Genomic DNA, 114348 nt, shown 5'->3' on the forward strand with positions numbered 1-114348 from the left:
AGATAATAAAGCATAATATTATTTATAAATACACATATATATGTATGTATAGATAATAAAGCATAATAAATACACATATATATGTATGTATAGATAATAAAGCACAATATTATATAATATATATATTTGTGTGTGTGTGTGTGTGTGTGTGTGTGTGTGTGTGTGTGTGTGAGAGAGAGAGAGAGAGAGAGAGTATATGTGTATGTGCACGCGCACGCGTGTGTGTAAGAGAGTTTCTGTGAGTGTGTGAGAGAAGAGAGAGAGAGATACTGTGTGTGTGTGTGTGTGTGTGTGTGTGTGTTCCTATGAATGAGAGAGTGTGTTTGCATTAGTGCATGTGCGGGAGTGTACGTGTGTCTGTGTTTGTGCATGTGTGTGTGTGTGTGTGTGAGAGAGAGAGAGAGAGAGAGAGTTGCGTGTATGCATTTTGTTACACCATGGCACCTCTTGTTCATGAGAATAGTTGAAAATGCAAGCTAGGATGCTCATAAATGTAACACCAATTCTCAATTAACAAGAAGTTGCACAGATGGAATCCCCTTTCACGAATATGTAATTACTAAGTGCTCTTGCTAGATTGGGTAAGTGGAAGTCACCAGGATGGGATGGATTGACTATGGAATTTTTTCAACATTTTCGAGAGGAATTGGAAGACATTCTATTAGCAATGATAAATTTTGCATGGTTACAAAGAGTAACACCTGCTTCTTGGCAAGAGGGTGCTGTGAAATTGGCTCCGAAAAAGAATGTATGCCTAAATTTGATTGTTTGGAGATCTATAACTTTAATGCTAGTGCTATACAAATTGGTGACAAAGATCATCTCCAATAGAATAGCCAATGTGCTTGACAAAGAATGCATGCCTAAATCTGGCTAGTTGGAGACCTATAACTTTAATGCCAATACTAAACAAATTGGTGACAAAGATCATCTCCAATAGAATAGCCAATGTGCTTGATAAAAGGTTACATCCTGACCAATATAGGTTCATTCCTAGATGACAAATAACAGACAACAAATGTAATGCTTATGTGGAAATGGAGTATGCCAAATATACTAGTCACAAGAGGTGTTGTTGCATGTAGACATTGCCAAAGAATTTGATGCAATGCATTGGGACTTTATTACTATCACCATGAAATGTATGGGGTTTGGTCTGAAAATGATAGAAGTCATCTACTAGTTGTATGCAGGCATCACAACTAGATGTATCATTGTGAAAGGATTCTCATCACCCTGGACTTTAGGAAAATCGGTTAGGCACTGCTACCCACTAAGCACGATGTTGCATGCAATCCTTTATTGATGCATATGGATATTCTTACTTGTGAAGGAGAATTACATAGACTGGTGTAGCCAAACGGGTTATCAATGGTTGCATGTGCATGTGCCGATGACTCTTTTTTCCACCTAGCAGATACTCCAAGGGATTTGACAGTGATTATAGATGTTTTGCAATTGTTTGGGACATTGGGGCCAAAAATCAACTTTACAAAGTCGAAGTCGCTACCACTAAAATAGGCGGATTGGCATAGTATACTCTAGCCACCAGGAGATATATTACCCCCATGCAAAATCACTAGGCATTTGGGATACCCTTTGGGTTAGAACATATCTTTCAAAGAAGCGATTGCATGGGTACTCACAAAAGTCAATTACTAGCACTTGTCTTCATGGCTTTTGCATGTTAGCCTCTAAATAGTGCAATCTATGATAATGGCTTACATACAATTCTTCTTGTCGTTGATTTGGGATAAAAATTTGATTGACACATTCATGTCATCAATAATGGAACTGTTATGGAAAACAAGCACTAATAGGAAGGCTTTAGAGCTATTGAAAATGGAGCATGTTTGAAAATGTATGGTGGGATGAATATCTTAACTGTGCATTACCATGTACTAGCTCAAAAAAGTACCATGATAATAACTTTCCTCGAACAAGGATGGCCATGGGCACGAATGCTGGCTGCAATGTGTGTGCATTACAAGGTTGATTCTTTTGGGCGTTGGAATATCTCCTACTGGGATATCTTGGTAGGTCAGGTGTAAGGAAAATCCAAGGCTGCCCCTACTCTTCAAGATTACTGTAACACTTGAAGTCTTTGCTCATACATGTCCATCGGACACATACGCTAAAGCCTCTTGGAAAGATACTAATAGCTAAAATTGTGCATTGGAGCAAAGCATTTGATATGCCATTGACTGGCTGAGCCAAGAAAAGCTGATCTTTTAGTAGAAAAAGGAATTTGCACAGTATGAGATATCATATCGATTGAAGGCAGACCATTATCGTTTCCACAAGTACAACAACGATGGCAATTAGGAGCCCATTGCTTCCCTGTATGGAGACTTGTTGTTGCTCAACTAGTAGGACATGGAGATATGTTCTATATATTGGTTGGGCAACGTCAAAATGATTGCTTGCTAAAGGATAGCTAACCAGGTTACATTATGCAGCTTCCTCCTTATAAACTCACAACAGGCAAGGACATATGGATTACTACCTCCAAAACCATGGATATAGAGACACACGGATCGGGTGTGACATATGAACAAGTCTTTAGGCTAGTGGAAAGGTAATTTCAAAAAAATATGGCAAAGTGAATTGCCTTTAAAACAAAATGCTTTTCTATGGAGATGCCTCACGAGAATGCTCTGAGTAGGAGAGTATTTGGCAAAGGAAAAAATTACAGCTCCAAATTGTTTGTGATGCCATCACCACATGGAGAATACTTATCATTTACTATGGACATTCACTCACACAATGGATTTTTTGAATTGTCTATTTTAGGATATGCGAACAAGATTCCCTGGTGGGTGACATTTGGAAAAATATTTTGGATGTTTAGAAGATGTTCTTCTAGACTACAAGAATATGCTCTTTTCTGTCTGGGAAAAGAGTGTGCATTTGTATTAGTGCATAACGACATGCACTCGCATGTGCGTGTGTGTGTGTGTGTGTGTGAGAGAGAGAGAGAGAGAGAGAGAGTGAGACGAGGACATGCCTAAGAGAGAGAGAGAGAGAGAGAGAATAAAAGTAGATAATAAATATAAATTAAATTAAATTAGATATATATATGTATGTGTTTATATTTACATTTTTAAATACGCGTGTGTGCGCGCGCGCACACACGTATGATATATGTCTATACTATCTATTATGTGCAAGTTTTTTGAAGCGGAGAGAACATGGGACAGTTGGAAGAGGACCAAGTGTTAGGGTAAAGAAAAGAGAGAAGGGGGTGTGATGGTAGAGGGGAAGTGCCACATGTTGGGGTAGAGGGGAGAGGGGAAAAGTAGAGGCCACATATTAGGGAACAAGAGAGAGAGAGAGAGAGAGAGAGAGAGAGAGAAGAATAGAGGGAGAGAGAGAGAGATGTTAAGAGAAGAAAATTTTAAATCAATATATATAATAAATACGTATAAAATATATATAGAATACAAATATATATAATAACAAAATCTAAAAATATAATAAGGATATTATATGTGTGTGTGTGCGTATAATACATAAGTATAAATAAAAAATTTAAAGATATATATATATATATATATATATATATATATATATATATATATATAAAAGATATAATAATATATTATATTATATTATTTAATTTATCAATATAATATATATATATATATATATATATATATATATATATATATATATATATATAGAGTAAATATACATAGCTTTATTCTAATACTATATAAACACATTCACACACACATACGTACATTCACACATTTACACGTGCGTGTGGAGGGGGGGGGGGTGTGTGTGTGTGTGTGTGTGAGAGAGAGAGAGAGAGAGAGAGATTCTATGTGTGTGTATACGCGAGATAGATCTGAGAAAAAGAGAGTGCATGTGTTTGTTAGAGAGAGTTGTGTCTGTGCACGTGACAAGGACATAGAGAGAATGCATGTGAGAGAGACACCCATAGATATGTGTCTATATGAGAGAGTCACACATAGACACACACATACAAGTGCACACAAGGACACACAAGCATATACAAACACACACACACCTACACAACTCACTTACACATGCTTGCACACACATACACATGCATAGATGCATACACACGCACACATGCATAGAAGAAAAAACTTTATGCTGCAACGCCCGGGTCACCTCCTTGTTCAACTATTAATTGGTAGAGCATGGGAGCCACGGGACATTAATCATAAGGATCAACCTTTAGGACCGGAGGTTGGCGAAAGAGAGTGGTGGCACAGCACACAGGCTGCTTACTGTATCTAGGTGAAGGAGGGCGATAATGGCATGGAGAAGGGCGGGGGGAGGGTGGATGGCCTTGAAAACTAGACAAACAAGTGGGCGAATAGTGGACCTCCCATCTTTTAGCTTTGACAGTGTCTTCTCTTGCGGCCTCTTTGTCGGTCTGCAAGATCGTATAGGGAGCAGATCGCATAGGGAGCCACCTTGCGTGCAGACAAATCCGGGATTTTTTCTCTCATCGACAAGCCCAGCAAAATCACCAGTATCCATTTCCTTGGGCTTGGCTACTATCACGTTTACCTGCAGCAGTAGAGACCCATTGCGATTCGCAGTGCCCGTGTGTTCTTCGCTAGATGGCACCAGGGTTTCAATTCTACATCTGACCCCCTCGTAAGTGTATCCGGCTTCTCCATGACGGTCTGCTTCTCCGGCCTCCGGGGTACTGCCCATTGATTCCATAGATTGGATGATCAATAGGACATGTTCTGGAATCCCTGCAGTCACATCACTGGTGGCCAAGACTACAGGCATACCATCCATCAGAGTTTGCATTGCTTCCCTCGAGGATCTCCCACTCGTTATTGCGCTCCCGAAGCCTCCAGGGGGACCCGATTCTTCGACGAGTAGAGTACAATCTCCCATGCCACTGTTTCATCTGTAGGAAAATGGGCCACCTTGCTCAGTCCTGCTCTCGGCAACAGGCCCACAGAGGATGCCCCTCAACTCTCACCCGAGGTCTCAACAGCCATAGCATGCAAGAGCACGGGTTCCAAGACCGGAGGCAAGATCCAAGGCTCCTCTCCAGCCGTCCCCGGCAGTGCAGACTCCCTCCCAAGCTTCGCAAGATATTGGCAGGTAGTCTGCCACCCCAGACAGTGCCACTGTGAGGAGTGCAACAGGCCTGATCACCTTGCAGATGGCCTGCCTGAGGTAATGGTGTCTACTGGCAACCATTACGAGCATTTAGTTCTCGATGAGGTGATGGAGACGTGGCGACCCCCCACGCTGCCCAGGGGATTCCCACAGATCTTGGCTCATCCTGCAAGATTTTGGTGCTGGTGGTCCCGCCCTTACCCTCCCTGCCCCCCTTCTTGGTTTTCCTCTCTTCTCCCCACCACACAACCCACCCCCCACGCCCCCCTCTCCTCCCCTCGCAGTCTCCTCCCTCTAATTCTTCCCCCCCAGTCGCGTACACACCCCACCCCACCCCACCTCCTCCCCTTGAATCATGGCGGTGCCGGTTGACTATGGCCTCCTTCGATGCCTCCCTGTTGGCCAGTGAGTTGCGGGAGATCATGGCACCACTCTGCATTGTGTGATCTTCCACCATACTCGAGGCAGTGGAGGAGCAGTGGTCCTCTCTTTTCCTCTTAGTGTCGCCCCCGGAAGGAAGTCTCCTCCGCCATTCGCTCCCATGCAATCTCCCTAGCTCAGCACTCGTGAGATAGCCACCTAGTCAACATTGTCACCTACTTTTGGGCCCTGGCCCGCATGGAGTAAGCAAGCTCTTGCCTCCAATGTCAGGATGGAGACATTGACGCATCAAGCTAGGAGATGACATTGTATGTGTTCCTCCATGCGGTAGTCATTGTTCCCTTGAGGCCCGTCCTCTGCTTCCTTTACTGTGATGGATGGAGCACAAAGTAGGCGTACCCTTGGGCCAGAGATTATGGAGGACAGGATCAGGGATCACTGCCCGCATCCGGCCCCGTGAGTATTCTCCCTCCAAACTGACCCTGAAGATCCTTCTGTCAGAATGCGCAACGGAAGACTAACGCACGTTCGAGACACATCACCATCGAGCTCCACGAACACCCCCAACAGGCACTACAGCATCCCTCCACCGGGCTCCCATCTCCCGGTGAGCTGCCTCCCAAAACACCGACCAGAGGAGATAAATATGACAAGGTGCCACTCAAGCCTATATATGGCTCTTCAACTTCCCATGCTTCCACTTATGGGATAATCCAAGGCAACTTCTAGCCATAGATCACACGCTCGAAATCGCCAACCTTCCAACACCCTCCCTCCATTCGAGCTCCACAAGCCACCGAGGCGTGAGGGGGTCGCCCAGGACCACACACGCCCGGGCTCTGATACCATGTCAGAATGTGCAGCGGAAGACTAACGCACGTAGGAGACGCATCACCATCGAGCTCCACGAACGCCCCCAACGGGCACTGCAACATCCCTCCACCGGGAGATCCGCCCAGGACCACACACACCCGGGCCCTGATACCATGTCAAAATGCGCAACGGAAGACTAACGCACGTAGGAGACACATCACCATCAAGCACCACCAACACACCCAACAGGCACTGCAGCTTCCCACCACCGGGCTCCCATCTCCAAGTGAGCTGCCTCCAAAACATCGGCCGGAGGAGATGAATATGACAAGGTGCCACTCAAGCCTATATATGGCTCTTCAACTTCCCATGCTTCCACTTATGGGATAATCCAAGGCACCTTATAGCCAATAGATCACACGCTCGAAATCACCAACCTTCCAACACCTTCGTCGAGAGGGTGACTTGAGCAGGTCCCACTCCCCAATCCTTAGTCATGCAGATCATCTCTTGGAATGTCCACGGGATGGGAGGGCCCTGCTTCCACCATAGAAGAGGAGTGTGGCTCCCGAGTAGGAGGCCCAAATGATTTGTTTCCCACGTGGAGAGACTTCGCCAACCGTGCCGCTAATCTGGAACCGCCTCTTTAGGATGCCCAGCGGTCACCCTCTAGGCATGCGTTCCATAGTCACAAGAAACGGGAGAAAACGACACCCCGAAACCACGTCGAGTTCACCGAAACGGTTGGAAAAGGGTAAGAGGTGGTCGTGCTGCCTACGTGGCATATTTTAATTTTAAAAAAAACGTAAATCAACGCCTTTGCTATGCGCTAAACGGGCCACCTTGGTCGTGCGCCTACGTGGCAAATTTTATTTTAAAAAAAACGATGCTCAACGCCTTCGCTATGCGCTACCCACGTGGCATTAAATATAAAATAAATAAACGTTGGCTGGCTGCCCGTTGAGAAAAAACGATCGCCGCCTCTGCCCATTGCTTCCTTCCTATAGGTCTCCTTGAATCTTGTCTACGCCGATAATAGCAGAGGAGCATGCCAGTTTACCGCCTACCCCAATAGCTACTTGGGGGGGCAAAGCAGGGGATAGCGGCTCCAACGACTTTCTAGATTATGATGATTTGGGCTCAGACGATGTGCATCGCTCGCAAGTTTGAGTCTACTCATGAGTTCCAAACTTGGCTGATGTATTTGCATTGTACATTCTATTCTTAATTCAACAAGAAATTGACTTCATCTTGAGGTGTCCTTTATGTAAATTTAAGAAAGTCTCGCTGTTGAGTTTGTAATTACTAGTTTTTGGTTCTATAGTTTAATTTATCAAGTATATGTGCCGTTTCCTAGCCGTCCCCGTTTCCCACAGTTGCCGTTTCCATTTCCGAGGGGGGTGCCGTTTCTGTTTCCGTTTGCCGTTTTTGGTGACTATGACGTGTTCACACATGTTGGGGTTCCTCATTTCTGGCCCAGCCCAGCCTCTTGGCGAGTGGACTAGCTTCATCAACAGCATTGTGTCATAGTTGGCGGACATGGTGCACAGTGAGGCCATAGAGGGCTCCCTCACCCCCTCAAACCCCACCCCCCCCCCACCCAAAAAAAAAAAAAAAAAAAAAAACCCATCCAAGCCATCTCATCACCATAATCTCCGCAGTCAGTGGGGGAAGCTCTGGGCCATCTCATCACCATAATCTCTGCGGTAAGTGGGGGAAGCTTCAAGGAGATTCGGATCGCATGTGGAGACGTTGAGAGGCCTTCCTCCGCACTTGGCAATAGGATCCCTTCCTCCTGGACAGACACGGCAGCATCACTTACAGTGTGACTTAAATGAACTTGGAATACTGGTAGCAAATCACCATGACAGTTGCAATCCAGGTTTTGTGAAGAGATTACACATCTTGATTGGAGGATATTTTCAATTGAATATTTCATTGATACATCAGCATTTAAGCTGTGCGCTTGATGACTGTTCAATGATTTGGACAAAGAGAGCTAAATATTGAAACGCTAATCAATCCATGCCTTGCGTGTGTCCTTGACATGAACAATGGGAACACATGAAGAATAGGATATCATACCACTTATGGTACAGATTGGTGTCCTAAGTTGCCTTTCCCTCAAGGGGAATCCCCCTCAAATGAGAGCACCATTTTAAGTCCAAGTTTTCCTTGGGATCCCTCAAATTCTGAGACCTATCCTCGGCAATACAGTAATCCTTGAGTATCTCTGGAGTGGATGCATGGGCAGAGTCCGTGGCTAACACAACTATGATGTTATCATCCAGCTCGAAGCGCATGTATTGACTGTTGCATGCTGCAGGCCACAGGAAAGCATTCCACTTCAGAACATCTTACAAGAACCTTAGCAAAAACCTTTAGCATGGAAAATAAATTGACTAATAAGAATGTATGGCGGCACACATACAGTCTACAAGCTGGGCCAAATGCCTCATGTTTTGAATTTTTGTTCCATTGAAACTCAACACCTGTATGATAAAAGACATCTCTTTTGAGAGAGAAACGGTCCCCAAAAAAACACATTTTCTTCTCAAAAAGGATATCACATTTTCTCCCTCAAGCATCAAACCTTACCTGAAGGTGACTTACATATTCATAGCCTATGTTCACAGCATGGGCAAGGACCTACAAGAACAAAAAAGCTCTTCAATACGACTACAACACAATAAACAAAAATTTAATGAAAAACCTCCAGTATATTACCCAAAAATCTCTTCTGAAATAACCAACGGCCAGGTCACATCTAGGATTTGCATGACACGGAACAATTTGCACTCTCTGTATCAATTCCAGTACATACCTGAGAAAGTAGTACCATCTCCTGCCCTTCAAATTCAGCCATATTAAACCTAGCGGACGTACGAATCTTTACCTGATTGCAAACATACAGTTTTATTCAGTTTTGATACTGAGGCTGCACGTGCATGCACCCACAGATTCACACCACCTGCACACGTACAGGCATGCAGACACATGCACATGTGTCCACTTTGACAAGCACCCACCCACACACGCGCGCGCGCACACACACACACACACACGAACAAAAAAAATGTGTCCCCACCAAATTGCAGCAAGTTTAATGAGACTGCTTACCCCAATATAGATGTTATCTTCGGTATAATCTTCTCTGCAAGCAAAATTCACCTTATTTCATTAACTTTCATTTATTTCAGGAAGAACTCTCGCCACACCACAGGATTGCTACCAACTTACTAGAAAATCATGATTAGGAAGAAACAATTTTAAACTTTTTTAAACCTGCAAACAAATCCTTTGGTGGGTACAGATTAGATAGCAACACTCTGTAGGGAAAGAGTACATGAGACAGGACTCCTTGTAATAGAGAGGGTTTACTCCGAATCATGCCAGAGATCATCATAATCAGAATCCTCTCAATCCTCTCCAGTTCTCCGCTCCTAGATCTGGCCCCTAAAACGGATCCCCATGCATCATTGCTAAGAGTCACTAGAGTGTCAAAAAGCCCACCCTTCATGATGGTTCCTAGCATAGTTCCATTCTGTACCCGTACTCATCCGTTGTGTACCTTCAGTACTTTACGTACCACTCCATACATACCGTACCTCGTACAGATAAGGTCTTCGTACCAAATATGAGGTTCAATGTACAACACTTATTTGGACCGCTTTTTAATTATTTTAGTCAATGGTTAATAGATTAGTTTTCATTTCAGTATTACTATTGTCTTTCATTGTATTTTTGGATGGATGCTAGATATTTCTTATTTTACATACATACATACATATATCTTGATGTGTACTTTACGTACTCGTACCGTACACGTACTATACCACACCATACCTAAGGTACTCAACCACTATGGTTCCTAGAAGTGTGCCTGGAAGCAATGCAGTATATCCTGTCATAGACCTGGCGTGGGCAACCAGACACACACACACACACCAAAAAAAAAAAAAAAAATCGAGCTAGAGAAGGTAACTCCCAAGAATAGATACATTATCTCCCACATCTGTGAAATGATGTCTGGACAGCACCTGCCAGGAGGTGGAGCAATGCAGCATATCCTGTCATAGACCTGGCCTGGGCAGCCAGAGTCCAGACACAAAAAAATTCGGGCAAGAGAAGGTAACTCCCAAGAATAGATAGGATGAGATAATCTCAACGTTATCTCCCACAAATGTGAAAGGATGTCTGGACAGCACCTGACAAGAGGGGTTAAAAATTGAGACATTGGCCTTCCTAGGTTAACTGTCAAGTCCCACTGCGCACAAAAGGCCCGTAGTGCTCCCAAATGTCTCTGCAGTCCCTCTGCTGAGTCAGCAATGAGCACTATGTCATCTGCATAGAGGAGGGGGATCAGCGTGCCTGCCAGTGGGGAGTTTGTGCCCCCAACCCTGTCAATAAAGTCAGAGATCCCATCTTTGTAGAGCCCAAACAAAATTGACCAGAGAGAGAGCATCCCTGCCTCACCCCAATGATGCCCTCCGCAGATAGTCCTCCCAGTGCTTTGATCCTCCCTGTCAGACTTCATATAAAGACATGAACTCCCATATCAGCTCTCAAGGTCGACCCAGATCTTGGAGTCGTCTGAGAAGGTGGGCTCGGGGGACAAACAAAGAAAGAAGAAAAATAAAAACTTACGGTTTCCCTGGAGTCTATCAGCATCGGGGTGCGAACTCCTCTATGGGGGCCCAACCTTTGCAGGGGACAGCCCACTTCCTGCCTTGCGTGCTGCCGTGAACTTCTATAATTCTGCGGCTTTTTGCTTTGGGGTGGTGCTGACAAAACTGTATCCATCCGAGGCAAGCTACTCCACACTAGCTTGGATAATGCCTTAAATTTTTTATTACTTGGGAAGATACTTGGCTCCTTTACGACCAAGAAATCATCTTCTTCAAAATTCGTGCATGCCCATGTTTCACCACAATTCCAAGTTGAGGAATGAAAGGGATGGGCAAAGAGATGGTCTGTGGGAATGAGGAGTGATTTTCCTCTTCGAGGAATAACATGGTGAGAGAGCGGATGGCGGAGGCAGGGAGTTTGTTGAGAATGATAAGATGTATGAGGTGAGTAGACTGCGATTGAGGTTGATGTCGAACTTGAAGAAGTTGAGGGTGATGACCTTTTTTTGTAAGTTCCTCTGTAATCCAAATTCTTGTACCTTTCAAAGTTGAAGAATTGCAACCCTAGCTTCTCTACTCTTAAAAGCAATCAGTGCATGCTTGTTATGATTTTCAGATTGGATCCAAGCTGTGTCGTCTGCATCGCATTTGATTGTACACTTTCTCTGGTGCACCCCTCCGGAAGCCCCCTGATGGAGGTCTGAAGAGCACACTCCACTTGCGTTCGTTGTGTTCCGAGGTCGCTTGGGTTTCAACTTTGTTGAAGAATGTCTTAGCAACCTCCTGTGAGAGTGTGGTAACTCTAGTTTCAACTTCCTTTCACAAAGTGACAACCCTTTCTTGGATGGTGTCCTTCACCTCTTCGACCAATGCCTCTGCCATGGTTTCCACATGCTTAGTGTTTGCCTGCTTTAGAATGGGTTTCAAGTTCGAGTAGCCAGCTCTTGAGATGTGAGCTTTCCTTTTGGAGTTCGAGGATTACAGCCAATCATTTTGGCATGTCATGGGGGGTTTCCTCGGTGAAGCAAGGGCTTCCACGAAGGAGAGCTGCACACACCATTGCCTCTATTCATGTTAACACAAAAACCTTCTCTTATTGGAATAAGTTTTTGAAATCCAAAGAGAAGGTTTTATGAGAGAGAGAGAGAGAGAGAGAGAGATTACCAAAGGGTCTATGAGACAATACAACAGTACATGTGATCCATGTATAAACTGTAAATCAGAAAACATAGAAAGAGGGGGAAAAAGTCACATCTGTCTAGAGAGAGAGTCACATACTGTAGCAAAGGTTCACTAACCGCTGTGAAGACCAATCCAGCAATTATGAAATAAGATGGCTGCCTGCTTTTAATGTGAATTGGCACCTGCACAAGACTAAGCTCCATGCTAGTATGCCTTGCAGTAGAAAACATAAGAGTATGATGAAAAGCAAGTAAAGTACCATTTGATATGCTGGTTTCAAAGTAGTTGTTAGCTCAATCTCCTGCCCATCTCTTAGTATCCCAAGGACAGCTTTATCACCTGTAAACCTGAGCAAAAGATTTAGGTTAATTCATACACTACATACAGTACAGTGAAGTAGCAATCTGGAAAAAGTCATGTCAGAAAGCCCACACTCACCACTTACAACAGTAATGTGTTCAGAAGGGCAATACAGTGACAATGTCAGCATACAGGGACAATGTAACATATAGGGTCTTGAATGCACACAACCTAAGGAGAGAAGTTGAAAGAGGAAAGATCTGCCACGAGATGTCCAAGCAATGAAACCTGCAAGTGATTCAATGGCGCAAGAGAGGACAGCGTTGTGCAATATTGACAACATTGTGCAATATCAGGGAGGAAAGACACTATGTGACTTTGTACTCTGGGTAACTGCCAAATGAACTGGCAAGAACAAGGTCCAGGGATATTCCACCTGAGGGAACCAGCTGGCCAATGAGAATGTGGAGCAGAGAACAGAATGAGAAAGGTGTAAAACAAACTCGCCGAGGTGTGATCAGACCCGATAAGCCAGGCACTCAAGTTTATGCATTAAAAATGTACAATGACAGTTCTGTGCTGCTCCTCTGCTATGCTTGGCTACAGGCCGTGGATACAGGCCGACCAGCCACCAGCCACCAGCCCCTCAGTTGTGGAAGGAAGTCTTTCCCAGCCTTTTTGGACTCAGTAGACCAACGCAGGTAAACAACATAAAATTAGCCTCAGAAATACCCCCACAACGCACTGATCTTTGGAGCTGCAGAAGACCCGCGTTTAGAACGGGAGACTTTTGGAGCATTTCTGGTCCTGGGAGTGTTTTTGTAAATGAACTGACATGCAAGCGGCAGACTTCAGGGCACAGAATCCCATGGCAAAGTATCTGCTGACAAGTTCTCACCAGCCCCATCACCCACACCCCTGTCTTTGCATTATTGCCAGAGTTTTATTATGCTGATACAAAGCAACAAACAGATGGGCGTGTTGCACCACCAACACTCACATGCAAAAGAGCAATGCAGGATGCAACGATGTAGCAAAGCTTGACCAAAGACAAGCTCCTTCATGCTAAGCAGAACAATAACAGGAGGAACTGAAGCAATTGGCAGCAGAAAGACCCCAGCAGACCAACAGGCGTATCAATGCTCGCAGATTGGGGGAGTCACTTTGTGAATGAGGTGGTGGAATATTGTCACAACAAAAAAGTTTATTCATTTTTTTTTAATTAAAAATTTTAAAAATGAAACCACCAAATGAGGTGATAGCCCAAGTGGTGAAGGTGTTTGCCAAGGACTAGGAGATCCTAGGTTCAAATCCCCAAAGGTACTTCCTCGACAGCATCACCTTAGGGGGATAAAAAGCGCGATCCTAGGTTCAAATCCCCAAAGGTACTTCCTCGACAGCATCACCTACGGGGATAAAAAGCGCCTACGAGCGGAAAAATAACGGTAACTATGGGAGGATCTTGGGCCCAAGGCTAGTTGAAGAGGGGGAGAACACGCACATTCAAGGGAAATGAAAAAGCAAACGATATTATAGTTACTTTTGACTGACAAGGAAACTTAAAGCGATTCGCTCCCCAGGCCTCAATGGAACTGTTGCTTCATTTGAGATAGGAACTCCATCAAAGCTCAAAACCACGTCTCCCTTCAATATGACATCACAAAATCAATCATTAAAAACTCTAATCACATAGTACTTTTCAAAAACATTACACTTGCATAAAATTAAATTGAGCCTTGCACATGAAATCGATTCTTCAACCACCTCTTGTAAGATATTTCTGGAAGGTGATGTTGGCTCAACCTTTCGTACAAGAACACCCTGTAGTTTTAACAGTCATAGTGGTTTGATTAGACACTAAAGATTGAAATCTTCAAAAATTATTTTTAAAAAATTCTGAAATTTAAAGCACAGGGATCAGGTGACAAAACAGCTGGCAGTTCTTAGCAACAAGATGGCCACACTCTCTACACGAGACGGGGTTGATATGGGAGAGCAGAAGGCATCCCACGAGACAGACGGTTATGCATGCTATGTAGCACGGAGGAGATGAAATCACAGGAGCATTACATACTTAGATCATAGATGCCCAATCTACTATGAGATAAAGGGACGCTACCATAGATTTCAGTGTCTTCAGAGGGGATTCGGTCCCCTCTGGGCTCTTGCATATGTCTGAGCTTCCCCCCTTGCCTGCGTATCTCCTGCGCCCCCCTCTCCCGTTGCACATTTCAGCAGCCTTTCCTCTCCCCCGCCCCCCCCCCCCACCCCCCCCCGCCCTCCCTTCATGTCTCTGCCCGCCCACCCTCTCAGCGCATTTCAGTGGCACCGCCCACCCCCCCCCTTCCTTTTTCTAGTGCGATTCAGCCACCCCCCTCCCCTCGTGTTTCTTGCGCCGCCCCCCCCTCATTTGCCCTTCGTGCCTCTGTCCTGCCCTGCCTGCCTCCCCTCTCCCTTCGCGCCTTCGTTTCCTCCCGTCCCGTCCTCCCTCTCCTTCGCCCCCTAGCCTGCCCCGCCTCTTGTCAGAGCCACCCGCACCCCCCCCCCTTTTCTGTCCTCCTTTTCAGTTTTCGGGCTTTCCTCCTTTCTCCCCTCCCGTACAGGTTGAGCTTTCAGTCTCTTTGGGGTTTTTCGCTTTATTCGGCAAGTTTTGGCCTATTCTCGTCTTCACCCTCATGAGGACACCATGGCAACCCCTCCATCATTCCCGACCGAGGCGGCCATTGCTTACATTTCCTTCTCCGAAGCAGATCTTCAGATTCTCACCACCACAACTGTTGCCTCACTTGAGGCCCCCTAGTTTGCAAAATTGTTGGTAGCCGCCCTGCACGCAGACAACTCAAGGATCTTTTACAGGCCAGCCTCATTGGCGAGCCTGCAAAGATCACCGATATTCACCCTCTAGGGCACGGATACTACCAGGTGGAGTTCGACTCGCCAGCGGCATCAGACCCAGTCATGCAGCCGAGTCCCCTTGCACTGCGTACGGCATAGGCCTTCTTTGCATGGTGGCAACACAGCTTCGATCCTGCGTCTCACCCTCTAGCTAGCCTATCGGGCTTCCCAGTTGACAATTTGTTTCCCATGCCTTAGGAAGGAGTACCTTCCTCTTCTCCCGGTGATTGGTGGTGCCATTGGGAGAGTGATGGAGTCCCCCCCCAACTGCTGCCTCAGCCCTCGCACGAGCAACTAGGATTCCATCCCTCCACATCTTTGTAGCCTCGTCGGATTTTGTGCCGAATTGTATATCTATTCCTAGCCTCCGGAGCTACCCCATACAACAACGCGTGGAGTATTCACGCCTTCCAGGTCAATGCTTCATCTGTAGTAGGCAGATGGGTCATTTAGTTAGAGCCTTCCCTCAGTGGCAGTCCAGGAGACCGCCTCTGGTGGTTCCACCCCCTGTTTCTCGTTCAAATCCTCACCAGGGGACAGGGAGAGAGGTAGGCCCTTAGGCAACGGACCATTGGGCCCCAGCTATAGACGACCCAACTGCCAGCGAGTGGTGGCGGACGGTTAGCCCACACCTGGGCCATCAGCCGAGCGCTGCCGCCGCTGCCGCTGCGCACTAGGCTAGCAAAGCTCAGAAGGATTCGGTTCTATCATAGAACCGTTTATAGCATTTATCTCAGCACTTTCCCGTTGGTGACGCGTCCTCTCCAGTCACGGAGCGGGCCCCACCAATATGGAGATCGATCCCTCGTCGAAATTCCTCCCCCAACCCATAGTGCTCTATGAGGCTGGCTAACCTCTCTGAGCTCTCGGAGGGCCCCTCCCTGCAAACTTCCTCTTCGATGGATCTCTCACAGCAACACCCCTAAAAGCCCAGTGGGGCATGCAGTGACAAACTCAACCACGTGTCCAAGAGATAAACATATAAAGAGAGGGGGGAGAGAAAAACAGAAATGGAGATCTTCCACAATACACCACATTGAGTGGGGAACAAGCCCCGTCCCCTTTCAGGAATTTATTCAGGAACAATCCATGGGCACGCTGGCCAGAATCAATGAATACAAAACAAACAAATATGCCGATGTAGGATATCCAAGTCGATGTCGATGTCGATGTCGATGCACAAGATCTCTAATGTCGAGCACACCATGGGGATGACTCACAAGTATCTCTCACCAGGCTAATACCAGATCCAATATCTAAATCCAATGGATCCGAAGTCCAATGAATCCAAATCCAAGTCCAAATCCAAGTCCAAGTCCAAGTCCAAATCCCAGTCCAAAATCCAAGCTCCATGTTAAAGCTATGTGTTCCATGTTCATGCCCAAGCTCTATGTCCAAGTTCTTCATGTCTATGCTCAAGTTCAAGCTTCCATGTCCAAGCTTCATGTTCCATGTCTGAGCTCTATGCCTATGCCCGAGTTCCATGTCCAAGCTCTAAATCCACTCGCTCATCCCATGAATAATCTCCACAATTCCTATAGCTTTGGATGAAAACCCTAGAGAAGCTCTTTCTAGCAAGAAAACTGATATAAAACCTGTTTTCGGGCAATAAAAAACTCCAAAAAGCAATTTTTAGGGTTTTTTGAGCAATTTTAGGGTTTCTAGAATTTTCTGTCTGTATAGCTGTACGGATCCGTACAATCGCACGTAAAGATGGTGACGTGGCACTGCAATTGTTGGAGGCGCTCTAAAATCAGAGGATAGCGATGAAAAACTCCATGATTTGGTTCATAGATGATGATAATGAAGATAATCTCCACGCTTGAATGAAGATAGCAACTTGCGGAAGAGAGGCTCATGCTTCTTCTTCAACTTGATGCTCAAGAGAGGCTCATGCTTCTTTTATACTTGCAGAAGCCTTGCTTTTTGCCAAAAAGTAATGCTTTTGCTTTGCTTTTGTTTTTTTATTAAATAAAATTAATAATAGCCAAAGTTCTTGATTTGTGCTTTTACAACTTCAAGGCTTTGCTTTTTGGCCCTAGAGCTGCTTTTTGAGGAAGCAACTTTTAGCTTTTTTGTCCGGCTTAGTCTCCTCTTTCCAATGGTGCCCTTGGCTTGTGGTCAACCCTATTTGACTTTTTGCTTTTTCTTGCTTTTTGACCAAGAATGGTGCTTTTTCTTAATCAATCCTTATGGACCTTGTCCCCATGTCTTCTTCCACTTGTTTGGTGTCCGGGCATGGATTGCATTATGTGAAATACAGCTAGGAGAGCCAAATAGTTACAACCCCTCCGCCCTCCCTCGCCTCCTCTACCCCTCCTCCTCCACCCTCAACACTGACTTTACTCGCAGCAGTTCATTGTGCCCCGTCATCATCATCTAAGCCCTCCCTCCCCCACCCCCCCTTCCAGAGCCCTCTCGTCGCCCCCAACAACCCCCGACCTCAAGCAGAGGTAGCCAGCAAGCTCTGTCCGCCGCTTGATTCACCGCTTTTCTGAGCCGGCTGAGATGACCATTGCCGCCTTCCCGGTGAGGGCTCTCCCGCCAGAGTCCCCAAGTGAGCTCCCCAGGATCTTGGGACAACCTATGGATTATAGTTTCTTCCGATGTCTGCCAGCGTAAGGGACCGATATTTTTGAGGAGACGATAGCCCCTATCCAGGTATGTGTGGTTTTTCACCACTCCATACACTCTATGCTAGATAATGGCGCGCTGATCTTCTCTTTTCCCTTCAGTGCAGCTTTAGGGATGGAGTGGGATCCGGAGTTGGTGCCAACCGCCATCCACAGACAGGTAGTTGAGCTCTCCCACGATCTCCATGATTTTCGCATCACCGACATTCTCACCCATTTTTGGCCTTTTGGCTAGGATGGAGCTTGGAGGTTCAGCCCATCGAGACCAGGACGGGGAGATGGTGGCCTCCAGCCTGGAGGTGCTGCTCTTTGTATTCATGCATACTTTTGTCGCGGTACCTCTTCCCCCTTCTTACAAATACCTCCATTGTGATCAATGGAGTCCGGAGTATGCATATGCTCACGCTCGGACAGAGTGGCGTCACATGGAGGACAGGATCAGTGCCCACCTGGAGGCTGGCGCGGCTTTGTCCCCGTACAGATTGTGACTATTCCCCATCTAAACCCTCACCCAAGACTCTTTGAGTGGAGAGCAATTCCGCTAGTGCCACATCACACAAAGACAGATATACGGATTGTTTCATGTAACAATCAGGGTTTAGGGGACCCTTAGTGCTTTCAGAGACGAGGTGTCCTCAGAACGAGCTTCAGAAAACCATAGTTGGGGGACCCATAGACATTTTATTCCTCCACGAGCATCACCTTTCAGAGGGGCGCACCCGCCAATGCGGGAAGATTCTTCTAGGCAGGAGTCACACTTTTTGATCCCCACGGAGGTGTGTGTGTTTTTGTAAGTGAGCAGCTTTTGTCGGTAGTGATCGGCTCAGGAATCGTAGTCCCAAGGCATGCACAGTGCCACTGGGACAGATCGACTAGGACAGGGCTAGACGTCCCCACCAAGTGAGCACCCATGGGGGGGGCGGGGGTTTCTCATTGTCCTCTGAAAGAAAGCATATGTTCTCCAAAGATGTAGACATCCCCAGTCTTAGAGTCCCACACCCTCCAACTTGCTTCAGCAACATAAAGAGGCACAAATACTTGGTTCACGAGGAGGCAGACACATGATTAAATCGGACTCATGGGGCTCTTTTGTTGTCAACGATATTGTACACTCACGGGCCTACATTGTACATTGTACTTGTTGTTTTTCTTTCAGCAGCCAGTTTTTCCTTTTTCATGTTGTCTTGATGTCCAGTTTACTCATGGATCACATGTAACAACTTATAGATCCTTCAAGTCTTTTGTGGATGTTAATGACATCTCTCTCTCTCTCTCTCTCTCTCTCTCTCTCTCTCTCTCTCTCTCTCTAATAGGGCCTTTTGTGTGAAGGCTTTGCCCCTTCCTGGACCACTAACACCATTGTCCCCATCCATAAAGCCACCGACCCAAACAACTATAGGACCATCATGATAGGCCACACAATGGCCAAGATCTATGGAGCAGTATCAAAAGATAAGATTAGTTTTTTGGCAAAGAAGCAGGGACAAAGAGCCCCAGGACAAGGAGGCTTCAAGAGATTTTTGGCAGAGAGCCAGGGACAAAGCACCAGGCAAGGAGGCTACATGACAATTTTTTCTACTTTAAATCGTATCTTTACTCTCCGAGACATTATAGAGGAGGCGAGGGCTCAAAAGCAACATGTATATTGCTATTTTGTGGATTTTAAAAAAGCCTTCGTTGTATGGTTAATGCATAATCAAATTGTGTTTCCAGAGAAGAAAGGATTGCTACCATGCCGTCTTTGTTTATTGTTGTGTTGCAATTAGATAGCTATGTCGTGCAAGGTCAAGATAAAATTGTGTTCCTCAATTTCATTGGAGTGTTAATGCATCTAAGAGTACCAAAATTGTGATGTGCAGTGTTCCCTTCATGCAATGGCCCACCATGCAATTGCTGCAACTGGGAGGCTTGCTACAAATGACAAACTTGAATAGAGAAATGGCCGAGGAGACGTGGCAAAGCCTGCATCATGACATTTATAAAGTTGCAATTTGGGAAGGGGAAGCGAAGGCGTGCGTACTACCGAAAGAGATTTTTCTTCATCCACATAAGCTCGGGAAGTTTTTAAAACTTCCAAATTAAACCTCTCCATTTTGTGTTTTATGTGTGTGTCATGGGTTCTCCGCCTAGGAAGTCCCCCAAAAACTAAATTAAATAATGTCTGTAATGCCTTGGTATTATAAAAGGCCTTGTTTCTATGTCATACCCTGCCTAGACCAAGGGGTTTCTCTTTGCGTGAACTGATGTGGGCACAATCTTGTGTGGTCAAGCTCTCGTGTCACGTATTGCAGCTTAGAGCCCAAATCACCATGCCTATTGAAGGTCTTCTCAAGCATCTCTACCTTTGCTCCGAAGGGGGGTTTGTTGGGATTCAGAGTCTCATGTGTGCATGCGTGCGCGCGCGCGCGCGCGTGTGTGTGTGTGTGTGTGAACAGCCCCTAAAAAGGTTATTGTTCTTGTATGTGTGTGAACACTCACTTATGTGTGGTTAGGATAATATCTAGATATTATACTTGTCTAACATAAGTAGTGATGTCATTCAGATGAACCTCTAAGGCTATAAACGCATTGTACTTGGTGAAGCTTTATATCACATCAATCAATCCAATATCATTGAGTCATGAAACACTCTGAGCATTGTCTTTCTCTCAAGCCCTCTCTCTCTCTCTCTCTCTCTCTCTCTCTCTCTCTCTCTCTCTACACACACACACACACCCCATGGCTATCTTCCATCCACCTTAGCTTAGGTGCACCTATGTAAACCCTAACCCTAAACCAACAACATAAGTATGCAAGTGGATGTGCAAGAACTATGTAACATGGGTGCTTGCGGAAGCCTATTTCTGAATTGATTGATTGTGATTAGCGCCTAATCAAAGACTTGAACCCATGTTCAAACTGCTTCTTCTTCATGCTCAATACACAGTAGAGAGAGATGACCTAATCTACCATGTAGTACTAACTTGAAATGTATACAATGCTGAATAGAGATACTCAATGGTAGCACTGCTCCTGAGTTCTCAATGACTCAATGATAATCAATGAATGAATATGGCTAAAGCCTAGACTCCTATTTATAGCGTCTAATGTTGGCGAGTTGGCTACTAACTCCACCAACCCTAATAATATTATCCAACTAGGCATGTTTACACAATAATCCAATAACTCTATGCACAGAGGGCTGCTCATTGGGTGCCTAGACAATATTACAAAGATATGGCACAATAGCCCTTACAAACACATAAATCTGGCCACGTACTTGATCTCTGAGCTCGCCAGTGGGTAGAAGAGTGTGCGCGTTGTGATGGCTCTGAGTGATGGTCTCTATAACACCACCCGCAACCATACAAGATGAAGAGGAAAGGGATAACAACCTAGGGATCCTGCAATCCCTGCTTCTAGATAACAAAAACTCTGCTCCGTCTTGCTTCACTAGCCACACAATAAGGATAATCAAAGGGTGATTAAGAATGATAGCAGGAAATTACAGTCAAATAGCAGCAAATCTCTGCCTTGTGGGGAATCTTAGACCTGTGATACACCCAAGGTCCTCCTCACATCCCACAAGCACCCACAGAGATCACCAACTCTTCCCCAACTACTCTGCTTTCCCTGCTCCAACTCTGCAACCTTGAATCCTTCTATGCAAAAAGGCAGCACCTGCCCTTGCAGAAAATTCCACAGGCCGAATTTGAAGGAACTATCTGCACCATCGTGTCCAGCATGCATCAAAATCCAAAAAACAACTCCTGGATCTTCCGATTCCGATCTCGGACACAGAAGATATGAGCCCAACAAAAATCTGCAGTCTGCCCTGTTTTTGCACCAATCCTGGCCTTCCTTCGCCGTGCCTCTTTTTCCTATGTTAGGGTCCCCACAAGCCTTGCCTTTTTTCTCTTGCCAACTGCCCAGCATGCATTGCTTAAAAAACCTTCTAATTTGCATACAAAAAAAGCAACCATGTTCTTACTAAAAATAGGACCATACTACTACCAAAGTGGCATGTGTCTATTATTTCTAACGTCTAGAACTTATTCCGAAAAAAAAAATTGCTACTCAAACTAAAACACTGCCACTACACCGCCTTGGATCAAACCTGCCATTGTTCAATCTGCCTTTTCCTCCTTTGATTTTGTCCATATCCTGACTGCATACGGCGCAAAAAAAACCCGCCACATATTTGCCCCAACTCCGTTGTGAAACACTTTCAACTGTTTCACCCTGTCTTCTTTGCTTTACATGACTCTGATGTGGTATGGCTTCAACCACAAGCCATTGACCTGTATGATATTAATAGGCAACACACACTCCTCACCATAGACTAGATGATAGGGAGTGAATCCTGTAGCACTCTTTTCTGACACCCTGTATGCCCATAAAGCCCTGTCCAAAACATATCCCAATCCTTTCGATGCTCTTCCATGAGCTTGATAACAACTTCAACAATACACCATTAAAACTCTCCACAAGCCCATTGCACTGGGGATGATAAGGAGTAGTAAACATGTGCTTTATGTTCAGCATCTTGGCAAGATCCTTCATCACATCAGCCCTAAACTCTCTTCCTTGATTAGTAACCAGATCTAAAGGGACTCCAAAACAACAACAAATTATCTCATAAAGGAACTTACACACCTGTTTTGCTGTAGCACTGCTTGTTGCCTTGACTTCTCGCCACCTAGTCAAATAGTCCACCACAATGATTATATAGTGCTTCTTGTTTTTGGTCCCTGGAAGAGATCCTATAACATCCATACCCCACTTTTCAAAAGCTCCATAACTCAAGATATGATGCATAGGCTCTGGAATTAGCACCCTCTTATGGAAAGCCTGGCACTCATGACAACTCCTGCACCAATGATTAATATCCCTGTTCATGCTTGGCCACATAAGCTTGGCTGTCGAGATCTTCGTCTTTGTGATGTCAACTCCATGATGGCCTCCACATCTCTCCTCATGGCAAGCCTTCAAGCAATCTTGAATCTCATCATGACATAAAACTCTTCGTATAACACCATCAGTCCCCTTGTGATAAAGGTGATCACCAATCAAGACATACCTCATGGCTCTCTTAACAACCGCTTTCCTCTTTGAAGCATTCAAGTTCTTTCTTGCAAAACCTGTAAGAAGAACATGCTCTTCCTCATGAAGACACTCTCGCAGCAGTTGGCAGAAACTTTCCAGTATTGATGTTCGTAGTTCTTGTGTTCGTCAGTCAGAGGAAACTTTACAGGTAACCTATGCTCTGATGTCTCGTGTTTTGCGGAACAAAAACTCCTATAGATGAGGATGTTCTTTCCACGGGGACCTCTTGGAAAGCCAGGCATGTGGCAATTGATTACTTGCAGAAGGAGGTGGTTGTTGCACATTCTCCAGGCTTTGTGGTTCCGGATTCAGAGGGGGTGGTCAACAGGTTTTAAAAGGCCATGCGTGGTCTTCAGCAAGTTTCCAAGACTTGGCTTCCCACCGTAACAGGTGTTGATCCTTGTGAGCAGTGTGATGCCTCTTTGACTCGAAAGCAGAATGGTTCATTGATTTGGTTAATGGATACCAAATTGGACGGGAGCTTCTTGATGAGGCTGATGAGCTCGTGTTTGCAAATGACTCTTTGGCAGGCAGGATTGCGTATCTTGTGGTTTCCACAGCATGCGAAGGATCTTGGTCTCTTTTACACAGGAGGGGGATTGATGGATGAAGTCCGACTCCACGGTTGGAGTGACTCGGATTGGAAAGGAGATCCAGACACGAGGAGATCTACGTCAAGCCCAGAAGTAGTTTTATGGAGCAGTAAGAGGCAGTCATCTTTTGCCTTGTCGTCGATAGAGGCAGAGTACCGGGCTGCTTGTGATGCAGCTTGTGAGGTGGTGAGGTTGCAGAGGTTGCATGGCAGGATTGGGCTTCCACTGGAGGAACCCACGGTCATCCAGAGGCACTTTGTTCATGAACAGATCGTTGCTGCTGACATCTTGCTAGAGTTCTGTTCGACGGAGGACAGTACGATGGACCTCTTCACGAAGTCACTATCTCAGGCTTTGCTCAGGTGGCACCCCAGCTCCTTGTGGTTGGTTTCACAGAAGCCAGGAGCTGAGAGGGGGTGTTAGAAGTCATCTCCTATCTTTACTGAGACACTAGTGCCTCTGTTGTGGGTGTGCCCGCCCTTGTAGGTGCTTTTCTCATTTTTCCTCACTCCCCGTATTTTTCCCGATATTTTTTCCATTTTTCCATGGCTTGGGGGGGCAGTCATGAGCTAGCAAGCGCATCTCTTCTGGCCGACTGTACACGACTTCATTTTAGACGTGGCCGACTCAAGTTTGCTAGCCGACTGGTCTATGAGGACTGGTCGTGGAGATTTGTCCCTGTCGGCTGCCTCTAGAGCAGGCTGGGGTCCATATAAAATGGACCCCAACACCCCTTGCCATTGTGTCTTGTATTCGGGATTCTTCTTGTGTATATATAGTAGAGTTACACGCCTCTCTCTCCATTGCTGTCCTTTTCTGCACTTGCTCTTGTGTTTCCAGATTTTGTCTTCATCTCCGCTGCGTATTCTGACAGACCAGCCATATCAGCCCCTTTAACTTCACCTATATGCAGCTCACACATGTCCACCTCAAGCTCCAACAAGATCTAATCCAATTCTATGTCATCATCAGCTTCATCTGAGGATCCTGTGGAATAAGCATCATAGTTGTCAAAAGAATTTGAATCCGTTCAAGTATCCATTTCCAGCTTCTCTCCAAGCTCCAAAATCTTGCATGTCGTCAAAGCATACCTTATCCTCTTCTCTTTAGGTCTGTCAACAAACAAGTCAATACAACCCCTTGTACCAAACCTGTCTTGACTTCATAGCAATTAGCCAGGGTCTTACCAAAAGGATGGGATATGCCCCAACCCCTGCTGGCATGACATGCATATCAATCACTACTTTTTCCCCAAGAACATTCAGCTCCGTATCTTTGACCACACAGAGACACTTCACCTTTGAACTATTGGCCATCATCATGCTGAAAATAGACTTCCATGTCACCTCCAATCTAAGATCATACATAGCCTCTTCAGTTATGACACACACCTGGGCTCCTCTATCAATGTACACCTTGCTCACCTTCCTACCATGAACCCAAACATCCACAATAGGCAATATATCAGAAACCTTGCTCAATTAAACTACATAGTCTCAGGTATTTTAAATCTAACTCTCCTAACACTCGCAAGCTTGTGCCATTGTCTCCTTATGCTAGAATTCAGTTGTAAAAGCTGAGCATAAGTGATATCAGTCTTCTAATGTTTAACATCAGCCAAGAGACTATAAGGGGGTTGTCCCTCCCCCAACTGGAAGTCATCCATGCCAATTTCCTCCTTCTAGCCCTGGCTTTTCCTTGCTTGCTAGATTCTACTCATTCCATGGTTGCCTTCCCCTTCTCTTGCTTCTTCCTAGCTCTTGTTTCCTTACCTGCATCCTCGTCCTCTGATTGGCCAACACATCAGCCTCATCTTCCTCTTCCATAATTGCTTCAAGCATACTCACATTACCTAATGGACCTTGAGGTTGCACTTGTTCTTGTCCTGGCACTTGATTCCCATTAACTCCACCCCTATTGCCAACATCCCTGAATATCATTGGGAATGTGGCGAGCATTGCCCATAAAGCTTACTGTAAACTTCCTTGATAATACAATCATATTACAAGAGAGGGTCGGCCCTTTCCGATGCTATACATTGTCATTTCAATTTTCAACATTGTTATCTTGTTTTGTGTTGCGCCAATTCACTTTGTTGATGAGAATTGATAGTTCGAGTGTGTGTCAATATTGAGTTTAACCCCGACTCGGGGAACTACATAAGGTGAGATGATACTTTCAGCTGGCCAATAGCAATCCACATGGTATGTGACATGTGCCTATGCAGATATTCAATAATTCAAGGCTCTCAAGGGAGCCATCTTTCAAAACTGGAGATTTATAGAAAGCTCTGGGGAAGACACCCATGTTTTGCTTGTATTAAGCCGTGTGTCAAATCCATATGAATAAGGTGATTGATCTCTTGTCAAGAGAGATCGGAGAATGGGGAGTCAAGGCCATGACGGAAGGGGAGATGGTCCATGTGAAGACCGTGTTGGGAAACCATCAAGAAACTTGAGAGTACCAAGATATACTCTGCTGCTTATGTCAATTTGGCGAGGAGCTATCTGGCACCAAATCACTATGATGATCCTCGAGTCTCTCAAGAGGTAACTCTCCTAGCAATGCATTTGCAAAACAATCCTTGTATGCAACTAAAAACTTCAGCCTATCACTCGTAAGAGTGTCTACATTTGCATCGTCACATTTAACAATCTATTCATTCACGAGCTTGTCTTCTTGCATAAACATTCACACCACTATATGTATGGCTGGCCATAATGCTTAAATGCACTGATAGATATTGTATGCAAGATAGATTCGTCTTGCGCACAGAAAAGACGTAGATCCTAGCTCTGATACCAATGTAATTTCCCTAGTCCAAGTTGAGCACAATCTTGACACGCTTGAACTATTAATGCTTGTAAACAAAGTAAATTGGCACAACACAAAACAAGATTGCCAGCTGAAGCTAGGATTTTTGCCAATTAGAGTTTTAGCTAAATTAAAAATTTTGTAAATTATAGGGTTTCTAAAAATTAGGGTGTCAGCTTTTAGAAGATTTGCCAACGACAGAATTGCTCAAAACCCTTGCCATCATGTAGAAATCCATGAAAGAGAAGTAAATTAGATCAATCCAAGACTAGAAAAATATAAATAGACCATGTATAAGCTCCACCAAAAAAAAGAACCACCAAGGAGCAAGTATGATAGAGTATGCACTAATTTTATAAGGAAAAACTCCAATAATTTTCCTCTTGAAGTAGGTTCCTATTGCATGAGGGAGAAGGGAGAAAAGATGGCCGTTGGGCCACCTCAACAAAGGCCACACCTCTCCCATAAGTGGGGAGAGTGTCAGGTCAATAAACTCGCTAAATAAATGATCCAAATTCTGCCTACCCACTCATTAATGATGTAAGCCCAACTCACTTATAAGTTGTCCGTACTTTAATGAGATGTAGATCTGCAAAACAAAAAAATTTGAGCTATAGCTGATAAATGAATAACAAAGAGTTTAAGGACACACTTGCCACCTAGCCCACAAGCATGATCAGAATATAGCTTCCAGCACAAGCGAGTGTCCTTACCCGTGAACTAGACAAACAAGTCTTGCAGGCAGTAAAACAATTCTCACCAAAACAGTTCCACATATGCAAGTATGCGATGCATAAGAATGTGTTGGACAATCTCCCTTTCATTTAGCTTGTAACAAGTGGCCATTCTAGCAATAGACATTATGTCCCTAGGCCAACCGGAATACCACACTCAGCGTAGACATAAGTCCCCTGCCACGAGATTCCAGTCCACAAGACCCTTGGTTCTTTCTTTTTCTCTCTCTATCTATTAGGTCCAAATCCAGCTCATGAAAAGGGCACATTTCACAAGAGTGCAATCTTAAATAGGATCCGTTAGAGGAGGAGATTGCAAAGGGTACTCTCTTTAGTCAAGTCTGTCAAGAGAGCACCACAAAGGTTTCTTGAAGAGGCATGTGGAATAATTAAGGTGTTCACTCAGTTTCAACAGACTCAAGACTCTCATTGGCGGTTTACCTAATAAGTTAAATATAAAAATTTAATAGATGAATTTCTGTTTAACATCCAAGGACAACAAAGAAAGTAACTAGTGTAGAAACCATCTGGTAAACAATAAACCAAGTTCTCAAAGATTTCCCTCCTACACAGCATAAATACGTTGTGAAGGAAACTCCAGAGGTATGACAAAGTAGGGAGCACAGTGCTAGTCATGCACTTCACTCACACACACACACACACACACACACACACACCCCAATTTGAACATTGAAAGCTTGATAAACACAGAAAAATACACTTTTGTCAAAAACTCAGTATTCCTATTAACAACTGTTGCATTACACTTGAGCCTGCACCAAGTGGCATTGTCCCACAACAACACAATACAAAAAACTGACCTTTTGTTTGGGAGTCATCTTTAAAGATGCCCTCAAGTCAGGGTTTCCTAGCTTTTGAAAGATAAACCCCAACGACGGAAATCCTGCACCAACTACACAAGCATCTAGTGAGCATAAACCGTTCGCATGTAGACAGATGTGTACACCTTGGGTTGATGATAACCCACATACAAGAAAAGGTCAATGTCACATAGCAACTTTAAGAAGCCTTCCCATTTTTACTATTCCATTTGACCAACCTTACGTACACAGGACCTTTTATGAAGAAGAATAGTTACCAAGTAAAATCATGTGATGTCTCTATATTAACAGCTAAGCCTACATGCTTATCCCCTGCCTGTACACCTTATGGTCAAGACCCTATGTATAGGGTGGTGTGCACCATTTCTTAGCAACCCAGATTGTCCATTATCACGACAATAACATATTCCTCCCAACTCTTCATTCGCTAGAAAAGGAGGTCCATACACGATCAAGTCCATTTAAGGTTCTACTACAGATGCCAAAATAATCTTTTCAAGGCGAAGTAAAGAGGCATACCTTATGTCTACCTTTGTATAGCATTTGGGGCCTTCCTAACACCTACCTCTTTGTAGAGTTTAAGACCTCCCATTCTCTTCTAGCCTTAAATTAACTGGGATCACGAGCTCTCCAATCATGGAAACTCCTACAGTCTAGGACCATACCATTTGAACACATCCTTGTATCGTTGAGCATCTAAGTCTCTGATCAATGCAACTCTGTTTAGCTGTAGACTTAACCCTATAGCTTCACTGAACTGAATGGAGAGCGGAAAGCAACTCAACTACTAAGACGCATGCCCTTCTATAGAATGTGGTGTCAGGCATAGCCAGGTTTGGTACTGCAAATAACCATGTGTTTCATGCTTCCCTGAACTTAGTACCTTCTTTAACATAGATGTTGCTTCAAAAAGGCTGGCACATGGGGAGTCGTTTAACAAGAATGCCTGGTCTAGACCTTATAATCTACATGCAGTAGATGAAAAAGGTGGAGACTGAGAAGCATGCTCAACGCATACACTTGATTCAATCAGTAGATGCGTTAAGCGCAAAATTTGCAAGAGGTGGAGACTTAGAAGTATGCAAAACTCAAGACACTTGACTCAAACTCTTGCATACTACATAATACAAAAATCCTGACACTGCCTCTTATAGAGGACTTTAGCTCCCTCTACATGGTCATTAAGTATGAGAACCAGAGATGCATTGTGCTCTACATGCATACGATCTGACAGCCTTGTGCAGTCTACTAGCAAAACAAAGAACCCTGTCCAGCGACTTCTCACACCCTTTTCCTAGAGAGCAATCAAACTTGAGCTCGAGAGCAGGATGACAATAAGCAATATGACTGACTAGTCAGAGTAGGCATGCCCCTGGCTAATGACCAATGGAGACCTCTAGGAGATTGACCAACACGACGAGACTAAAAGAACACAGTTCAGCACAAATTGCCTTTCACAAACTTAACCAGCGACTAGAATGTAGAGAATGTCTAAAAAATGTGTGATATATTTGCAGAAATGCACAGTAACTGCTTACATCCAATCAGATCCATACATGTGTGTACATATAAATGTATGTATAATGCCTGCACAGATTTTTTAATCCAAACTGATGCTTTTAGAATTTCACCAACACATTGCATCGATCACAGAACTACAAAGATGGTAGAACAACAAAACCTGTGTATTTTCCATGCATGTTGTAGTCTTTGAGAAAGTGGTGAATAACCAGGGTTGGGATAACATAGCCAATATTATCAGCACAGCTGTGTGCCTGCCATTGCAGTAAAACACAAAATTACTTCAAGATTCTCAAAGAATGTGAAGGATGTCTGCCATGAACATACAAGGTATTAACTAAGGGAATGTCAATGGCATTCAGGCATATCCCCATACCACTATGCTGACTAACATTTCCCAGGCTATATTTCTCCTTACAATGTGAAGGTACCAACATCTATGTAGTACAGCGGCCAAGGTGAAGGGAAAGTCATGCCTACTTCTGGTATGAAAGACCTTTCTGCGTTCATCCTTTGAAACTCCTAGTTGCAATGTCTACTTTGATTTCATGAAGGTGCAAAATACTCTCCTGTGAACTCACACGGGGCTCTCCAGCAGATCACTCTCCAGAGTCCATACCACTCTCTTGCACAACATATTACAGAGATATCTCGCCATGATGGAGCAAAAGATAGAGCACTTGCAGTAGCAGTGTAGACCAATTGCAGTGCTGGCTGTTATTTGGGCCTGGGCCTTGCTATCCATTCAGTGCAAAGTGCCAAGATGGTTGTTGTAAAACCTAGCGTTTTGTATATTGCACATGGTAGGATTTTGGTTGTAAAAAGGAAACTTTGGAATGTATAAAGGGCTCACTTAGAAGGATAGGGGGCATATGACTTGTGAGAATTAAAATTGGTATGCCTAAGGCGATGCAAGGGGGGTGGGGAGCAGCAAGTCAGGAGAGGGAGGGAATGGAGCTGGGGTGGGGCGACGAACAGGGAGAGGAGATGAAAAGACTCGCTGAAGAAGAAGAAGCGGTGTCTTACAAGAAGCATCTTCCTAAGATGTGACTGGAGCAGACCGTCATGTGAAGCATCAGGGGTCTTGGGCCAAAATTCACATTGCAGTGAAGCTTTGGAGTGTATAAGAGCTCATTTACAAGGAAAAGGGGCATAGGACATGTGAGGACTGAAATTAGTATGCCTATGGGGATTCTATGCAAGGACTGTATGTTGCTGCCACGTTATATTGTACGAGAGGGGCACGCGTCTCTCTCTCATGCAAGGGGGGTGGGAAGCAGCAGGGCAGGAGAGGCAGGGAATGGAGCTGGTCTGGGGAGACAAACAGGGGGAGGAGATGAAAAGACTTGCTGAGAAGAAGAAGCGGTGTCTTACAAGAGGCAGAGATTTTTCTCTGATGTGACTGGAGCAGACTGTCATGCGGAGCATCAGGTGTCTTGGGCGGATATTCGCGTTGTAGAGGCCAGGAAGGAGAGGGAGGAGCAACAAAGGCACGAAGCTTCATCAATTTGCCCCAAGATTTTGTTGATCAGCAAGTTTCTCTCTTTGCATCTAGCAGCGAAATCTTGTTCTACCCAGGTAAAGTACCTGAAAAACAGGATATGGGCTCCTCGTTTGAGGACGACATGCTAGGCATGAAGGCTATTGCACATACATTTTTTCTTGGAAAAGGTTTTTATAATGTCCTATTTTCTGAGTCTCAATGGGTCCCCAAGCTTCTTGATAAAGCTGGGGTCTACTGGCTCCTTGGAATTAAAACTGGCTTTTGGTGCCTTTACTGGTGCACGCTTTCACTGCAGTAGGTTCGGGCATTTTGCCAAAAAAATGTTTGCCGCCTAAGAAAGGTCTTAGAAGAAATGAACAGAGAGGGGGAGAGTCTAAATCCAGAGGGAAAACAAAGAGGAAGGGGATATAGTGGGTGAACAGAGTAATGATGGATCCGGGAGGGAGACCAAGTCTGTGGCATCACAAACAGATACATTCCACCCCAATGGGTAACCCAAATGTCTAACAATACCTGTTGGTGGAAAAACTTAATAAACTATGTCAATCCGATGCTCTAAGTGGTAGTAGTTTGGATTTGTGGAAATTGATGAAAAATCTTGCAGCTTCCCCAAACAATTGGAGAGCCCTCATAAAGGTTTGCAAAACTTGCAAAGTGTTTTTGGGGAGGAAAAAGGAATCATCAGCATAAGCCTACACCACTAAATTACGACCATTTGGGAATTGCAAACCATGCAAAAAATCCTTGATCCATGAGTTTGTCCATATATAGAAGCAAAGGGTGAGTGGATTGCATATAGTAATGTACTCAAATGACAAGCCTGCCTGACTGATTTACCCAATATCCAAGGACGGGACAATCCTTTGCTTGATATACACGCATTGTACTATCTTAAGAAAGCCTGTAAATGACTTGTTGCATTTTAGGCCCAAAACCAAGTTTTGTCATTCCTACAGCTATGAAATCCCATTGAGCTTGACTCATTGCATTTTACACCCAAAACCAATTTTTGCCATCACTGCAACCATGAAACCCCATTGAACTGTATCAAAACCCTTTGCAACATCAATCTACAGCGATAGTACATCCTGTTGGGAATATTTGGCATACTCAATACCCACATAAGCATTATATATGTTATTTGATTTGTCTTCTAGGTAGAGAACCATATTGGGCTTGATGTAATCCTCTGTGCACTACCTTTTTGACTCTCCGAGTGATGCCAGTTCAAAGATTCTGATAAAGCTCCTTCTACGGCACTAATCTGACTAGTCCTTTCCATGATGATGGCATAACACCCTATTGCCATGATTGATTGATCATAAGTAATAATGGATCATGCATTGTGTATCTCCATAGACGTAAATAGGTTTTCCAGTTCAAAGGCTTCCTCCACATCCATATTTCTTTGACATTCTAAAGCAATTCTATACGAGCATGTGTCATAGGAGGGGTTTTAGCAGGAGGCGAGCCAAAAAACTTGCTTAAAGTGAGTCACATGTTCCTGCTCTAGCTGTAATACATTTTGCGTCCACTCTCCATTATCCTTTTGCACTCGTGAGATGCATTGTTTTTGTCTGGTTACATGTAAGCTTTTAAAGAAAGCTTTAGATAAGCAGCCTTAATTTGGGGTAGGCTTCTGTCTTGACCTGACTTCCCACTTTTGCAACTTTCTATGATTTTTCAATTCAAGCTGGCATAACATATCTGGTCCTCTTCCTGAGGAGACAAGTGACAAACAAGGCTAATTTCTTCAAGAGGTTGCAGCTGATATCCATATCTTCATAAATTTCAGCTATCAAAGCAAGGATTACATCGGTAACCATGTCTCTTAAATATTGATGTGTCAAATAACTGTTTGCAAACTCATAAGGCTCACCATCGAGCATATACTACAGAATGAGTAATCTGCCTTCCAGATCATTGTAAGCAACTACCAGCTGCAATTCTTGTCTGACAAGAAAACACACACCAGCGAACGTAGAACAACCAGCATAATCTATACAGTATCCATCAAAGAATCCAATCCAACTAGCCAAAGCATGTTGCTTATGTTCCTTAAGACATACTATGTCTGGCTTCATTCTATGTATATAGTCCCAAACCAACCTCCATTTCTTCAAGTTGCCTAAACCTTATACGTTATACGACGTGCATTTGAGAGGTGCCTTCATGATCGTTTTATTGAGAAGTGAAAGCCATATCAACATCTTCTTGCATATTTTGCTGCATATTCTGTAAAGTTTGCATTCCACCTTGAACTACTGCAGCCCAAAGCTTTCATGTCTCAACTTCTCCCAATGAGCAAGCTTTACTCAGAGAGGTAGATGATTTTGTCTACATTCTAAACTGTAACAGTTGGGGTCTGACAGAAATAGCCTTTCTAGGGTTTGGGGTCTGCCAACCCTTTGCATCTATCACATTCTTATCCTTATTTGCAGCATTTTTCACAATCTGTTCAGTTCTAGCAAGCATACGAGCTGGCTGCCCTCCTTTTGCTCTTATTTGCACATTAAAACCCTAATTCATAATTCTACAAACCCTAAAAAAAGAACCATAACTGCAACCCCCCATTTAATCTCTAGCACAGTTGTATCTGCCACTAACCTTCTTGAAGTCACAGAAAGACCATCAGAATCCTTCATGCTTCAAAGGTCTTCTATCCATCCCCAAAGATTTCTCATGAAAACCAAACTAACTATCCATAAGCTAAAGATCCTGACTGGTGAGAAAATGGGAGTGGAGAAGCCTTTGTCTGCCAATCTACATAAAGCTGCCCATTACGTCCGCTGCCAAAAAGTAGAGCAATGGTGCAAGAGGGCAGCCTTGGTCAGCTGGAAGTTGTCCTTTACGTTAGTTAGACTTGATGGGAATCTGACAGTGAGTTAAACAATTTAAGAGAGATCCATTCGAACTTATGCCTTTAATGAACCAACTAAAATAATGGCGAAGAGCTGACTTCAACCAAGATATAAAGAAATCGGTCCAACTTACTTGGAATGCAATACCAACACAATCTCCATCATCATTGAAGGCTGGACCACCACTATTTCCTGAACCCAACAGCACTTGTCATGAGCACTGTTCTAGTTGACTTCAAACAAATCTTCCTTCTAAAGACCTAGCAGCATTGCATCAAAAAAATGTCAAGTTTGTGACCTTTCAGGAAACATATGCATGTGTCAGGTTATGTCTCTCATCCATGCATCATACAGCAGGAAAAATTACTTAAAACCTAACTCGTGCAGGAGAGAAAACTGCACTTCCTCTCTGAGGCTTTTCTATACATGTCTAGATCAAATCCCCCCTTGCCCAATGGCCAATAGCTTTTAAGCCTCTCACTTGTATTGCTTAAATTTAATCCTCTTTCACATAGACTACCCTAATTATTAGCTTAGCACTCTTGATTCCCAAATTCTTGCATCTACCCTTAGAGAAGTCCCAAAATACAGGACACAAGAAAACAACATTGGGAGCAAATGTTCAGGAATCCTCTAAAGCTTAAATCCCCATGTCCTTGCATTTCATTGGACTTGCTTTAAATTATTCTAGGAAGGACCAATAGTTTCAGAGAAATGGTGTCCACCAGCTTCATGGTATGGTTTAACGTACAAACCATGAATGGCAAAGACACCTTCAACAGACACTGTACAACTGCATGCATGTTGTGACCATACATTGTAGAAAAGGGAAAATCCTTACACTTAACAACATGGAAGAGCATTCAATCATGAGAATTGAAAATCATGTTTTCAAACAGAGTTTAGAGACCCTTGGCTAGTAAGTTTGTTCTACCAAATTCACTAAAGCAATAAACATAGAGGCAAAGTCACTTGTATGTCATTGACTGAGGCCACTGAAGCATAAGAGCCAGTGTTACAAGTTCCCTCAAAGTATATTCCTTCCTTTAAAACATTATCGATGGAAAATCTAGATACTCCTTGGCAGCTGCTCTATACAGCAGCCAGCTTCTAATGCATGGGCATACTACATGTGTTGAAAAATAAGGAAACGATAAATAGAGGTGAAGGGAGCACCTTCTGAGGAAACTACGGGGGAAACTAGAGAATACCTTCATTTATTGCAGCATCAATCTGGACAGCCAGCAGCGCTGCATCTCCATGTACATACGAAGTTACCTGCGACATGGCCTTGCTGTAAAAATTAAAGACTATCTCTGTGATATAATCCTAAGATGCTGCTTAATAAATCTTTCAGATTAGAAATACAAGCAAGTATTTCCAGGCAAACCTCAATTCGGGAAACCACACCCTTTGTAACTGATACTGTATCTCCTCCCAATGGATATCCTACTACAGTCACTGCATCCTGCCATTAAGAGAAAAATACGTTAGGCACACACACAAAGAGTGTCCAAATTTATATGCAAAAAGGATACCCAGTTCATAATAGGTCAGGCTGCGTATTCAAATCTATGGTACTATCTTTCTCTAGACTCCAGCATCTTCAAGATTATTCAATTTGACAGCATGCACAGTTCACTAATAGTAACAGAATTGGGGCCCCTTATATCAAGGAACCCCAGTCATTGTGAGCCCTAATTGTGTAAAGGGACAAGGCCATGTGTGCACAGTTAGAGAAGGATGTACCAGGGTAGTGTAGGGGCATGCCTCTTATGGGAGGAAGCAGTGCCTAGGCAAATGTACTATGAGAATGATAGACTGGAACAACAACAAGAGAAACAGAGGACACGTGCTATTTTCTGAAATGGCCAAGCCTTCGCAGGGATAGGGCCTGATTTGGAGGGCTTGGACAGCCCAAAAGCAGTTTACAGGTGCCCAAAGGTTGGCTAGAGGATGAATAGCTCCTTCGGGTTCACAAAGAGGGCGAATTTTCGAATTTAATGGTTCCCTACAGTTGGTGAGAGGCTTATCGGGCGGATAGTATCCCCTCCTTATCGTAAACAAGAAGTCGGAATGTCAAATTCGCCACCACACCAATGATCCAAACTTTGATCAGGTCCAATTCAAGTCTTCAACATGGAACAAGAACCGATCCTTCTAGTTGTGATGACAATACATCGTGTAGAATATTTATTCATTTCTTTACTGCATGTGTGACATGCGAGTAATTGATCATAGTAAACAACCTTAGCCTTAACTAAACTGCACTTAGAAACACATAAGAGATAGAGAATGGTTTCAATGCAATGCAACGCAATTGAATGAGACGGTTACAACTGAGATCTAAAAAGATCTATGATGATGATGATGCTGACTCTGACTGAATGGTTCTGAATGCCGACTTGCTGAACTGCTGTACTCCACCCTTTCTATGGTCTTATAATATAGTATCTCTCAGTGGCCATGGCGCACCCATACAAGGCCTTATAGATGTGATATCCCCTTCTTATCGTAAACAAGAAGTCGGAATGTCAAATTCGCCACACCACACCAATGATCCAAACTTTGATCAGGTCCAATTCAGGTCTTCAACATGGAACAAGAACCGACCCTTCTAGTTGTGATGACAATACATTGTGTAGAATATTTATTCATTTCTTCACCGCATGTGTGATAAGCGAGGGATTGATCATAGTAAAACAACCTTAGCCTTAAATAAACTGCACTTAGAAACACTTAAGAGATAGAGAATGGTTTCAATGCAATGCAACTATATTAAATGAGACGGTTACAACTGAGATCTAAAAAGATCTATGATGATGATGATGCTGACTCTGACTGAATGGTTCTGAATGCCGACTTTGAATGCTGAACTGCTGTACTCCACCCTTTCTATGGTCTTGGGCTGAAGACCACCAAAACGATGGAGACACCCTGGACTGAATGATGTAACCTGCTTTTATATGTGAATTTTACTACTGGTCGGGCTTTGTCTAGGGCTGTCGGCCTGCAGAATATCTCGACGACTACCTTTGATGAGCAGTCAGCTGCTAGATAAATCCCACGACTGCATAATATGCCAGTCGGCTGCTTGCACATGTTCACGACTGAATAAGCCTGAGTCGGCTGCTGCAAAATACCTGTCGGCTGCCCCAAATATGCTTGCGTAATGCTTGCCCTATCTGCCATATGGCACAACCAACCTCAAACCAAGGTGGGCACCTCCTTTTGGTGTATTGTGTTTACATGGTCAAAAGGGAGCCTAGAAGTTAGGCTGCACTAACCTGCATCCCTTGGGCCCCGAGCACACTAGCCAATGGCCGGTGCCCAACTTTAATGAATGTGAACACCAAAGGTTATAAAACCTTAAGAATAAGAAACAAGGGTTTCAAATGGATACTTACCACTGTTCACATGCCACAAACCATGTCAAAATACAAGGCACTTGCATGGTTCAGAGGTGGGCGTTCCTTGCCTGTGACTAGACATATCATAGCAGGAAGTCACACGGAAACAAGTCATGTGAAATCAATTTCAAGCAAGCAGATATGCATGCACATGCGTTATGCAATGGATACATCTCTCATTCCTGGACCTATAGATAGCAAGTCTTCCCAAGCACGGAACTAGCTCAGTGGGAATCCTAAACTGGGATCCGTGACAGTGGGAAGCCTAAACTAGGATCCGTGACAATGGGTGCCATGTCTTCGCCACACTATGGGTGACAAGGCCTAGCCTCCCGTAGGTGACATGAGTCCTAGCCTCGGTACGGGCGACACAAAGCTCCCTGGCCTCCCGTACAAAATGGGGAGAGCCACTTGGGCGGCCAAATAGTGACATACCCCGGCTTCTAAATAGTTGTCCTCAATTGAAAAGCCTCCAAATACGCCTGAAGAAGCTGTGGGTAATCTTTGAAGTAGTCTTCATCAATCCATTTGGTGTCGATAGGCAAGTAGTTTTTGAACTTCACCGTTCCATGGTAACACTAACACACACACACATGTATGTTTACATGATCAAAAGGGTGCCCACAAGTTGGAATGCCCGAACCTTTTGACCATGCAGACAATCGCCAATGACCGGTGCCGGACTTTAATGAATGTGAATAGCTAAGGTTATAAAACCTAAGAAACAAGGGTGAATACTTACCACCACCTGTTCACATGCCACAAACCATGTCAAAATACAAGGCACTTGCACGGGTGTCCTTGCCCGTGAACTAGACATGTCATAGCAAGCAGTCACACAAAAACAAATCAATTTCAAGCAAGCATAGATGCGTGCACATGCAACGGATACATCTCCCGTTCTTTGAGCCTGCAGATAGTAGGTTGTCACGTGCACGCCCATGCCACGGCTCAATCTTCAACATGAACATTCTTAATCCCTGTTCAGTTAGCAGGCAAGTAGCATCAGACGTACCTTCATCAGAATCATTATCAGAAGAAGCATCATCAAGCACCATCATCATCATCATCCTCACCTTCAGCATTATCTACAGCGTTACCATCAGGTGGGAGGTCACAAGGACCTGTTGGCTGGCAGCAAATAGACTGTTGGCTGACAGCCAGCCTTGTGCAGCAGTCGGCCATGGGCTACAGGAAGGGCAGCATACCATAAAGCCCAGCATATAAAAGCATTGAATGCTTTGTCAATGTCCAGGCAGGCTGACAGAGGTTCAGCAGGCCGACTGGCAACCCTCATATATAAGCATAACTCATAAAATCAGCAAGTCATTCAGTCATCATTCATTCATAGAATCAGTAAAGCATCATGTAGAAGGGCAATGGGTCAACCCTTAATGGGCTGACCACAAGCCTCAGCTATGTACAAGCATAAGCCACCTTTTTGTACCATATGAATAAAGAAAACCTAACACCTAACCTCTCTCTTCTTCTCTCTCCTCTGTGTCTTAATCTAAGTTAATTAGCATCAATGTTCTTAAGTATGCTTAGGGTAGTGGATCAGTACAACGAGGCTTCCACGCATGCAACATTGGTATCAGAGCATTCAGGCTCAGCCCACGAAGCTATGTCCCAAGGAAGGTGCACAGTTCCAGTAGGAGGGATGCAGCAGGGTTGCAGATGGAGTCGTTTGCAGGTAGGCGAAGCTAGAGGAAGCATTCCCTGAGGGTAGGTACGCATATTCAGTACCTCATTAAGCCCTCAGATCAGTTCCAAAGGCCTAGCAACAGGCATGATCAATTCTGGCAAGTGACCTACCGTTGTGTCAAGGTTAAGGGAAGGCAGGCATGGGGACAGCAATGAACAGATGCTCAGTTCTTCATCAAAGACTTGGAAGTGGAGATCAGGAGCGAAGGTGTTCAAACCGAAAACATCAATCAAAGTCACTAGAAGTCAAAGTCAGGAAGCAGTAGCAATTAAAGGTCAGTAGAAGTCCAGGGAGGAAGGATGATAGAGTGTCCACCCCGTCATCAAGTTTAGCAGAAGGGAATGTCACATGCACGGCCGTGCCATGGCTTAATCTTCAGCATGAACATTCTTAATCCCTGATTAGTTAGCAAGCAAGTAGCATCAGAAATACCTTCATTAAAATCATTATCCCTGATCAGTTAGTAGGCAAGTAGCATCAAAAGTACCTTCATCAGAATCATTATCAAAAGAAGCATCATCTCAATAGCATCATCAAACACATCACCTTCAGCATTATCTACAGCATTAGCATCAGGTGGGAGGTCACAAGGACCTGTCGGCTGGCAGCAAATAGCCTGTCGGCTGACAGCCAGCCTTGTGCAGCAGTCCGCCATGGGGCTACAGGAAGGGCAGCATGGTTTGGGCAGCATACCATAAAGCCCAGCAGATAAAAGCATTGAATGCTTAGTCAATGTCCAAGCAGCAGGCCGACTGGCATCCAACCCTCATATATAAGCATAACTCATAAAATCAGCAAGTCATTCAGTCATCATTCATTCATAGAATCAGTAGAGCATCATGTAGAAGGGCTATGGGTCAACCCTTATGGGCTGACCACAAGCCTCAGCCATGTACAAGCATAAGCCACCTTTTTTTACCATATGAATAAAGAAAACCTAACACCTAATCTCTCTCTTCTTCTCTCTCCTCTATGTCTTAATCTAAGTTAATTAGCATCAATGTTCTTAAGTATGCTTAGGGATGTGGATCCGTACAGCAAGGCTTCCGCGCATGTAACACAGGTCTTCCCGAATCCCTAGCACGGAACTCGCTCAGTGGGAAGCCTCTTGGTAGACTTGGAGATAAACTTGAAAGATCCAATACCTATATACAATGACATCATGAATTCCATTCATTTGGTAAATAGTCTGGCATTTCATGCTCGTACAAAACACATAGAGGAATATTATCACTTTATGAGATAAAAAGTACTATAAGTACAAGTAGATCTAAGGTTTGTGAAGATTGAAGACCACATTATAGATATCTTCACCAAAGCATTGGCGATAGAGAAGTTTGAAAAGTTTTAGAGACTGCTTGGAATTGAAGTATGAACATCACCTCAACTTGAGCTTGAGGGGGAGTGTTGAAAAGAGTGTAAGATCAAAGTATTAAGGACATATGAATATACTCTTAGATATAGTTATTTCATAGGATGCCATAAGATGTTAACAGTTGTGATACAAAGCAACACACACTTTCAGTATGCTGGTTGAATAATGAATAAGGATAAATGCATAACTATTCAATGGATAACTAAGGGTAACTATGGGTTAAAACCTAGCACACCTAGTGGGTAGTCCACCCTGCATACAAAAGACGAACACACTTGATGATGAGGATAGGTAATAAACATGGAGCTCCTTTGTATTCCACTTTTAATAACTTCTTCACTTTTGGATCATCTTTGGGACTGCCCTCCACCCCACACGACACACGTCCCCTTAAATAGAAAAATGTAATAGAGTGGCACCAATAACATCTTTCCCCATGCTCCAATTCACAAAAACTTGTCGATCCCAAAATCAAGTGGCAACAAAGTAGGAAGAGTGCTTAATAGCTTCTGCAACTCACCAAAATATGCATTAAACTCCTCATTCCAAACAAAAGTTGTTTTGTTGGCTAAGAACTCTAAAGGATGTAGAACATGGGAAAGAAAATGAATAAACATGGCTATATACTTGACTTTTTGGATAGAAGAAATGAGTTCCTTGAGACTGGAAGGGGAAGGTAGATCCAACAGTACCTTAATTCTAGCTTTGGCCATTGAGATTCCCTATGCTAAAACTAAATGGCCAAGTATAACTACTTCTTTCTTCACAAAATTATATTTCCCATAATTTAACAACTGATAGTCATTTTCTGGCTTTAAAAAATCTTAAAACAACCAAAAAAAAAAGACTTGCAAGATTATCTTCTAGAACCTGGAGGTTTGGAAGGCCTCCAAACTCCAAGGGTTTTGCATCCTTCCAGAACTCCTCATCTTGTACAGTTAAAAGAGCTATGTCGCACTCATTTCCGATAGCCAGAACCTGGGGATGACAAGGAAGTGTGTCAAAAAGTCATGCAGCCTCACTACAAGACACAAACTCAACAAATCAAGAAAAAAAAAAAACCAAAACTTGGCATTAAACCTTACAGTTGCAATATACTTGGTATCGTCCCCTGTTCTCGTGACCGTCACCTGCAACACATGGTTGTCCTTTCTTACTCTCAAAATGTATGAGTCCATGCAAATAAATGGCCAATCAATACATTTCTTTTCCAGACAAGATAGTGATCCACTTTGATAAGATGATGCTTACCAACCTGAGTATGATGGTCTACACAGTGAGCGTTTGTGAGTAGCCTTCGTCCTGAAATCATAAAGCCACTGTTGAATAACCAGCTGTTAGTCAAAGAAAAAAAAAATGTGTGAAATTTTTCTTTTAAGCATATCTACCTTCACAAAGTCAAACTTGTGTGTAGCCAAAGTGGATACTATCACTACAACATAGCTGCAATCACACCTCTAGTGTCTTTGCCAGCATCATGTGAAAAGACCTTTCCATCCATTGAAAGGTCTTTTCTCTGAAAGCTTCCCTCTAGCCTTAGCACTAGCTTTACAAAACTCTATCCAAGCAGCAAGTTTTTGTAGACCAACAATTCCATGTCGGTTTACACATCTTCATATATGAATCACCATGCTGAGGTCGTAGCACTTCAAAGATACATTTGTGATGAATTTAATGCATGTAACTGTACCACCATACCTTCCAGTAGAAGCATATTGCCTTTGCAACTGCCATGGTAGAGAGTAGTCTGGTTCGGCTGATATACAGAAAACCTGAACGACAAGAATTGCTCATGGGTTTTTCCCTTTTTCTCTTTAATACAAGCTGATGAGAATAGAATCAAAACAAAAATGACAAATTAACCAGGCAAGCCAAGAATATGAGACATGACCAGTTCATTGGGAGGCATTGCAACATGCACTTACATAAACATAGCCTGCATGCTACATAACTGTGATACTTATACTCTTATGACAAACTTTCATAACACAATAATATGCCCTAGGAAAGGTAACTTACAATAAAACAAATAATTTTAGGGTCAACTTCAGGACAATTTTTTGGCATATTCCCAGCTTTTAACAAGAAGCCTTTCAGGAAAGAAGCGAACAGGGGCAGTGAGGGCAGAGGTGAACTAAGGCGGCGGTGTGCAGGGGGCGGCCCGGGAGAAGGCAGCGGCGACAGTAGCGAAGAGAGAGAGAGTGCTGAAGGAGCTGATTAGAGTTAGGGTTTCATGTGGGAGACATACACAGAGAAGAAGGGAGAGAGAGAGAGAGAGAGAGAGAGAGAGAGAGAGAGACATATGTGGGGATAAGTCAACTCATCAAGTATGAGTGTGTGACTCCCCTATCACACAAGTATATTTGCTCTAGTACACATAGTGCACTTAGTACATTAAAAGTACTAAGTGTACTATGTACTATAAACTTTTGTGGTTGTACACACTACAAGGGTGGGCATAATGCCTTTACCCCAACAACCTCCCACTTAAAGGCAAAGTGCCCTTAAATGAAGGAAAAGAAAAATCAGCATGTACATAATAATATACAAGGCCATATCAAGGCTGAAACTGGCCTCATCCAATGCCGATCAAGTGTCTGCAATGAGCAAACCGCTCTGGAGGCAAACTCTTTGTCCCGGGTTGTCATCCGTATGAATCTTAACAAGCTGAATTTGCTTGTTCTCTATCACCTCTCTGATGAAGTGATACTTCACATCCACATGCTTCGTCTTTGCATGAAAGACAGGGTTCTTTGCCAACTAGATGGCACTCTGACTGTCACAATGCAACAATGGAATATCCCCTGTATAACCCAAATCAACCACTAACCGAGATGGCCATAATGCCTCTTGCAAGCCTCTGTGGCTGCAATATACTCGGCGTCTGTAGTAGATAAGGCAATGCACTTCTGCATCCTGGATATCCATGACACAGCACCTCCTGTGAATGTAAACACATAACCGGTAGTAGACTTCCGGTTATCTGGATGACCGGCATAATCCGAATCCGTGTAACCATGCACTAATGCATCTTGTTTGCCAAAGCATATGCACATATCCTGTGTGCCCTTCAGGTATCTCATGACACCTTTCACTGCTTCCCAATGCTTCTTGCCAGGGTTGGCCATGTATCTAGAAACCACTCCCACTGCAAATGCAATGTCAGGCCTGGTAGCAACCATGGCATACATGAGACTGCCACAAGCTGAAGCATACGGAATCTTGGCCATATCAGCCCTGTCACTATCCGACTGTGGGCTGTCCATAGCACTGAGTTTCACATATGGAGGCAAAGGAGTACTAGTCTTCTTCCCCCCGTCCATATTGAACCTCTGCAAAACTTTGCCAATGTATTCCTTCTGAGACAAATACAACACATGCTGATTTCTGTCCCGAAGTATCCGCATACCCAAAATGTGATTTGCATCACCCAAATCCTTCATATCAAAGGTTTGATGCAGCCTCTTCTTCAAGGCATCCATCTCTTTACAAGATTTTCCGACAATCAACATATCATCAACATACAAGATGAGGATCAATAGACTGCCATCCAAAGCTTTCTTGGTGTATAAGCAGTGATCTATGTCACTTCTCCTGAAATCCTGGGTAGTAGTCAACCCATGGAACAAACCTATCAGGGGGTCTGGAGGGTCTTGTGGACCTCTGTACCCAATGACCATCAATTGCAGGTTGCTGTCCAGCCTGCATATCACCTATTGGTGGCTCCTGTTCCATGCCATAAGGTTGAAAGATCATGCCCGGTATCTCCTCTAACTGTGGGATATCCATAGGGATATCTTCTGCCATCTTTGGCTGTCCATTTGGACCATTTTCAGCACCATTTAAGGGCTGGTTTTGCTGCTGTAATGGCTGATTTACAGCCCTTGGTTGTTGTCCATGATGTCCATCATCATCAAAGATGACTTTGCCAGGCTCCTGTTGCCTTGCAGGCTCCTTATACATGCATGTTTCATCAAAAATGACATCATTGCTGCGTATAATCTTTCTATTCACTGGATCCCAAAGTCTATACCCCATTTCACCTCTGTCACCATATCCTAGGAATATGCATTTGTGAGACTTAGGATTAAGTTTGGTGCATATTTCCCTGCGTATGTGCACGTACGCAACGCAACCAAACACTCTCAAGTGCTTGCAGGACGGAGGCTTCCCTGTCCATACTTCCTCTGGCACTTTCCCACCAAGCCTCGTGTTAGGTGACCTGTTTATAAGATGAACGGCTGTCATAACAGCTTCAGCCCAAAAACCATGAGGTAACGCAGCATGTGACAACATAGAACGGACCTTCTCCTGAATGGTCTTGTTCATCCTCTCTACTGTCCCGTTTTGTGGAGGATCATAAGGAGTAGAGAGCTCCCTCTTGATGCCTTTAGCATCACAAAAGTCCTGAAACTGTTTGGACATATACTCTCCACCATTGTCGGAACGCAAAGCCTTCAGTGTTTTGCCTGTTTGATTCTCAACATGAGCAACAAACTTCTCAAACACTGAGAATGTATCACTCTTCAAACGAAGAGGATAAACCCACACCTTGCGTGTGGCATCATCAATAAAAGACAAAAAATCTTTTGCTCCTCCCAAAGAAAGCTGAGGCATCTCACATACATCTGTATGCACAAGCTCTAACTGAGCATCTTTCTGTCCAAGAGCTTTCTTGTGGGGGCACTGGAGTTGCCTGCCATGTATACAATGCTCACAAAACTGAAAACTTGAAAACTTTAGAGAAGGCAAGTAACCAAAACGAGACAATTGCTCCATTCCTTTGACACTCATGTGTCCCAACCGGCTATGCCACATAGAGATTTCCGACAGCTCGGTTGCGTTTACATTAGCATGGTGACAAACACCAGCATGCATGAAGTAAAGAGTGTCCACCTTAGAGCCTCTAGCAACAACCAGTGAGCCCTTACTAATCTTCCATTTTCCACGACCAAATGTGGTAACATAATCAGCATCATCAAGCTGTCCAGTAGAAAGCAGGTTCTTCTTGATCTCAGGCACATGCCTGACATCATGGAGCATAAGCTATAGCCATCTGAAAACACAAGCATCACATCACCTCTGCCAAGAATCTTGCATGCATGGTTGTCACCCAAATAAACTACTCCTTCATTGCCAGCAGTATACCTGACAAACAAGTCTCTGCAACCTGTGACATGAAAGGAGGCACCTGAATCAATGATCCATGAGTGCATACCATGACCATCTCCTGCAAGAAGTGAATGGGCATCAAGTGAAGATGTGAATAGGACTTCATCCTCACTGTCACTTGCATGTGACACATTGACTTCTTCAATCTTGACTCCACTTTTGCCCTTTGGCTTTGCATCTTTGGCTTCATCTTTGTCTTTGTCTTTTCCTTTGCCCTTTTCCTTTTGATCATTCTTCCATTTGTAGCATTGCTTTTTGATGTGTCCCTTCTTGCCACAATAATGGCATTCCAAGTCCTTTTTGGAGCGGGACTTGCTCCTTCCCCGTTCTTGGCTTTTACCCCTTTGCTGGGATCTCCCACGTGCATTCATTGCATTGGACTTTCCAACAGAGTTGTTCTTCCTGTTCATCTCCTCTTGAAGAAGAGCACCCTCCACATCTGCATATGACAGCATAGCATTTGAATTGCTAGTGGCTGTCCTGAATGTGTCCCAACTCTCTGGCAAAGTGCATAAGAGAAAGGTGGCTTTGAACTCATCGTCCATTGCCAACTTTTGATTGATGACCTGGCTGACAACACCATTAAACTCATTTAGATGGGCTGTCATAGACGCTCCTTCCTTCATTTAAAGACCTATGAGTTTCTTCAACCAATACACTTTGCTTGAGGCACTTTGCTGGGCATACAAGTCCTGCAATCTTTGCCACATTTCCCAAGCTGTCTTCTCTTCACGTATGCTGAAAAGTAAAGAGTCTGACACAGACAACATGATGGTAGATCTTGTTAGCTCATCCATATCTTCCCATTCTTCAGCAGTAAGAGAAGCGGGCATTACACCCCTTTCTTTGATGGGCTTGTGCTGCTTCTTCTGGAGCAACACATTATAAAGCTGGGTTTGCCAAATGTCTGTGAGCCTTCAAGCTTCTTGATGTGAAGCAATGAAGAGCTCTCACCTGTGGTTGCCATAGCAATATGCAACCTTTGTCAATGTCTGACTCCCTGCAAGATGTGCAAACACTGCACCAAAAGCACACAAAGTGCTCACAGTTGTTCTCCCAAAGTTTATCTCCCACTGCGGAAGCACGAATGCAACTCTACTCCCACTGAATGTGATAAAATCACCAAAATCTGGTTGCTGCAGATTTAGGACAGCACCTTAGATGTGCTCTGTTCCCCTTCCAAAGTACTGTACAACAGTACTAAGTGCTCACCAATGATGTACCAAATCTGTACCGGCAAGTACAGTAGCTGAAAATGAGCCTTTTTCTCACTCAAATCAAAGTACAACCATGCCAAAACTTGTACTGTACCAAATCTGTACCAGCAAGTACAGCAACAATAAATGCTCTCCTGGCTGTCCAAATGAGTGAAAATCAGACCTTGACAGTCCCCACCACTGCATACAACAGTCCCAGACAGAAATTGAGCAAAAGCCTCTTGACTGCAAGTGGATTTCTGAGGGTTCAAGGCATAAAAGTCTTCCCTGCTGCTTTGCCAAGCTCAACAAGCATAAAATCTTGAAAAGCCCCTTGATTCAAGATCAATTTCTGATCATACATGGTACATTGACGCACATGAAGGCATCCAGAGTCTTCACAATGCTTCCCCCTGGCCACATATACATCCAATACATAAAAGCCCCTTGATTTACAGGCACATTGAGTGCTTGACAGGCATCAACACATTGCCCAAAGCATCAAATGCCAGTGCCTGCATGCAAATCAACCCAATCGGCACAAAAGCCCTTTGAATTGCACTCCAATTTCCTGCAATTTTGCCCCGAATGTGAGATTGCTCACATCATACAACATGTATGAATGCCCAATGGCACAATTACATCAAAAGCCCCAAATTTTGACATCCAATTTCTTGCAAATTGACACGGAATGTGACCAATGTCACCCAATTTTGCCAATTTTGATCAAAATCTGAGCAATTTGGACCTGTACCTGCTCAATTGATGATTGTACCTGCTCAATTGCAAATCCCAAAAAAAAAATTAAAGCAAATACCTCTGAAAATTTCTGAAATCAAGAAACAGGGGGGTCGTGCTGATGCTGCTGCAGAAAAATTGTGCAAATGAATTGAAGCTAGTACGTCGACGAAGGGAACTGCAAGCTGCAAGCGCACACACGCGTACACACGGGCACAACCTCTTTCTGTAGAGAGCGAGGGCCTCCCTGCGCGTGCTGATGAGGCGCCGCTGCCCTTCCTCCTATCACACATGTATATTTGCTCTAGTACACATAGTGCACTTAGTACATTAAAAGTACTAAGTGTACTATGTACTATAAACTTATGGGCTTGTACACACTACAAGGGTGGGCATAATGCCTTTACCCCAACAAGTGCGACTGTAGAGGAGAGAGAGCATGGCGGCTGGCCCTTACCGGAAGGTTGAGGTCGTACGACCTCCAGAGTCCAGACGCAAGACGCAGGCACGCCGCACAGTAGGACAAAACGGCGAAACGTTGATCGCAGGCGAAACCCAAAAAAAACGTGCGGATCGATCCGTACGTACGGATTCCCGTACGGTACGGTACGGATTGGATCCGTACGTACGTTTTGATCCTACCTTGGAATCTCCCCTGAGCCAAGGGCTAAGGTTCCACTCCCAATGAGCCCTACCATCCCATACCACCAGAGCATGTTCTAAGGGACCCTTGGCAATACCGCATGTGAACCGCCATGTCCATGGCAGGAATAAGACTACTCTAGCCACCAACTGTCAAGTATAACAGTATGACCTCAATAACCCATAAGTCATTTACATAGTGACTACTACCACTATAAATAACTATCTAGTCATAAATAGCCCCAGTAATCATGGATTAACAATCATAAGGAACCCTAGTCCCCTTTGTATCCTACATGCAACCTTTCCCCTAATCTCATGGCTCCCCAACCTTGCCCAAATTAGGACCTAATCTCAAGGATTAGTGTTCAGTACATAACACCTAATCCATGTTGCTTAACGATATACACAATGAGAAAGTAACAATAAACACAATGAGAGATTGCTCTCCCATTGGGACTCATACTAGTAAACTCATTTATGCTGATCTCTCACAACTCCCTCAAAATAAAGACTTCAAGTATTCTTTATTCACTAGTACTACTGCACAAAAAGTGTTAGCCTAGGCACATTAGTGGGCATATCTTTGTGCCATCCCCAACCTACTCTAGACTTATGTACAAAATTGGTGGCCATTCTGTGGGAATCATTCCCATCAAGAACTTGCAATCGCCCTCCCACAAACCATACATACTAAGTAGACCACATGGCTCTCCATCCAAACGACACAATGTCGTTGACTAGGTGAATAACACTGACCAAATTAACAAAAGACAACCATACCCCTTTGGATAGGCACACTAAAACAGCTTCTAATGTCATAGCATGCTAGGCGTCAAAGAATGGGATGCACTGTTAGAATTGTGCATCTCAGTGTATTTATTGGCTTTACCTAATTTTGGGTATTTTAGCTATTTCTCCTAGTTTCAAGAAGTCTTGAGCAGTCGGCCAGCTTCCTCCCTTCACTAGAAAAGGAGCCTCACATAATCGCTCGAAGTAGTTCAATCCCAAGCACAAGTTCAACATTTCTTGCTGGCTATTGCCATTGTAAAGCTTCATGCTATTATAAAAGGTGATGTTGTCCACAAGCCCTCTCTCCTTTGCTCCCTCTTCTCTCTTGTTTTGTCTATGCTTCCGCCTGTGCATACTCCAACATGGTATCAATCGCTTAGGATCAAGCTGCTCCAAAAATCTGCATTCTGCTCACCGTCTCCTTCTTTGCCATGCGTTTTTTGCTTCCATAGCTTCTCCACGCTGGAGATCAATGTCTACCCTGCTGCGTTTCTTGGTCCAGCCACCCTCTTGCTGTTGGCCAGCCCTTTTTAGGCTGCGTTTTTTGCAAGTTCTCGACTTGTGGCTGCAATTTCTGCTCCGGCATCAGTACTTGGTGAGTTTCTTGCGGGTGGTGTTGCCAAACAAGTGGCACTACATCACCTTCTTCCTCCAAGAGTCCATGCCCTTCCGGTAGGAGGTTCCCATTGGTTCTAAGACTGTTTTTCTGTTGTCCAGCCTCTTTCTCTCTCAGATTTGAGAGGGGCTGATTGGTCCTGGTGCCTCACTTCCTTGGAAAGCGCTTGAGAGGAGTCTTGGAGTACTGAGACTTGTGTACTTTGTTGATGTGGATATGGCTCCCCCCTGTACAAACAAGTTGGACAGAACCAACTATGCCCATTGGAAGCTGAATATGCAGATCTGATCTGGTTCATCCACAAGGGTTTGTGGGAGATTGTTCAGGGCACTGAGAAGAAGCCCGAGCGTCCTCAAAACTCTAGGAGGTGGACCCAGGATCAAGAGGACAAATTCCTTGCTGAATTACAAGACTGGGAGAATCATGATTCGAAGGCACATTTACTGCTTGTGCGGACCATCACAAAGAAGGTCTCACCGGCCGTGCAAACTCTTACCAGTGCTCATTAATTATAGTCCAAATTGGAGGATCTCTTTGCTCAAGATTCGTCGATGAGGACAGTTACTTTGCAAGGGCAACTGTACGGTTTGTTATTTCTTGCTAGCAGTTCTATGCAATCGTTCCCCATGAGGGCCAAGATTATCCATGACCAGTTTACTGGCAATGGGTGTTGCTTTGTCCTCTGCTCAGTTGGCTGCACTTATCCTCACCAAGCTTCCCCCGGAGTATGATGTGGTTTCTCGAGCCTTGCAGTGCCAGGTCACAACCACTCAGTTTGATTTTGATGACCTTAGCTCCCTTCTCTTGGAAGAAGAGTCCATCCTCGTTTCTCAAGGTAAGATGAAGGTGCCTCTTAACAGTTCTGATCAGGCACTTACTTCAGTTCAAAAGAAAGGTCGAGAAGCAGAATACTTGAAAAACATGACTCATGAGAAAACACATTGGATTCATTATTATTCAATGTAAACAATGATTCAATGCTAGAAAACAACACCCATATTCATCTCTCTAGAATCCACATTCCATACATGATACTGGGCAGCCAAGAGTCTGGTACTTCACTTAACACAATGATAAAAAAACATCATAATAAAGATAAATCATGATGACTCCCAAGAGTCATGACAATCACACAATGTCCCACAGTCCACCAAATCTTTAAAAACAGTACATAGATAAATTACTCAAGGCTCATCCTCCTGCCCATCATCCTCATCATCCTCTCCATCACGCTCATCCTTACTCTCACTACTAGTACCATTGGCTGAGTCCTCCTCAAATGCCTCATCCTCATGATCTGCTGGTGTCGCACTGATACTAGCAAGTGCCTGGGATCGTGTACCATGAGATGTAGTTATAATCTCCTCATACAACATGAAATAGATATCTCTCCTCTTGAGGGATGTCGGGGATCTCCTTGCACTTTGTGATATCAATCTTGTCAGGATTGACTTGGCGAGGCTCGATGGGATTGTTGCCTTTCTGCTCTAGCAATCGCAAGTTGCAATGACAGAACACAAGCCTCTCCAACTGTGCAGTAAAGAGCCTATCTTTCTTCTTGGTGTGGAAAAGTGCCCATGTACTCTCGTTTCTCTCACAAGGTCCTGAACTACAATCTTGTGAGAGAACTCTCATGGCAATGCGTCTCTGCAAATAAAAATCAACACCATTCCTCATTGAATAGAAGTATAAGACTGTCAATATTCTTAGACAAGTTATACTTAGTAACTTGTTACTTACCAAGTCTGGAGTACCAATGCCATATTTCTCCCACCAAGACACAAGCTCCAACTGTGTGTCCCTCGATTGTGCTGTTGGCCGTCCAAACATGTGGCTACTGTTCCAATATATGAGAAGCTCATCCTCCAGCTTTCTCATAAGTTGCACATCACCACCCACTAGCTTGGAAATGTAAAAGCTCCATCCTGCCTCTACCTCTTCACTCAAGTACTGCTCCCCACTTCTCCAAAGAGGATGCAAAATGTGCAATTGCGTGGATTGGCCTATGAAACCAATCCTAGCGTTGGTTCCATATGTCCCTAATATCTTGAACTCTGCATACGAGTTCAAAGTTGCAAGTGGAAAAACAAAAGTAAGCAATGAGCATATACTTCAATCTTCTAAGTTCTATGATCTATCTAACTTCAAGAGAAAGAATAAGAGTTATACCTCTCAGGAGACAATAATGTACAAGCATCGAGGGCTTCTCCAATCTTGTCCATGAACTGGAGCCCAATGGTACTCCCCTCCATGTCTGTAAGTCGAACGACACTATACATGGGATCGAGTGTCTTGACAAGTGCCTACGCATCATTCCACCAAGTCTCTCTCATGACCATACTGTTGGATAGGTGTCATCTCCAGATGGTGTCACGCTAGTGGCACACTCTTTAGCCTCTAGGCATTTTTGGGATTTATAGCATTCAGTTCCATTTTTTTCTATTTACACACATTTTTGGGTGGAGGAAAGGGTGGAGGAACTTTCCTATATATATGAGGCATTGTAGTTCATTTCTAATCAAGTTGGCTAGTGGTTCATTGATGAGTTCTTGAGTACATTGTCTCTTCTCTCATCTCTTCTTTCTCACATGGTATCAGAGCAAGGTGGTGGCGCACATAGAGCCTCCTTATCCTTCTTCCTCTCTACCTCTAGTCCTCTTCAACAACCCCGCTTTCAATTGCGTTTTTCATTCTTTGATTATCTGCTAAACGAATGCGTTTTTGAGGATTGTGCCCGCGAGACCTACTGGAATCATCATGGTCTACAACTTTGCAAAAGAAAGTTTTCGCAAATTCCTCACCGTTTTTGAGTTATTCTTCGCAGATTGCCTGCATGCAGAATTTCTGCTTGCGTTTTTTTGCAGAAGCCCTTACTCATCATCCTTGCACTCATTCAATGATGCAAGAGGCTTCAAACCAGCCCCTTAGCATCCTCTACAAGTGTGTTTTTAAAGCACTTCAATCCGAGTCCTACAACTCTACTTGTGGTGAAAACATTGCCAACTAGTTTTCCCTACATGCGGTAGCGTTTTTTTGGAGGCTTCTTGTGGAGAGATTTCTTGGCTGCGTTTTCATCATCAACTTCAGCCCTCTTCATGGTGTTTTGAGGTACATATTCATCCTCTTTTCTACACCTTTCTACCGGCTGAAAATTCCACTTTGCTACACACTTTGTGTTTGCGTTTTTGTGGACAATCAACTCCTCCATACTCCTTCTACCTAAGGCTACATTCTCAGCCCTCTTTTGGTGGTTTCTACGGAGTCTATTGGTTCATATATCGACTGCGTTTTGTGGCTGCGTTTTTGCACTATCTTTGTGCATATTTTGGAGATACTTCCTTGGTGGACAGCCCATCTATTGGCTGCGTTTTTTGGAGGTACGACACTTCTTCCCTTGTGTTTTCCCACCCTCCACTCCCTATGGGATCTCGGAAGTCCTCTACTCCAAAAGACAAAGGCAAACTTGAAGATACTATGGATCCTACATCTCCTACGACGGTTGGACCGGCAACTACTACAACGGAAGTTGGTGCAATTCCTTCTTCGGTAGGTGCTTCTACTTTCTCTTTTCCGTTATATCCATTACCTTCCACGGATCCTTTCTCTCTTTCTTCTTTGTCCTTCATGCCTTCCTATCCACATACTTCTATGCCCTCTATGGTATATCCCCCTACATCATCTATGCCTTTTATGGCAACTTCATCTACTATGATTCCTTCTTCTACTACTTCCACTACTACTCCTCTCCCCACTCAATCATATCAGCCCTTTAACCCATTCACTCAATCTTTGAGCCTTCCAAGTCTTTCCGATTCACAAAAGCTTACCCCAAACAACTACCACACTTGGTCCTTGTTTATGCAACTTCTTTTGGAAAGTACCGGGGTGTGGTCTATAATCACTTCTCCTCATATGGTGCCTTCTCAATATCAAACCTATATGGATGCACGGACCAAAGCTTTACTTGTGCATGGCATGTCTACATCGGTTGTGTCTCAATTTCTCTCTACAAGGAAAACGGCTCAACAATTATGGCACGCTATACAAATGCAATATGGAAAACTTTCAACGGTTAAGATGGCTAAGTTGGAAGAAGATTTGGGTAAGCTTTCTATCTCCGAATCCGACAACATAGTGGAGAAGCTTGGAGAATTCAATCGAATAAAGCGGCAACTTGAAGAGTTTGGTACATTCGTAAGCAATCCGGTCCACAAGCTACTTGGTAAATTGCCTTCTTCTTTTGAATCGTTCAAAGATAACATCTTTCTTCGAGTTCCTTTCCCTTCCTTTGAAGAGACTATGGGTCTTCTTCATGATAAGTGCCTTACTCGCAAGCAAAACAAAAAGGACTCGGCTTTTGTAAGCCAAGGCAAGGGCAAAGGCAAAGGCAAAGACAAGGGGAATGATCAACGCAAAGGCTCTAATTCCAATGCTAAAGATTCTTCACCCAAAGGCGACAAGGACAAATCAAAGGATTCTTCCAAGGAGTGCACTTTCTGTGGTCGTAGTGGCCATACGGAGAATCGTTGTTTTGCTAAGAAGGGGGCATCCAAGAAGGTAAAAGCTGAACTTGAATCCAAATCTAAGGGTTCTTTGTAATATGCGGAAGCTTCGGAGAAGGATCGGTACTTCAAAACTTAGAAATCAGCACTCTTTTCACGACGGAATTAACGCACAAACTGAAAGGAGATGTGCAAAAAATAGAGAGAGAAGGGGGAGATGGAGAGGACACAGTATTGGGTCCCAATTACCCTCTGTAGGGCCCCCACCACGGATGGTGTATTTGCTTTATTAGAATGATGTAAATCTGAAAACAAATACAGAAAACTTGATCTTTTCTTGGCTGGAAAATCCTGCCCTTGACCTTCAGAAGTCCACCCCTTTGCTTGGCAATCTCCTTGGCTTGACTGGCCCTTGATTGGCTTGAGCACTTGGTGAAAACTGAGATGAATTATGGGATTGTAGCTTCCTCTATTTATACTTCCCATCATGAGCAGTCGGCCAGCTGATAAACAGGCAGCCAGCATCATATTCCCACGACTGAGTAAATTCAGCAATAAATGCTGAATTAAATCTCCAAAAATGCTGGAAAAATCCCATAATGTCTGCGCATCTCTTCCTGGCTGGCTGGACATCAGACGCCTGCTTCTGAAGGGCTGGACACATCTTTTGTCCACAATCCCAGGACTGGGCAGCCTGTATGGGCTGCCCCATACATGCCCTACAGCCATATAAAGGCTGTAATCTCCTGGAGATTGCCTGATCTGTGCCCAGGGCTGTCCTACAGCCCCTCCATGGCTGGTGGCCATCCCAGGTCCTGCACCTTCTGTACAGAAATGTCTACGTGGCATCCAAGGGCGGGATGCACATGACATCCCCTTCTGCTTAACTTGACGGAAGCTGCATAGCCTCCAAATAATCCGTCAATAATGCCGGATAGTCTTCGAAAAATTCTTTGTCAAGCCATACCGCTTCATGAGTTTCTCGGTCCTGAAACTTCGTGAGAAACTGTCGTAGTCTTCGGCCTGAGCCATGCTTGAAACGGTGCAGAAGTCGTGCATAGTCCAACTCGGAGGTAGCTTTAACTGCATAGACAGCTCATTAATCTTTTTCCGGATGGGAAATGGCCCGAAGCTCCTGAAAGACAACTTTGGGCATCGCTTGCCCACCTACTTCAATCTTTGCTTCATAATCCGAAGATACACCCAATCCCCTTCCGAAAACTTCATGTCCCTTCGGTCTTTATTGGCCTGTCGAGTGTAGGCCTCTTGCGCTTTAGCCAATCTGTCTTTAACGGACTCTAGGATCTCCTGGTAAGACTCCGTCACTCTGTTTGCCTCCGGTACTGAAGACGAAGTCCTGGTTAACAACGACTGGAAAGCCTTCCAAACACTGCCTCATATGGAGTCCTGCCCCAATAGCTGAAGAAAAAGAGTCATTCAAAACAGCTTGAACTAAAGGCAAAAACGATTCCCACTTACCTTGCTGATCGTGGACATAACACTTCAGCACATCAAAGGCCAACTGGTTGTATATCTCGGTCTGGCCATCTGTCTGTGGGTGGAATGCACTGGAAAAATTCAACTTAGTACCAAAATTATCAAACAATGCCCTCCAAAAATGACTGGTAAACTTGGCATCTCGGTCTGGCACTATGGTTCTAGGAATCCCGCCAATCGGGTACCAATGCCGAATGAATAGCTGGGCAACATCCTCGGCGGTCACATTGGCCCTGCAAGGAATAAGCATAACAAATTTGCTGAACCTATCCACATATTACACTAGTATCAGAGCCTACTTCAAAAACAAAGATTCAGCAAAGAAAACCAGAAAATTTTTTCGCTCGTGTGGTTGGTTTTTAGACACCGGTGGACTACCCCTTTCGGAGTGACTCCTGTCCCTCGAAGGACGGTTGGTTTTAGCCTCCGGAAGCCTCCGGAAGTCTCCCACACAGATAGTGGATGGTCAGATTGCGTTCCGGAAAGGAATTGCATTTTCCCGCTATGGCGAGTTTCGGCGACGAGAGAGAACCAGAACCATGGGACCAGAGTGCACCAGGCAGCCCAGCTAGGGCACTCGGCTTAAAGTGTCACAGACATGTTCCAGCAGATGATGCGAGCAATCGCAGACTAGACAACCAAGTTCGATGAGCAGAAGGCGCGGATTTTGGCTCTGGAGGAGCGTTCTCGCTCTCCAGCGTCGCGTTTTCCATCTCCTCCTCCCTCTCCTTCCGTATCCCAGATACCAGATCCTCGTCACAGGGACCCTCTCGCGGGGTCACAGCCGCAGCCAAGCTCCTTGCTTGAGATGCAGATGCGTGCATAGTTTCCACGAGTTTCGGAAACGGGGGTGCGGAGCACGGCGGGAAACGGAGTTTCGGAGTTTCGGCCTTCGGGAAGAAACGGGGAAACGGAGTTTCGGTTTTAGGGTTTAATACATACATATATAATTAATAAAAACATTACAAAAGCTTGAAAAATACATCTTTGCTTAAGTAACAAGTTCAATGTCAAAGACTCAAATGATAGATCAAAATTCAGAAATGACAACTGTAGGCTCAAGCCTCAAAAGAGTCAATACAAAACAAGATCCATCATCCATCATCCATCATCCATAATCCATAATCCATATGTATAGACTATAGTAAATACAAAACATGATCAAAAAATATCCATGTGGCTGGCAGGCTGGCAGCAGCTGCTGGCATGACAAAATCCTAGAGCTAAGTGCTCCAAAAATCACTCATCAAGATCATCCATGGAGGAGTCATCCTCCGACTCATGAGAGTCAGGCTCAGATGAAGAAATGGTAGGATCATGGTCCTCTGCCTCTGCTGAAGTGGAAGCGATGGATCCCCCCCTCTGCCTCTGAGAATGGGTGGTGCAGCGGGTGTTGTGGCTCGGCACTGTCAGCTCCTCATAAAGCAAGGTGTACATATCACGCTCATTCTGTGGGATCTCTGGGATGAACCTCTCCCTCATGATGTCGATCTTATCCACATTCACCTGTGAAGGCTCCGGATGTCGGGCATTCCTCTCAAGGAGCTGGAGGTTGCAATGACAAAACACCAACCGCTCTAGCTGAGCGGTACTCAGCCTATTCCTCTTCTTTGTATGGAAGAGGGCCCAAGTGCTCCAATTCCTCTCACATGGACCCGAACTGCAATCCTGTGGGAGCACTCGAATGGCGATGCGTTTCTGTTATTGAAATGCACATACAATTAGAAATTAGAACTAAGTGGAAACAAGAAAGATGCACATTGTACAGTGTACTATGTAAACTGTAGTTAAGGGTAGTGAATTACCAGCGTGGGAGCACAATTTCCATACTTCTCCCACCATGAGACAGGCTGTAGCTGAGTCTCTCGAAGCTTTGCAGTCTCTCGACCAAAGCTCCCTGTCTGGTTGCGAAAGGCCAAGAGATCATCCTCTATACATTTCAGCATGTGCACATTACCAGATGTCAAGTTCCTCATGTATGTCATGAAGCCTTCTTCTAGCTCCTCGTTCTCGTATTGCTCCTCATCTCGCCACAAAGGATGCAATACATGTGCTACTGCATGAATCGGCCTGTGAAACCAATCCCATCGCCGATTCCACACAGCCTTGATTTCATCAACCCTTTAGAGATCAAACCATAAGATAAAAAAGGACAAAAAACAAGAGTCAAGAGTCGAGACCAATGTAAAGACTCAAGAGTAAAATAAAGATAAGAAGTAAAGCAAGGGTAGCCATGACTGAGGAGACTTACTGCTCTGCTCTCAAGTAGTCTTGCTTGTTGAGAGCCTCCCCAATCTTGTCCATGTACTCGTATAAAAGGCCTAGAGTACTGCCCTCCATGTCTGTAATGCGTAACACTGTGTAGATGGGGTTGAGAGTTTTGATCAACCCCTCAACCTCTACCCACCACTCCTCTCTCATGACATCACGCACAAAAGCTCTTGCCTTGGGGCTCTCTCTCTCATCCCACTCTAGCCATTCATTTGAGTAGACAGTGCGTACCAACTCTCTGCGGACTCGCAGGAGTCTCTCAAGCACAATGAACATGTATGCAAATCTGGTGGCTGCAGGCTGCAATAGCTCAAGAGTGCTGTAGGCCCGATACATGCTCAAGACTTTTGGCCTCTTCTTCACAAACTTCACCATGCTTCGTGCGGTGCAAAAGATGGCTTCAACCCATTGTATTTGACCTATGTCCTCAATCAATAAGTCGAGGCTATGTGATGCACAAGGGGTCCACACAATGGCTGGAAATTCATCCTCTAGCATAGAGCCCATAGACTTACAATTACTTCCATTATCTGTCACCACCTGCACAACATTCTCAGGCCCAACTTGCACTATAGCCTCCCTTATATGTGTCCAAATAAATGCACCTGTAACTGTGAGACCTGGGAGGGAGGCATCAATGGCTTTCAAAAACATAGTGCCTTTGCAGCATGACACCAAAACATTGTATACATTTCTCCTGCGTACATCTGACCACCCATCACACAATATAGTGCAGCCATACTTTTTCCATGTTTCCTTCAAGGGCTCTAGCTGCACTTCTATGCATGATTTTTCCCGCTTTAGCTCTCGTGTCCGCAGAGCCTCAGATGTAGGGCCATCCCACTCGCATCCAATGCGGCTGATGGCCCTCATGGTCTTCCTCCATTGATTTGTCTTGGCCACATGAAAGGGAATGGCACACCGTATGAACATCAGGGTGAGCTCCCTAGTTGCCTCTGCAATTGCTTGCTTTTGAAATCCTGCTTGGATGCTAGCCCTTTGTACAGTATTTTTTGGAGGGGTGTCTTGTGAATGTGATACATCACCTGGCAAAGGAGTCCTCCTTGCATGCACACCCGACACTGAGGTAGAGGAGAAATCTGATCCTGTGTCTCTGCCTCTGGCCCTCTTTGCTGCTGCTGCTTGACTTGAACCAGCTTCATGCTCTTGACCACCCATTGCTGTAGATACTTCCTCTTCGGGAACGGCAAAACGCTTTTGCCTCCACATTTCAAGGCTTTTCCGAACATCTAGAGGAACAGAGGGGCATGGCCCTACATCTTTGTTTGGAACATGAGCAAGATGGTCCTTCACACGGGTGACACTCCCCGTTTTGACCAACCCACAATATTTACATCTCCATTTCCTGGAGCCACCAGATCCTGCATAAGCCCTCACTTGCTCCACATGCTGCCAAAAAGGATCCGGAGTCCGAGCCATGTTACTTACTTGTGCGGTTCGAGGTCGGAAGACTCGGAGAGATTCGAGAAGTGGAGGCTGTTTTTCTGGTCCTGCAGGCTGCGAGCAAGGTGTGACTCCTTCTTGCTTGGTAGAGCTTAGATGGCAAAGGTGGAGGCCCCAAGTAGAGAGGTAGAGGGCGTGGTAGAGGGCTGATGTGGAGGTAGAGGAGTAGAGGGCAAGGTAGATGGCTAGAGCAGCTCCAAACAGGCGGCGGAAAGAAGCGAAAAATGCCGGCGAAGAGAGCACGCGGGTTTTTGAACCCTGGAAAAAAATAAAAGCCAGAAACGCCGTTTCCGTTTCTGGAAACGTTTCCGAAACGTTTCGGCGTTTCGGTGCTCCAGAAACGCCGTTTCTGGAAACTATGGATGCGTGCATTGGAGATTCGACAACGAGAGGACGACGCCATGCGACGAGTGGAACACGAGCGTTACCTCAGAGCTTTGGACACCAGATTGACACCGGCGGCGCCCTCGTACCTCAGAGCTTTGGACGCCAGATTGACACCGGTGGCTGAGAGTGTTTAGAGTAGAGAGAGAGAGTGAGAAGTGCTGGAAATTCAGTATATACTATGGTACAAAAAGGTACATATCTGCAGCCCTTGGCTGCCTTCTTGAAAAGGTGGTAAAACACCCAAGATTCTGCCCTAGACTAGGACCCTACTGACTCAAACCCCTAGTGGGCTGAATGATTAATTCTATGAGCACTTGGTGCCTTTTATAGGATTCTTGGACAAGGTAGGAGCTGGCCGACTGCTGGTCGGCCAGTTCTGAATACATTAAATGACTTTTAACTCAGCCGACTTGGTTATCTTGCCTTGTCATCATGCGCCTTCAGCCACCTTGCTTCCTGGTACAGCCGACAGCTCCTGTACTCAGCCGACTGCCCCCTGGTGCTTCTCCAAGTCCAACCTGGCCACTTCTGTATCTTGTGCTCCACACTCTGACTCTATCTGGTTCATACTATTTATCTGTTTGCCCCCTCTGGATCTAGCCCTGAGATTGTCCATGGCATCTGTGATGCACATGACATCCCCCTCTGCTAAACTTGATGACGGGAATCCAACCTGCTCTTGGATGACTGTCATCATCCCAATCCTGTCCCGAAGTCCCTCTGTCATCATCCATCCCTGGCAAACCCTTTTCTCTGAAAACCCGGCCTGTTCTCCAAACCACTCTGTCTCTGATGAAGATCTATGCATCTGGTCTTCCTCTAGTCCACAATCCATTCCTGCCCTGACTCTGAACACCGTCTTGGTCTTCATTCCTGGAACTGAGTCTGGCACTCTCACATCACCCTTGGAGGATCAACCTCCCTTGGGACCGTTACCTGAGAACCTATCTAGCTCACGGAACTGCCATCCCCATCTGGCACTGTGGAACACCACCAACAAACCTCCTGGGAGTTCTTCCCGCTTCTGTGCTCCTCGCCTTGGGCTTCGAATCCGTGTACTTTCCTGTACCTTGGACCTGTACACCATCATCTGAGACTGAATCAGCGTTTAGCTTTGCTGAGCCTGATGCTCTGATACCACTGTAATACGCGAAAGCTTCGGAGAAGGATCGGTACTTCAAAACTCAGAAATCAGCACTCTTTTCGCGACGGAATTAACGCACAAACTGAAAGAAGATGTGCAAAAAATAGAAAGAGAAGGGGGAGATGGAGAGGACACAGTATTGGGTCCCAATTACCCTCTGTAGGGCCCCCACCACGGATGGTGTATTTGCTTTATTAGAATGATGTAAATCTGAAAACAAATACAGAAAACTTGACCTTTTCTTGGCTGGAAAATCCTTCCCTTGACCTTCAGAAGTCCACCCCTTTGCTTGGCAATCTCCTTGGCTTGACTGGCCCTTGATTGGCTTGAGCACTTGGTGAAAACTGAGATGAATTATGGGATTGTGGCTTCCTCTATTTATACTTCCCATCATGAGCAGTCGGCCAGCTGATAAACAGGCAGCCAGCATCATATTCCCACGACTGAGTAAATTCAGCAATAAATGCTGAATTAAATCCCCAAAAATGCTGGAAAAATCCCATAATGTCTGCGCATCTCTTCCTGGCTGGCTGGACATCAGGCGCCTGCTTCTGAAGGGCTGGACACATCTTTTGTCCACAATCCCAGGGCTGGGCAGCCTGTATGGGCTGCCCCATACATGCCCTACAGCCATATAAAGGCTGTAATCTCCTAGAGATTGCCTGATCTGTGCCCTAGGGTTGTCCTAGGGCCCCTCCATGGCTGGTGGGTTCAGCCTGGATCTTCCTGGCCCTCATGGGGGTGGTTCTACACCATTCCCGTGCCCACACTCAGATCCGGGGTAGCCCTATGGGCTGGCCCCTTGTCCTAAACCTAATCTACTCAATGATCTGGCATCCGGTACCAAACCAGATACACAGAACCACTGACATCATTCTAGAGGGAGACTCACAGCGCGGTCTGGCACTGTTTCATGTGGAGGACAGTGCACACCTGACCTCGGACGACTGAGATGGATCCCTGGCTGACTCGTCCCGGACTGGGCTCACATGGGACCAGTTCACCATCCCAGGTCCTGCACCTTCTGTACAGAAATGTCTACGTGGCATCCAAGTGCGGGATGCACGTGACATTCTTCTACATCAACATCTTCTCACGACAAAAACAAAGACAAGACGGAAGACGGTAACGCCAAGATTGCATATGTTGCTATGTCTTCTACTTCTTCATGTGACACATCACTTGTGGTAATCAAAGATTTGGATACACATACTCCGGATGAGTCGATTGCTGATAGTGGTGCTACCTCTCACATGACGAATAGTTCTTCCTTATTGGAAAACTATAAGTCTCTCTCTTCATCAGTACACATTGGTGATGCTTCGTCTCTCCCTGTGATTGGTATTGGTGATGTTTCTTTTGGAGATGCTATCTTACATGATGTTTTGCATGTGCCTAAGATGTCTGCCAACGTATTTTCTATCTCTAAGGCTACTTCTAAAGGTCTTGGGGTTTACTTTGATGATGAAGTGATTGAAATCATTGATAGACAGTCACTTTCTTGTGTGGCACAGGGTGGTTATCAAAATGTTGGGCTTTATCATATAAGCTCTTTTACAGCACAGTTGCCACCACATGAGTCTCATCTTCATCAATTATTTGCTTCTCCTAAAGCACTTGTTTCTGATGAAGATAGTGATCTATGGCATTTCCACTTTGGCCATGTTCCTCTTGCTACCTTGCAACATCTTGTCTCACATGACATAGTTACAGGTCTACCAAAGCTTCAAAAACCTCGCCATCATATTTGTTCTTCTTGTGCTCAAGGAAAGCAACATCGGGCTTCTTTTCCAGAGGAGGCTACTCATAGAGCCACACGCATACTTGAGCTTATTCATGCTGATCTTGCAAGACCTATGGAAGTACAATCGCTTGGTGGATCCAAGTATTATATGCTTCTTGTGGATGACTTCTCTCACAAATCATGGGTTTATTTCTTACCTAAGAAGTTTGATGCTCTTTCTCAAATTCTGAATCACCTTGGATGTTCATCTACTCCGACACTCATCTACTCAGATTCACAGAGTGCTATTGCTTTAGCCAAAAATCCAGTTATTCGAGGACGATCCAAACACATTGATGTTCATTTTCATTTTGTTCGTGATTGGATTTCTAAAGGTCGCATTCAACTTGAGTATTGTCCTACCAAAGATAATGTTGCTGATTTGTTTACTAAGCCTCTTCCTCGACCTACCTTGGATTATCTTCTTGAGCGCGTTGGCGTTGGTCCTCCCATCTGCACCTGAAGAGGAGGTGTTGGATAGGTGTCATCTCCAGATGGTGTCACGCTAGTGGCACACTCTTTAGCCTCTAGGCATTTTTGGGATTTATAGCATTCATTTCCATTTTTTCCTATTTACACACATTTTTGGGTGGAGGAAAGGGTGGAGGAACTTTCCTATATATATGAGGCATTGTAGTTCATTTCTAATCAAGTTGGCTAGTGGTTCATCGATGAGTTCTTGAGTACATTGTCTCTTCTCTCATCTCTTCTTTCTCACACATACGAGCAAATGAAACTGACTTTAGTGCATCTTTGACATCCCATGTTGCCCACTCACGACATACCACTGTGCACATTAGGCCATGGCACACCCTCACAAGCCTCTCCACCACAATGAACATGTAGGCAAAGCGGGTTTTAGATGGCTTCAAGAGCTCAAGATCAGAATTGGCTCTATACATGCTCAGCACTTTCGGCCTCTTGGTGACAAAGTTCACCATACTAGAGGCTACCAAAAAAATGTTTCTTGCCCAATCCAGCTTTCCCACATTTGAACTGCTAGCTTCTCTCTCCAAAGCTCTGTAGTACGCAAGGCCTCATTTGAGTAACCATCCCACTCACAACCTATGCATGAGATTGCTCTAATTGTTGTCCTCCATCGAGGAGAGGTCACAACAGTCGGCCAGCAGTCGTGAAGGTGAACAGGTCACAACAGTCGGCCACAAAAGTCGGCTATGAAACCTGAGGGTGCACAAGTCACAGCAGTCGTCGGCCAGCAGTCGTAAACACCAAGGTGGACATGTCACAGCAGTTAGGACTCACCCAGCAGTCTTCAGTCAGCGAACCACACAGGCGGCGACAACGAGAGTCGCGTGTCGGGACAAGCCACAGAATCACTCGAAACGTGTGCGGCTGTGAAAGTATAGTGAAACAAACGTGAAGTTGGCGAATATGTGATAAGAGTTATTTTTTGGAAAACATGTTGGATAAAAAATGCATTTCACTAAATGAAATGTTTACGAAATGTTTCAGTCCGTTTCAAATGGTCTGAAACGCATTTCGTTGCTACACAAGTTGGGATTGGTTTCATAGGCCCATATCCTTCATCCTCTATGGAGGAGTGAGAAGCTATATGTGAACAGAGAATTAGAAGATGGATGGACAGCCTACATTAGCAGGCTTGTGGGAGATGACGATGATCTTCTCTTGAAGCTGAGAATGAACGTCTTCTATTCTGTAATCAAAGCTGTGTTTTTGGGTCGTCGACTAGAGAGAGAGAGAGAGAGAGAGAGAGAGAGAGAGAGGAGACTCAGTTGCAGCCAGTTTCTTGGTGGGAGAAATACGGCATTGAGGCACCTCGCTTGGTAAGACTCGGGAATCAAGACTCGGCCCCAATAGTTTGTTATTAGAAATTTAAACCATGATCCTATAATATGAGCACTGAAGATGTAGGTCTTGTTTTCTTTCAGAGACGGATAGCTATGCGAGTTCTCTCGCAAGATTGTAGCTCTGGGCCTTGTGAGGGAAACTGGAGTACATGGGCGGCCCCGCCAAGTCAACCCAAACAAGACAGGCATCACAAAGTGCAAAGAGCTACCCAATATTCCACAGGAGGAGAGGGATGTATACACCATGCTCTACGAGGAAACCACTGCTCCATCTCGCGGCACACGATCTCAGGCATGAGCTTTAGCTGGTGCGAGTACTTCGCATGCACCTCCACTTGATGAGGATGCATGTAATATGCGGAAGCTTCGGAGAAAGATCGGTAACTTCAAAACTCAGAATTCAGCACTCTTTTCGCAACGGAAATTAACGCACAAACTTGAAAGGAGAATTGCCGAAAATAGAGAGAGAGATGGAGAGATGGAGAGGACACAGTATTGGGTCCCAATTACCCTCTGTAGGGCCCCCACCACGGATGGTGTATTTGCTTTATTAGAATGATGAGAAATCTGAAAGAAAATACAGCAATCTTGGACCTTTTCTTGGCTGGGAATACCCTGCCCTTGACCTGAATCCTTCACCCCTTTGCGTTAGCGAGCCCTTGGCTGTCTTGGCCCCTTGGATTGCTTGAGCACTTGGTGAATGATGAGATGAATCCTTGGGATTATGGCCTCCATTATTATACTTCTCATCATGAGCAGTCAGCTGGTTTACTATACCTCCACGACTGGATTTAATAATATAAAATGCTGAAAATTGCCTTGCTTTCACACTGGACTGTCCTGGCTGCCCCTGTGGGCTGCTGTCCAGTCCAGCGCAGGCTGCTGGGCAGCGCCTGGGCACTGGCCGCCTGCAGTCCTAGGCTGCCCTATGGCTAGCCAACTGGCTGGGCTGGCCCAAGAGCCAGTTGGCTGCTTGGCCAAGCCCTCTTGGGCTGGCCGACGGCTTGCCCAGCCCCTCCTTGGGCTGGCCGACAACCTGCCCAGCCCTTCCTTGGGCTAGTGGGCATGTCCTGGGACTGCTCGGCCCCATTTTTGGGTGGCCCATAGCCTTCCCTGTGTCCACAACTGCTGCATACCTACATCTACACAGCTGTCTGATATATGGTGGCAGACCAAACATACAGAACAACTGACATCATTCCAGAGGGAGACTCACAGCGCGGACTGGCACTGTTTCATGTGCAGGACAGTGCACACCTGACCTTGGACTACTGAGATTGATCCCTGGCTGACTCGTCCCGGACTGGGCTCACATGGGACCAGTTCACCATCCCAGGTCCTGCACCTTCTGTACAGAAATGTCTACGTGGCATCCAAGTGCGGGATGCACGTGACATCCCCTTCTGCGTAACTTGACGGAAGCTGCATAGCCTCCAAATAATCCGTCAATAACGCCGGATAGTCTTCGAAGAACTCTTTGTCGAGCCATACCGCTTCATGAGTTCCTCGGTCCTGAAACTTTGTGAGGAACTGTCGTAGTCTTCAGCCTGAGCCATGCTTGAAACGGTGCAGAAGGATCTGTTCTGGAACCATTACTTCTGCTTCATCCACAATGTCTGGTTCCGCTTCGTCTTTGACCTCTGAAGGGGATGGACCTGCATATGGCTTTACTCTTCTCTTGGAAAGAAGAAGACCATAAAATGCTTCAACTGCGATAACCCAAGAACATGGAAGTGAAAGAAGGCAGGCAACGGGTTACGGATGAGAAGAATGGTGCTTTGAAGCCGTCAAAGGAGGCAAGAGAATCTTAAATCAAGGCATTAACCATTCTGTTATGCATCAATTGACCCAATCTTGCTAGATATGGTATGAATCGTGTAAGAGAATCTCGAATCAAGGCATTAACCCTTCCATCATGCATAAACTCCATCATGAAGCTTGGTAATGGCAAGATTATCAATATAATAATCCCAAATTTCCATCAAGTAACAAGAAAGTGATCAATGCTTCTTCAATGTTTCAAGATGATATAATGCAAGAAGAACCTCCACATTCTTGATGAGATGAAGCTTAATAAGCATGTAAGCAGCACATTCTTGATGCTAGAGGATGATTCAAGGCAAATTTGTGAAATTTTCTTCCAATCAAGAGATATGGTAAGATTTATACGAAGTTTCGAGATCGAGGTACCCACGAAGCCGTTTGGCTAGACGAGGAGTTCTTTCTGTTAGAAGTCATCTCCTGTCTTTCTGTAGACACCAGGGCCTTTGTTGTGGGTGTGCCCGTCCTTGTAAGTGTTTTCTCATTTTTCCTCTCCCCCCGTATTTTTTCCCCATTTTTCCCTATTTTTCTGTGGCTTGGGTGGCAGCCCCGTGGTGGAAGGAGGACCTCTGAAGCTGGCCGACTGCATTTGGACATGCTGCTGCTAGCTGTTTGTGTTGCTTCTGGTCCACGACCTCCCACATAAGCTGGCTGACACCCCTGCTGCTGGCCTACTGGTGATGAAGGCTGGTCGTGGAGTTTGTGGTCCTATCCGCTGCCCTACAGCAGGCCGACTGCTGTTTGGGGGCCATATAAAATGCCCCCACAGCCCCTTGTCACACTTGTATCATTACGGGATCTTCTTTGTGTATATAGAGCAGAGTTACACGCCTCTCTCTCTCTCTCTCTCTTGTGCTGTTATTTTCTGCATTGCGTTTGCTCTCGTGTTCCCAAATCTGGTCATCATCTCCGCTGCGTATTCTGACATGGTATCAGAGCCATAGGCTCTTGATAGTTCTTGGGATTTGTGTGAGCAAGAGGGGGACTGTTGTGTTGCTGATTGGTAGACTGTACGGGACTGTTTGGGAAGAGGAGAAGCAAGAGGAAGGCGGGCTGATGTGTTGGACAGCCACTTGTTGCAAGTGTAAGTTCTTCTTTGTTCCCACCAACCCACCCTTTTTAAGAGTACATCCCCGCAATGGCAGATCTGTTAGAGATGGCCGAGAGGCATGTGAAGATCCCTACACTCCCCACGTTCCCGGTGGACCGTCAGTTGGACGGGAACAACTACGGCATATGGAAGGTTATGATGGAATCTGTTCTGGAGTCTTACGACCTCGCTGATTTCGTTGTTGGGGTTCCACGGCCGGAAGTAGAGGAAGGGGAGTTACGTCGATCCGAAAGGACCGGGAGGGACAAGCACAGATAAGGGATCGTGTCAACGCCAGGGTCCGTTCGTTTATCTTCCTCAACTCCACACCGCAGGTAATCAATCATGTAAAGCATATGACGTTGGCCAGAGGTATATGGCAACATTTGGCTTCTCTTTACAACAGGGTATCACCCATGATGAGGATTTCCTTGGAAGTACAGATGCGGGTTATGAGCCCTGCAAAGTCGTTGACAATGCGGGAGCATATTAACAAGCTGCAGGCTCTTCAGCAGGAAGTTCTTCAGGCTGGGAAGGAGATATCATCAGAGGACATGGCCATAACGTTGTTGTCCCATTTGCCCTCTCAGTACTCAGCATTTTACTCGTCTTTGATTACCAGTGGCAGGCTCAGCACCATCACGTGGGAGGAGCTTGTGCCCATGGTCTTGGACCAGGAGAGGAACGATTCACGAACCCTCCTCAGGGTGGAGATTCGGAGGCCTTAACTGGCCAACGGTCAAAAGGCCGTAACACGGGCAAAGGAAAGGCTTCATCGGAGAAGTCTTCTCAGAAGAAGTCCGTTATTGACCACGAGAAACTAAAGGCAAAGAGGACCTATAATGATTGTGGTGAGAAAGGCCACTATTGGAGACAGTGTCCCAAGCAGAAGACCGAGAAGGGTGAAGATTCCTCAGCAACAATCATGAAGACTCCGGCTTTTGTGCACCTAGAGGTAATGGACACCGATGTTTTATTTTCTTCAGGCAAGGAGGAGGTTGGAGGATTCTTCACGACCGATACTCGCGAGTGGATTCTAGACAGTGGTGCTTCCAAGCACATGACTCCTTCCCGTTCAGATTTACAGGATCTCTGCAGGTATTCTGGTCACATTCTTACTGGGGATACATCCACTATCCCAGTTCACAGTGAGGGCAGGATGGAGATAGTTCCCGATGGCAGAGGGGGGAAGCATTCCTCCCAGGTGTTGTATGTTCCGTCACTTGGTTTTCATCTGTTGTCAGTGCATCAGGTTTGCAAGACTGGCGTACGGGTGGAGTTTGATGAGCATTTTGTTGCTCTCCGGGACAAAGCAACAGGCCAGGTGGTTTGGGAAGGCGGAGTGGAGAATGGAGTTTACAAGCTTTCAGCACTCTCTCTCCCAGGTCCTCAGGTTTGTGATGAGTGGCAGTCTGGGAATGGCCACTTAAGTGTGGATACGCTGCAGGTGCAGGCTTTCTGGGACCAAGTGGTGGATAGCTTGCCAGTTGATAGCAGCAGTTGGCAGGAACTTTCCAGTACTGATGTTGGTAGTTCTTGTGTTCGTCAGTCGGAGGAAACTGAACAGGTAACTTATGCTCTAATGTCTCGTAGTATTCGGGACAAAGAAACTCCTGTAGATGAGGATGTTCTTTCCACGGGGACCTTTCGGAAAGCCAGGCAGGTGGCAATTGACCAGTACTGATGTTGGTAGTTCTTGTGTTCGTCAGTCGGAGGAAACTGAACAGGTAACTTATGCTCTGATGTCTCGTAGTATTCGGGACAAAGAAACTCCTGTAGATGAGGATGTTCTTTCCACGAGGACCTTTCGGAAAGCCAGGCAGGTGACAGTTGATTACTTGCAGAAGGAGGTGCATTCTCCAGGCTTTGTGGTTCCGGATTCAGAGGGGGTGGTTGACAGGTTTCAGAAGGCCTTGCGTGGTTTCAGCAGGTTTCCAGGACTAGGCTTTGCACCGTAATAGGTGTTGATCCTTGTGAGCAATGTGATGCCTCTTCGACTCGGAAGTAGAATGGTTCATTGATCTGGTTGATGGACACCAGATTGGACGGGAGCTTCCTGATGAGGCAGTTGAGCTCATGGTTGCAGATGACTCTTTGGGAGGCAGGATTGCGTATCCTGTGGTTTCTGCGGCATGTGAAGGATCATGGACTCTTTTACACACGAGGGGGATTGATGATGGAGTCCGACTCCACGGATGGAGTGACTCAGTTTGGGGAAGAGATCCAGACACGAGGAGATCTACTTCAGGCCCAGGAGCAGTTTTATGGAGCAGTAAGAGGCAGTCATCTTTTGCCTTGTCGTCGACAGAGGCAGAGTACTGGGCTGCTTGTGATGCCGCTTGTGAGGTGGTAAGGTTGCAGAGGTTGCATTGCAGGATTAGGCTTCCACTAGAGGAACCCATGGTCGACCATTGCAAAAGCCTTCAGATATATCTAGCATTCATCAGAATTTATCTAGTATTATTCCCATAATTTACATCATTTATATATTTTTGCCAAGACAGATGCAATCGGCCAGCCCTTCAACCAACCGACCAGCATCTAGAGATCATATAAATAGTTGAGCTTTGCATCATCATCAGCCTTGAAGCACTCAAATGTTTGGAACCTTCAGCACAAGGAGCATAAGCGATTGCAGAATTCAACACATCAGACTTCAGTGTTTTTCTCATCAGCATCTAGGAGCATCAACGCTTAAGCAATTCAGCCCTCCCTTCAGTAAAACGCAGCATCTACAGCATTCAACCTTCAGTCCCCTTTGCATTTTCAGCATTCCTACAGTTTTCAGCACCCTCATATGCATCGTTTTGCTACAGCCACTTGGTGAAGGTAAAACTCAGCATTCATACATAGTCTAGAACAGTCCCAATCAGCCCCTTCTCTCAGCCTCAAATTTTCAGCCTTCCTACATCCATTGCGAAGAGTGTATAGACTCGAGATTGGACATCATTGGTGCTTCTACAGCCGTGTACAGTTCAGCCCGACTCTTGGTCTTCCTAGATCTTGTGTTTGGCTTATCATCAGTCCACCGTCAGTCTCTTCAAAGAAATAAAGCAAATACTATTCCGGTAACGGGATAGGGGGCCCTTCAGTGGATAATTCGCGACCCCATACGGTGTACAGTTTCCATCTCTCTCTCTCAAATCTCTTAAAGTTTGAAGTCTTAAAGTGGATTGCTAAACTCGCGAAACTCAAGATACAGAAGACGGTGTGAGCATTTGTGTGACAGGATCCTCAAATTACGAATACTTCCGCTGCATGTTGCACAGATCCCATACAGCTACCTACTCTAGAAGATGAGGACTCTGGATCACGGAGGGTGTCTGCAGATACTAAGCCAGTTAAATACTATGGAGGAGAGCTTTTGGAGCTAGGAGCTTTTGGAGCTAGGATCATGCCACCGTCTCCTCATCTAGCACAGGATGGAGAGATGGCCACAATCAGGACTTACATGCTTTCCACACGGAGGTGGAAGTAGCTCAGTGGATCACATCCTAGGCTCTGAGGAGACAACTCAGCTCATACATGATTTCTCAGTACCCCCCATACCCATCGGAGTTGATCGCAAATACTTATCTTTCACCATGATAGCCACTCCCACCTGAGCACCCACCTCCACCCATCACACCACTGTCCACTTCACTCATGATTGTGATCACATATACCAGGATACCCTTTACCATGGTCTACTTGACATGGATCCCGCGGCACCTCTGGAGATACTCACATCAAAATTGACTGATCTACTCCACTCCTCTGACATTGCCAGTTTCCCTCATAACACCCATACCCCCTCTAAAGCTAAAGTAGGGATGATGCCCCAGAATGGTTGTTGGTACGACGACGAGTGTCGTGAGACTCGTGCTCGCCTCAAACGACAAAAAGAACTAGGGGAGGTCTCTGAGCATGAAGCTCAAAGATTAAACCAAGCTCTGACTCGTCGGAAGAGGAGGAAACATGAAATTAAACAATATTGGGATTTGTACCAACTATTCTTGAGCATTAACTCGAAAGAGGCTCGGAGGCAGTTTCATGAGCCACGACCACCCACACCCATCACTGATCCGACCACTTGGCATGATTATACAAAGTCCCTCTACCATGTACAAAATCAGCCCCCGTTATCCTCCACCCAATCCTCGACCCACCACCTCTACTTTTTTCACTTCGAGTATGGTAGAGAAAGCTCTTAAGAGGCTACATCATGGGAGATCTGCAGATCATACAGGGATACGAGGTGAGCACTTCTCTTATGCCTCTACCACCATAGCTCCTTTCCTTGCACATCTCTTCAACAGGGCACTTGTAGAGGGCTTCCCACACACATGGAGCATGAATATCATACCCCCCATTCACAAATCAGGTGACGACTCTCCATACTTTACACTCTCCCGAGAGGAGAGGAATAGAGTTCTAAGACAAGATTTGATCTAGATGCACACCAGGAAGACTTAGTCAGGTCCCCTTTCCACCAAGATGCAGTACTACAGAAATCATTTCCTTAGATTCATAGAGGATGGATTTGTCAGACGCTCAAGCTATAAGGATGTACACGTCTCACGCTATGAGGGTGACTATTGGTCAGAACACAGTTTCCTCTCACAGTCTGGAGATTTGAGGGAGAGCAGCACGGACCCCTAGAGAGGACAGAGTATGCAGATTATGCCACAGAGAGGTAGAGACACAGGAGCATTACATATGCAGATGCCTTGTATATTATGAGATCAGAGGGAGATACCATTGCTTGTTCAGAGAGGGTTTTGGCCCACTTAGCCGGGTGATGGAGTATCCTGATTAGAGATGCGTAGACCTTTTCCTCCTTGAGCTACACCGACATAGAGAGAGGCTTCTACAGGTGCAGAGCCAGAGATCCCAACCACAGATCACCAACTTCTTCAGGCCTATCAGTGAGCCACATCCCCCTCCCCCTGTATCATCTACCTCCCGACGAGGGCTCACACTACAAAGAGACTCAAAGATCAGAGCTGCCAGGAGACTGCGACTACCCGAACACAGACCACCACTACTCCATTAGGCCCAATCTGCCCAAATCCAAGCACGATATTGCAAAGCTATCGAGGAGAGAGTCTAGAGGCTACACCAGGGCACAACAGATGTGAGAGTCCTCCTCGCCCCATGCCCCATGCCCCATGTATGATGTACTACACCCCACCATCTCCACTGGGTGGAATTAGTAGTATACCACCTATCATGACTGTACATCTATAGCATGCTAGATAGTGACTGCATAGTGAGCTGCATATGACTAGGATTAGCTTTTCATTCAGTTTTTCTTTCCATGATACTCAGGACATGGACTTGTTGTATACAGATTTGTCTCATAGAACAATCTGGCCTTCCGTAGACATTAATATCTTTTCTTTTCTTTCTTTCTTTTCTCTCCCTCTCTTCTATATGCGTTTTGCATCAGCATGTTCCAAGATGGTGTTTAGGGCTGAAAGAAGACTCCCAGAGCTTCCGCATGTGACAAATTTGATGAAGTTTCTTTGGTAATAAAAGAGAATAATTCTGGAGATATCTTGGCCAAGGAAGGAGGGCTATACAAGCTCACATCCTTTTTTTACAAAAACCAAGGATAAAAGAAAGCCGGTAGTGGCATGAGAGGTATGGCCACCTAAGTTATTATTCTGCTTTAATGGTTTCACGGCCTGCCCAAGGTCGGAGTACTTGAAGAAGTTTTCTAGGCTTGTATGCAAGGCAAGCAAAACCGGGATGCAAAGGAGGCCACCTTTAGAGCCAAGAAACCCCTGGTGTTGGTTCACATATGTGAACCAATGAAAACTATCACCATTTGGTCCCTTCACCAGTCTTGATCAGTGTTTTGGGGCAAGCCCACACACAAAACAGAATCAAGGTGAGAATAGGGATTTTCCACAAAAGAAAGCTGAAGCATTCACTAGCAAAGATTGGCCTGAAAGATGGTAGCACAGCATGAGCAACATGGAAATTTAATCATTAAAGTGACATATACGGTTTATTAAAGCTGGCTAGACATATTATTATTATTGGGCATAAACAAGTGGACAAAAGGAGGCGCCTAGCTCCAGCTTGGGGAGGAAAAGCATAAAAACAGATATTTTGGCAACCAAGCCACTTATGTCAAAAAAGGGAAAAGCATAGAAAAAATAGAGCTGGTCGACTCCTTGAAAAGCATGAGGAGGGGCTATTGTTGTGGCATCTAGCGCATGAGAGCACAGGAGGAAGAAGCTGATCGACTCTCTCTCTCTCTGTCTCTTCTGTGCGCTGGCCGTACACAACAGCAGGCAGCTGATTTATATTCTCTCTTCTGTGCGCCGGCTGTACACAACGGCAGACAACAGATTTATTCTCTCTTGTTTTGGTTTTTGTTTTGGGTTGGTCCACTATATCAGAGATGCTCCTAGACTGGCTGCACACAAAAAACAGTAGAATAGCAACAGCTCATTGACTCTAAGCAAAAGGTGGTTGCTAACCTTGTGTTATAACTGCTTATCACCTCCAACATCTGGCCCACTGCTGGCTGTATTGACACCGAGCAGCATAGTAGCCGTACCCACGCGTCTTTGGACAGCTAAAGGAATTGGAATTGTTTGTAACTTGACATTGGATTGAGATCTGGGCAAGAGCTTTGCTAATGCTTTGTGGAATATCTGGTGCTTTATGCACCCGCACCTTGAGTTCTTGTAAAAGCTTCTCTTTAATAAAGAAGTTCCTATTGGGGGCCGGCCATTCTAGCTCAGTGCGGTGTTTTTATATTATTGTGGCTTCCGCATGTGTTTCATACTCTGTTTGGTATTTGAAGTGTTTGTCTATTGTTCCAAGGACTATGGACTATATTTTTGGCACATCTTTGCTCGAGGATTTATACATATACGATGGTTTGATGCATCTATATGGTTATCACTGGTTCAGTAATTCTTGGGCTTTATATACAACTCTACGGCTTCCCTTTACTAGGATGGAGTATCTTTTAGCTCCCTTTATTTGGAATGCAATGGATTTATGGAATTCATGGATCAAGGATTTTTCTATGGATTTCTATTGGCAGCGGAAATGCCTGTAAAAAACTCTGTCGCGCAGACATGCTCATGGAGAACTGAGATCTCTATGGATGTGATTCATTCTTATCTCATTTGAACTCATCTAAAGAGTTGGTGACTCTAGTGATTGAGTGAGTGAGAAGAGTTGGTGACTCTGATTAATGAGAGTTGGTGACTCTAATTACTCACTGGCTGAACTCATGGAAGGGTTGGTGACCCTAGTGAGTATGTCAACTCATGCAAGGGTTGGTGACCCTAGTGAGTGACTAAAGGTTGGTGACCTTGTGAACTCATGTAAGAGTTGGTGACTCTAGTGGGTTGGTATCCAACTCATGGAAGGGTTGACGATTCTAGTGAGTGAAGTCTCATGGAAAGGGGAAACTCTAGCGAGCATATTTGACTTCATTGAAGGGTTGTTGCCCTAGTGAAGACATGAACATGTGAAGCATGTTTGGCTTGGGCATGCATATGGATCATAGGAGTGGTGCTCTTATGCAGACCAATGGCATGGCAAGATATTGTGGCTATGTATTTTGCTTCTTTTCTTTTTGCAGGTACTCAAAGCTACTTATGGATTTATGAATATTTTGGACACATTTGGCTCTTGTGCCTGTGTCTGGTTATTATCAGAGTTGTTGACTCAGAATATAAATAAAGTTCGTTTCTCAATACGGTTGGCTCTTGTGCACATATTTGACTTTGGATCCTTGATCTCGACTTATGGATTTGATGCTTGGATTATGTAATTACAGATTGGCAATGGATCTACTATACTGGGAAGACTATTCCACTGGTATCAGGCTTTTACACTTGCAGACAATTGTTTTACAAGACGGAGGGGATGTCACCATTTGGTCCCTTCACCAATCTTGATCAATGTTTTGGGGGGCAAGCCCCCACACACAACAGAACCAAGGTGAGAATGGCGATTTTCCACAGAAGAAAGCTAAAGCATTCACTGGCAAAGATTGGCCTGAAAGAATGTTACACAGCATGAGCAACATGGGAATTTAATCATTAAAGTGACTGATAAGGTTTATAAATCAGTGTGTTCACACATTATTAAAGTTGGTTACACATAGTATTATTATTGGGCATGAACAAGTGAACAGAAGGAGGCACCTAGCTCCAACTTGGGGAGCAAGTTGGGAAAAAGAATAAAAACGTATATTTTTGGCAGCCAAGCCACTTATGGCAAAAAGGGTAAAAACACAGCAAAAATAGAGCTGGTTCAGTCCTTATTGTTGTGGCATCTGGCACATGAGAGCGCAGGAGGAAGAAGCTGATCGACTCTCTCTCTCTCTCTCTCTCTCTCTCTCTCCCCTGTGCGCTGGCCGTACATGGTAGCAGACAGCAGATTTATTCTCTCTTGTTTTGGCTTTTGTTTTTGGGCTGGTCGACTGCATCAGAGATGCTTTCGACTGGCTGCACACAGAAAACAGCAGCATAGCAGCAGCCGATTGACTCTATGCAGAAGGTGGTTGCCAGGCTTGTGTTACAACTGCTTATCGCCTCCAACACCTAGCCGACTGCTGGCTGTACTGACAGCACCGTACCCACACGTCTTTGGACAGCTATTAGAATTGTTTGTAACTTGACACTGGATTGAAATGAGGTTTAGGCTCATTAATGGGGACTCTAAGAGGGTGGAGACTCAAAAAATAGGAGATTTTTCTTTGAATTAAGGGTAATTCAATCTCACCTTTACAACAGCCTTCAACAGTGACGTATCCTTAAGATTATCCATATCCTGCAAAGTCAATTAGTTGTACATTAATACAGGGAATCATGTACGGTGTACACCATAATATGTAGACATATTGCATCAATAATGAAGAAAACATGATGCTTTTATGTACATCTTTTTATGAAAAGGCACATCATGTGCACCATGTTATTCCTTGCATAGAGGTGCCTTGACCCAAAAAAAAAATGGCAGGAAGGTCTTACAGCATCATCATCTGTGCCATAAAAAAAACTGTTTTCATCCATGGACAGCATCTGTTTGAATGAATTGAGAAGGTCTTCCTTGATGTCCCGAGTTGCCTTAGTGCCTTCAATGCCGAGAAAGCTGTCATCCTGCCCTAAGCATCTGCACACATGCCTCCATTGTGAGCTTGAGAGAGACCAAAATGAGTTGGTTAACTGGGCCCTCTCTACACCAGATGAATGAACTCGATTGGAGCAAGAAGTGAAGGAGTCTCCACTGTAATTTTGTGTTGCTGCAGCCTCTAGATCTCCCTGATTATCACAAATTTTCAGCTGATTAGAAGATAATCACATAAAAACAAATGGAGCCATCAAAGCATCAGCAGCAGCTCTATATATCAAGTTAAAGAACGATTCATTATGTATTACTTAACAAAGAGATTATACAGATTAAGCATAGCAAATCTGTTTACTATTTTACCATTACTTCTCATCCTCCCCTACAACAATCAAGTGAAGAACATCTGCATTTGGGTCGGGGTATCTGGAGCAGTCTTTTCTTTATGGACGGACATGTCAATTAGAGGAAGATCATGAAAATATAGATGACATCTGAAAGGTCTCTAAAACGTAGCACCCCACTTCACTCCTATTAGTGGGTCTTTGGCTACATCCATACAGAAACCATTGAATCTGCCAAGATTACTCAAGTCCAACAGATAGTTTTTCATGTATTTTTTGATCCACTCACAGAGAGTTTTCTTCCCCAGTCAGGAGGGCAACAGAAAGACCTGCTTATCTTACTGTAGTGGTGAAGACATGGAAACGTTAATTTGAACTGATGGATATTGAGAAGCACAGCTCACTTCCATCCAGTTCTTCTTGTTTCTTGTAGGAATTTGCGGTCTTGAAAAGCTTTGCTGCTTGCAATGAAGGTGCCAGCCATTAACTTTGAAGAAGAAATGGGAAATGCCATGCTGTTTGCTATGCAAACAAATATGAATACTGGGTGTAGTGTGTGTGTGTGTGTGTGTGTGTGTGTGTGTGTGTGTGTGAGAGAGAGAGAGAGAGAGAGAGAGAGAGACTTACAGGAGGGAGGGGGCGGTGCCATTTTTTTGGGGCGCCACGCGGCCGGGCGCCCTGGTTGCAGCACGCAGAGGTAGTGCAGGCAGGGGAGAAGGTAGCAATGGAGGACGATAGGAGGGCCAGGCAGGCGGAGGCTGTGGAGGAGAGGCAATGAGCAGGTTCCGCCACGATGGCCATTGCTGCGTGCCCTAGCTGCTGCTTCGGTGCTCAGCTAGCTCCGTTGTTGTTCGTGAGTTTTCAGGATAAACCAAGTAATATTTAAAATGCACTCTCTCTCTCTCTCTCTCTCTCTCTCTCCCCCCCCCCCCCTCTCTTCTGTGGCTCTCTCTCTCAAACCATAGATCCACCTGAGTTCGAATCCAACTCTGGTCTAATAACCCTTCAAGGGTTTTTTAAAATATAGGCTTTTACCACTTAAAAACAATTCTTCTTCTTCCAGTGGAACAAAATCCTCTTCCCTTTGGAGATGCCCCCAATGGTGAGGAATATGTGAGTCGTTCGGACCACAACCATGTCGTAGAAGAATCCTCTTATTCACACAAGGAAAAAACCTATCATCCATTGAATTCAAAAAGGAATAGAAATTCATGGTTACAATTGGTGCAAGCCCAATCATTTGGATTTGAGATGATGAAAAATAGTCCATGATACTAAAGTTAAATCATCAAGCAAAGTCAGGATGGTGGGATCAATTTTCATACCATTAAGCTATACTATTGCAATGGCACTGACTTCGGGTCAACTCTTTCGCCAACTTTTGACATGAAATATTGTTACTACATAGATAATTCTTTTTATGATAAAGAAAAAGATAAATTTTGAAAAAAAATATCAAGCTATCATGTGGAGCTAGATATTGGGGACCGTAGAGCACACAGCTACCAAAAACCTAACCATGTTAACATTGGAATCCATAACATTTCCAACGCAACATCCAACCAATCATCACGAAAAAAGTATTAAATTTGGAGTGTTTACGGATGGGAAAGTCGGAGTAGCTGTTGTGGGAGATCACATGAACCCATAATAGTAATTGCAATAAATAAAATATTGAAAATAAATCTAGCAAACAAGATACTCAATACACAATATTGAGTCCAATCTGTCCCCACACAAGAGTGAGCCATGCTTCCTCTTGGTGTACTTAAATATATTTCATGGGTAGCCTTTTGGGGCTCAAAAATAGTATGCTTGTTTACATGTATATATTTTATCATATTTTTGAGGCATAATAATCGTAGAAAAATATGCTTGAATTAATGTGTGCAGAAATCAACTTAATGGAATGTGCAAATGTGCGCAAGGTTATTTCATGAGTTGTTTTTATCGGCCACGTGCCAAATGTTTGTATAAATTATGTATACACGCTTGTGCATAGCGTTGCTATATTCCTAGCACATATGCTAGAAGAGTTTTGATTATTTACACTTAGTGTGTGAACAAGCTCTAAGTGTTTGAGCTATTTCTGTAAAAAGAAAGCTTGTAGAGCAAGCTTGGGCTAAAATAGTCATGTAACCTATTATACTATAAAAATACTCAAGCGAGGATGCTTTCGGCACATGCTTGGGGGGCAGTTGGGACCCAACACTATTACAGGCGGGTTGATTTTTGACATTTTTTCGAAGGATTTGAACATTTAAAAAAACCCTGAAAGCGTCGATATGCACGTTGATATAGAACCGTCGATATGCGCATCGATATACACATCGATGTGTGCGTCGATATACACATTGATATAGAACCGTGTGTACACGTCGATGTGTGCGTCGATATACACGTCGATGTGTGCGTCGATATACACGTTGATATACCCATCGAAAATAATAGTTATATTTCGACCACAATTTCGACGCTTATTGGGACGCCAGTTTCGACGCTGACAACAACACTTATTTCGATGATTATTGGGACGTCGGTTTCGACGATTATATCGACGGATGCAGGTTTTATTTTATTTTGTTAATAATGTTATACCCAGGCGTAGTCCTGCAATTGTGGGTGTACTAGTATACCAGTTTTACAAATTGCATTCCTGTTCTCTATTGAAAGGTCATGAAACGGTAATTTTTATTAAGTAACAAAAGTTACATAGCTCATAATGCAGCCGACAAAAAGTACACAAAAAGAGGCATAGAGCCGACAAATTGCATTCCTGTTCTCTACTGAAAGGTCATGAAACGGTAATTTTTATTAAGTAACAAAAGTTACATAGCTCATAATGCAGCCGACAAAAGTACACAAAAAGAGGCATAGAGCCAACAAAAAGAAGTACACAAAAGAGGCCCAACTTTTGTAACTCACAGATTTGAGGCTTCATCTCGTTGCCAACATCATCCAAGACCACATTTCCATCCACTACTTGATAGAGAGAATGAGCCGGATTGGGGGTAGAGAGATTTGTGTTGAAGCGGCAGGATGAGCGCGAGCGCGATGTTCCCTCACAACTAGCAATGGGTGGGCACTCCCGACGTTGACGGGAAGAAGCGTCCATGGAGTCACCACCACAGCAGCAAAAACCCGTCGAACAATCTCGTCTTCTACGATTGGAAGTAGTCAAGCGAGCCATGGGCGAGGTTTGTGTGACATTCCGTGGAGTGTCCAAGAGCGTGGCCTGTGTATAGTGGTGGGTTGTGATGACTGTGCAGAAGTGCCAGCGCCTCCCCCAAAGTAAGCTTGCGCCATAGCCCTTTGCTTGAGGCTTATCTACGACATGAAATGGTAAAATTGGCTCGAGGACATTGCATGTGGTGTAGGTAGGGGCGTGTCGTCAGGTGTACGATCCATGGTTTACACAAACAAAACAAATCATATTAGCTACTTTTGAAGTCTATGAATCAAAAGCATTAAGCTCTATGCATAAGGGCTTACATATAACAAAAGAATGCTTAAAGCTGAAACAAAAAAGGCAACATGTGATATTAAAACATTGTTGAGACCTTCTACAATACTGCTTAGATAAGTAGGGTGGACAATGCTCCTTTTTTATGATAGCTTCTGAGGACTTTCCACACTCTCCTCACTATTAAAGCCAAAGGCAACTTCTCTTTTATAAGAGAACAATAGTGAAAAGATTGAGAGCTCCCCCTCCACTATAACCACCTACACATAGATAACCACTCCTAACTTGACTTAAACGACATTCTAGATGGCCTATAATAATTTCCCATATCTCTATGCATAAGCCTAAACCCTAAACCCAACACCCAAGGGTGCAATAAACATGAGCTTGTATGAATAAGAGAGCTTACCTCGACAATGTCAAGCCAAAGGAGAGGACAATAACACAAGAATGCTTTAACAGATGAATGTTTAAAGCTTAAACAAACGAGGCAACATGTGATATTAGAACATTGTTGAGACCTTCTACAATATTGCTTAAACAAGCAAGGTGGACAGTGCCCCTTTTGGATGATAGGTTCTGAGGACTTTCCACGCGCTCCCCACTATTCAAGCTAAAGGCAATTTCTCTTTTAAAGAGAAGGATAGTGAAAAGATCGAGGGCTCCCCCTCCACTATAACCACCTACTCATAGATAACCACTCCTAACTTGACTTAAATAGCATTCTAGATGGCCTACAATAATGCACCATATCTCTATGCATAAACATGAGGTTACAATAAACATGAGGTTGCATGAATAAGAGAGCTTATCTCGACAATGTCAGTCCGATGGAGAGGATAACAATGCAAGACCTACAAAACATAATATGGGAAAAAGTGATTAGTTATACATTTAAACTTCATGCATGCATAGCCTATGCATAAGGGCTTATGCATAGGCTATAAGCCCTTATGCATAAGGCTTATGGATAAGGCTTATGCATAAGGTCTTATGCATAAGTCTATTGCATAAGGACTTATGCATAAACCCTAAACGCTAAACCCTAAGCCTATATGCATAAGCCTATATGCATTCAGCATGTATGCATAGAGCTTGCATAGAGATAAAAACCTAAGCAAGATCTTACAAGGCTATACATAAAGCTTGCATAGAGGTAAACCTAATCAAGAGGCTTTATAGGCCTCTATTGCATAAGCCTAAACCCTAAGCATGTTGCATATAAGGGCTTATGCATAAGCCTAGATGCATTAAGCATGTATGCATAGAGCATCATACATAGAGCTTGCATAGAGGTAAAAACCTAAGCAAGAGCTTGCAAGGCTATGCATAAAGCTAGCATAGAGGTAAACCTAAACAAGAGGCTGCATAGGCCTCTATTGCATAAGCCTAAACCCCAAGCATGTATGCATAGAGCACATAAGCCTCTATTTCATAAGCCTAAACCCCAAGCATGTATGCATAGAGCATCATACATAGAGCTTGCATAGAGGTAAAAACCTAAGCAAGAGCTTGCAAGGCTATGCATAAAGCTAGCATAGAGGTAAACCTAAACAAGAGGCTTCATAGGCCTCTATTACATAAGCCTAAACCCCAAGCTTATTGCATAAGCCTATTGCATAAGGGCTTATGCATAGAGCTTGAGCATAGGCCTTATCCATGAGCTTGAAGCATAGAGCTTGAGCATGTATGCAAGAAGCATGCATAGAGCTAGATGCATTAAGTATGTATGCATAGAGCTTGCATAGAGGTAAAAACCTAAGCAAGAGCTTGCAAGGCTATGCATAAAGCTTGCATAGAGGTAAACCTAATCAAGAGGCTTCATAGGCTTCTTACAATGGCTATGCATAGGCTTCTTGTAAGAAGCCTATGAATAGAGCTTGCAAGAAGCCTATGTAAGCTCTATGCATAAGCTTCATGCAAGCTTACAAGCCTATGCATAGAGCTTGCAAGAAGCCAAGAAGCCAAGAAGCCTCTGCAAGCTTTATCCATGAGCTTCTTGCATAAACTCTATGCAAGGAAAGAAGCCTATATAGCATGCTTTATCTACCCACCTCCCCATCTCGGGGCCTCTTATATACAAGTAAAAAAAAGAAAAAAACAACAAAAGGAGCAAGGGTTTACGGTCCATACTTGGAAGAAGTGAAGAGATTGTGTAAAGATAGGCAAACCTGAAAATACACACAACATAAGCAAATCATACCATTAATAGAGCTTGGGAAGGAAAAGAAACAAAGGCCCTTGCATAAGCTTGAAGCTCTATACATAAGCTTTAATATCTTTGCCCAAGCTTAAGCCTTATGCATAAAGCGTGCGCATAATGCTTAAGCTTATGCATAAGCCTTAAGCATAGCCTTAAGCCTTATGCATAAAGCATGCGCATAATGCTTAAGCTTATGCATAAGCCTTAAGCATAGCCTTAAGCTAGATGCATGCATGCTTAAATCTAAGCTAATCCTAAATCCCCTACACCCAAGGGTGCAATTATCAAAAGCAAAGCAAATAAATAAACAAAAACAAGAGAAAGGTGAAGGGCTACCTGGAATCTAAGCAAATTAAAAGCTGCAAAATATACACACAATTAGAAGCTGCATATTAGAGACACACACATTAAAAAAACTCAAACAAGAAAGGGATAGGGGAAGGGAGAGGATAAAAATCGCTAATTTTTCAAGAGGATAAGCAAAACCAGGTTTCAAAAACGCTAATAGTAAGGTGCCGTGGTTCTGTTAATAATTCCCAGTATCGAAATAGTCGTCGGAATAGGCGTCGAAATAACCATCAAAGTAGTCATCGAAAAACACATCGATAGATAATGTTTCAATGCGTGATGTTTATATCGATGATTATTTCGATGGCTGCTTAAGTTCATTTTTAAATTCCAATTCATATTCAAATTTTGAATTTTTTGGCGGCCTTACACCAAAAAAAAGTTTACGACACTCTTTTTGACGCTTATACATCAACGATCTTTTGGACACTTATTTTGACATTCATCTTCGCCAGTTATTTTGATGTATTATTTCAACGTTTATATCGATGGGTATTTCGACAGTGCAGCCACCGTCGAAACTAGGCATCAGAAATGGGTCATCCTGTAGTAGTGTAATTTGGTGTTCGCTCGCGTCTGTATTTTTTTGTTGGCATGCTTCCCGAAGTCTCGTATATTTTCCCGTTTTAGTGGTATCAGAGCACATTCCATTAAGCTGATTTCTACACACATTAATTCAAGCATATTTTTTTACGATTATTATGCATTAAAAAATATGATAAAATATATACCTGTAATAATGCTTTGCAAAAATGTTGACTTCTTCAAGAATAGTATTCTTCAAAAGTGGCTTGCTTCAAAAATAGCTTTCTTGAGTGTGCAAGCTAGTCTTCTTTTAAAAATAAGTGTGAGTCTTGAACCTTATAAAAGTACACGTCTCGAAAAATAAAATATGCACTAGGGAGCTTTCACATGTCCCAATTAACATATACACATTGCTAATAAATATGAATAGCGTCCAAAATGGCGCTTGTCGTCACAAAATCAAATATTATTTGTCAATATTCAAAATTTATCATCTCAAAATATATTTCCTGACCAACACCAGCTCACCTCCATTATTTGGTCCCCCAATGATCTGCACTTTTGCAGACGATGTAACCAATATTTTCCATGCATGTATGGATTCACCCGCGTATGTGTAAAGTAAGCTACGATCGTCCGGATTTAGAAAGGCATCCCAATCTAAACTCGTATAGGAGAATTCGTAACATAAAGAGTCTGGGAATAAAAATATTCCCTGAATTCTTTTAAGAATCCATAATTACGCACAATGTGAATATATAAAATATTCCATGAATTCATCCTCAATAACATGCATTGGGGGTGACAAGTAACTGTCCTTAGTTGTCACAAAATCATCAATAATAATCATGGGCTAGTATCCTTGTAAGATGCAATCAAGGATAGGCGGCGAGGGCATGATCAGGTAACCATTGAGAATCTTCTATGGGATTTCCTTTATACTTGACGAGATATAAACATTGCCTTTTGTTCTTGTCTAATTTAGTATGAAAAGAAAAAGTAATGAATGAGTATATTCAGTAAAGAGTTGACAAAATATTATATAGTTGGAGCAAAAAGTTTTGTTGTCACATAAGTTATGGATAACAAAATGAGTCTACAATCCTCTATAAACATTTGTTTCCACAGTCACAAAAATATTTTCTGGGGGAAGGACGGATTGTAGGAAACGAAGGTGATCAAGAAAATCTTCACGACATATAGTGGTGTCTTCTATTCTATACCTGCGAATAATTCCTTATTGTTCCATAAGTTGGCAAAACTGAATGTTTGGGGGAAACACCCGTGTGTTGCATATAGGTACTATGACATAATAGGATTCATGGTCGTTGCCCATATTTTTGACAATTTGTCCTCTTGTTTGCCATTAAATATATGGATTGGTGTCTGTATAAGAGATGTGCATTGCATGTTGAAATGCAAGCGAGATGGAGGCATTCAACCCCATAAGTTATAGAAGTTTGGGTAGCTGTCGTGGATCTGTCGTGGATTTTGCGGATTTGTCATTGGGAATGGTACTAATTATTCTGGTAAAAAGAAATTCAAAATATATTAGTCGTAGAAGAAATTTTGAAATAATAATACCTTTATCTTATTTGGTACATGTAAGTTGTCGAGAAGGTATCCGATTTTGTCGAAGCCGATATTGTTAAGATGATATGAGATTAGGCGAATATTGAGAGTTTGTCAAAAAGAAAGAATTCTCCATAAGCATTCAAAATTCTCCTCTTCATTTTAATCCTTGATGTTTAATTTGTGAAGAAGTCACACACACACACACACACACACACACACACACACACACACACACACACACACACACACACACACACACATATATATATCTTTGAAGCTTAACAAGATAAAGAAACTTTGAAAAGCCCTAAACTTATGGGTTAGGAGTGAAAAGAAAAAGGGATGAAGCGATTATAAGCTTCTCTTTTTTTTAAAAAAATTTAGAAAAAATTAGCATATAAGATTTGTAATGTAAAAAGCTTAGGATATTAAGCTTATAGTTAAGATTTAGTAAATAAAGTTTTTAATATACAAAACTTTCAAGGTTTTTAACAAAGCTTGTAAAAAAAAACTGACTGCTGTTAGCGTTTTGTGCAAATAGGAAATGGGGGAGAAATAAAAGGGGGTGGCGGTCTAGCCAAAATAACGAAGAAAAAAAAACAGTCGCTAGCAGAACGAATTGACGAAGAGAGAGAAGGGGGAAGAAAGCGAGGGCGTTAGAGTAGGAGAGAGAAAAGGCACAAAAGGAGATTTTTTTTAAAAAAAGAAAATTTTAAAAACCTTAAAAAAAACAAATCTTATAAGTCTAAAGCTTATTAGCTTTGTAAAACAAAGCTTAAAAAGCAATAGCGTCGCATACGCGGATTTTTTTTTAAAAAGTAACTTAGGATGAAAAATATGTGTCGTGCCTGGTTGAGAGGGAGAACAAGATGAATTGAAACCAAAAGACATGATAAGGGTGGTTCCAACAGTGATCAAAAAAACCGCTTTTGGATTTGAAGTGGTTTTTATGGGTGGTTTTCAAATGGACAAGTGGTTTTCCACCTTATATGGACCATTGGGTAATAGATTTATGGGTTTTTGTTACCCATTGGACATAAATTAAGCTTTCTTGAAAATCAATCAAATTGCAATCACTCTTGGCTCTGATACCACTGTTGTGGGAGGTTGACATGAACCCATAATAGTGATTGCAATAAATAAAATATTGAAAATAAATAGAACAAACAAGATACTCAATACACAATATTGGGCCCCCACACGAGTGAGCCACCCATTGTGGTTATATATAATGTGTCATGTATTGGTTGCCAAAGGGCTTTGGAATGTGATCATTGGCAATCAGGCACACCCTAGCAGAGTATAGTATGTGTACTTTGGATGGTGATATTAGTTCAAATGCAACTATGGAATTTGTCTCTGCACCTCCCACAATAGAATAAGCCTGATGGGATGGCAAGGATGCATAAGCACATGCATTGGTGGCATTTTCTGTGAAAAGGAGCATTATTACTTATATTCTCTCATTTAAAATTGTAAAGTAGGCTCGGGATTTGCTTGTTACACTTTACTAGGTGCGTAATGAGGCATGAGTGGCTTACTTGCGCAAGCAGTTAGAGTCTAAGCATATGAATGAGGAAAATTTAATGGATGAGTTCCTCATAAGGATTAAAAATCTTAGGGAGCAACTTGTATGTATTGATGAGGCCTATCTGGATAATTCATTGGTATCTTCTATTCTCACATAGCTTTACCAAATTCATACCAGGGTTTTGCATCCACACTTCAGCTCATGATGAAGGGTAACCCCAATGCTCTTACATTTAATGAGTTGGTTGTAGTGCTCTTGCAAGAAGAGCAATCTTAGCAAAATCGAACTAGTATGTGTGTGGGAGATTAGGCATTTTGTTGCAAGTCAAAAAGATAGAGATAAAGCCTTTTCTCTCAAGGTGGCTATAAGCTAAAGGCAAAATCAACCTAGACTTTTGGAAAGGATACTAAGAATGGGGTTATAAGACTAAGAAGAAAGGCAAATGCAATGGCCAAGACATTATATCAAGGAATGTAGAAAAGGTTAGAGAACGAGAAGCAGAAAGAGTTAAAACATGGTGGTGGCTGATACATCAGTACGAAGTGCTAAAAAGGGGAGTTAGTGAACTATGCACATGATGATTCATTGTGCATTGCATTTATGACCCTTATGTCCATGATGATGTATGCATGTCAGTTACAGAGATCAGCATGTCTGTTATTTTAATAGTGGTGCTAGCAAGCACATTACTTCTTAACATGTTTTGTTTTTCTCCCTTGAGTCTACTCCTTAAGGAGGTACAATCATATGTACAAACAACTCCTCATATCTAGTGAAAAGAGTTGGTAAGGTTGTTTTCTCTGCGTTGTAAATGGTTAGACAATCACTCTCTCAAAACTCTTATTCATGCCAAGCATTAAAAAGAACTTAATGTCCATATTTGCCATTGGGAGGCAAGCCTAGTGGTTAGATTTGTTGATGATAGGTCTACAGTTCATGACCGGAGTGTTGGACACATCAACGTGGTATCCGCTAGTACTCTAAGCCATGGGCTTTACAAGTTGTATAGGCATAAGAGATTGGCACATAATGCTTAGTTTACTGACACATGTGCTATGGTTGACATGGAGCTATGGCATGCCCGCATTAGTCACTAAAATTTTGGCAATTTTTGCACCTTAAAAGGAAAGAAATGGTGTCAGATTTGCCAATTTTCACACCTTAAAAGGAAAGAAATGGTGTCAGATTTGCCAAATCTTGAGGCCCCTATCAAACATATATGTGAGGGGTGCATGTTGGGCAAGATTCAACGAGCATTATTCTCAAAAGATGGATCAGTAAGATCTGTTCAAAAATTACAACTTATATATAGTGATGTATGTGGTCCTATGAGGACGCCATTGATAGGGGGATATCTCTACTTTGTGACTTTTATTGATGACTACTCTAGGCACACCTGGGTGTATCAGTTGAAGACAAAGTCAAGGGTCTTTACATGCTTCAGATAGTTTGTTTCTATGGTTGAAAATGTGTCTTTATGTAATGTTAGCACCCTTCATAGGAGGGGAGTATTTGTCAAAGGAGTTTCATGTATATATATGGCTGAAAGAGGCATAAAACATCAATGCACAGTGCCTTACGCATCTTAGAAAAATGGTATGGCTGAGAGGAAGAACAAATCTCTCATGGACATGGCACGTTGCATGATTAAAAGGCCAAGATTTGCCTCGTGCTTTTGGTTGGAGATGGTTATGTGTGTCACCTATGTGCTAAATAGATGCCCCACCAAGGCCTTGTAGACTTAAGAAGCTTAGAATGGTAGGAAGCCCTGATAATCCCTAATTTTGGGCATAATTTTACCATTTTTTGACCTTATTTAGGTTTTTGTGCCTTTTTATCATTTTTACTGGTGTTTAATAATAACTATTTTTTAAATTAAGACCGTTACCCGTTTGTGGTTTCATTAGGTTCCCATGCCTAATTTTAGGCGTATGAGTTGTTTCTAACAAAAATTCATGTATATCAAAAAGTTTATTTTTTGGCAATTTTAAATAGCTGATGCTTGTGGGTTGTATTGCCTTGCACTGATGAACTCCAGATATCTAGTGGGATGTAGATTTGTGCATAGTGTGAGGTTTATGTGTGTAGAAGCCCTCGGGACCAAATTTTGGAGCCAGTTGGACATTTTAAATATGAAAGAGTGCAAGTTAATGTGAATGGATATCTATAACTCATTGGAAATGGTGGTTGGAAAAGGAGGAAAAAAGTTGAGTTTTTCATGCAGCCTAGAATGAGGTTCTTGAAGAGTTTTGGGGGAGTGGGATATGATTAGCAGGCATTGGGCTATTCTCTATGGGTTTATACATTCATTTCTTCTCATTTTCATCATTATCTATGAGTTTAGAGCATGAGGAAAGGGTGGCAATTAAGGGGCTACACTTGGGTAAATTAGGCTTAGTTTTGAAATCTTTTGAAGACATTGGACACATACAAGGCTTAGCAATGTTTCCTATGGAGTCTTGAAGGCAAGAGCAACCCCATTTACAACACAAAACGCTTAAATCTTTCAAATCTTTGAAGTTGGCTTGATTAGTTATGCTTACTTAACATAGTAATTAGTAAATATTAAGGATTCTAATTATAAATTAATATTTTTCTTCATAATAGAGATATAGCTTAATTAGATTTGCTAGCTAATATTAGTGCTAATTACAATCTGAGTCAAGAAAGAGTAAGAATCTAATTAGAAAATGCTATTGTGAATTTTTGAAAATTATTGGATACCATTAACTATTTACTAATTAATTTCCAATGTTGGAGTTGAAACAATAATTAATTAATATGGAAGGGTTAATTAAGAATTTTTTCTTAATGGTAATTATCACAAGAGAAATTTATTATGCTTTACGTATATAAAATTTTTGAGCTTGAAATAATTTGATTTACTCAAGGTAATTATTAAATTAATAGGTATTTTGATGAGCTAAAATTTTCATAATTGATTTTTAATAAATAGTAAATTATTTTTGTATTATTTTAAAAATTAATAATAGTTTTTAATTTTTATTTAGAATATTAAGAAAGTGAGGAACCATAAGAATACCTTTTTAATAAAAGGATAATTAATTTACTTAATTTTTAGACTTAGTTTTTAAAAATTAATAACTCAAAATTTATGATGAATTTGGAGAAAGTTCAAAAACAAACTTTAGTTTATTTTGTGTGCTTGATTAATGTGTTTAAGGTTTTGGCTAGATAATGAATATATCTTATACTTGTAATGTAAAATGGGGGTAAATACATATTATTTAAAGTATGTAAATCTAGAAAGTATCAAGTACTAATATAAAAGTAAGAAATGTTTATTTTGTTGTCTAGAGTGAGTGTGTGAAATTTTAGCTTCATTTGATTTTTATTTGCTAGTACTTCCTTTGTTAAATGGATGCATTTTAAAGCATAAATATAGGACTTGGTGTGGTATGAGGCTATCCTCAATGCTCAAATGCATACATTTCTGAGTGTGTTAGTGAATTATCGGTTTATACAAGCACTAACACATGTGAATTAGATTAATTAAGGGAAGGCATAGGTGAATAAGGACTACAGAGACTAGAGTAGATTAGGAGTTAGAGTTTAATCCAATGTCAATTAGCCATACAATAGCCCTTACGTAGTGTATTAGCCTAATACTTGGCTAGTTAGAAACCCCAAAGAGTGACTGATTGAGGATATAGTAAGAAAGGGTCATTTTTGGTGCATTCGTGTCAGGAAATCTAGCAAACGCTATAGCAAGGGATCATTAGTATGAGTGTTAGCGAGGGCTTCGTTAGCAAAGACTTAGACCTAGCATGGATAGTTGAACTTCCCATTAATGCAATGTTGTCTATAGCGCAAAGTTTAATTAGAGAAACCTATAGCATGTATATTAGTTATCCAAAGAAAGAGAAGGGTTCTAGTGAGATATAATCTAAGAGATAAGTAATGACGAGGGGGAAACTAGTGAAGAAGGAGCCAAACGGAAGGGATTACCCCTGTGTGAGGGTTCTAGTGAGATATAATCCGAGAGAAAAGTAATGAGACGAGGGGGAAACTAGTGAAAGAAGGAGCCAAAATAGAAGGGACACTAGAGATAAGTAATGACGGGGGGGAAACTAGTGAAGAAGGAGCCAAATAGAAGGGATTACCCCTGTGTGTAAATGTGTATGATATAAGGGATTACCCTTGTGTGTAAATGTGTATGATTTAGAATACATAGACAACAATGACCCTAGTAATTTAGCAATTCAACTAGCCACACATTGGGGTTTAGTGGATAAGATAGAATTTAAGATCATTCATTTGTCTAGTTGTTCAGGATATTGGAGAGGACCTAGGCCATCGATAGAAATTCCTTATTACGTATACTTTGAGGATTTTAAGAAATATTTCCCTCTATGTAATGGAATGAAGGTAGAATTTTTTTCACAAACTAAACAAGAGCTAGAAGATTTAGAGACCCTTGTGGGATGAGAGATCTGAACGCCTTAATTATGATTGAAATATCAAGTTATTATATTCTTGAGAGAGGGTATGGATAGAACAATTACAGAGATAGAATTATGACGGATCACTCTTTTATTCTCAAATGCATTACCACCACCTAGGGCTCCAATTCTGCTAGTAGAGTTCACCCATTTTAGGGGACTTTGGGACAAAGCTCCCAATGACCATAAACAACGATTTGAGGTCACATGGTGGCTAATAAAATTGTAGATGGCGATTAAAAGTTCCTAGCTACTTTGAAGGATGAGGCTACTAGTTGGTATGGACTTGGATCCAACTTCTCAAGGGTTGCAAACTAATTATAACTTCATGGATATAACAAATGCCACTCATGAGATAGGCCTACCACCACCACCTTTTATGTAGAGAGGATTTAGTGAAAATATGTGGAGAGGTTCTCCTTTCAAAAGAAACTTTGGAAATCTTGGAAATAATGGAATGGGTGGTAATCTCTTTAGACCACAAGGTCCAATAATATGTTATCATTGTCTTTAGGAAGGGCATATAGCAACGTATTGCCCTAATGAGATGAAGCACCAAGACTACACTCCTTATGCAGGAATTGTTGTGGGGGAGGGTCATTATGAACAAGATTGTCCAACAAAGGATAAATCTTCCACTAATGATGATAAGGGGAAGCAAATGGTTAGTGAAGCGCTTGGCTCATCGATCAATCTCATGGAGATACAGGGAGAAGAGGATCCTGAACTAACCATCAAATCAAAATTTGTACCTCATAGAGTGACATTTGGAAGATCCGATGATTAGCATAGTGTCTCGAACCAAGAAGGATTAGAGAGAGATCTCAGTTAGCTGAGAAAGTGACATCACTTGAGCTTACGAAAGTAAGTGTTTGGGAAAATGTAGGCCATAACATTGAGCCAATAGAGTCTAAATCCCAAGAAGAATCTTCAAACCATCCTATCTTTCTTGTCCCATTGCAAAACCCACAAATTCAGGTGATAGTAGCACCCTTCCTTGAATGGCTAGTACTAGTAGAGAGAAAGGGAGAGAGCAGTTGGCAAGTCCATAGATAACAGAATGTTTAATTTATGGATTGAATTAGAAAAGATTCCCTTATCCATTAACTTAAGACAATTAATAGAGATTGCTCCTAGCTGACAACTCTACCAAAAATTGGTAAGAAGAAGAGCGTGTAGAGTTAGAGTGGTGGTAGATTAAAACCTAAGCCAAGGGAAGCAAAAGATGTACGAGTAGATCTTTGAGAGTGAGAAAAACCATATTCATGATTGATTAGAGCTTTATGACATATTGTATCTCCTTTAAAGGAGAACAAGGAAGATAATATGGTTAACTAGCAAAATTGTCCAAAGTAAAAAGGATTAGGTGAATATGAAGTGCATTACTCATCAGGGAATGGTTCTAATAGTGATATCATTGATTGGTTATCTACATCTAAAGAATGGACAACTGACTGTTTAATGATAAAAAGTGTCGTGAAGATAGTGAGAGTGCTGAATTTATAAATTGATGATAGAGAGTTTGCTAGAGAGTGTGAGAAAGCGGAGGAAAAGGAAGTGATAGTGTGTGAGGGAGATGTTAGGAGTCCATTTGATGGTTGTGGGTGGGACTGTGAAGCACTAAAAGATGAAATCTAAGAGGAAAATGAGTTTACAATGAAGAGTGAAGGTAGTGAAGACCTTCTTAAACGATACATAGATCACCAGAGTCAAAAAGTTAATTTAGATGTTGACAGAGGTAAAATTGAAAGCTATAATGTAAGCGAATTGAGGGAGTTATGTGTTGAGCATGAAGAAGAGAGGATAATAGCCAAAGCATTAGGAAGTGAATGGGGTCTTCTTGGGCCCTTTAATTTGCCCAAGCCTAATTAAGGTGATTAAGGAATAGCCAAATGGGGGGTTGCCATGTGGACTGAAATGTTGGGTTTGTAAGAGAGGTGTAAGAGTGGTCAAAGGGTGTACTTTTCTCCCCAAAAAGGGGGGGAGGCAATTTTACAATTTTCAGACCTCCATAACTTCTACATACAAGCTCCGATTTGAGCGGAGATTATAGATCACGCATCAAGAGCTTTCCATAGATATGTTACATGATATGGTTTTGTTCGCTAGATTTTAAATTCCATTTTCCCCCCAAATTCAAATTCGAATAAAGTAGCCGTTTTGAAGCTTCTAATTAGAAAACGTTTCTTCTTAAGAGAAAAGGTTTGACTCCTTAAACTGCCAAATAAAAAAGCCCAAGAAGCCTTCCATTGAGGTCCTAATGGATACATTATAAGGGAAGCAAGAGTGGTAATCTCGTGCCTAGAAATAGATAAAGTGCAAGCTTTGTTAAAGTTATGCCAGAGCAGGGAATTATAAGTGATGTCAGATGTGTATTATATGCAAGAAATAGCCTCATTAGATACTGAATTAGAAGAGAAAAATCTAATTATAGAAGAACAAAAATTACTTATATGCCAACTTAGGCATAAGGAACAAGCAGTTAACATCTTAAGAAACAAAAATAAGAGCCTATAGGGACATTTACGCGAGTGTAAGATCCCCGTCCCCACCGTGCAACGGATTTTGGGTGCTAGCAGTGGAAGTAGGACATCTTCCACGGGGCAGGGTCCTACATCAGGGCCTTGCCCACGGATATCCGGACAGGTGACTAATTCCTCGGTTCTTCCAAAACCGAACTTAGAAAAACTTCCCTTGCCTGGAAGGCACAGGCGATTCCTCTAGGATAAAATTTTACTCTAACGTAGTCAGGGTCATTACTGTTGGATAAATGTAATCCCAACTCCTTAGTCCAATTAAAATGTGGTTGATAGGCTAGTGGTCAGTGGTTGGTGTGTAAAGCCTACAAATGGTTGGTGCATGTTGTTCATGCAACTCATGCAACTAAAAATAGGGTAGAGGAGTCTCTAAATAAGGTACAAGTCGTGATCAAGTGATTATGTAAGTTTGGTTCATGTCTAATCACAATTAGAGTCTTATTGTGTTAATCTCATATCAATTTTCTGCATATACGAATTTTTGTCCCTCATATTCATGATGTCTTGTACAATCTTTGATCCACCTTGAGGATGTTTTGATCAATCTTTATAGCTTAGTTATCAAATCTAACATTTGGTATCAGAGCATGATCAATTTAGGATTAGATTATTAGCCAAAAACCCTAATCCCACCATAGCCAGTTTTTCTGTTTTGAACCCCTTGCTGTAGATTGATTTCGTGTGTGCATCTGAGGGGATGAAACCCTAATATTATGTTATAGCCTTGTTGATTAGCTCCCACGCATGCTACAACTCAGGTCTCATCGCCCAATTGCAACGCACCAGCTCGAATTTTGCATCGCTAGCTGAAACGCCCGTTTTCTGTTCAGCGCAGCAATTCGCCGTCGTCCGTATGAATTGCGCCAATCCCTTTGAGGTGATGCAAGTCCATTATGTAGAGATTGAGCACACATAGTTTGGAGCAATATGATCCACTGTAGCAGCTGCACGAACTGTTTTTGCAGACGCCTATTTTCTGGTTTTTCTGCTCTCTCAACATGGTGATGATTATTTTGATCTTTATCGATGATATTCTTATTATTTAGGTCTAAATCATCTATGTGAGCAATTTTTCAACATCAAGGATCATATTTCTTTATCATGGGTTCAAAGTTCCCCGACAAATTCAATGGAACCGGGTTCCATACCTGGCAAATCAAGGTGAAGGGCTACCTCATGAAGAAAAATCTGTGGAGTACGGTCAAGCCTCTTCCGGAACATGAAGCTGGTATTTCTGCTGCAATTACAAGAGCTACAACGGCTGCACTTCAAGCAAAAGATGAGCAAGCACTTGGTATTATCATTATTGCTTTAGAAGATGATTTTATTCATTATATTGATGATGTTGAGTCAGCCATGGAAGCTTGGGAATTATTAGAACGTACTTTTGGTGCAAAGGCAAAGCATTCCAAGATCAGTTTGAAGATGCAACTCTTTGATCTAACCATGGAGAGTAATGAAAATTTAGCAGCTTTGATTAACAGGTTGAAGAGCTTAATGACACAGTTGGTTTATGTTAAATCTCTTGTTCCTGAGATGCTATTGCTATCCTGCTCAAAAGCTTACCTTCAAGCTTTAGACAAATTGTGACGGTACTTCAAGAGAAGGAGCCAGTCCCTTCTTTGGAAAGTATCATAAATCCTTTGCAGGAAGAAGACAAGAAGATTACAAAGGATGTGATAGATCCTTATGCATATACTGTTACTACGACATCGACAAAGAAGAAGTGTACTATTTGTGGTCGTACAAATCATCTTACTAAGGATTGTTTCTCTAAACATCCTTGTGAGTATTGTGAAAAGACAAATCATCCATCCTCAAAGTGCTACCAAAAAGATCAAAAGCAAGCAAAGGCACATGTGGTTGAAGAAGTCAACCAACAAGAAGAAACAAATCTTTGTTCTAGTCTCAGTATAAAAGATGTAGATGAGGAATATGCTTTTTAGATTATGTCATGTATGTGGTTGAGTCAAGACTTATGTTGTTCCAACTTGACGAGTTGTAGAGGAGAGTACACTACCCTATGTTGTTGTTAAGGGGGGACTCTTACTCATTGTGTCAAGATGGTTTGTTAGACTTGATTCATGTTTTGTAAGAAGTTGGTCTTAAGGGGGGATTGTTGGATAAATGTAATCCCAACTCCTTAGTCCAATTAAAATGTGGTTGATAGGCTAGTGGTCAGTGGTTGGTGTGTAAAGCCTACAAATGGTTGGTGCATGTTGTTCATGCAACTCATGCAACTAAAAATAGGGTAGAGGAGTCTCTAAATAAGGTACAAGTCGTGATCAAGTGATTATGTAAGTTTGGTTCATGTCTAATCACAATTAGAGTCTTATTGTGTTAATCTCATATCAATTTTCTGCATATACCAATTTTTGTCCCTCATATTCATGATGTCTTGTACAATCTTTGATCCACCTTGAGGATGTTTTGATCAATCTTTATAGCTTAGTTATCAAATCTAACATTACTAACCAAACTGATCCAACCGAACCTAAAGCCACTTGATCAGATCAAGGAAGAAACTTGCACTTGGATCATAGAGATCAACGCTTTTTTCCCCATCGAGGGGCACAGCTGTTGATTCCTTTTTCTATAGAACAATTACTATCCGGGATTTGCTTCATTTAGCATACTACAATAGAAATTGAGTCTCATTTTACGGATCCATTAGTCCCATGGGTTAGCCAACCGCCCAACCACTGTAGTGATGGGATCCAATTTAGAATTTGGTTAGGTTTTGTCCCGGGTACCATGGAAAAGAGTTCCCAGGCCCCCTAGCCGGATTTTCAAGCAAATTTATAACTCCAGTCACACCACGTACACACCCAATATGAAATTGCCCTTTCCCCAGATTCAATTGTATTTAAATCAGTCATTTAATAAAATCATAGTGTTACTGATCATAAACTTCCATGTATCCAGTTGAATCTTAATTTCTAGATTCAATTATATTTAAATCAGTCATTTAATGAAATCATAGTGTTACTGATTCATAAACTTCCAAGTATCCAGTTGAATCTTAATTTCCAATCATTCCTTTATCGGAGTATCTATGGCATCATTGGCAACTAGAATGCTCACCACCTGTTCACTCAGGGGCCTTTTTGATAGTTCCTAGCTTATAGTACCGACAAATATTCACTTATAAAAATCAAGATGGAATCCTCGTTGAAGATCAGCAAGATCAACCAACAGATCTATATAAGAGAGCTATGGACTCATCAGTTGAGGACCAGCAAGGTCAATCAACCAGATCCATACTCGGTTTCAGAAAACAACTCTTACTCCTTGTTCCAATATCTTCAACGATGCACGTGTGGGTATCTTCGGCGACCCAGAGCCCGAGCACCGTATGGTCAGCACCCTCTAGGATCCTTCACAGGTCACCTAGTGCTTCACTCATAGGCCGCTTCCTTGGTCCCTCATCCACCGTACCAGAAGCTCACCATTTAAATCAAGGCTCGTCAAGACCGGGACCCTGCTACGCGAGACGTCCTCCATTGACTCTCCGTCAGCAGTTGAAACTTCATCAGTTAGGTCTCCACGATCTTAATCTCACAAGACGGTCAAAATGCTTCCCGAGCATTCTTGACATAAAACAGTCATTTACAAAGAGGTTACAAATACAGTTTCTTATATGAACTCTCGTCTTTCCACATTATCCCTCATCAATCCACATTACTTATTCCACATTCCATTCATATGTGTACTCATTCTTATCCAATCACATCATTTTCCATCTCATCACATCAAATTCATTCACATCACATATCATTTATTCACATCTCAATTCACATGCCATCACATCTCATCCATTCACCCATTCACTCATATCGACGTCACATCATTTCACATACACATTCGCATTCATTATTCCACATACACATCCACATTCGTACTTCTACATCCATACATCCACTTCCACATCCGCCTTCATACATACATATCCATATCCACATCCATACATCCACTTCCACATTCATACATCCACATCCACATCCACATCCATACATCCATTTCCACATCCACATCCACATCCATACATCCATTTCCACATCCACATTCATACATCCACATGCACATGCACATCCACATTCATACATCCACATCCCCATTCACATTCATACATCCACATCCACATTCACATTCATACATCCACATCCACATCTACATTCATATATCCACACATCCACATTCACATTCATACATCCATATCCACATTCACATTCATACATCCATATCCACATCTACATTCATACATCCGCACATCCACATTAACATCTTTTATGCATATGTTTATGCATACAAATCATTTATGATGAAAATCACTCTTTTAATATAAAAGAATTTCTTTTATGCAACTAATTTATGCATAAAATCATTTATGATGAAAATCACACTTTTAATATAAAAAAATATCTTTTATGCATACAAATCATTTATGATGAAAATCACTCTTTTAATATAAAATAATTTCTTTTATGCATCTAATTTATGCATAAAATCATTTATGATGAAAATCACACTTTTAATAAAAAAAAAATAAAATCTTTTATGCATATGTTTATGCATACAAATCATTTATGATGAAAATCACTCTTTTAATATAAAAGAATTTCTTTTATGCATCTAATTCATGCATAAAATCATTTATGATGAAAATCACACTTTTAATAAAAAAAATATATTTTATGCATATGTTTATGCATACAAATCATTTATGATGAAAATCACTCTTTTAATATAAAAGAATTTCTTTTATGCATCTAATTTATGCATAAAATCATTTATGATGAAAATCACACTTTTAATATAAAAAATATATCTTTTATGCATACAAATCATTTATGATGAAAATCACTCTTTTAATATAAAAGAATTTCTTTTATGCATCTAATTTATGCATAAAATTATTTATGATAAAATCACACTTTTAATATTAAAAAAAATCTTTCTCGGTTTCAGAAAACAACTCTTACTCCTTGTTCCAATATCTTCCACGACGCACGTGTGGGTATCTTCGCCGACCCAGAGCCCGAGCACCGTATGGTCAGCACCCTCTAGGATCCTTCGCAGGTCACCTAGTGCTTCACTCATAGGCCGCTTCCTTGGTCCCTCATCCACCGTACCAGAAGCTCACCATTTAAATGGTCAAGACCGGGACCCTGCTACGCGAGACGTCCTCCATTGACTCTCCGTCAGTAGTTGCAACTTTATCAGTTAGGTCTCCACGACCTTAATCTCACAAGACGGTCAAAATGCTTCCCCAGCATTCTTGACATAAAACAGTCATTTACAAAGAGGTTACAAATACAGTTTCTAATATGAACTCTCGTCTTTCCACATTATCCCTCATCAATCCACATTACTTATTCCACATTCCATTCATATGTGTACTCATTCTTATCCAATCACATCATTTTCCATCTCATCACATCAGATTCATTCACATCACATATCATTTATTCACATCTCAATTCACATGCCATCACATCTCATCCATTCACTCATATCGACGTCACATCATTTCACATACACATTCGCATTCATTATTCCACATACACATCCACATTCACATTATTCCATATACACATCCATATCCATATCGACGTCACATCATTTCACATACACATTCGCATTCATTATTCCACATACACATCCACATTCATACTTCCACATCCATACATCCACTTCCACATCCGCCTTCATATATACATATCCATATCCATACATCCATACATCCACATTCATACATCCACATCCATACATCCATTTTTACATCCACATTCATGCATCCACATCCACATCCACATCCACATTCATACATCCACATCCACATTCACATTCATACATCCACATCCACATCTACATTCATACATCCACACATCCACATTCACATTCATACATCCATATCTACATTCACATTCATACATCCACATCCACATCTATATTCATACATCCGCACATCCACATTTACATTCATACATCCACATCCACATCTACATTTATACATTCACACTTCCATTTCCACATCCACACATCCACATTCACATTCATACATCCACATCCACATTCACATTCATACATCCATTTCCACATCCACATTCATACATCCACATCCACATCCACATCTACATTCATACATCCGCACATACATTTACATTCATACATCCACATCCACATCTACATTCATACATCCACACTTCCATTTTCACATCCACACATCCACATTCACATTCATACATCCACATCCACATCCACATCCATATATCCACATCCACACATCCACATCCACATCCACATCCACATCCACATCCACATCCACATCCACATCCATATATCCACATCCACACATCCACATTCACATCCATACTTATCACATACACATACATCTTTCCTTTCACATACATACATCTACATCCATTCTTTCACATACATATATCTACATCCATTCTTTCACATACATACATCTCCATCCATTCTTCTTTCATTTTCATCTATCTGATTCATTTCACATCCTCAAATCTATTTATAGAATACAAGAGAATTCTTATTTTTTATATAAGATTTCTTTACGTATCTATTTATGCATAAATTTCATTTTAAGGAGAATAACACTTTCGAAATAAAAATCAATCTTTTATGTATCTTCCTATGCATAAATTCATTTTAAATGAGAATGACACTTTTGAATTAAAATTCAATCTTTTATGCATCTTCTCATGCATAAAATCAAAATTGATGAAAATAACTCTTTTGAACTAAAAATAGATTTCTTTATGCATCTTTCTATGCATAAAATGAAAATTGATGAGAATAACACTTTTGGGTTAAAATAAATTCTTTATGCATCTTTCCATGCATAAATCCAATTTAGTAGGAATTACACTTTTAGAATAAAAGAATTTCCCTTATGCATCTAATTTATGCATAAAATCCATTTATGATGAAAATCTCACTTTTAATAAAAAAAATTCTTTTATGCATATGTTTATGCATACAAATCATTTATGATGAAAATCACTCTTTTAATATAAAAGAATTTCTTTTATGCATCTAATTTATGCATAAAATCATTTATGATGAAAATCACACTTTTAATATAAAAAAAATATCTTTTATACATACAAATCATTTATGATGAAAATCATTCTTTTAATATAAAAGAATTTCTTTTATGCATCTAATTTATGCATAAAATCATTTATGATGAGAATCACACTTTTAATATAAAAATATCTTTTATGCATATGTTTGCATAAAATCATTTATGATAAAAATCACACTTTTAATATAATAAAAATATCTTTTATGCATATGTTTATGCATACAAATCATTTATGATAAAAATCACTCTTTTAATATAAAAGAATTTCTTTTATGCATAAAATCATTAATGATAAAAATCATACTTTTAATATAAAAAAAATCTTTTATGCATATGTTTATGCATACAAATCATTTATGATAAAATCACTCTTTTAATATAAAAGAATTTCTTTTATGCATCTAATTTATGCATAAAATCATTTATGATGAAAATCACACTTTTATAATCAGAATAACAATTTCAATATACTTCCTTGTATGCATAGAACTTAATTCTAAAGAAAGTAACACTTTTTTTTAATAAAATATTTTTAGTATGTATTTTCTTATACCTAAGATGAAATTTAACACTTTAAGAATTCATATACGATGGGAATTACTCTTTTTGAATAAAAAAATAAAACTTATTTTACACAATTTTAGAAAATTTTGCCATAACCTCCTTTGTATGGCTGACCATTTTTCAATATTTAACTCTCTAAAATCAACTAGAATTTCACCAAGAGTACTTAAATCATTCTAATGTAAACAATTTTTACTTATTTAAGAAAATTATTATGAAAAACTTGATTCTATCCATTAATCATTCATCTAGGATAAGAATGGTTGGATTTGCTAAAGAAGAGAGGGGAATGCCTTTTTTCAATGAGGCATAACATCATAATCATTTTAGAGAAGATAAAAATCATAAAAATTAAGCATAAATAAAAATTTATGTATTTCCTTACTACCATTCATCAATTAACTTCAATAGCATTAAAAAGCCATTCCAATTAAGCTTCTCAAGCTTGAGAGGGGTTGAGAAGAGAGAAACATTGAGAAATTATGGAAAAAGATCAAAATTTACACTTTATCTTACAAATTGCTTGATTCTTTGGTCACGGTAGAGGCCCCCAACCAAACAATTGGTTTGGTATGCTGATGGAGCCACCTATGGAGATTGAAGAAGGAGGAAAGCTCCAATTTCTTCAATTTGGAGAGAATTTTAGAGAATAGTAAAAATTATCATTATTTCAGCATAATTTTGACATACTATAATTCTCCTATTTTTTTTACAAAGGACTCAGGTTCTATTTATAGGAGAGGGAGGCTCTAACCAAGACCAACTGATTTCTATAATTTTCTAGATTCAGTTTGGTTGAATTTGGACCTAGTTTGGTTCCTTTTTGATTCAGTTTTGATCCAAGAGAGAGGAGAGATAAAAATATCGGTTTGATCCAAGAAAGAGGAGAGATAAAAATATCACATTATTTTTGAGTTTAAAACTCATTCAAGCATGTGAAGTAGGTGCCTCCTTGAAGGGACTCCCCTTCCTTACACATGTGTCAAAATGGAATCATTATACCCAAAATATCTCATTCAAGCATGTGAAGTAGGTGCCTCCTTGAAGGGACTCCCCTTCCTTACACATGTGTCAAAATGGAATCATTATACCCAAAATATCTCATTTTTTAGTAATACTCATAGTTTTTTACTAATAACCCTCAACTCTTCATCTTATGTGAGCATTTACTCATTTTTGGGTATTTTTCTTTTATAAATTGGATTTATCTCCTCCCCACACATGGATTGATCTTATTGGTCCATAGGAACCTTAATTTAAAATTTTGAAAAAATCTTGACCCTCAGGATAAGGCCCTTGAACAGATTATACTTGATTTCTAATGCACCTTCTGAAAATCTTTTCTGAAAATCTTTTTGAACTTCTGTTTTGGGGGAACTTATTTTAATAAGAAGAGATATTTTTCCATCCAAAAATATTTAAAAACTAAATTACCACTCTCTAGAAGATTTTCTCTCTCTAGGCCAAAACTGGAAGAAACAAGATCTTTTATATTACTGAAGAGGGATTTGACTAGGGAAAGATACTAGACATCCTGAGAGGCTGGGGAGGAATCTTACAGCGAGCAATAGCTCTAAATGAGGCCTACACTCATAAAGAAGGAAGTGGCATTCTTTAAACGGAAAAGGATACATAAGCTTACTAAAGTAGCAAACATAACCCAAGTGGACGAAGCCAAATCTTAATACTGTCAAATTAGACTAAGGAATTTCATATCCATGCAGATGCCTTGATGGTAGTAGTAGGTCTGATATTATGCCAATTAGATGATGGGAGTAGGTTTGATATTATGCTAATTTGATAATAATAAGGTGGACCATCCGATATATTATGCGAGTAAAAATTTGGGTGATGCAGAAAGGAACTACACGACGATAAGGGAAAGGGAATGCCTCTCAATGGTGTTCTTAGTTGAGAAGTTTCGTCACTATCTTTTGGGAAATAAATTCAGATTTTATATAGATCATGTGGCTTTGAAATACGGATGTAGTTCCCACTTTCTTGAAGGCTCTACATGATGAACCATTGAGGATATTTTACAAGTGAGACAACAACACAGAAGGTACTCCTTGTAGGGTATTGGTGGTGGCTGACCTTGTATAAGGATAGTTATTATTATTTTAAGAAGTGTGATAAATGCCAGCGAGTTAGTCGACCAATGATACAATTTGCTACTCCGTTGATACCAATCTTAGCAATGAGTCCCTTTGAGAAGTGGGGTATTGATTGTAGACCTGCGTACACGTAGAACACTGTGAGGTATTCTTAACACTGCTTTGGTTCTTTGTACACCAAGTGTAATAACATCCAGGATTCTAAACTCCTTATCAAGGCTCTATTATGGCACAATATCCCCATCAACAAATGAATGACCTACTGAAACATTAGGTATTATGAAAGGTTGATCACCTTGTCTTTTCCCTTTCGTGATACATGGGAGTTCGCGAAATTTTTAGCACCTGTAGTACCACCAAATTCATTGCTATTTACATCAATCTCTATGGAATCCTTCATTGGAGTTTACTTTCTACTTATCTCATTAAATACAATATACCTACTTACTGGCATCTCACAAGTAGTGGCTATAGTAACTATAACCTTTTTTCTCAAGGAGTATCTAATAAAGATATATTTTTATGCCCTGGGATCTAGTTTTCTTCTCACTTCATCTGTGCTGATGTACACAAGATCAACATCTCCTACCAATACCTTCTCTCTGATGAACTGATAATGGACCTCTATATGTTTGGTCCCTGCATGAAACACATGGTTCTCCTAGCCAACTATATGCTACTAAGATTGTTGCAACATAGATGACAACATGCCTGTCCACATGCAACCCTAAATCTCTAAGTAGCTTATGTAACCAAGCTATCTCACATGTTGCCATTGCAACACCCCTATGCTCTGCCTCAGTACTCGACAAGGCAATTGTGCAATAGCACCACTCCCAAAGGAAAACATAAACCTGCTAGTAGATCTCATGTCCAAGATGCTACCAGCCTAATCTATATCTGTGTATCCATACACCTGCAACTATATACTTGCCTCATAAAAGAGGCCATAATACATTGTGAACCTCACGTAGCATAGTGTGTCTCACACTATCCAATGCGGCTTCTAAGAAACCTGTATAAATTGGCTCTCCAACCTAACTATGCAGTTCATTTCTAGCTTGGTGATCATCATGTGGCTACCCACTATCTTCCTATACATAGTGGCATTCTCCAAAATCTCACACGTGTTTGCACTGAGCTTGCCATTTTGATCCAATAGTATAGAAATGGGCTTAGAGCCAGCCTTACCATATTTGGACAACATGTCCAATGTATACTGTCTTTGCAGCCATATGCCCTCAGGCTTCCCGATAACCTTAATGTCAAGAAAGTATCTCAGGTCACCTAAATCCTTTGTGTGAAACTTCTTCTTAAGGAGACGTTTTACATTCTCAACTTCCTCTTTATTGTCACCTGTAACAAATCGACATAGATAGTGCTGACCATAATCCCCTTATCACTCTTTCATACAAAGAGTGAATTTTCAGCCATCTGCCATATAAAAGAATAGGTGATAAGATACTGTGCAATCTTATCATGCCATGCTCTTGGTGTCTACTTCAAGCCATACAAGGCTTTATGTAGCTTGCACACATAATTTGGGTGACTCAAATCCTCATAGCCAGGTGGCTGGTCCAAATATACTTCTTCTTGCAACTCACAATGCAAGAATGCATTCTTTACATCCATTTGATAATGCAAAACCCAACCTTTTGATACAGCCACTACTACAATAACAGACCTCACTGCCGTTGTCATCTTGGCAATGAGGCTAAATGTCTCTTCATAATCTAATGCAAAACCCAACCTTTTAATACAACCACTGTAACAGCCCTCACAGTTGTCATCTTGGCAATGAGGCTAAATGTCTCTTCGTAATCAATGTTATAGGTATGAGCATTACCTTTGGCAACCAATCTTGTGTTGTACCTGTGCTACATGCTAATGCTTCCATCTGAGTTGTGCTTCACTTTGTAGACCCACTTACATCCAATAGGCTTTCTACCCTCAAGTAAAGGCACCATTTTCCATGTCTTATTTGTATCCAATGTAGCCATTTCTTCATTCATGGCTTTTTGTGGGTTAAACCTCCTACATAATCTTTGCCATGTATGCATAATGGTGAGATACATAACCATCATACATCAATCTTTGAATAGGGTTTTTGACCCTACCCAACCTATGTGGTCTTGGATCAGTCCTTAGTGTCATTGCAGCTACCTTAGCCTTCCTTCCACCAAGTGTTTTGATAGTTGGAATCCCAAACTCCTCATCATCAAGGCTTTACTTTGAGCAGCTAGACTCTCCACGACTCTTCAACAACATATGAGTGCCCTACTGAAATGTCAGGCATACCAAGAGACTCATTAACCTTCTCTTTACCTTTATGTGATGAACTTACTGAACCTATAGGATTGAATTTGTGACATAGCTTGCCACTCCATGGTCTATGAATAGACCCACTGCTAGAGCACTCTCTTAGTCCACTCAATGATGGCTGTGATTGCTGACTCCATGGTCTATAACAGACCATGGAGTGAACCTTTGTGATGCACTTACTGAACCTACAGGACTGACTTTCTGATGCAACCTACCACTCCATGGTCTATCAACAAACCCACGATCTTCTTGAGCATGGTGGCCTCAATGCAAGGATTTTGGGATGTCAGTGGTGCAAACCATGGAAAGTTGTAGTGAAGTTTGGGGTTCTTAGCTTGCTCTTTATGGAAGATGTCCCAAGCCCAGCATTGTGGCAGATGGGAAGATAGATTGGATCAATTTGGAGTTGACGTGGCACCTTGCAATATTGCTCCCAGTTAAAAGGCTTGAGAAGAAAGGGCCGACATGCCAAGCAACTACACTCGCCGTCTTAATGAAGACATGAGCATACGCTTGGATGGTATGGGCATACACTTGATATGGTACGATTGTATGCTTGTAAGATCAGTTAATCATGCAGGGTAGTGTCATTTGAGCCACCCTTTGATATCCCCCTAACAATACAACACTATCCAATTTGTACCCCTTTTTTAATGTCCTTTATACCTAGTAAATGCAATTTATTTCCCTTAATTACCTTCTCCTTTTAATGCAATTGATTTTGGAAGATTTGCTTGGGAGGAAGACACGGCCGAGGCACTACGAAGGGTATGGCCCTATGCTTCTTAGAAAGCAAACAAAATGGAAAATTCACCTCTTCTCCTCCCTTGATTTCTGATGTTTTAGGTCCTTCCCTGATGATTTTTTGTGTTTTTATTTTTGTAGGTAGTAGCTAGAGCTAGTCTCCAACTACCCAATGATGCCTAGAATGCCTAAGAAAACCTAATTACCTAAGATTAATTAAAGGATTAATCTAATTGTGCAAAGTTTGACAAATGTTAGAAAAAACCAAAATTGATGAACTTCAAGAGCAAAGTTTAAGCACGCACTTGTGTCTCCCACATCCGCCGATGAAGAATCCCAAGCTTCTCATGCTCCATTACTTCCATTAAACACCATAATTGAAGTAGATAAAATCAAACAATAAATAAACATACCAAACAAACAACCACTGGTGGATTTTCACTCCAACTAGGCTAAGCAATAACTCTAGCAAAGTGGTGGATTGTGGAGGACCCTAAGCTAAACGCCCATCCCCGACAGCGGCACCAAATATGGTAGCCAAAAACATACTACCTTGCACAAGAGAAGGAGAGAAGAAGAGAGAGATACCATGCAAGGGTCGATTTGGAGACTAGCACTTATCCAACCCTAATGAGGGTTGACTCCCCGATGTGAAGACTCCCCGCTAGGGGCTCACTCCACCTCCACTTGTGTCACTCAAATGGAGCCTCACAAGCTAGGTAGTGAGAAAACAAAAACGGAGATATGGAGAGCTCTACCTCAACTCAGCGCCAATGTGTATGCAAGAGGGATCCTGAGAAGGAAGCAAGAAGAGGGAGAAGAGAAGAGAAGACAAGAATCATCCACTCCATGCACACACTATAATCAAACAAGCAAGCATTAACCAACACAAGCTTACCCCATAGCCACAAGAGAGAGAGAGAGAGAGAGAGAGAGAGGGAGAGAGAGAGAGAGAGAGAAGGAAAGACTCAACTGTGATAATGGGATTGTCCCTTTTCATATTTCATAAATCACTTATATACATGAGCTCACTTTTACAATAGTCGGCCACCCATTTACAATTGGGGGCCCAAAACTGGCTTCCTAGTTCTATGTACATCTAGGCTCATTCATATGATGGCATTACATAAGTCGTAAGCTCGGTCATCCCATATATCTTTTTCATTAAGCGCTTGGCCCAGTTATAAAACAATGGATTATAAGAAGCGTAACCATGCTTGAAAAAATGATGTTAACCAGTGTGGTTAACAATGCTTCAAATACTTTCTGCATTCCATCCACCTTTAGCAAACCTGTAAACAATTTATAAATTTTGCATAGATTTCAATCTTCACTACTTATTCACATGATCAATATGTTTATGCCAGATATCTATATCGACCAAAACACCTATACTTTGTGTAAACATAGCATCTTTCACCTCAAACATGCTAAAGTAAACATTATGTGCACTCTTTTGCCCTTTGCGACTAAACAACATTTGTTGTTAAGTCCTCAACATAATAGCTCTCAAGGTTAAAGGATGCCTGTAAATCCTCCTCAAACATCCACCCAACATAAACCAAATTCTTTGTTATGTTAGGCACATGAAGTACATCAGCTAACTACCTCATCTTGCCATCCTACATAGCCAATGGCACATTCCTAGTGTGAGCAATAGGATGAGCCGTGTTATCCCCCCGTCTCTACATAACCTGGTTTTTCTAGATTGTTAACATCTCTAAACCACTCACTATGATAGGTTATGTGGTTAGAGGCTCCCAAATCCACATATCATACACCATCACCATTTGTGTGGATACATTTGTATTCACTAAATTCAACATGTGCTGCATACTAAATAAGTACTTCTGCATGATCTATATGTCAAAACACATGACCAAAGTACGTAAATGTACACCCACAATCAGTAATACCTGTGTGATCACTGTCTGGACACACCCAAAATGTACTACTACATTGCAATTAACTAGAGTTCAAATAGAGGGAGTTCCAAACTAGAACTTCCTAGAAGTGCCCAAAACACCTTGCATTAGCCAAATGGAACTCAAAATGTGTCTTAAATGTAAATCTAGTCACCCAATGTGTAGTACAATTATAGGTACCTCCACACCTATAAAGACAGCTCTTCAATTGGAGACATTGTGCAGCTCCTAGAGCCCCCCTGACAAGAAGGGGAAGAGATGATAATGCTCTTACCCATGTACCGCTTCCTTTGCCTTCACAGCTTCCTTTAATTGCCACTCAGCTCCTTAGTCTGAACTAGGCTCTGGACCATGAAAAGATAGAGAGAAAAGAGAGAGCTTGAACTCTTACAAACACACACACACACACACGCACGCACACACACACACGCACACACACACACGCACACACACACACACACACTCATAACAATGGAGAACTTGACAAACATAGAGATGGAAGGCTAAAATCTTCTTCTACTTGTTACTCTCAAAAGAGATCTACAAAAGATAAGTGAAAACCAGCATAAGTACTGGACCGCTATGTACAAGCTATATCCATAATGTGAACATGCTAAAAGTAGGTGAGCTGGCAAGGTAAGTATGCCATAACTTGGCTGGACTAGGTAAGTGTAGTCCAGCTGTAGAAGAATTAATGGAGAAGATCCATCGTATCAGCTACCAAATGTGCCAGAGGTTTAAAGATGAAACGGTCACTCAGGCACATCATGAGTGTCAGCTCGTATTGAGCTTGACATCTCAATATGTTTTGTTATTGCCAAGAATATGCTAGCCTCCTAAGAGATAAGGATCCTTTCGAATATCAAAATCTAAAATATCAAAGAGCACATATTGTTGATCAGGTAGAATATGACGACACTTAGGATGACGCGATAGTTAATATGGTGTGAGATATATTTTATAATCACAAAACGTATAACTTAGATGATGTGGGCAAAAAGAAAGAGATATTAATCATGACAATTTAATAAATGAAGGCTTAACTCTTGTTTTTTAAAATGTAAAACTCTTGAGGCTTTCAGAAAGCCTACTCATTCTAAATCTACAAGCACCCAACGTTGTTGACTTCGTTGTGCTTGGGGTTGCCGAACCCGTGGTTGTGGGACCTTTTGTCACTTGCAGCTTCTTGGGGAGTTGTTGTGGGGAATGAGCATAGGCAACATGCTTGGGTAGCCAAAGGCGAGTTGTTGTGGGGAATGCTTGGGTAGCCAAAGGCGAGTGTTGACTTCATAGTAGCCTTGTGCTCATAATAACAGGTGGTCGGGGACTAGCCAATGTTAAAGCTTTTTCTTAGGGTTGGTGTTTGTTGGCTTAGTTGTCTTTTTGCGCTTGGGTTTTAGAGATGGCCGTTTGGGTATCCATAGTTCTGTGTAGCCATCGTAGAATCCCTAAGCGGCTAGAAGATTCTTGGGTGTCCACCATTGATTGTCATGATAAAGATATGAGGTCGAGGTGCTTGCAGTGTGGGTGGTCGAGAATGTAGAGTTGAGGGGCAATGTCAATGAAATGAGGCTTGTTTGTCATTGGTGGGTGGTGTCGACAGTGGGGCTGATTGATTGGATTTGGTGTGGCATGGGGTGGGGGAATAAGGGAGATTGCCGGTGATGAGGAGGGGGCATGAGGTGGAAGGGGGGAAGTCGAGGGTGAGGGTGTGGATGATTTCCTCTTGGGGACACAAGAGGACAGTGACCTTTTTCCCAAACTCACCATGGATGGACTAATAACTCAGCGACGCGACGACCACACTACAAGAGTATGTCTTCCTTTCTCTTATTCATAATTATTGAATATGTGAGTATATATTTTCTACTCTTTTCTTCTTGGAAACATGCCAAAATTTTAAAAATGTGAAAATTGAGTCTTTTTTTTTTTTTGCAGATTCCTATTGACAAGATTATTGCTTGAAAATAATATGTTACCAAGCTCAAGAGCTAAGGAAAATTCTATGCTAACAAATTTGGGCATGGATTACAAGCATATTTATGCTTGAAAATAATATGTTACCAAGCTCAAGAGCTAAGGAAAATTCTATGCTATCAAATTTGGGCATGGATTACAAGCATATTCATGCTTGCATCAATGATTATATCTTATATAGAGGACAATATAAAGGTGAAATTCATTTTCCTAAATACAATGAGTTGTAGTTTAAAGAGGAGTTCACAAATGGCAATGTGCTAGGAAAAGTCCTACGGCATTTTCCTCTTAGACCTCATCTTAAGCTTATGTTTAAATGCCAATCGCTTGTAGGGCATGCCAAAAATCGTCATCCAAATGGTCAACATGGCCTATAGTGTTGTTAATCACAATATTCCACCTTTCATTTGGTGATAAAAAAAAAAGAGAAATTGATTCTTAGTCTCTCCTGATTCTTGATTGGTAATTATTTTTATGGATATGTTTCTTCTTTATTTATCATGATATATAATGGTTCAAGATTAACTTGTCAATATTTGTGATATGTTAAAAAAACACCAAGTATCAAAGAAGAGACAGAGAGACAATATTTTATAGTTCTTTTTGTACTTTTCCTTGATTTATGGAAGAGAGAAAGGGGCCTTACATATTTTTTTATATTTTAGATATTAAAATGTAATGTCTTTCTATGCTCTTAAATGTCTAAATGTGCTCGTAATGATGTGTAGTTAGATTTAATTATAAAAAATTGGATAGAATGGGAATCTCGTCCATTTACCCCAAATTTTTATGTTCTTTTTTGTTTCGTGGTGGTTATAAATGTGATTAAAATGTGGTTATAAATGTGATTAAAATGCAATTATAAGCATGTTTATAAACACAATTATAGTTACGATTATAAATGTGATTAAAACATGGCCCAATCAAGAAACTGTAACTGTGTTACCAACTACATTAATAATTGTAAAACGTTATTTTTTCACTATGTATATTCTTTCATTTCTATGTGGATACAATGCAAATATGCCCCCTATTTCTTGTACTGAGTCTGCAAGATAGGGAACCTAGGGGTTGCACCCATTAGCATGGAATACACACATGTCCCACTCATTCATAGGGAGTAGCACCTATTACACTCATAATGGACTACACTCATAGCTTCTCAAGAGGGAGCTCACCATGGAAGCTTGCTCTAGGAAATAAGATAACCAAATGGTTAATGTGTCAAAAGGTACAATGTTCTAGGGCTAGTGCCTTTTATAGTCCCAAGGCCCCATATTCCCTACACAACATATGTGTAAATGCCCCTAAGCCCCATGTGCATAGGCCCATCCCCTATATGTATGTGGACACTAAAATCCCTTCATTACAAACCATCCCTTCCTATAACGATTTCTTCCTCGAAATCGAAGGGTGTTCATGCATGAAAATACACATACAAGAGGCTATATACAAAAGCCAAAAATAAATCAAACATATAGTATGTATACATCCAACTGTGAAAATGAAGATCACGGTGACATGGATGATGTAGAGGCCTCCCAAATCGAATGGAAAGCTGAAGAGTCGCACGATCAAGGACATAGATCATGTGCCACTTGGGTTAAAAGGGTAGGTCGTATCTCCCCCCCCACGCCATGAGTATGCAGCCACCTGGGTCAAACATGAAGTAATGATGCTGCCCCATCATCAAAAGGTGATATCTGATGATTCCCGGATCAAATGGAAAGGTCAACGGACTCCCGTCAATGATAAGGATAGACAAGCTCCTGCTTGGATCAAAGGGAAATCCAAGGCACTCTCAATCCAAGACACTGGTCATATAATGATCTGGTGCAAATGGAGAGGCTAAGGAACCACCGTCAATGGCGAAGCTAGTAGTGTACCCTCTAGGATCAAATAGATATCGATATCTATGTCGTGGTAGCACAAGGGTCGAAAGGAAAGATCCTAAGCCCATCCATACGACCACAGTGTGAATCCAAAACTTGAGATATCCACCAAATGGAATCAACACTCCTAGCAGGAATGTGGAATGGTCTCAGTGTGTAAAAGAACCACCATGTATGCCATGACCAAGCCATGACCAAGATGTGCTATAGGTGCATTAGAATGATGTGCCACATAGTCTCGGTAACCATGTGCCCAAAGTGGCATAGAATGCACCCATAGGAAAATTTCCTAGCCCCAAAGAACATAGGCTCATGTCGACACCCGTGGGAGCCAAAAGAACATAGCTCGAAGTCGGCGCCATGCAGGATCAAGTGTGAATCAATGCTGTCATCTACTAAAGCACCACTTAAACAATCAAAGGCATGATCCATTGCATCGATGTGAGTAGAAGCACGATCCAAATCATACACTACATCCTCAAGTGCAAGATCCTCTATGTATGCATGATCCATCAAGGTAGAAGCATAATTAATAGGATCATTGTAGACCTCATCATCACTGGAGATGGATAGAGTGTCTACACATGAGAGGTAAGTAGAGTCACAAACCTAAGAATCTCCAAGATCACTAAGGTCACCCCTGTATAAGAATGATCTATACCAATCCATGATGCCCCTATATGACCTAGATCCCAAGACAGGTCTATCTCTAATAACAATGGATCTAATTAGATATCTAGATCAAATGAATAGCTCTCTAGATCCATATGTATAATCCTCTCTCCTACTACGAGGTCTCACCTCAATGCCTGATTACCCAAATATATGCACTAAACCCAAGTGAATGTTGTGCCAGGTATGCTATGAGAGCTAGGAGTAGAGATAGAATCATAGATATCCCCTTGAATAGAAGACCTAAAAGAGTAGCCCGACTCATCTATTGCTAAACTCAGGTCTATGCTCCTCATGTACCATTAAATGCTCATCAACATATGAAGTATCATCATCCCCAATCTCAAACGTGCCAATGGATGCATCACTAATCAAAAGCTGATCCCCATGATAGTCTAATGCATCACTATGATCCACTAGAAGAAGGTAGGTAGACATAGGCGTGTCATCAATCATAATGTTCGGAATGCTCGTTGCCATCCCTCCCATCAAGATCATGCCCACACGATCTAACTCACACACATCACTCTCGCTATCACTATCACATACATCATCATCATGTGCATATGTGTCAGTGGCATCATGTGCATGTGTATCACTATCATCATGTGTGAGTGTGTATCACTATCATCATGTGTGAGTGTGTGCGATACATCAATATCATCATGTTTATGTGTGTGTGATACATCAATATCATCATGTTTATGTGTGTGTGATACATCAATATCATCATGTGTATGTGTGCATGATACATCATCATGGGTCATTTGAATCTGAGTCAGCATAGTCTACATCCTCAGGAACATAGTTGTAGCAACTCAAGAGTGTGGGACATTCAAGCAAGGTGTTGTAATAAGAAGACTCGCCCCATGCGAACAATGCTGAACCATCCGTGTCAAGGTGGCAAAGCAATGAAATAATGAAATCGCCATGACCACAACATCTGAACCATCTATCATGTACACTCCCCTCATCAATCAAATACCTCTAGTGATCAGCTACTATCAATGCCTCGAGCTCAAACAACCACTGATGGCATGAGGAATCCACCGCATCATAGTGTGAAGCTGATGAGTAAAGGTCTAGAGGTCTGAGTCTCAAAGTACCAAAGGTATGCATGAAAGCGGCAAAAGATATGTGGTATAAAGCCCAAAATGGTAAGCCAAAGTAGAGATCTCGTAGCCACAAAGATAGTGCCTGAGCTAATCTCATGCGATCAGGATCGATAATAGAATCAAAACGATGTCGATGGTGTGTATAGTGCCGGTCATAATAGGGATAGAGGTAGTAAGAAACACCCATAGCAATGAGCGAAGACTCCCCACAAAGCACATAATATGTGTAAACACACTCACAAGTACTAAGCGTGTGAACAAAAGCTAAAAATCCCCAATAGACCAAATGGTTCGTGTGTGTGAAGTGGCCCAAATTCTCAAGAGAATGTGGAAAGGTAAAGAGGTTGGACAAAATAATGGGAAGGAGTGTGGATAGGCCAAAAGAATGTGAGTATCCATCTACTAATTGGACACCTATAGCTTCCCTTACTCCTCTCTTGTGTGCTATAGAAACGGCACGTTACAATAGTAATTTGTGGCTGCTAGGTGCCTCAG

At 42.4% G+C, this 114348-nt stretch overlaps 2 protein-coding genes across 6 annotated transcripts; both read right to left on the reverse strand.

Moving 5' to 3' along the window:
* Positions 1 to 8211: 8211 nt before the first annotated feature.
* LOC147603578 (protease Do-like 2, chloroplastic) lies at positions 8212 to 77627 on the reverse strand. 5 transcript variants are annotated; one of them, XR_015265484.1, is made up of 21 exons: positions 77400 to 77625; positions 76332 to 76622; positions 76084 to 76131; positions 42096 to 42169; positions 41653 to 41716; positions 41483 to 41527; positions 41268 to 41375; positions 35298 to 35375; positions 35119 to 35185; positions 34041 to 34099; positions 29703 to 29796; positions 28001 to 28092; positions 14190 to 14246; positions 13966 to 14069; positions 12385 to 12472; positions 12242 to 12284; positions 9436 to 9469; positions 9140 to 9211; positions 8914 to 8964; positions 8747 to 8807; positions 8212 to 8635 (listed from the first exon to the last, which is right to left on the reverse strand). XR_015265484.1 is itself a non-coding variant. In XM_086795763.1 (21 exons), the coding sequence occupies exons 4-21, from the start codon at positions 42109 to 42111 to the stop codon at positions 8424 to 8426; spliced, it is 1362 nt and encodes a 453-aa protein (XP_086651889.1). In that variant the 5' UTR covers positions 42112 to 42169; positions 76084 to 76131; positions 76332 to 76622; positions 77400 to 77627; the 3' UTR covers positions 8212 to 8423. The 5 variants fall into 5 exon arrangements, 4 of the variants coding, with proteins under 4 accessions (XP_086651889.1, XP_086651888.1, XP_086651887.1 ...); XM_086795763.1 differs by having other exon boundaries at positions 12222 to 12307; positions 28001 to 28083; positions 41653 to 41699; positions 77400 to 77627; XM_086795762.1 differs by having other exon boundaries at positions 12222 to 12307; positions 41653 to 41699; positions 77400 to 77627.
* Positions 56561 to 59637, reverse strand: LOC147603579 (uncharacterized). Its single transcript, XM_086795759.1, has 3 exons — positions 57804 to 59637; positions 57358 to 57673; positions 56561 to 57250 (listed from the first exon to the last, which is right to left on the reverse strand). The coding sequence occupies exons 1-3, from the start codon at positions 59261 to 59263 to the stop codon at positions 56792 to 56794; spliced, it is 2235 nt and encodes a 744-aa protein (XP_086651885.1). The 5' UTR covers positions 59264 to 59637; the 3' UTR covers positions 56561 to 56791.
* Positions 77628 to 114348: the final 36721 nt, after the last annotated feature.

The sequence above is a fragment of the Cibotium barometz genome, chromosome 63, assembly GCF_041138505.1.
Source record: "Cibotium barometz isolate CiBa-2024 chromosome 63, ASM4113850v1, whole genome shotgun sequence".
NCBI classification, from domain to species: domain Eukaryota; kingdom Viridiplantae; phylum Streptophyta; class Polypodiopsida; order Cyatheales; family Cibotiaceae; genus Cibotium; species Cibotium barometz.

Bases quoted from the DNA above. Each gene is read 5' to 3' on its own strand.
- LOC147603579 (XM_086795759.1), bottom strand. From the start codon at position 59,263: ATGGCTCGGACTCCGGATCCTTTTTGGCAGCATGTGGAGCAAGTGAGG. The intron at 57,674-57,803 runs GTAAGTCTCCTC...TGATCTCTAAAG, and splicing joins GACTACTTGAGAGCAGAGCA to GGTTGATGAAATCAAGGCTG. The intron at 57,251-57,357 runs GTAATTCACTAC...TTTCAATAACAG, and splicing joins GAAATTGTGCTCCCACGCTG to AAACGCATCGCCATTCGAGT.
- LOC147603578 (XM_086795760.1), bottom strand. From the start codon at position 77,573: ATGGCCATCGTGGCGGAACCTGCTCATTGCCTCTCCTCCACAGCCTCC. The intron at 41,528-41,652 runs GTTGGTAAGCAT...CATGTGTTGCAG, and splicing joins GTGTAGACCATCATACTCAG to GTGACGGTCACGAGAACAGG. The intron at 9,212-9,435 runs GTAAGCAGTCTC...GTTTGCAATCAG, and splicing joins AAGATAACATCTATATTGGG to GTAAAGATTCGTACGTCCGC.